We start from the raw sequence: 144,179 nt of genomic DNA on the forward strand, positions 1-144,179 counted from the left end.
CAAACAATACAAGATAGAAGAAAGATAGACTTATTGTCTGTCCATGGTGGTGATAGAAATTCTTCTTTGATAGGATCCACCGATAAAATATAATTACACAAACATGCTAAGACGCATGCTCACGGGTAAAGAGATGTTGAGAGAACAGTAGAGGATAAAATAAATATGTAGAACTCTCTGTCTTATTTTTCTTTTGTTCAGGAGGAATAAAAGATTTTTTATGGGGTTGTGGTACTTTGTAATGTCTTCCTGAATGTGACTGTTGAAATAGTGGAAAAAGTAGAGGATGAAAACTTAAATATCTTTTTTTTTTTTTTATCCTTCGGACACAGGTATCATAGTTTGTTTCTGAGAAAAGTTTTGACCTGCTCACAATCAATTTTCTTCTAAGAATAGCATATAAATATTGTATCTGAACTAAACAAACTCTTTTTTTTTTAAATTTTCTATCAGAGTGACCCTGTTCATAAGACAACTTCCTATGCTGTTCCCACAATCTACCCCCAGACGTCCCCTGCTCGTATGCTATCTGATAAAAGCTTTGAAGTAGACCTGTCGAACTAGATTACCCCCCGTTTTATGATCCCTTCTTTTTCTCCACCTGCGGAGGATGCCTGACTTCCTCAGATCAGAACCCACCCCGCTCCCATCCTCGCACCCAGACATCTCGCTCGGATGTGACTTCCTTCTACTTCCTTAAATCACGCACACCCTATGCGTCTCTGTATGGTGAGGTCTTGTTTTCTACCCAGAATCTGCCGCTGTAGCTAGCTTCAAACACTCACACCCTTACAGTAGGGTCGTAAATGATCAAACAGTCAGACAGACGGAGGGGGAAGACTTCAACAGTATTTTTATTATTCGAGGCATAGTTTAATCAGAAATACTTCTACAAGAGTGAAATCAATCGCTACTGACTAGTAATAATAATACGGCTTTATCATCACCAACACATTACGCAGAATAGAACAATCCAAATTCATCTGCAAAGCAGAATGAAGTCTGTCCACTTCATCCGAAGGACTGAGACCGAGCCCGCATTGAATGGAAAGTGAGACGGCATCGACAAACAGCGTGTACAAAGATATTATGTGGTACTTAGTTGTAGAAAGAGAATCTTTAGACAATTCGTGTACAATTTTCGCAAATACAGAGGACAGACTGGAATCGGAAGCACTCGTTATAGTGTGTTGCACCATAACCCACCATGCTGCATCTCCCCGACACGACCGGACCTGAGCATGAATTTTTTCCATGCGTTGAATTTCAGCATCGGTAATCATACTGTATGCACAACCCAGGACTCTCTTACAGATAACATTGGTTAGAAGTCTCTTCAACTGAGAAATAACATCATCTAGCTCGATAGTTTGACTTAACAAATTCCCCATCTTTCCTCCTCCTCCTTCTTCTTTTTTCTTCTTCTTGTTTTTCACTCACTCTTCCAGCAGTCACTCACAGCAGAGAGTTGATCAGTGGTCACGGACTGTCCGACATCAGAGTCGTAAAAGTCGCAGATCAGCTCTGCCACTCTCCGAACAGATTTCAGCTCAAAGATCAGGGTTTCCACGATCGCTCTGATTCTCTCCTCGTCGGAACGGATTTTCCTGAGGATCAACAGCTTTTGTATGGATGGGATCAGCTTGGGTGTGAAAAGTCTGGCCATCAAGCGGTCGTAATGCTCTGAAAAATAGCCATCTGTCTCAACATCAAGACACGGGTGGTGCTTCTGACTAGGGTGATTGGTTCTGCACCCGTAACAGGTCTCCTTCTGGTATCTGCCTATCACCAGGTTCAGCAGGTGAAGCAAACCCAGTTTCACTGTACCGATCAGACCAGCTGAGATCCAGCCGTCGACATCATCCTCTCCAGATTCTCCAGCACTTGGGGATGTAGGCCCTGCACCTCCCCCGGGTTTGACCAAGACCGGGGCAGCCTCCTCCTCCTCCCCCTCCTCCGCTTGCACAGGAGCGGCCTTGCCTGCCTGCACCAGACTGCTCTGATGAAGAGTTTCAAAATCACAATTGCAGGCCAGTTCCTCGTTGTTGAAGCCGGTTGTCGGGTGAGAACAGGGAGACAACGAAGATGATGATGATGATGATGATGAAACAGCTTCCTCGGGGCTGAGGGCATGAGGACAGTCGCACGTCAGCTCATCCTCGTTCAGGACAGAGGATGGTCCGTATCCAGAAATATTCGGGTTCTGAGAGCATGACAACAATGATGGAGAAAACGCTTGAAAGTCTTCTTGTTCTTCTTCCTGGCTGAGGGTTTCAGAAAATAAAGGCAGAGAGTCCTCACTCAGCAGATCAGGGTACCCCGGATGAGGACGCTTGAACCCGGTAGAAAATCTCCTGTTGCTGTACTTCTGCATGGCTGAAGTCGAGAGAGAGCTCCTTTTATATGTCGAGGAAGAAAAAAATAACAGATGTACTGACGCCACAACTTCTCCCACCTCTCAATAAATAGTCCTCGACGACATGTACATGACAGAAGGCGTGGTTTAAAACGTAAGTGTTCTTCTCACGCTAACCACGTCTCTCCAATCACGCGAGTTGTGAAACAGAGTGGTTATTTTTCCACCATTTTCTTTCATCTTCTCTATCATTGCATCAAATGGGAAGTCAAGAATCTTTCTGTATACTCCGCACTCACTGTTAAAGGTTTCCAAAACAAAACTATCTGTCGACCGTTCGTCGTTTGACGATTGCATGCTCGCACGGAAAAACCACCGACCGCACGCCACTGTTTTAGTCTGCCATACAGCACAGAATCTCATCTTTCGCTGATCAATTTGTGAATCAGGAGACTGTGTTAAGCGGGCACAGTCTCCTGAATCTTTATCCCTCGTGCACCAGCTGTGATACCTGTCAAGCAGCATCGTCAGAACACCCCAATCGTTCGATGAGACAGCTGTCTGAGACGAAAAAGGCCCAAATTTCTCATTGCCGTCCAACTGATAAAGACAGAGTTCGCCAATGTCATATTTGAAGAAAAATCCCCAGCTACCTCCAACGCCGTATGAGGATAGAGACCATTCCTCATGTAACAATTCTTCCGGGGGCATCTGAGTCCGGTAAAGGTATATAACGCTCTTTTTCGGCGTAGTACCCAACATTGAAAATTCATTAAAAATCGTGACAGGAGTTTCGCTGATGAGAGATTCCGGCTGCGTCTTCATGACACGTTTCTCCGCCATCTCCGGGTACAATATAAAATCACCCCCCTCTAACCGTCTGTCTGGCTCCTACTCACCCCTTCAGATGTGTCAACACCTAACCCGTCGTAAAAACTTCAAAAGACCTCCGACGGAAGGAAGTTTGGGGGGGGGGGGGGGGGGGGACAAATGCGCAGTGGACATACGCTGGACAAATGGTCCACAAATGGCGAGGGGAGGGGTTTATTGGGGGCCATAAATCTTTCGTTTGACATATAATACCGTATCTGTCTCTCTGTCGGGGATGATGCTGGGTGAGTGGCTTTATTTATTTATTTATTTGTTTGTTTATTTATCTTTTTTTGTGAGTGGCTTTAAATCTTATAGCTCTCTAAAAGTAAATAAAAAGACAGGGTCAGAGTGTTGCTGCTGTCAACATAGCAGTGTAACATGCATCATAATCATTAACTAAAAATTGCATACAAAACAAAAATAATCATACAAATTCTGACTGGATTCTCCACACAGATTGAAATGAAATAACAGTTGACTGAAAAGAAACAGGAGAGCCACAGTTCAGATGTTCATAGACGAGAGCTGCTGTCTTCAGGGTGAAGAGACGGTGATCCACAGGTTTGGGTTCACCAAGATATTTCAGCCTCGGTCTTCCTGCACAGCGACTGGCTCCTCCCACCAACCTGAACTCATCGCCCCCTGAACCCAGAGCAGAGAGAGAAGAGTGAAAGGATGAAATCCAGGAGTCAGGTTGCAGCAGCACATATTTATTCCAGGGGCACCACCCTTCATGGCAGCCTCAGATGTGAATGCGGCCCTGGTTGAGTGACTGCATGTGCCTGATGGTAGAGGGTGGTTCACCTCCTGAAGAGAATGGTGAATTATATCTACGATCCAATAAGATAAGCACTGCATGGAGAGAGCAGAGCCTCTGTTCGGGCCTCCATAACAGATGAGAGCTGTTTGGATGTATGACTGCCTGTGGTGGCATTCACATAAGATCTCAGAGTTATTCCTGAGCATAAGAACTCTTTCCCATTGTAACTGAGGCTACGTCCAGAAGAGACAATGGCCGTAAAGTGGCACCCTCTTCCTTCTTCCCTCTCAATAGCGACGCCACATGTCAGTAGAAGGGGGTGTGAACGCCACCGTCACCAGTCTCAGGCCACAAGCTAACGATGATCATGTCGCCAAACAGACAGGGTCGGGACCAATGAGCAGAGGGAAGAGTGAGCAAATGCTGCCTTCACTAGCAGTGGTTACAAAGTAACACCAATCATGCCACTAACTTATAGGATCAGTACCCGTCAGGTGAGGGAAAACCGCAAACGTGGTCTTTAGCAACCATGGGTTCCAAGCAAGGGCTAATCGTGTCGCCAACAGACAGGATGGGTGCCAATAAGTCAGAAAACTCAGGTTTCGAGTACAGGCTACCGCTAATCGCATTGCTAACAGCCATGGTCAGTATCAACAGTTTCGGGGAAGGAAGCATGAACGACTTGTCTGACCTGGTAGGGATAGATTGGACTCAGTATGTGATTGAGACGCCACACGACGGGAGAAGGGGTGTCAACAGCGCCTTCACTGGTCACGGGCCCCAAGCTGACACTAACAGTGCTAATAGTCACTAGTGCTAATAGGCTGGGGGGAGAGCACAATGCATCTTTCACCAGCCACAGCCGCAGACCAACAGTAATCATGCTGCCAATAGCAGTCAGTACCAATAAGCCAGAGGAAGAGCACAACGCAGCCTTCACCACCAACAGTTAATGCTAACACTAACTGTGTAACTAAATGGTCACACCCACCACCAATTAGCTGGAGAAGAGATTTCGCGTCTCTACCCACAACGGCTACAGCAAACATTAATCATGCGGTCAAACACATAGTTCATATCAAACAGCTCAGGGAAAGCACGCGCAAACGCCACATTTCCTGGCAACACCCACAAGTTAACACATTGTGCTGCTTAACATACTGGACCGGCCAAAATAAGCCTGGTGAAGAGTGCAAACGTGGCCTTAACCAGCAACGACAAACCTAATACTAACTGTGTAGGCAAACAGCCCAAATTGGTGCCATTAAGCCAGGAGAGCAGCACACAGCAGTGCCCTAGTGGCAGCGGCTAAAGCTAACTCCAACCGTGTTGCTAGACATCAATGATCGGTACCAGTTAGTTGGGAGAAGGGCGCAATGCGGTCTAAACAAGCAACAGCTAAGTTAACACTTAGCACGTTGCCAGGCAGCCAGGATCAGTATAAACAAACCGGAGAGACTGTCCTCCCCTAGAAAATGACCACAGTGGTTGTAATTCATGCCTCAAATTACAACCATCTGTCGTGGTTGCTAAGGACGCAGAGGAGCAACAGCTCTGCAGAGAGAAGTCACATAGAAATTAAAAAAACTGCAGATCACACTCATAAACCAAGTGGAAACTATGAAGAAGGTGTATACTTGTCTTGAGAGAAGCATTGTGTAAATTACAAGATAGAGATTTCTCCGTTCTATAGATTTTTTTGTTTTGTTTTTTTGGTTCATATTGTGTCTTCTGATCTGTTTCAGAAAGTATTTCAAAGATTTTGTTCTGTTCAGAAAATCAAACTGAAGTCATTCAATGCAGAGAATTGTGATTGTGGTTAAATGTAACTATTAAGTGCAACTCGCTCCACAAAAAAAACACATAAACAAAAAGAAACTGTTATTCTGTGAAATTATTTACAAGATCACTCGGAGACGCTTGATTTTAAAACCTACCCCATGGTTGTAATTTGAGGCATGAATTAACGACCACTGTGGTTGTTTGAGTTGGAGGACTTGCTGATCTCGAGGAAGAGAACGTGCACGCTGTCTAACTCAGCAGGAGTAGATCGGACACACTACGAGAGTCAAGCAGGCCTGGAGCTACGTTAAGCTACCAGGTCACAGCACAAAAACATATCTTTTTGATGAATCAAATGTTCATTTCATTGAAACAGCAGAGCCACAGTCCAGACGTTCACAGACTGCAGTTGATAACTTCAGGTTCCAGTCTTCGTCATCCACTGGTCTCCATTCTCCGAGGAGTTTCAGCTCCAATCCACCTGAACAGCCAGAGCTTCCTCCCACCAACCTGACCTCACCATCAGCCTCTGAGCAAAGAGCACAAAGTCAGCAAGAACAAGATTCTCTTTCTGTCTTCATCTCTGAGGACTGTCTTTACCAGCTGGACGGTTTCTGTCTTCCAGATGGACTCCTGAGGGGAGACAGAGACAGAGTTCAGGACTCATCAGGTTTCAGTGATTCTCACTTCCCATCATGCAGCTTGAGTTCAGAGTCGACATTCGAATGAAATATGTTTGATCTGAAGATGAACTGAAAATATAAAGAGCCCAGCTGAGGTCAAGAGCATCCAGACTGGGCCAGCAGAGGTCAAAGGTCAAGAATTAGATTATTTCTAAAAGCAAATCTAACAAACTGAGTCTGACCTGAAGTCTTAAAGTGTGGGACAGAAAACTCCACATTTCAGTTTGGAATTGACACCGAGGCTCCATTTTCACCACTTTTCAAGAGAAAACTCATCGTTGTGTTCTTGTTTGTTTAGACCTACCTGGAATCTGCACAGAAAAAGTTTAGATTCCACGGAGCATAACCCTGAATCTGCAGGGAGGAATTCTTGATTCTGCGCCTTGAAAGTTAATATTCTGCGGGCATTAAAAAACATTTAAAAACACCAAAGTGGTCCTTTATTGTTGTATTTCTGCTGTGATTGATGACTTTGTTGCAACTTTGTGGTGGGGAGCGGGCAGCTGGGGGGGCAGTGGCGGAGAGCGCGGGGGTGGTGGTGACGGAGGAACGCTCCATAACTTGATGTTTACTTCTATTATTAAGCCACGTGGCTTCACTGTCTGCTTCTTTATCTGGCTTGGTGTTGCTGCATACTCCAAAGTTACATGTAAAATGTGAGTTTTCTGCACCAGACATTAAAATCCGCGGTAGGTCCGTGAACCCGTGGACAGATGTGATTTTCACGAAAAATTTTGCGAATGCGGAATCGCGGAATCCTGGAGAGTCTGTTTGTTATTCTCGGCAATGTACTGAGCATGAGCAGAACTGTTGCTGTGCACATGCAGCAGCAGTGTTTCCCCAGTCAACAAGGAGACGCCCCGAGTGTTTCCACAAAGTCCCGTTTTCTCTCCTCTACAAGGAGACAGAGCCGAAGTGTTTTCAAAACATTTCCAAAAACGTGTTTTCAGTGATTATCTTACAATCCTCTGTGGTTCAGAGTAAAATGACAGTAAATATGTCAAAGCACTGTCCACTACAATACACCAAATCTGAGTTGCAGTAAAACTGTTAGTCTAAATGTAAAATGTAAAAAGTGACAAAGCTCCATGTTTGACACAATGGCAGTAGTTCCATGGAGATTGTTTGGTGCTACATTCCTGTCATTAAACACACCTGTTCTCCAACCAAATGTTGGAATCATTGAATTCACAGTGGTTCTTCCAACATTTGGCTGCATCCTTCAATCAGCCTCTCAGCCACTGTGAGGCCGGGATTCACATATCAGCCTTTACAGGGCCAAGCGCACATTAACTACTTCATCCTGCACAGACTTCATTATTCATACTGCCCTGGGCTTTACCAGAGAAGTGTGCATGTGTCGTTCAAGCTGCCTGCAGTAAACATGCCAGTCCAGCCAAAGTGTGTGTGGAACCAAAGCTCTTAAGTTAATAAAATATAAGGAAAACTCTGCCGTGCTCTCCTGGCTCAAAGCTCCAACAAGAAGAGAAGGAGGATTCTGCATCACAGCAGAGTTCATCTGGACTGACGGGACATGAGCAAACCATCATGTTATCACACAGCACAGAGCTGGAGGACAGCAGCTGAGGACTGTCCACAAGCAGTGGACACTTGTTAGAAGGAAGAGAAACTGCTGCTGTGATGAGAACAAATGACTGAATGTTGAGGAGGCTGAACTGACTGCTGAGCAGCAGGAAACAGTCCTGAGAGAAATGCTCCAAAGCCACTGAGAAAAGCTGTCATGAAGGAGGTAAAACCTGTAAAATACTGCAGTTTATCTAGTTTTCTGAGGACACAGATATTTTCTGTCCAGGGAGAATTTAGAGCAGCTCTCAGAGGAAACCAACTCAGAACTGAACACATTCAAGAAGAGCTTTGATTCAAACAAACTCTCAGTAAATTCTGTTGTGTGGAAGTCATGAGGGGAATATAGAGACTCTAAAGTTCTGACAGAAGGTGTGGAAGCAGACAGAGCTCCAGAAATCAAGTTTCTAAGGGTGAAAATCAACAAGAAGATCTGCTGGAAACCTCCCATCAAACATGTTGAATCCAAAACATCCACAAGTCTTCAGTCCTCAGCAAAGCAGAATCCTTCCTGAACAGCAGAGCTCTCCAGATGAGATCCTGTTCCCTGATACTGTCGTACTGGAACCACTGCCTGGAGGTTTGGACTTTCAGGACCACTGATGTCTTCCTTCTAGTGTGGAGCAGTAAAACTCCCCGATGGAGGAGAATTCCAGCAGAGAGAGAAGCAGCAGAGAGCAGCAGAGTCCTACCTGAGCTCCACAGCAGCAGCAGCAGCAGCTTCAGCTCCATGTTCCAGGTAGACCACGTCTCTCTGAGTGTCTGATTATCTCTGTCTCTGGATATTTGACCAAGTTGAGAAACTTTTGTAACCATGTTGAGCAAGAAGTGATTTCCTGAGAAAGGGACTTGTATAATCAGATCTGATAGGAGGCTGCAGTCACATGTCAGGATGTGGTTGTGTTTCCATGACAGAATTAGAGATCTCCTCTCAGATTAAAGCAGTCTGATTTGTCTCTATGTATCTTCTGCAGGCTGAAAACTGATATTCCCAACACCTAAACATGTCTGTGTTTCTTCATTCTTTATGTTCTCAGACAGTATTTCAGTCAGTAAATTCCAATCAGGCTGGATCAATAAGTAAAACCTTTATACAGCTGGAAGATCCAGAAGCTCACAGCTTCATGCTGAAACACACTGCAGGATGGATTTAGTCCTGATCTCTTATTATCAGAAATCAGAAATACTTTATTGATTCCCAAAGAGACATTTATTTTTTGTCACAGATGCTCCCATTCAAAGGTCTAAAGAAAGTGGGAAAGCACAAAATATCAATCAGCCGCCGGTTGTTGGGGCTGTCTGGTGGCGGTGGGGTGGGGGCTCCGGGGGGCCTGGGTCGGTGGGTGCCGGTTCATGTCCGGGTGGCCGGGGTGTCCTGGGGCGGGTGTGGCTGGGGGCCCTGGGCCCTGGTGCCTGGGGGCTGTCCCCTTCCATTGGGGTGGGGGGTTGGCCTGGCTGGGGGGGCCGGTCGGCTCGGGCGTGCTGCCGTGGCCTGGGTCGGTGTGCGCCCTGGTGTCTGGTTGCTGCCCCGGGATCCAGGGCATCGGGGTGGTGGTTGTGGTGGTGGGGGACAGGGGGGTGGTGGTGGTGGGTGTACGTGTGTGTGCATGTGTATATGTGTGTGGGTGTGTATGTGTGAGTATGTATGTTTTTGTATGAGTGGGTATGTATGTATGTATGTGTATGTGAGTGTGTGGGTGTGTATCTGGATATGTATGTATATGTGTGTGATTGTGTATGTGTGTGTATGTATGTGTGTGTATGTTTCTGTGAGCATGTATGTGTGTGTGTGTGTGGGTGTGTATCTGTAAGTATGTATGTCTGTATGTGTGGGTGTATATGTGTGGGCGATTGGAGGTATGTATGTGAGGAGAGAGTGTGGTACCCTGTGGGGGGGGGCCCCGGTGGGCCTGGGGGCGGTGGGCCCTGGGTCTGGGTCCTTCCGCTGCCCCCTGTCTGTCCTCACCTCCACTCCTCCTGATGCATGATGGGTGTGTGCTTCCTGGATCGGTGTCTCTCTGGCCATGGTTGCTGTCTGCCCTGGTCCTGGCGGGGGGGTCCTTCATCCAGGGGCTCCTGGGTGACGGGGGTGCTGTGGCATCCCCGGACCCCCCTCTCCCCCCGCTCTCATGCACACACACGAAGGGCCTTGGGAGGCGGGCTTATCGGGATGGGTGTGGTGGAGGGGGCCATCTAAGTGGCCCCAATCACTGCACCCTTCAGTGGCTCGCCTCTCAGTCTTAATTGCACTTAGTCATCTAACACGACCAAATACATACAAACACACATGTCGGGGGGTCTTGGCGCGCCTTGTCGGGGGGGGCGGGGGGTTGTTCAGGTAGATGGGTCTGCTCGTTTGGCCTCACTCGCGGCACGGTGTGGTTACTGACCCTCAATTTTAATGGCAAACAACATATACTCCATCAACACTCACGAGCCGGGGTGGGAGGGGGCAATGGGGTCTTCTGCGCCCCCGTTTCTGGGTTCCTTCTGGTGGGGGGCCGGGCGGGGGGGCTGTTGTTTCCCCACAGGCCTGAGGTTTGGACCGGCTGTGGTTTGGGGGGCTGCTGGCTCTGAGGGGTGCATACCTGTCTGCGTCGGTGGGGTTTGGGGGTGGGGGTGGCAGTTGTGGGTGGCGGGGGGTCCTGGATGTGGGGTCCGGTGTTCCCTTGCCTTCCGGGAGGGTCTCCCACAGGACATGACGGTTGGATGACGTGGGAATGTGAGTGTTTTTGGGGTAGGGTGGACTGTGTGTGTGTGTGTGCATGTGTGTGTGTGCATGTGTGTGTGCGCATGTGTGTGTGTGCGTGTGTGTGTGTGTGTATGTGCTTGCTAGCGTGTGAGTGTGTCAGAATGTGAGTATGTTTGGTTTAGGGATGAGCGTTCGTGCGTGTGTGTGTGTGTGTGTGTGTGTGTGTGTGTGTGTGTGTGTGTGTGTGTGTGTGTGTGTGTGCGTGTGTGTATGTGTGTGCGTGTGTGTGTGTGTCAGTGTGAGCGACTGGGTGTGAGTGTTGGGTTGGGGCGGGGCGGGGGGGAGTGAGATGGGAGAGGACAGGCTGGGAGGGGTGGGTCGGGGGGTGGATGGGCGGGGCGGGGAGGGGGGTATGCCCTGGATCTCGGGGTACGTGGCTGGGCGCTGGGGGGTGTACTGGCCTGGGGTGGGTAGCCGCCCGTGCGGCCCGGTTCTCCCAGGTGGGTCATGGCCCTCCGCCTGGGTGGGGGGTCGGCTCTTGGGCTCTTGGGCCTTGGGCTCTCGGCTCTGCCCGCCCCAGGCGTCCGGCGCCCGGGGTGGACTGGCTCCTGCCGGGCGTGGCTCCGCGGGGCCCGGGCCCCGGGACTGCCGGGGTCCCCGGCCGGGGCTTTCCTCTGCCCCATTTCTGAACCGGAGTGTGGGCGTCTGCCTGGGGGGGCGGCTTGGATCCGGGCTTTGAGATGACCGCCGGCTGTCTGGGCTCTGTGGGCCTCTCTGGCCTGCTTCTGGCCTTCTCAGGGGTCAGAGGTCATATATGCATGATCACTGTCACCATCACCATCACATTTGCATGATCACGCTGATTTTTAATCACTCTTCACATACTGGGTTACCTTGTCTTCTTGTGGTGGTTAGACTAATGGTGATCTGTAGTAGCCCTCTCGTGATGCTCGCCCCAAGTTTACTACTAGTTACTACTAGTTCTATTCCCAAAAAAAAAAAAAAAAAAAAAAGGTTTGTGGTGTCCTTGCATTTCCTTCCTTCCCTACACCTCTTTTTATTTTTGTGGCCTGGTCTGTTCACTAATATGGTTCGTCAGGGGGAGATTAAAAATAAATAAATAAATAAAAATTATATATACGAAAATGTATGGTTCTGTCAGTTTTTGTGTTGGTTGTCAGCTCTGTTTTGGTGTTGTCTAGATTGTTGGTGATGACAATTGTTGGTGATGATGATTCTTGGTTACGTGTGGTGCGTCGACAACACTTTTGCATCGTGAATTTGTACATAGGTTGTGAGTCTGAGACAACAAGACTCTTTAGCGTCTGGTGAAGAACATGCAGACAGGACGAACTTCAGCTCGGCCTCATGAGAGTTCATGATATGAGTCACAACAACTTAATCTATTGTTTGCTTCCAGGAACAAGTATTGCAAACATGTTTCATGTCTCCAATGACGTTTAAAGGAATAGATGTCAACTGAAATCATCTTCCACCTGTTGGCCACTCCCCCCTGTGGTGTAGGATGGAATCTGCAGCTCCAGTCCTCTGGGGGAGGAGGTTGGTGTTTCAGAGGGAATCGGAGGAGGCCAGGGAGCTGGACAGCTGGGCGAGGCCCGGGGGTCAGAGGTCAGGATTCAGGAGACAGTGGCCGTTTCTCAATTCTTAGTCCGCAAGTGCGCACTCGTGGACTTGGAGAGTACACACCTGTTAGTCGGACTTCGAGTCCAGACTTTCGACGAGGCGAGAACGCATCGAAGTTAATGCACAATTGGAACATGCGGACTTGATGACTTCATCGTGTGTCTACAACGCCAATATCTGATAGTTGTCATTCATTCATACATTAAAACATTGATCAAAGAGCAACATAAGATGAGTGTTTATAGCAGCCAGTGATCAAGAAGTATTAGAGGAAGAGAGTAGTTGTGGAACAAGTTTATAAAGCAAGTCGCTGCATTAAATATTGGAAAAAGGTTAAAATGACAATACAGGATGATCTACACAGAAAAATGTGGCAAAACTGCTTGTACCTATTCTGTCTCATAAACGCTGTGTGTAATACAGCGTTACTCTAACTTCTAGCCTACCTGCCCTCCTAAACAGCTTTTCAATTAGTGTTTAACTACTTGGAGCTGATCTCAGAAGAAAAGCAGCTGATCAGACGTTTCTACAAACACAATTATTTCACTTTGTTTTACTGCCTGTCATACCTGTGTGCCTTCTGTCCTCCTTCTGCTTCGGTCTTCACGATGCACTGATTTACATGAGTCTAATATACATTATATAGTTAAACACATCATTATCACTATTCAGTTCTCTCTTCAGTAAATACATCAATGTGTTGCAAAGAGAGATATTAATCATAAACAGATGTCTAACAAAGTCAGGAGTTCAAGGAAAATGTATTAAACTTCAACAGAACCTTCAAGAATAAAAGCAAAAATAAGTGGAAACATCAGGAAGGTTTAAAAAATGACATGTTTTTAAAAGTTCTACAGTTCTTTCTTTTATTTACCAGGAACAACAACAACATGAACAGGTCAATGATAAAGAGGTCATGTGACTCCAGTCTTCAGGGGTTCCTGGGAGAACAGATTCTACAGATTCTGCTCCAGGAAAAATCCCCTGGATGGAGTCAGGAGCTCCGGTCTGGTTCTGCAGGGTTCTGGACCGTCCTCAGTGTTGTGGATCAGCTGATGAACCTCATCTCAGTGATCCACTTCCAGACAGGAGCAGGTGGAGGAACCTGGAGCTTTGCTCTCCTGGTCTTCAGGCATTTCTCCATCCTGCTGGAGTCGCTGATGAAGCCACATCAGAATTCTTCCTCCTGCAGAACCACAGAAACAAATTTTACCTAAACAGAGAGTTTTCCCCTCCATCATACCGAGGGGTGTTGGTGATGCCAAAGGGAGGTTTACTGAGGTCTATATTGACAACCTGGGATGCGATGAGGCCCTGGTCCTGCTCAGATCCACCATGAACCAGCTGGTCCTGTCTCCACCAGCTGGGTTTCTGCTGGGTGGAGGTTCAGACTCAGACCTGCAGCACCAGGAGCCTTTATGACACCAGACTGACAACCTGCTGGAAGGAAGAAAACTTTATGTCAATAACCAGAAACACAAACATGTCCACAGTGAATTTTTACCATAACATCACAATTTATCAGTCACAGGAAGCCTCTCTGGCGTCATTCAAAGTACAGAAACAGGTCTGATACCTTGGATCAGGCCTTCAGATTATACCTCTTATATTTATATCTTGTTTGGTGTCACAGCCAACCCTGCAGACGTCCCAAAGTCTCTGAGGAGGATCAAAAAAAAAAGAATCACACTCTACCAACTCAATATTTGTATGAATAATTCATACCTGCATTAATTGAAGCATGGAAAAACAAACCTCCCTCCATCCACATCTGGCTGCAGATCACCTCTGGACCAGGTTCTGGTTCCTCAGGAGTCCTTTGATTGAAATAGTTCATAGTTTTTTGTCTGAATGCACAACATTCACCAATATAACGAGTAGAAGACATTAGCATCAAGCTACAATCCGGCATGTTTACATGTTTAAGCATGCTCATTAATGTGCACTGTCCCATTCAAATAAACAAATAAAAATTAAATCAAATAAAAAAAAATACTCTGAAACAGATTACACTGGACCAAGACACTGGATTCACACAAAACGATCAATATCTCATGTTTAAGCACAGCGGAGAGTCACAGCCTGCTGCAGCCGACATGCAGCAGCTCAGCACCGGCTCGCCTCGTTAAGCCGTCCGGTCCCCAAATGTCCGAAATCGTTGGAAAAAATTTTCAAATAAGCTTGATGTGGACAGACTGACTCCATATCAACATTCTAAACAGCTATATTCTCGCCTAAAATATCGTTAAAACTACGTTCTCTTAAACAATAACGCTAATATTTCATAGTTCTTTTTACTCACCTCTGTGTGTTTACACCTCGGGCATGTCTTGCGAAACGCATTCTGGGTAATTTCGCTTCTCAAGTCTGCACAAGTCTGGTCCGATGCAGACTCGGTAAAGTGGGCGGAGTTAGTCACATCCTGGTATTTTATGCGGACTTGGTGAGATGCGAACTTTGAATTGGAACAGTACTTGGTCTCGGACTGATGACGTTTCACGAGTCCGTGAGTTCACAAGTACAGAGAAGTACGCGTATTGAGAAACGGCCAGTGACACCAAAGAGGAGAGTGGAGGAGATGAGGAGAGTTACTGACTGAGAAGCAGCAGCAGAGGACAGCAAGCTGTGTGTGTGTGTGTGTGTGTGTGTGTGTGTGTGTGTGTGTGTGTGTGTGTGTGTGTGTGTGTGTGTGTGTGTGTGTGTGTGTGAGCGTGTGTGTATGTGTGTGCGTGTGTGTGTGTGTCATTCATCTTTCAGTCATTCATCTTTCAAATTAATTCAACTTTATTTATATAGCACCAATTACAACACAGTCATTTCTGGGTTCCTTTCTAAAGAAAACCTGACATACCCACATGAGCAAGAAGAGGAGACTGGAAAGAAAAACTCCCTTTTAAAAGGAAGAAACCTGCAGAACCAGGCTCAGAGGAGGAGGCTTTCTGTTATTCCAGTTGGGGTGAGGGGAAAGAAAGAGAGAAAACTCCAGCAGACCAGCACTCTGAGAAGGAAGTGTTCTCCTGGGACAGTATGGGACTAATAGCTGTTTAAGATATGATGGTTCCTGGTTGTTCAGGGCTTTATAGGTTAAGAGGAGGATTTTAAATTCTATTCTAGATTTAACAGGAAGCCAGTGAAGGGAAGCTAATATTGTTCTGATGTGTTCTCTCTGCTGGTTCTCCTCAGAACTCTTGCTGCAGCATTTTGAACCGGTTGAAGACTTTTTATCCAGCTGTTAGCTCCTGATAACAAGGAATTACAGTGGTCTACTCTGGAGGAACAAAGGATGGATTCATTTATCAGCATCGCTTTGAGTCAGCATGTTCCTGATTTTAGAAACGTTAAGCAGGTGAAAGAAGGAGGTCCTGCAGACCTGTTTAATGTGGAGTTGCGGCTGGCACCAATAAGCCAGGGGGAGGGTGCAGCGTTTCCTTCCCCGGTCACGGGGCCTCAAGCTGACACTGACAGTGTCTCCCACCAGACAGGATCGACGTCAATAAGCCAGAAGGAGGGGGCATCAATGTGGCTTTCATAAACAATGGCTAAAGCTAACACCAACCATTAAGCTAACAGGCTGGCTTCGATCAGCTGGGGGAAGAGATAAAATGTGGTCCTGACCAGTAAGTAACGCTAACACAAACCATGTGTCAACAGTCGGGCTTCATACCAACAAGCTGGAAGAAGAGCGCATGAACGGCGCCTCCATCAGCAGCGTGTAAAGCTAACACTAGCCATGTCGCTAAACAGCCATGCTAGTCACTTATTAAGCCACAAGAAAAACGCATGAATGGAGCCTCCACCGACAGCGTCCAAGTTAACACTAGCAGTGTCGCTAAGCTCCAAAACAGGTACTAATAAGCCAGGAAGAGAACGCACAACAGCGCCTCCCTGGTCAGTTTCTAAGCTAACGCCTACCATGTGGCAAACAGCCACGGTGGGGCCCAATAAGCAGGGAAATACCACAACACAGCCTTACAGGCAGTGGTTAAATCTCAGTAAAGTTTCCTGTAATTCATGAACAATGTCCTGCCTTGAACTAGATGTGTTTCACTTTGGGAACAGCAGTGGAGTGTGAGCATCAGAACATTTCATTACTTTGTTCACTGTAGAGTTCTCTAACAGAGGTAAAGCTGGACTTGTTGCCAACACTTCCACTGCCTACACTGATAGATTATCTGATGTTCTCCTCATCACAGTAATCTCCAGGCACTGCCTACACTGATAGATTATCTGATGTTCTCCTCATCACATTAATCTCCAGGCCTGGAATATAGACTGAGAACCCAGTTTTCCCTGGAACAGGATCCTCAGATCCATCAGTATGAACTTGAACAACAGCTTGATATTCTGATTATAACCAGTATTCATCCAAAGCATCAATGTTTTCTGACTCTTAGAACATCTTAAACTTGTCATAAACTCTGTACAAGTAGTTTTCTGTGTGTTTACTGCCTGAAGCCCAGACTGTTCTCTGACCAGACTTTGGACCTGACGGATTACTGTGAAGCTCCATCATAAAACCTGATCAATCTTCAATCCAACCAGTCATAAATGAAACTTATCACACATTTCTCTTCCTCTGACCGTACAGCTCACAAGAAACATTTCCAATTTCCAGTAACAAGGGAGCTGTGGCCTGTGGTCTGGGGTCTGGAGCCCCACCCAGAACCACGGAAGGCACACGATACACTGCAACCTTGTATCTACAGACGGGATTGGTAACGCCCCGCTCTGATCATCAATGATTCTCTGAGACCTCGAGACCTTCGAAAGTTTATTGAAGCTTCAGTACATCATCATGCTCTCCTCTCAAGAGTCTGGATGAGAGTGAGACCCTCTCAGACACACTCGAGATCTTAACACTAGAACTTCCAGGTTTTTCTTGCCTACCTCTACATTCTAGAGCGGGGCCAAATGGCCCCTGATTTTAAATGTGCAGCTCAACGGCCACTGTTGGCCCTTCTTTTCATTTGTAAATGCAGCCGTGTTGGTTCTTGCATACTTCTAAGGGGAAGGGGGAGGCTTGAAATGAAAAGAGCCAGGAGCTACTGAGAGCTTTCCTCTTGAGGATGGCAGAGAAGATTATTTCAAAACACAACAAACTTTTTTAGTCATCACAAATAGTCTAAAAAAAATTTGACGGTTTCTAACATTTTTCCATACGTGTGATTCGGCTTTGAACATGTGTGGTTTGAGTGGTGAGAGTTTGCAGAGCCATTGAAATATTGTACAGATATCCTGTTTTGCAATGAGAGATAATCACCTTCCTTTTTACTTTTGTTGGGACAGAAAAGCATGACCAAAGTTAGTTTTGGTAAACTGCAAGTCTCAGGTTTTTCTCCTCTGCCTATAGAGGAATAATTAATTTACCAACACAGCAGATACATGAACTTGACTGCAGAAAGAGCCTCACTGACCAGTTGTTGTGTTTGGCCTGATCTTGCATTGTCAGCTGGCGATGTTGTGATAAAATAAGTTAAGGTGCTAAATTAACATTTGTGACTGGGAGACATTTTAATGAGCCATACGGATAAAGAAGGGGAAGAAACGGCTCACATTTCAGTGGCCGGTGGCTCAACACGTCTGTTTCTTTCAGTGCATTCTCAAGCAAACTCTGAGTTTTACTTGAATTTACAGATGTTACAGTCCAGATGGACCGGTCCATTCTGGTCAAAATACTGTTGTATCATATATTTATTCAGCAGAATTGTTTAATTTTTAGGCCCATTACCAGGAAGCCCTAAAAATACTGGTATTAAAATATTAGTGCATCCATATCAGACTGATCAATTTCCAAAGGATGCATTTCAGGATAAATTCTGGTCAAAATACTGATGTAATACAATTTTTATTAAGATATGAATAACCCTTTTTTCCTAGGTTTTGCTGTGAACGACATGCTGTGTTGCCACGGCCCACAGACAGAGGACAGGAGGCTTCTTTCTGTGTCTTTGTGCTTTTGCAAATCTGTGGTTTAGAGTTATGTTGCTCATAAATGAAAGATTGTTTTGTACCGTATTAGACCACTCAACTGGTAACTTGACTGTATGCATGTGTGTGTATAGACTGCGCATTGATAAAATATGATGTGCTGCATGCCCCCCCCCCCCCCCCCCCCACACACACACACACACACACACACAAAGGAAAAAAAGGGCTCTTCATACTAAGTAATGATAAACCAACAATGTATATGTCTCATTTTCCCTAAATAATGTGTAATAAAAGAGCAGATAAACACCTGGTTGAGCCAAAATAAAACACATGAAAATATATAAAATGGTAAAACCACTACTGGTATTATGACTCTGTGATAATGTATAAAGAGCTGCGAGTCGATGGTATTCTATAAAACTTGCCCATTTTGTTGTTTTTCTAAAAACGGTTTGTGTCACTGGCAGCACACTGACACACAGGATCGCTTCTCTTCCTACAAACTTTCTGCAGACAGCATGCACAGTAGAGCAGGGAGTGAAGTTTGCCTCCCTCCCCCACACACTCTGGTCAGTCAATCTAACAAAAGAAGTTGCCTTGCAGTGGCTCTGCATGTCCCCATTGTCCTCTGCTGAAGAGCCTTGTTTTCATGACAAAAGCATCTCTTCACACCTTCCTTGGGGCCATTTGGCCCCGCTGGAGAAGAGATGCACCAAAAGGCAAAATGGCCCCACTGCCGAAGTTCTAAGGCTCTAATTTGATGGCGCAACTTGGCGATGATCAGTGGCGGAGGCAGCGCATTCCTATTTTCGACAGGCGCAGAAGAGGGTTTCTGACCGGTCTGCTGCACTTGCGCCGAGATGGGCGTGGCGGCGCACCAGGGGGAGGGCTCGACAGAATCAGCTGGGCGCAGTGAGAGTTTATTGCAGAAGGTGTGAGCAGGCTGGGGAGGAGGATCTGATGATAATTTGTCTGAGAAAACCTCAGAGGCAGGGTTTCAGCTTGTCAGTGTCATGAAAGATACACAAAATCACTCATGAACCACATAATTGTTTTTATTATCTTCTTTAGCACTAGAACATCCAAGACGATCTGACAGACCATTTGGGTTTTTAGAATTCAAATAAATCTGTCAAAACTAATTCCCCTGTCCTCCAATTCTTTGACTTTTCCTAAATATGTGTCTTGTATGTTTTTCTGAAGCAAATAAGGTCCTAACAATGACACACTTAATATTACAAAGCATTTATACATCCAAATGCCAACAGCGGTCTGTGAGACTTATTATTTATTTATTTATTTATTATTATTATTATTATTAGACTGATTAAAAAGACGCACTTCACGGGGCTTTTTTTTTCTTCTGTGATTGATTTGTTTTGGTTCATGCGCGCATTTGAACAGGGGGCTAGCTCTGACAGCAGACAATCAGACAGACGGCCAAAAATATCAAGCAAATCCCAAAAGAAAGATAGTAAAAACAGGCATAAATAAGAGATATAAGGTGGAAGAAGCTTTAGCAATGATACAGGAGGTCAGTGAGGGGGAATGGATGGCGGAGACGTGTCGGACATCAGCGATATTGACTGGAGTGAAGAGGAGGAACGTTCTGAATCAGAGTCAGAACAGTCGCGGTCCAAACAGCGAAACAAATATAATGCTGCTGCCCCAAAAATACCCGACCGACCTCCAGCTGCTGTACAGTCCAGCGTAGAACCTGCAGTGGCGCATGAAGCGCTCACGCTCACCTCCAGGTAGAGAATTACTGTAGGCTGCTGTCAGTTTACAACTAAATAATAATAACATAAAATGGTGTAAAATTATTATTATTATTATTTTTTAAACTAATGTAATAAATCTGAGCACAACAGTGAACACGGTATTGACAGCAGGAGCACTGCAGCGTCTCCAGAGGTGCCAGTTACAGATTCAGGTAAAATATTATATCCTCCATTAAAGTACAGCAAACCATGTATTTTTCGTTTCCAAAAATTAATTTTAGAACGAACATATTTTCTGAATAAATCCCTTTGTCCTGTGGAGCCTGCAGTCCCAGAGTAAAATGAGCAGGGTGAGGACGGGTCGGTGTGGGAAGGTGTCCGTCCTGGTGCACAGCCGGGGAGACTTATTTTACAAATTTTAATATGTTCCTGATTATTATTGACGGTTAATAATACAACTATTTTGTGTGTGTTGGCATGTGTGTGCGTGTGTATCAGGGAAACGAGTGCGCGGAGTGTGAGTGAGAGGTACGCTGCGCAAATGCGCACTGTAAAAAGTTCAATACATTTTAAAACCTGATTTGAGGCATTAATAAAGCAGATATGAGGCAGAAGTTTTGCTGATCCACTTGATTTAATATTTTGTTTCTTTACCTTAATTTCTAATGCATTAGATTACAGAAAAGCAACCTGTTGGTGTGCTCCTGCGCAAAAACACTGCATATGACAGTCTGGCTGACCATAGCGGCCTTTGGAGGGGGGTAAGAATGCTGGCAACACGTGAAGCAGAGCGGAGGACGGAGCAGATAGCAGATGTTGCCACCATTCTCTCATAAATGATTATCCTTCGTCTGGGATGGCCGGAATGCCATGTGTGTGATAGGAATTATAGGGAATCATTTCAGAGGACATCGATCTGATGACAACTGAACCAGCAGTCCTAAGTAGACTCACCCAGCTCCGCTGTGCAGCTGCGCTGAGTGATCGGCGCGCAGACACCTGTAATTCTTTGTGCTTTCCCAAATGTATCTTTAAGAGTTATGATGCACACAAATAAAAACAGATTTTCCCTTTCCCTACAAAGTCTGTATGTAGCCGCTAAATGCAGGGTGTCTGCATTTTTATTTCATTTGTCTGGCTCCCCAAGCTCTACAAGAGATTATTTATTTCAAAATACAGTCATATACATTGTTGCTCCACTATGGTTTAGTATTGAGGCCAGGAAATAAAATGTATTTCATCATGTTAATATAGCAGTGTCCTTCGCTGCAGTGCATTTGAAAAAAGGAGAGGTGTTCATTTGATTGGTCAAATTGCGCTCAGCTGGGTTAAACCCACTTTCTCTCCTCTCTCTTGCGCCACCTGCGCAGGTGGGCGGGATGGAGGCGTGACTGCGCCTGGTTCACGAAATTAGGACAATTTTCTGGACACGCCCCGTTGACTTTATCCGCCGACGGCGCACTTTGCGCTCCGCTGACAGCGGGCGGATTCGGCGGAGTCTACCAAGTTAGGGCCCCTAGTGTTAAACCCTTCATGGTGGGGCTGGGGTCCGAACAAAGCACAGACAAGTCATTCCTACTCTACACTTCTCTGAACAACTCAAGAAGGATTTAACTCATGTCAGCCTTTACTCCATAAAATTCTTCTTCTTTCTGACTTTGCCCCCCTTCCTCCAAACAACTCTCTGCACTGCTACCTCTTGACCTCTGACCTCTGGTGTAAACTCCCATGCTCTGCATCCAACAAAACAGGTCATGTGCAGCTGTGGAACTCTTTCCCTTCATAACCAATAACCAGTAAATAAGAAAACACTTTGATTACAGAGGATTTCATAGAATTTTGCCGCCACAGGGGGTCCATGTGGAGGGATGGGGTCTGGTTCTGCAGGTCTCCTCCTGTCATGTTGTCCTTCAGCTGGACTCTCCTCTGATCTCAGTCTTTCCTCACCTTGTTGGACAGAAAGACAGTCAGCAGCTCTCTGAGAAGCAGCTGTTCTGCTCAGAGCCTCTGGACTGACAGCTCCAACAGTCTGGAGGAAGCTGATCTTCTGGACGGGTCCCTGGTGTCTTTTGAATCCAGTGTTTGTTTGCTTCATGCTGTGAGGATCTGACCTCTGACCTTCTCTCATGACGGGTGTCAGTGACAGAAACATGAGGAGAGCATCTCTTCAAAAACACATGATCTTAGTTTGAGGAGCTGGTGTGTGTCACACACTTCCTGGAATGTGAGGCTGTGATTTCAGATCATAAAGGAGGAGGAGCAGCTGAGCTCAGGTGATCCAGGTCCAAGAGTCCAACCAGGAAACCAGCAAGTCCAGAGTCCAGCTGACAGTCAGAGGAGGAGAACCGCTGAGGGTCTGAACAGCTTCTGTCTTCTAACGTCAAAGTGGGACTGAGTTTTGTCTCCGTGGACGTCAAAAGAAACGCTGTGTGTGACTGTTGGACAGGTTTGTCCTGATTCTGTCTCAGCTGACTGAAGATGAGTGACGTGGACAAAGAGGAGGACAGATCGGAGTCTGTGGACAGGTAAGAGACGAAGCTGCTCCTGCAGAGTCCACCAGCACAATCCACACAAAGAGACATGTTGAGAGGAGAAACACTGAGGGAGAACATGAAGACAACACAGTGAGAGAGAGAGGAACGCTGAGGGAGAACATGAAGACAACACAGTGAGAGAGAGAGGAACGCTGAGGGAGAACATGAAGACAACACAGTGAGCGAGAGAGAAACGCTGAGGGAGAACATGAAGACAACACAGTGAATGCAGAAACCATTGATTGTTAACACACGATTCAGTCTACTTAGATATACAAGTAGGTGTGTGTGTGTGTGTGTGTGTGTGTATTTGTGTGTGTGTCAGAGTTGACTAACATGAAATATTAACAAGAATTACAGTTTATGATCATGATACAGCCTTATCTTTATTCTCTCTCTGTCTCTCTCTCACACACACACACCCACACCCACCCACACACACACACACACACACACACACACACACACACACACACACACACACACACACACACACTCTCTCTCTCTCCCATGTCTCATCAGAGTGTTGTGTTTCCAGCGTCTGGTCATGTTGTTCATTCAGACCTCTGCTGTCAGGCTGGTTCATTTCTTTCTCTCTAACTTTTGTCCTCATGTCAGAGGAAACGCTGTCAGAGAAGTGTGAGCAGCTCTGAATGCAATGGATTCCTCTTCTTTCACCACAGCATGGAGCAGTTCAGTCAGTCAGTGAATGAAGAGCAGCTTATAAAAAGATCTGAGATCATCCTGATAACTCACCAGGCTCAGAACCAGAAACACAAAATCTAACATGAAGCTTTCTGAGTCTGCAGCTCACTGTCCACTCCAGTGTTGTTTTTGGCAGCCTATTTTGATTTAGTTTTAGTCTTAGTCTTTTGGACGAAATGCTCATTAGTTTTAGTCATTTTTACACTTCATAGTTTTAGTCTAGTTTTAGTCGACGAAAACCAAACGGGTTTTAGTCCAGTTTTAGTCATAAAAAAGCCTTAAAAGGAAAAAGACAAAGGAAATTGTAAACTAAACAAACATGATAAAATATACTTAAATGGCACAAAACCAACATAACACATTGATGCCTTTGAATATCAAATAATAAACTGGACTAGTTTGACACTTTGCAAACTCAATGCGGTGCTTATATGAGCTCTGCAGACAGAATGAGAGGACTAATAAGAGGAGTTTTGCTGATACTTTCAAGCTATTTTTATAATGTCCATACTGATGTAAAGGCTGAGATCTTTTATTAAAACTGGTCTGTTATGTTTCTATGTTACCGATTTGAACTGGTAAGAGGAACTGCCTGTTATTCTTTTGGAGGAGCGATAAAACCAATACTAAGATGGTTAATAGGAAAATATTTCAGTTGTTTTAATGGTAGTAAACAAAATGAATTCCTTGGGTAAACTTGATGGTATGAAACACTGTAAACATTGTAAGTATTCCTTGCCTGAATTTTCTCTATACAGATTTTAAACAAAAGTGAAAATACATTTCTTCAAAATAAGATAACACCTGAATTATTTTTCAACAAAGAAAAAAAAGAAGAAGTTAAGATTTATTAGGTACTTGGGGAAAAAAATCTTCACTAATCAATGGTGGACTCCTGTTGCAGTTTCACAGTAAGAACAGTCAAACAGTTGGATTAGATCCTCCGCCTTCCACTAACAGGCATTCTGTGTTATTTTCTGCTGAATTCTGATTAAAGTTCATCCATAAATCACTGCGTCTTTTCCTCCCGCCGAGCCCCGGCGAAAGTTGCTCCACGTGCTCTAGTGCGCCGGTGCATGCATGCAGCGCAGGCTGGTCAAACAGGAAGCAGCTCGTGAATTGCTGATATTTTCAGAGTAAAGCTGCCGATCTGCGTGAACAAGCTGGGGGAATCGCATTGGTATTAATTTATTTTGAAAGTCAAATTACTGACATTTTCGTCTCGTCTCGTCTCATTAACGAAAACAACAGATACGTCTCATCACATTTCCGTCTTTAAAGAGATATTTTTAGCTCGTCACGTCTCGTTTTAGTCACGTTGACGAATTGTTTTCGTTATCGTCATCGTTAACGAAAACAACACTGGTCCACTCCTGTCCTCTGAATCAGGGATGTTCAATTTATGGTCCGCAGGCCAACTTTGGCCTGCCAACAATTATTTTTGGCCGGCGCCAGTTTTTGTTATATTTTTTGCTGCCCTTCCTCTCCTGACCACAAACTGACAAAGTTGATGATCAAGAACTGAGAGACTGATTTGAACAGCAGCTGAACTGAGAGCATCAGAGGACTGTCTCAGAGTTATTGTGACTCTTCATGTGTGTGATCGTCCATACAGGAGGAGGGAGCTGAGGAACATCTCCTCTAAATGAATGGAGTCTGTGTATTTTCAGAGAGAGAACAGTTTTTGATAAAGCTCCAGTCTCTCCAGTCCAGCTCACACACACACACAGTCCAGCTGTTGTTAAAAACTCCACACACTGATGAACATTCATAGGATCACTGTTTGAAACTATTAGATTAAATGAAAAAAGATGTCTCTATCTTACAGTGTGGTGGATCCTCATGCTGGTAGAAAGGAATGATTTTATCAGAGTTTCTCACAAAACCTCATCTGCTTTGAGGAAATCTTTCACAGCTACTTTTGATTCCTGCTGAAATGGTTTGCTGGATCGTTAACTAAAGTCAGAGGACACTGTTCTTGAATTTTCTGCTGAAAAGAATAAATTAAGCTTGTTTTGGTGATAGTTTTACTGTAATGGTGCGACGGTCTGAGGCTCAAGAGCAGAAAGCAAGCAGAGTCTTCAGGATCCAACAGGTTGTCTCTGAAGAGTGACCGCTCCAATGATCTTCCACCAGACTTCAGGCCTGGACCTTCAGACACAAAGTAAGAAACTCTTAGTTTCCTTTAATTTCAGGGTCTATATGGATGACCTCACCTTATTAACCATGACCAAGGCATGCACAGCGTGGTTGCTAGGAAAACTCCAGAACAACATCGAGCTGGCTCGCATGAAGATCAAGCCGCGCAAGTCCAGAAGCATCTCCATCATCAAGGGGAAGTTGTCAGACCACCGCTTCCACATTGGAGAGGAACCCATTCCAACGGTCTCTGAGAAGTCGGTGAAGAGCCTAGGGCGCTAGTATGATGTCTCCCTCAAAGATAAAGAGCAAATAGAGCAGCTTAGGAAGGACATAGCCAGCGGCCTGGAGAACATTGCTTGGACCCTGCTTCCTGGTAAGCTGAAGCTTTGGTGCATGTAGTATGGACTTCTTCCATGTCTCCTTTGGCCACTGACCCTCAATGAAGTTCACTGTCAAAGGTGGAAAAGCTGGAGAGGATGGTCAACGCCTATGTCAGAAAGTGGCTTGGCCTTCCCAGGTGCCTTAGCAGCATTGGGCTTTATGGAAGAGGGATGCTAGAACTTCCCATCTCTAGCCTGGTAGAGGAGTATAAGCGCACCAAGGTCAGGTTGGAGATGACCCTGCAGGGTACCTGTGATGCACTCGTGGCCCAAGCAGCACCCATCCTGGCCACTGGGAGGAAGTGGACCCCGCCAGCAGTAGTTGAGCAAGCAAAGGCAGCAATCAGACACAGGGATATCATGGGGTATGTTCAGGTGGGGAGGAGTGGTCTCGGTCTCTCTACTAGCACACCCACCTGGAAAAAGGCCAATCCAGTCGAGAGGCACAAGTTAGTGGTTCAGGAGGTACGCCGGGAAGAAGAAGCTGGAAGGTGCTCAAAAGCCGTGGCACAGGCAAAGCAAGGGCAGTGAATGACTTGGGAAGGAGTGGAGAGAAAAAAAACTCTCCTGGAATGATCTATGGGAGATGGAGGCATTCAGGGCAAGCTCTATAATCAGGGCTGCTTACGATGATTTACCTTCCCCCGCAAACCTGAGCCAGTGGTATGGTGAAGACCCCACATGCTCTTTATGCCAATGTGCGGCAACACTAAAACACATCTTAGTGGGATGCAAGACCAGCCTAATCCAAGGCCGGTACACCTGGCGACACAATCATGTGCTAAGGTGTCTTGCAGCAGTGCTGGAAATCCAAAGCACAAGAACGACGCCCTTCCTCAGCCACCATCACATTGGAAGGCAGCATTTTTTGTCTGGGAGGGTCAAGCAAGCTGCAACATTACCAAGTTCAGCTGACATTGGGCAGCTTGGTAGGGCATGGGACTGGATGTTGCTGGCAGATCTGGACAAAAAACTTTGCTTTCCACCGGAGATTGCATCCACCGATTTGCGTCCAGAACTCATTCTGTGGTCATCCTCGCATAAGCTCGTTTATATCATAGGGTTTACTATACCCTGGGAGGGTGCAGTGGAGGAGGCCTATGAGCGGAAGATGCTGAGGTATTCCAATCTTGCAGCAGACGCCAAAGAACAAGGCTGGAGTGTGAAAGTACACCAAGTGGAAGTAGGCTGTGGAGCTAGAGGAAGGATTGACCTGGGCCTCCAAATGTCTGATAGCGGATGGGGGTGAACCTGAGACGCTGGGATTCACTGCTGAACCCTCTGGAGGTGTCATGGGCTTGTCAGCGAAACACCTAAGAAGGAGGGCGCCCAGTTGACAACCCAAAGGATGCCGTCATTCATTTGCCTGCCACAGTGTCTCATTGGTGCCATTGATATCTACTGAGGGATAATAACATCTAGTCCTACATAACAAATCATTAGCAATAACCATCTTTGTCCAGAAGGTGATAGCATCACACTGAGCCTCTTTCAGTACAATGTTTTCCTGGATTTCAATAAATTCACTTTGCAGTGAATCAGCTCTGGCCCATGGGAAGATTTTTTGTGCTTCTGCAGAAAGCCCTCTTACATAGGAATGGATTGTAAATGAACAGTTGGAGTTGTTCTCCTAATTTAAAAATCTTCAAAGCGAGTCTTGAAACTCTCAATCACTTCTCCAGGAATTCCACATGGCGCTGATGATCTCCTTGTCCCTTAGTCTGTTCCAGAAGTTTGGGGAAAATGCAGCATGCCCTCCTATATGTAAAAATAAGGAGCACTGCTGAAAAGGGGACATTATGAAGTATCAAAAACATGTTAAGTGGAATCCAGGAAGTGAGTCTGATGGATAGAAAATATTAATAACAATTCACCACTTTTGTAGAGCTCCAGTTTCCTCTGGAAGGCACACACTTCTGTCATCAGCCCACACACAGTGCTGTTCCTCCCCTGTAGCCTCAGGTTTAGGCCATTGAGATGAGATGTTATATCTGTTAAAAATGCCACGGTTTCCATTTTCATAGTATTTTGCACAAATGCAAGGAACTCTTCTGCTTTTGCGCTCTTTAGCTGTGACAGAAACTCGTGCAGCTCCTTTCTAATGGCCCAAAAAATGCTCCAGGACCCGGCCTTTACTCAGCTATCTGACGTTGTTGTGCAGGGGTAGATCATCATAAGCTGCATCTCCCTGTGTCAGAAATGTGCTCAGCATGCGGTCCTGCAGTGCAGATGATGCTCTCAAGAAGTTGATGAGTTTCTTCATTGCTTGCATGACTTCAGAGTACTCTTGTCAAAGTTTTGCACAGAGGGCAGACTGGTGGATTATGCAGTGGTAAGATATCAGGCCAGGGTGGCTTGCTCTCAGATGTGAAACCAGCCCGTTCTGTCTTCCCAACATGGCTGGAGCTCCATCAGTCGCAATTGACACAACTTTTTTCACATCTATCTCTTTTTCATTCAGCATTTCTGAGATTACTTTATGAATGTCTTTCCCTCTTGTTTGTCCTCTGAGGTTTGCCAATCCCAGGATATCTTGAATAAACTCCTCCTTTGCCTCATCATAATGCCTCACAAACACCACCAATTGTGCATTTTCAGTGGTGTCAGTGGATTTGTCCACTGCAAGGGAAATGCACTGTGCATTTTGTAATCCATCACAGAGCTGTTTGGACAAACCATCAGCAAGCACGTCAATACATATCATTGCTGTGTCATATGAAAGTGGGATTTGCTTTATTTTAGCTGCTTACTGCAAGACGTGCTTGAACCACAGCGACTGGTTGATCACAGGTATTGAGACACATCGGTTGAATAAAACAATAAAGTAAGTCCTTTGTGACACACAGCAGGTTGAAAGTTCACTGTTAACAGGTAAGCAGATACAAAACCATAAAAGGTTAAAATTGTGTTCACACTTTATCTGCATGTTGAAAGGGTGAGGTTAAACATTTACAACTGTACACAAGTGGATCTGCAGGTCAAAAAACATGGAAGAAAAGTTCATCTATGGGTCTGATCGACTATGATAGACTCCTTCCGCTGTGGCCCATTGATCTGATTGACTACTTCATCTACTATCTCAGTCTCTTTCCTCTTGTGTCTGCTGTTGTGCTGCCATGACTCCTGTCTCCATGTCGTCAGTCAGTCCATCATATTCTATCCATTACCAGGTCTTCTTGGTATCATTCACTTCCTCTACCTGGTGGAGCTACATGCCATGTAGGAGCCTGTCTCTCCATGTTCCCTGCTCCTCCTTGCTCTCATCTTATTTTTATTTTTGGTCATTTTAATTTTTTATACTTATCCTATTTATTCGTTCTATTTTTACTATGTACTTTTAATTTATTTTACTTTTCTATTTTATAATCTTATCTTACTTTTTTTTTTTCATTAGCTTTGTATCATGTCTTTTTATGTTTTTAGCTGTTTTAACTCCAGTGTTTCCTCATGAGGGTCCTTCACGCCGGGAGTTGGTCCTGGTCCTCTGCTGGGGTCTCTGCGCTCGAGTCCTCTGGTCTTGGCTGGCCTGGGGGTCTCCACACCTTGGTGTGCGGGATCCCGTTGGTCTGACGGGGTCGGGGGTCGAGCGCTGGGGCCCCAGTACTAATGACCTTCGCCTTCTCCTGGTGTGAACGGCTCCACTGGTAGTGTTTTCCCATGATGCTTAGTGCCATGCCATGTCTCCTCCGCCTTGCTATGGGCAAAAATTGGGTGTATGTCTGTTTGTGTGTGTGTGTGTGTGTGTGTGTGTGTGTGTGTGTGTGTGTGTGTGTGTGTGTGTGTGTGTGTGTTCTCGTATTTCTATCCTTGTTGGGGCCAAATGTCCCCACAAGGATAGCAAAACGTGGAACGACGTGCCTTGTGGGGACCTTTTTCCGGTCCTAAGTAGGAGAAACAGTGTTTTCTTGACCATGTTGTTGTTACTGAAAAAAGTAAAAGTGCAAAAACATTTCTTTAGGGTTAGGCTTTGTTGTGGTGTGGGTTAGGGTTAGGGTAAGGGTCAGGGTTAGGGGCTAGACATGAATGGGAGTCAATGGACGGTCCCCACGAGGATAGAAATACGAGACTGAGCGTGTGTGTGTGTGTGTGTGTGTGTGTGTGTGTGTGTGTGTGTGCGTGCGTGCGTGTGTGCGTGTGCGTGTGCGTGTGTGTGTGTGCGCGTGTGGTGTATACTTATTGATGGTGCGGCTTTTATTCTTTTGTTTTTTATGACTGTTGTTTTTTTTTTTACTGTTAAGCACTTTGCGTTGTTTTTATTATCATGAAAAGTGCTAAACAAATAAAGTTTGATTGATTGATTGATTGATCAGGTTTCTGTGGTCTGAGGATTCACTCAGTAGCTCCTCCTTTGCGGCCGTCTTAATGATGGATTCCTGTTGTAGTGACTCCAGTGCTGACTAGAAAACCTGACCATATTTGGTGAACATTTGTATGTTTTCACTTGCTGCAAACTATTCCAACTATATTAAAGTATTCTCTCCTGATTACCCAAATAAGTTCAATATAATTATAATAACTTTGATTGTTTGATGAGCAATGGCAGAAAACAAAGACACAACACCAGCAACATATGTCATTCTAGGTGTTTGAACAAGTGTGTGTGTGTGTGTGTGTGTGTGTATTCAGGCACACAGCAGAGTCTTCAGGATCCAGCAGGCTGTCTCTGAGGAGTCACTGGTCCAATGATCCTCCACCACTCTTCAGTGTTGAACCTGGACCTTCAGCCACAAAGTAAGAAACTCTTAGTTTCCTTTGATTTCCTCCAAACCAGAGTGAGAGATGTTGAGCTCCCTTTCAGATTCAGATCCAGGATTGTGAAGCAGTGTGAGAGTTGAAGCTGGATCTTTGTGTAGGGTGATCATATTTCTCTGAGGTTGATGAACTTGCTTTATTATGCTTCAATGATGCAAAATTAACTTCTTTAACAAAATAAAATGAATTGTAAAAACTTGTAACAAAATAATAGCTCTCTTAGACTCTTTACAAATGTTAATGTTCTAAATATGAACTCTTCTGTTAGAAAATCCAGCTTCAACAATATATTTCTATAAGATCGAAGAATGGAAGAGTCTCACCAAAATACTAACTTAAGAAACAAAAATTACATTTACTTTTAATCTTTCATTGTTTTCTTCATCCTGCTTTTCTTCTAAATTCTATTTTTCATCTCGGTATGTTGGAAAAAATTGTTTGCAGTTCATCTGAGAAGGCGCTCTTAAGCTTAGGCATTTTCCGTGATCCACTGTCGAGTTAAGTAGAGAAGGAATTCATCAGTTCTCCATAAATAGTGTTGTAAACAGTCGGAATGCATTGATCTCATACCTTGTATTAACAGGGTTAATAAATAGAATTTAGATTGTTCTCTGATCCCACTCGATAGCGATAGGAGGTGGTAATGCGCCTGTTGAAATGGTGCCATCTGCCATTAAACAACACAGAAGAAGAAGTGCTCCGCTGTCTGAACAACACCGTCTTCTCCGCTCCGTCTGTATGTGTATGTGTGTGTGTGTGTGTGTGTGTGTGTGTGTGTGTGTGTGTGTGTGTGCCCACGGCGCAGATCGACAGCCTCTCGGTAATTACATCGCGCAACAAAGTATCATAGTATTGTGTGCAAAGCGCTGGTCAATTTACGTTCTCTTGCTATGAGAAACAGTGAACCCCAGACATTTCCTTGAATTTAAAAAACCCACCTGGACGCCTCGGACAGGACCTAAAAAGAGGACATGTCCGGGTAAAGGAGGACAGAAGGGTACCCTATCTTTATGTTGAGTTGCTCAGAGTAAATGTTGCTTGGTGTCCACAAAGAGAAGAAGAGGACTGATGCTTCCAGTTAAACTGATGGATTCTTCTCACAGTTTGCGCTCCAGTACTTTGTGGGTATATATATACAATGGGGGAAATAAGTATTGAACGCATTAACTGTTTTGTCATTACATTTATTTCCAAAGATGCAATTCATGTGACATTTCTTCCAGACACTGGTATTAACTCAAATAATCCACACATGAAAAGAAATCACAACATTCAAATCCATAAATAGTGATTATGTGGAATTAAGTGCAATAACACAGGAAAAAAGTATTGAACACACCATGGGAAAGCTGTATAGTTTGTCAAGGAAAGGCACCATACCATCTCACACCTGAAAGTAATTAGTCTTTGTACTTCCTATAAGTGCAAACCAACATCAGCTGGGTTAGTGCTAACTGATGGCCCTATAAACAGGTTGTTTTTTCACCAAGTAGTCAAACAAGACACATCTCATGATGGGTAAAAGCAAGGAGCTCTCTCAAGACCTTCGCAGCCTGATTGTTGCTCAGCATCAGAATGGAACTGGTTACAGACTTATCTCAAAGAATCTGAGTATTCCAGTAAGCACCGTTGGGGCCATTATCCGCAAGTGGAAGAAGCATCACCTTATCATCAACAGGCCGCGCACAGGAGCTCCTCGCAAGATTTCTGACCAGGGAGTCAGAAAGATGGTCAGAAGAGTTCTCAAAGAGCCAAGGACCACCCGGAAAGCACTCCAGCAAGACATGGAGGCAGCAGGTACAAGTGTTACAGAGAAAACGATAGGCAATGCACTCCACCGCCATGGCCTCTATGGACGCTCAGCCCGCAAGACTCCGTTCCTCAAAAAAAGGCATGTTGAAGCTCGTCTAAAGTTTGCTAAACAGCATCTGGATAAGCCTGTGGAATACTGGGAGAATGTTGTCTGGTCAGATGAGACCAAAATTGAACTTTTTGGCTGTCATACTACACACCATGTTTGGAGGAGAAATGGCACTGCACATCACCCAGATAACACTATACCAACAGTGAAGTTTGGTGGTGGAAACATCATGGCATGGGGTTGTTTCTCATCTCGTGGTACTGGCAGACTTCATATAATTGAAGGAGCAATGAATGGAAACATCTATCGGCAAATTCTTGAGATGAACCTCCTGCCATCCACCAGGATGATGAAGATGAGACGGGGCTGGACCTTTCAACAGGACAACGATCCGAAGCACACGGCAAAGTTGACTCTCGAATGGTTTAAAAAAAAGAAAATCAATGTGTTAGAATGGCCCAGTCAATCACCTGACTTAAATCCGATCGAACATTTGTGGAAAGAACTAAAGATAAGGGTTCACCAGAGGGCACCAAAGAATATTCAGGATTTGAAGACAATCTGTGCGGAGGAATGGGCAAAAATCACACCTGAGCAGTGTGGGCGATTAGTTCATACATACAACAAGCGTCTGGAAGCAGTCATTGCAAACAAAGGCTTCTCCACAAAGTATTAAACGAGTCTCAGATAGTGTGTTCAATACTTTTTTCCTGTGTTATTGCACTTAATTCCACATAATCACTATTTATGGATTTGAATGTTGTGTTTTCTTTTCATGTGTGGATTATTTGAGTTAATACCAGTGTCTGGAAGAAATGTCACATGAATTGCATCTTTGGAAATAAATGTAATGACAAAACAGTTAATGCGTTCAATACTTATTTCCCCCATTGTATATATACATATATACAAAAAAACTGTGATATCCACAAAACATTTCACTCCAGGCTGACAGTAAACCATCCCAGGATGTCACTCACCTAATTTCAGAGTAATCTGATGTGGCATTTCAAAATAAGAGCCCTCCAAAAATAGCTCTTCTTGGATTATACTTACTCTCATTTGAAAAATCATGAAAGAAAAAAATCCCTCTGATATCCACAAACCATTTCATTTTCAGCTGATGGTAGGCTAGCCCAGAATGTCACTCACAAATCCTCAGAATGATCTGTTGTGGTATTTCAAAATAAGAGCCCCAAACACAACTTTTGATGTATTGTCAACACAACTTCAATTTTTAACATGTCAAACACAAAACCGATTTTACATTACAGGACCACATACTTTGGAGGTGGAACCTTCTGTCACAGGTGTCACATTAGATCTGTATGGCAACAGAAAGAAAATGTATAAAGAGAAATGGTTCTGTGAACAGTTCACAGAGAACAACTGCAAAAAGCCAGGACACAGCAATGGAATTGCCTCTTGTGCTCTTGAATCAGGATGCATTGTTGCAGTCACCTGGCAACGCTACAATTTTTATGATTACTTTTCTAATCTTCTGTGTTTAAGATAAAGTTACTTTTTCACATGTTCTACACTCAGTGTTAGCTACAGTACAAAAGATTTTGTGGTATTACTCCATCCATCCATCCATCCTATCTCTCCTGCTTATGTGTGATTGCTGCTTGACGTGCCTGAAGGACCTCCAAAGGATGTGGTCCTGTACTGTAAAATCAGTGTTGTGTTTGACACATGTTAGAAATTGAAGTTGTGTTGACAACACATGAAAAGTTGTGTTATTTATGGGGCTCTTATTTTGAAATGTACTCGTATTTCTATCCTTGTGGGGGCCAAATGTCCCCACAAGGATAGGAAAACCTGGAACGATGTGCCTTGTGGGGACCTTTTTCCGGTCCTAATGAGGGGAAACAGTGTTTTCTTGACCATGTTGTTGTTACTGAAAAAAGTAAAAGTGCAAAAACATTTCTTTAGGGTTAGGCTGTGTTTTGGTGTGGGTTAGGGTTAGGGTAAGGGTCAGGGTTAGGAGGTAGACATGAATGGGAGTCAATGGAAGGTCCCCACGAGGATAGAAATACAAACCTGTGTGTGTGTGTGTGTGTGTGTGTGTGTGTGTGTGTGTGTGTGTGTGTGTGTGTGTGTGTAGACACACAGCAAAGTCTTCAGGGTCCAGAAGGCTGTCTCTGAGGAGTGACTGGTCCAATGATAATCCACCACTCTTCAGTGTTGAACCTGGACCTTCAGACACAAAGTAAGAAACTCTTAGTTTCTTTGATTTCCTCCAAACCAGAGTGAGAGATGTTGAGCTCCCTTTCAGATTCAGCTCCAGGATTGTGAAGCAGTGTGAGAGTTGAAGCTGGATCTTTGTGTTGTGTTGCTCAGAGTAAATGTTGCTTGGTGTCCACAGAGAGAAGAAGAGGACTGATGTGTGTGAGGAGCAGCCAGAAAGATCCAGAAGCGCCGCTGCACTAAGTAAGAGTGGACATGTGTCTGCTGAGGGACTGGTCTGTCCTCACTGGACTTGTTGTTGTGTTGTAGAGACATGAAAGCTTGTTGTTTGTGTGCAGTGTGATTGTTGTTGTTGTCTGTGAGCAGGTGTGGGTCTGCAGCAGCTTCTAGAAGAACATAAGAAGAGTGTGAGGAGGAGATGTGAACGTGTGACTGAAGGAAGTGATGAAGCAGGAGGAGGAAGCCTCCTCAACAGGATCTACACTGAGCTCCACATCACAGAGGGACTCAGTGAGGAGCTTCAGAGGGAACCTGAGCTGCAGCAGCTGGAGACAGCTTCCAGGAAGGAGAGCCTCCATCACACTGCCATCAGGGTTCAGGACATCTTCAAAGCCTGGGCCCAGCAGCACACACACATCCGAGTGGTTGTGACCAGCGGCGTGGCCGGCAGCGGAAAAACCTTCTCGGTGCACAAGTTCAGTCTGGACTGGGCCGAGGGCCTGGAGAACCAGGATGTGGGGGTGCTGGTGGTGCTCTCCTTCAGGGAGCTGAACCTGCTGGGAGAGCGGCCGTACAGTCTCCTCTCGCTGCTGGCTGTTTTCCATCCCACGCTCCAGAAGCTGACGGCAGAGGAGCTGGCCGTCTGCAAGCTGCTCTTCATCTTTGACGGCCTGGATGAAAGCAGACTTTCTCTGGACTTCAGCGGCGGCCGGCCGCTGCTCGACGTCTCCCAGCAGTCTTCGGTGGGCGAGCTGCTCACTAACCTCATCCGGGGGGATCTGCTACCCTCGGCTCGGGTCTGGATCACTTCCCGACCGGCGGCGATCCATCAGATCCCTCCAACATGTGTGGACAGACTGACAGAAGTGCGAGGCTTCACTGACGCCCAGAAGGAGGAGTACTTCAGGAGGAGGCTGAGTGATGAGGAGCTGAGCAGCAGAATCATCTCCCACATCCAGACCTCCAGGAGCCTCCACATCATGTGTGGAATCCCAGTCTTCTGCTGGATCACTGCTACAGTTCTGGAGCACATGTTGAGCAGCGAGCAGAGAGGAGAGCTGCCCCAGACCCTGACTGACATGTACTCCCACTTTGTGCTGGTTCAGACACACAGGAAGAAGCTCAAGTACCATGAAGGACCTGAGACGGGTCCACAGGAGCTGACGGAGGCTGACAGGGAGCTTCTTCAGAAGCTGGGCAGGATGGCCTTGGAACATCTGGACAAAGGAAACATCCTGTTCTACCAAGAAGACCTGGAGCAGTGTGGTCTGGATGTGACTGAGGCCTCGCTGTTCTCTGGAGTTTGTTCTCAGATCTTCAAAAGAGAGTCAGTGATCTTCCAGAAAGCCGTCTACAGCTTCATTCATCTGAGTGTTCAGGAGTTTCTGGCTGCAGTCTTCATGTTCCACTGTTTCACCAGCAGGAAGACAGAACTGATTAACTTCTTAGAGCCACAGCTTATTGATCTTGGTTATTATCATCCTAATCATTGTTTCCCATCTCTGGATATCTTCCTGATGGCCGTCCTTCAGAAATCCCTCAGCCATCATAACGGCCACCTGGACCTGTTTGTCCGCTTCCTTCATGGCCTCTCTCTGGAATCCAACCAGAGACTCTTAGAAGGTCTGCTGGGTCGAACAGAGATCAGTCCAGAAACCATCCAGAGAGTCATCCAGAACCTGAAGGAGATCAACAGTGATAGAATGTCTCCTGACAGAAGCATCAACATCTTCCAGTGTCTGATGGAGATGAAGGACCTCTCAGTCCATCAGGACATCCAAGAGTTCCTGAAGTCAGAGAACAGATCAGAGAAGGAACTCTCTGAGATCCACTGCTCAGCTCTGGCCTACATGCTGCAGATGTCAGACCAGGTCCTGGAGGAGTTGGACCTGAAGAAGTACAAGACATCATGGGAGGGACGACTGAGACTGATCCCAGCTGTGAAGAACTGCAGGAAGGCTGAGTGAGTCCACATGTCCTCATGATCAATGTCTCAGTGATGTTTGTAGAAAGTAGTTCCTGTAGTTCCTCTGTGGAGATGATCCTCAATGATCTGTCCTGAAGAACCCATCAGTCCACTGTCTGATCCGCTGCCTCAGTGACAGTGAGGGCAACATGAGACAGTGAGGGCAACATGAGACAGTGAGGGCAACATGAGACAGTGAGGGGCAACATGAGGGGCAACATGAGACAGTGAGGGCAACATGAGGGGCAACATGAGACAGTGAGGGCAATATGAGACAGTGAGGGGCAACATGAGGGGCAACATGAGACAGTGAGGGCAACATGAGGGGCAACATGAGACAGTGAGGGCAACATGAGACAGTGAGGGCAACATGAGGGGCAGCATGAGACAGTGAGGGCAACATCAGGGGCAACATGAGGGGCAACATGAGCACAGTGAGGGGCTACGAGGCAACATTGATCCCTCCCGGTTATTTACAGGTATTTTTTTCAGTGTGACAAATACATTGTGTGGCGTGAGTGTGTGACAAAAGAGGCTTGGGGCCGAGTTGGTAAGCGGGTTACAGTCAAGCCCCGGCCAACTCGGCCCCTTGAGAGCCCCGCGACAGTTTGAATGTGGCCAACTTGGCTGACTTGGCTTTGGGCCGACTTGACTATATCCAAAAAAAGAGACCTGAACCCAAACCCGTTAAACCCTAACCCTAATGTGACCGACTTTGCCGGGGTCGACTTGACTGTATCCCGGTCTGAGGTCAGCGATATTGCACAGCTGTAGAGGGCAATAGGCTCGATGCACAACTCAACCACTTCCTGAACTTCAGGAGGCTCCTTGCTTCCTGTCCTTCATGATAGGACGAGCTGATTAATGCAGCTGTGTCTGAAGTTGTTACAGAGGTCAGACACACCTGCATTAATCAGCTCGTCCTATCATGAAAGACAGGAAGCAAGGAGCCTCCTGAAGTTCAGGAAGTAGTGAAGTTGTGCATAGAGTCCATGGAGCACGATGAGCACAGTCCAGGTGGTAACCTGGCAACTTGAGTGCAGAGCAGGGGCAACAGGGAAACTTGAACACTTAAGGGGCAATGGGACAACATGAGCACAGGACAGGGGCAACGAGGCAACATGAACACAGTGCAGCAGCAACAGGGCAACTTAAGCACAGAGCAGTGGTAATGTGGCAAATTTAACGCAGTGCAGAGGCAACGGGGCAACATGAACACAGTGCAGGGGTAATGGGGCAGGTTTGGGTATCTGGACATCCAGCATCAGTTCGAGATCTGGAACACCATGTTCTCTCCTCCAGGTTCTCCTCCAGGTTCTCCTCCAGGTTCTCCTCCAGGTTCTCTCCTCCAGGTTCTCCTCCAGGTTCTCCTCCAGGTTCTCCTCCAGGTTCTCCTCCAGGTTCTCTCCTCCAGGTTCTCCTCCAGGTTCTCCTCCAGGTTCTCCTCCAGGTTCTCCTCCAGGTTCTCTCCTCCATGTTCTCCTCCAGGTTCTCTCCTCCAGGTTCTCCTCCAGGTTCTCCTCCAGGTTCTCTCCTCCAGTTTCTCCTCCAGGTTCTCCTCCAGGTTCTCCTCCAGGTTCTCCTCCAGGTTCTCTCCTCCAGGTTCTCCTCCAGGTTCTCCTCCAGGTCAACATGAAGCCAAAGTGAAGAAGTGAAGCTCTGATGTCCAACAGTCCATCAAAGTGTCCTCTCTCATAACATCCTGTCCTCTCTGGTCTCATTACAGTCTTTCTGGCTGTGGACTCTCTGATCCTCACTGTGAAGTGATCTCCTCAGCTCTGACCTCTGACCCCTCCCATCTGAAACATCTGGACCTGAGTAGGAACAAGCTGAAGGATTCCTCAGTGAAGATTGTGTGTTCTGGACTGGAGAGTCCAAACTGTAACCTGGAGACTCTGAGGTCAGTTCACTGTCTGAAGCTAGAGGACTGAGAGGAGATCAGGAGGATTCCAGATGTAGTGTGGACAGAGAGTGGACTGAGCTCTGCAGCATGTTGATGAGAGCTCTTCTCCTCCTGGAGGCTTCACCTGTTTGGACTTTACATTTCTAAACTCTTCCAGTCTGAACCTTCTTCAGCTCTCAGTCACTTCAACATCAAACTCTGTCCTCTAATCTCACTGCTTTCTCTCTTTATTCAGGTTGAGGAGCTGCAGGTTGTCAAAGATAAGCTGTTCTTCTCTGGCCTCAGCTCTGAAGTCCAACCCCTCCCTCCAGAAACATCTGGAACATCTGGACCTGAGTTATAACCATCTGCATGATTTAGGAGTTTCTCAGCTGTGTGGTTTTCTGCAGAGTCCACTCTGTGGTCTGCAGACTCTGAGGTCAGACTCCATGTTTGAGTGTGTTTCAGTAAAGTTGTGTTAACTCTGCATTTAAACTAACATTTACAACCAAAGTTAGAAAAGATTCAGAAAAAAAAGCTGAAGGATTTGCGTTCTGGAAAGAAGAGGCTGCAGCTAAACATTCACACTTGAACAAAAAAAAAAAAAGATTTGACGTTAAAGCATTTGCAAAAGAAGAAAAAGTGTGTGTGCGCGCGCGCGCGTGTGTGTGTGTGTGTGTGTGTGTGTGTGTGTGTGTGTGTGTGTGTGTGTGTGTGTGTGTGTGTGTGTGTGTGTGTGTGTGTGGCTGAAATGACTGCTAGGTGAGATATTAGACGATGGTCCATCCGGCTGCTGGAGGGCAGCTGCAGTAAAGAGACAATGACACACATTCAGATGAAAGTGAGAGGAGATTCAGGAAATGTAAAGTCAACAAAGAAACAACAACAGAGAATGAAAGAAAACATCAAAATAAGCCAAGTATTTCCAGTCATTCAGATCAAACCTGGTTTGACACATGACTCATGGAAACAGTCCAGCTGTTCAGCAGCAGCAACAAGGATGTAGCGGCTGGGCTCTTCACTCCTCCATGGCAGAACTAAACAGCTGACTGAGCTTCACAGGGTTCCAGTGTGGATTGGAGGATGAAGAGTTGTGAAAGTGTCCAGTCAGTCCAGTGAGGTCTGGATGGGATGTGGTTTCAGAGTTCAGTCAGAGGAGGAGGAGAGTGAACAGGCTGCAGAGCTTCCTCCAGACCATGTGGGGGCAGCACTTGTTCTCAGGCTCCTGGCCTTGATTGGGAGCTCGCCATCAGGAATTTGATCTCGTTGCAGAACACCTGGCTGCACGGACCAAACTATTCCACTGAGAAAGTTCAAGTCAGCATGAAGCTAAGCTAACACCAAGCTAACAGCTGAAAGATAAATGGCTTCAAAACACATTGACACCATGTTAACACATTAGTATGTTAGCATTGGTATGCTAACATATTAGCATGTTGACACATTGACGTGTTAGCATATTAGCATGTTATCATCAGCATGTCAGGACATTAGCATGTTAGTGTTGGAGCCTCGGACTTTCTTTCATCCCCACCCAGTTCTTTAATTCTACACTTGGTATAAAAAATGCCAAATCAACTGACTTCAGATTATTACAGTTTATTTAAGTATAACCAGATGTAATGTTCAGCGCTCTGGATCTTACAGGGAAAAACACGCATGACAGGCCCTTGAGTATTTTGCCCCGAAAAGATCCTGATCATTCATGCAACAGAGCTTTTATTCCATGTTCTTCTTGGCTGGGCCTGCCTAGTGTTGCCAACTTGGTGACTTTCTCACTAAATCTGGCGACTTTCCAAAGCCTCTTGGTGACTTTTTTTTTTAAAAAAAGCGACTAGCGACAAATGTAGCGACTTTTTCTGGTGCTCTGGAGACGTGACAGGACGTCTCGTTGCTGTCCTCAACGAGCAGCGGATGCTGCCGTGAGCCCCTCCCCCGTTCCAAAGCACTCACAAGCGGTCAGTCTCAGCAGCGCCCCCTGCTGCAGGCAGAGCAGAGAGGAGACCCACACCACTCCTCCACACTTCTAATGAATCAAGCGTGCGCAAATCCGCCACTGCTCCCGTCCTGGGTCACAGAGCGGGATGGACATATAAATGTTTCGTCACTGTCACACTTTTGTCAGTTCATTTGTAGTTCTAAACATATTTAGGGTGTTTTTAGCTCAGTTTTTGCTTGTCTCACGACCAGTCCTGGCGCCAGCCCAGTGTACACGGGGCGGACGGGGGGGGGCGCTGAAAACCGGGGGGGGGGCATGATGCATAGGTGGAGAAAACCTAACGGGGCAACATAAGAACAGAATCCACAGGTCAGCGGCGCTGTTCCGGCATGTTCAACAACGTATGATTATTAACCACATTGCCAAAAAGCACAAATGGTAACAAAACAAATGTTAAAATAACCAGCTCTCACCCTTCGTAGCGCTGGAGTCTCCTCTTTTTTGGAATTTTGAATAGCACAACACTTCATATTGATTTGACCAAGCCAGTGAAGTTTGCTATTGTTTTTTAAGCTCATAATATACTGAAAACTTTACTTTTTTTTAATGAAATAGTGGACTTTGACTGAGGGGGCAGGGGAGTCCCCCTCATGCTCCCCCTTGACACCGGGTCCGCCCATGACATTATTCCTCTCTCCTAAATGCAAATTGCCAATTATGCAAATTAGGTGATGACGTCATCTAGCGACTTCCAGCGATTTTTAGGACAGCCAATAGCGACTTTTCTTACTGGGGAGTTGGCAACACTGGGCCTGCCCTGACAGACAGGCTGGACTTCATTCGCAATTGGGCAATGTAGTGCTGCTGCTGCTGCTGCTGCTGGACTTCTGCCCTCACACCTGAAAGGAATGAAGCCCAGCAGCTCATGAAGAGCCTTGGCTGATTGGAGGCTTTTGGAGTCAAAGGACTGAGAGGAGTTTAGGGGGATTACAAATCAAACATCAAACTCTGTCCTCTACTCTCACTTTCTCTCTTTATCCAGGCTGAAAGGCTGCTGGTTGTCAGAGATCAGCTGTTCTTCTGTGGCCTCAGCTCTGAAGTCCAACCCCTCCCTCCAGAAACATCTGGAACATCTGGACCTGAGCAGGAACCCTCTGCAGGATTCAGGAGTTTCTCAGCTGTGTGGTTTTCTGCAGAGTCCACTCTGTGGTCTGCAGACTCTGAGGTCAGTCGACTGTCTGTTCCTGTTGTAGAAGGAGAAATGTTTGTCAGCAGCTGTGATCTGAGACTCTGATCCTGCAGTGAGAGAGTGGACTGAGCTCAGCAGCAGCTGACTGCTGTGTGTGGACATGAGGAGGAGTGTGAATGTTGTGTGTGATGAAGATCCACAACAACAGAGCAGCTCATTGATCAGGACTCAGTAATGTGGAGCTGCTCATTTCTCCATCAATACATCTGATTGGTTCCTCCTCATTGATTCTGCTGCTTTCTCTCTTTATTCAGGTTGGAGTGGTGCAGTTTGTCAGAGATCAGCTGTTCTTCTCTGGCCTCAGCTCTGAAGTCCAACCCCTCCCACCTGAAGGAGCTAGACCTGGATTCCAACCATCTGGAGGTTCCAGATGTGCAGCAGCTGGTTGCTCTCCAGCAGAGTCCAGACTGCAGCCTGCAGACTCTGAGGTCAGTAGATGGTTGGAGTGAGTCCATGCTGCTTTCAGCAGGTTTGTACTAAACACAGTCGGTGTGAGAACAAAGATCCAGTGTTTGACTCTCAGTGAGGCTGTGAGAGGAGAACGCTGAGCAGCTTCAGGATTGGACAGCAGAGGACACACAGTCAGCCAATCAGAGGAGCCACAGGCTTGTTGTGTTGGTGTGACAGTGGTGGTCCTTCATGAGCTCTGAGCTGCTGACTGCTGCTCTGAACAGGACTGAAGTCCTCACTGCTTCACACACTCTGACCTCCACCTCTCATCTCTCTGCAGGTGGAACTACTTCCAGCTCTGAGTAACAGAGGAAGCAGCAGAAGAGCTGCTGAGTGTCAGTGGTGCAGTGTGAAGAGCTGTGAGAGTCCAGCATGGAACCATGGAGCATCAGGAGATCTTCAGCGTTCAGCCCTGCTGCTCTCCCTCATTTCACCATCCTGAAGGAGATTTATCCAAAGAACCACTCAGAAAACGTTTTCAGATCAACAACATCTGCTGTTCCTGTGAGACTGGTGTAGAAACAGCTGTCCAGATGTTCTCCTCATGCTCTCAGATACAATCTGCTTTGATTTTCAAAGTGATTCTAGACTAAATCTCTTCATTTCTGAGTCATGTGTCAGAAAACAGGAGAATTTTTGGACTGACTGCAGAAGAAAAATGATGAATTGTTCAGTCATGTAATTCTCTGCTTGGTGAAGTTTTTCATTCCTCTGAATCAGATTTTAAAGTCAATCCTCAACTTTCAATGATTTCTAATTGTTTAGCAGCTCAGTAAATATGATCAAACTACTGAGACACAGATCTTAGACACAATCTGTGAAACAGTCCAGATTCATTTGTCCTCTTTGTTCATAAAAACTCTGTTTTGATCAATATTTAGTGAAGCTGGTGTTGCACGTGCACAAGGATGACACCAGATGTCCACGTGCCAATGGAATGTATTTCTCATACAGGAGCTCTGCAAATGCAATCCAAACAATAAATGTTTGGAAAATAAATGCTGCTCTCTGCCCCGAGTCCGCTCCTGTGCTGGCTTCTTTGTGGGTTTCTAGTTTTCTAACACAAATAATGCAAAAACTAAACAATAATAATACCAAGCATATCACGTGCAGCCTCTACTATTAACTATTTATACATAAAACTACTCAATGAACTCACAATACTAACTTTCACATTTCAGTAAAGGCTCACAAATACTTAAACATCTTTACAAACACACAACACTGAAAATAACATGACAACACATAATACACAACCAGATCAGCACTTGATGCTAGTGATAGCCTCCCTCCATTGATCTAAAACGCATTAAATACATGAAACACAACACCGTGAAACAAGGGTAGACGTTATGAAAGCATATCTGTAGCACTTGTGCACTTTACTCACCTGCAAATGCAATACAAACAATAAATGTTTGGAAAATAAATGCTGTTCTCTGCCCTGAGTCCGCTCCTGCGCTGGCTTCTTTGTGGGTTTGAGAAACAGCCCCAGTTTCCCCTAGAAAACACTCATGCTGCCTCCGACTGGCAGATTTGGGTATTGCCCGAGATCCAAGCAGGTGAGCAGTGACACAAGACCGACAATAACATCAATCTCAATCAAATAAAAAGTGGGGGGGCAAGACAATCAACAAAACTACACAATCTGGACATCAAAAGAACCAACTGAATGTCCAGGGTGCCACACTAGTTTATTGTTTCTTCTGTTTTCTTCTCATCTTCTCTGAAGCTTAAATTCCTGATTGAAGTCTTGATGTCAGCTGATAGTCAGAGAACTCTTTTCCTGTTTGAGAGCTTTGTTTCATTGGTTTAGAAGGAAACACAGAGAATTCCCTCCTGACTGGATTGATTTGGGAACATGTTCAATGTTTGTTCTAATAAAGTCTGTTGAACTGTTTCTTGTTCCGTCCTCTTTCCACCACCACGCTGCTCACAGCCTCTGAAAACACAACCTTTAGAAAACTGCTGCCACTGGTCTCCATGGAAACGGAGGAAACAGCCGTAGTCAGCAGTTCTTTGGCGTCACAGCAGTAAAGAGAGTTTTCCAGTTGTCATCAGGACTCCACAGGTGGAGCAGCAGTGAACCAACAGAGCAGGAAACAGAGTTTCCAGTCAGGCTAGTTTCTCTTTAGTTGATGGTTTATTTGTTGAGAAGCAGAGGATGAAAATGCGGCTCTTCCTGGACTCTCCTGGATCTTTTCTTGGTGGTCTGTCTGCTGCTCTGTTCCTACTTTCTTCCTGATCTGTTTCCTGCTCTGTTGACAGCTGTGTTGACAACAGTTCAGCCTGGATTCAAATGACTGCAGCAGACCACTGCTTCAGAGAAAGGCCTTGATTCTTTGTGGACATGAGACTTTTCTCTCTGCTGTCAGTCAGCTGACCTGCTGCTGCTCCTCCACAATCCTCTCCATGGCCTTTCTTAGCGCCCCCCTCTGGCCTCCTCCTGAAACACAACTAATCCAGCAGTGTTATCATGAAGTCTGAGCAGCAGGACTCCTCCAGTCAGAGTGGAATGAAAAAGGCTGCAGCTGCTCTTTAAATGTCCAGACTCCATGACTGGGTGTCCTCCTGTCCCTCAGGGTTCCTCACTTGAAGACTAAATGTGTGTTTGATGAGTGAAGAAGTCAGCATCTCACTCCGCTCTCTCCAGCTCTCCTCCTCCGACTCTTCCACTGCAGCTGTTGTTGTCCTCAGCTGTTTCTCTAGATTCAATCCCCGGGCATTGCAGAGCAGCAGCAGACACTGTCCTCCCCCAGGAGGACTCTCCCTCCCCCATGTTGTTCACCGTCCCTCTCTCCTTGGCATTCTGGAGTGTCTGGATCTCCATCCAGTGTTTGGTGACACACAGCAGGACTTTTCCACAGAGCGGCCGTTCTCCTGGCTCTGAGGCTTTTCTAATGTCTGCAAGGAAAGAAAGTCACTGAATCCTGAAACATCATTGATGTTAAAGCTGCAGCAGCTTCACCTGTTCAACTCAAAGCAGAATTTTAATGTCCAAGTAGTGACTGATGTGTAACAGACGCTCTACAAAGAGACTGTTAAACTTCATATTTCAGCTTCAGACACATTAAACTCTGGCTTTGCTCACAGATCCAGACTGTTTAGACTCTAACAGACTGACTGACAGTGAAACTACGTCTCATCAGGATCATGTCATTTTTCCTCATTTTGAGAAAAAACATCCAGACCAGAACTTTCACACTGCCTGAGTTCAGCTGGGAGCCAGAGAGAGAAGTGGAGCCCCGGCCTTGGATTGGTCTTCCCCTTATAGACAGTCCCATCAGCCTCCGTCCAATCCGTGGCCAGCCTGAACCTCCTGCTTCACACAGAACATGAGCAGAGAGCCCTGACCCAGGAGGGAGGGGAAGCGTCTCACAGCCATGACTCCTGCTGGGCCGCTGTGCTGCTGAGTCCCTCACATCCTAAATGAAACCACTGGAGGACTCAGCTCTGCTTCTCTCCAGGAACCATGTCCTCCAGCTCTTCTGTCTGACAACACTGTTTTGGTCTGCTGCCTGAAAATAAGGCCGTTCACACTGCAGAGGCTTCAAGAGGAAACAGAATCTCAGAGAGTTCACAAACTTGACACATTTGGCATTATCAAGATGAAACACTGCATATCACCAGGACACAAGTGACATGAGTTTTGGTCACAGACACCTGACCAAACTGTGACCCTCTGCAAGGGGGATTAGTTAGAATGTAGACCCACTCAAAAAAATCCTCCTGCAGCACCTGGACAGGGACTTGAACCCTGAACCCTCAGATTAAAAGTCTGATGCTCTACCATCTGAGCCATCCAGAGCTGTACATTCCATGAGAGTAGATTCATGTTTTCCAGCTTGTGCCTGTTTTGGTTGTTTGCTCCTCACTCTGTTCTTTCTTCTGGCTGCACGTGGAGCTCAGCTGGATCTCTCTGCCTCCACTAGAGGGAGACTCTCACTCAGTCCAGAAGAGATGGAGGGAGAACAGTGTTGTGTCCAGTAATGTCTGCACACCCAGATCTGCATGCAAAAACCAGGGGCTGCTAATCTGTAAGATAAGATCTATGATTTGTTGAAATTATAGTAATGTCAACATAGAGACTCCTCTAGCACTCAGTGTGGTCCACTGAGAATCAAACATCTGTAACATCTGTAAAAATCCTTCTGGAGCTGCACAGAGATGATGAGATGATGAAGAAACTGATGCTGCTCCTCAAAGTCTCTTCCTCAAACAGAGTTTCCAGGAGTTTCTCTGTTTTACATGATAATAAAATAAAGTATTCTGGATCATCTGCTGCCACTGCTCCACATGTCAGCAACGCCCTCTTGTGGCCATATTCATTTTGACAGGGGTAAAATTGGAGCTCATGAAATGTCGTTTTCTAAAGTTTGACAGGAGATTGATGGGAGTTCAATGATTTTTACTGACTTTCATAAATTGCTGTACTAAAGTAGGTTAACCTAACATCTGGAGTCCTGTAGCTTTGAAAGAAAGAAAGAGAAGTTTACCACATACAACAAATGACTCTAACAAGTGGTTTATTGCTGAAGCTCAATGTTCAAACCTGACATCATGTCAACAAATCAGCATCATCATTGTATTTTTCTGACATTGGTGTTTGACCCTAACTGAAGACAGACCATGTCATAACACACATATTACTAGAGGTATATGAAATCCGTTTTATTTTTTCCCCAATTCCGTTTTTTCCGTTTTAATATTTCTGAATTTGGTATTTTGTTTTTTATGCTCATTTTGACCATAAAAAAATGTGTCTGGTAAGTGGAAATGAATAAATGTCCACAATTTAATAGGATATAACAGTCGATTTAATGTTTAAAGTCCTGCAACAAAGAAATACTTTTCAATTAGTCGCATGTGTCTTTGCGAGTCCAGTCCACAGTATGTTGACAGTATTTACAAAAAAGCTTTTCCCCTGAGGCATAAAAGTCCGTGTACTGTTCTGCTCTGTATTTAGCGCTTAGCGTGGAGTTTCGGAACTGTTTTGAATGTGTGAGAGGGGAGGGAGCAGCTGGCTTGGACATCGTGTTGTTGCGTCGCGTCTCGTCGCGGCTAGAACGCGCGTTCACATTTGTTTTCAATTGTATTTTGACGCAAAATTGCGGAAAGCATTTGACGTTGTGAACGCAGCTTTAGCATGTTAGCAGCGCTGTGGAAGTGACGTACACGTTGCAGCAGCTCGGGCGGTCCCCCCGGCATGTTTGCTTTGCACTATAAGGTTCCATTTTCTCCCAAAAACTGAATTTCAGACCAGATTAGGACGAATTCCGCAATACTCCGCGTTTTATTCCAATTCCGTTTTCATTGGCCATTTCCGCGATTCCGTCCGCAATTCCGTTAAAACGGATTTCATATGGCTCTACATATTACTCATGTTCATGGTTGATTGTCTGATTGTAAAGCTGAGAAGGAACCAGTGGACAAGGGCTGACAGAGCTGTCCATGGTGCTGGTATCATCTTAAAGCTAGGGTCGACGATCTTGGAAAACTAGCATGTAGCACGAATGTAGCATCTCCCCAAGGCTCCCCCCAGCTCCCACCCCATTGGAGGAGCTCCGTTGGCAGCGAACGCACTGGACGCGGAAGCACCGCGCGCACGGAGTTTGTGATCGCTTCCAATGTTATTAACCTTTCTGACTGCTGCACACAACACGCACAGGAGCGCAGCGCGCCGCTCCGCTTCCTTCTATTTTTCACGTGAGCCGAGAGCCCCTTGGAAACGCGCGCGCTCTGAACCAGGGCCAGCGCACGCCATTGAAATGTACGCGCAGGAGGCTGGTAGAACGGCGAAAGGATATGATTGGTTTATTAAGAGCGGTCCTCGCCTTATGATTGGTCGGAGTTTTTACTGTCCTTTGGCCGCTTCAGTGGTCAGATTTTTTCCGCACCTTTTTTAACATAATGTCTTGACTTCTCCCAGGGGGGAGGAGCATTTCACTCAGTATGACAAAAAGTGCTTTTGGACAACGTCGTCTACCCTAGCTTTAATGCAGTTGCAAGGGACTTGGTGTGAATGACACATTTGCAGGCATATAGGTGCATCGGAACACACACACACACACACACACACACACACACACACACACACACACACACACACACACACACACACACACACAGACACACACAGACACACACACACACACACAGAGAGCTGTCCATGGTGCTGAAGTATCAACCTAATATAGTGTTTGTGTTTTTGATGGTCTCTGCTTGTGGAAAATAAACTCTCCTCACTGATGTAGAAGCAGCAAGCACATTTTGACAACCGTGACTCAGTCTGGAAGTTTCCTTCTTCTGATTGTAGAAGACATACTTCAAGTTTTCCTCCATTCCTGACCTCAGTACTGCAGGAATTGCTTCACCGTGAGCCGGTGTTTCAGCCACAGAGGAGGACCAGCAGGAGGAAGAGACACACAGAGCGTCTGTTGATGACAGATTTTCTGGTCTGTTCGTCCACTCTCTGAGACAATCCTTTTAATAAACCACTTCATCTCTGTTCATGAGCTTGAAGATATTGATTTTAGACATAAAACTTGGAGATGCTGGGGACTGAACCCAGGACCTCCTACATGCTGCAGCACTCTGCTCTTTGAGCAAAGTAAGGCCAAAGTAAGCCCATCTCGGCCAATCAGAAAGTTTGCCTAGAAATCTCAGCTCGTGTCTGGGCCAATCAGAATGCTCGCTTGGGCTCGTCTCCAGGGCGCAGGGCCCAAACTCATTTACAGTGTGTGTGTGTGTGTGTGTGGGGGGGGGGGGGGGGGGGGAGCGAGAGAGAGCGCAGCCGGTATGTACTTTTAAATATATTTTTTTTATTTTCCAGATAATAAAGATAATGTTTAGTGTCAAGTGCGTGTAGGTTTGTGCAGAATCCCCACTTGAAAGGATGTCCCCCAACTGAAGCACGCAGGACTCCACTCGTTGCCTTTTTAGTTTCTTTTATTGCAGTTGCAGCGTTAGTTTTAACGGCAGGGTTAGCCGTTAGGTGTTTGGCGTTAGGTGGAAAAACCTCAAAAGAAAACAAAGGGAATACAATGTCAGTGCTTGAATACAAACACAAAATTGATCATTTTAACACAAAATGTTATCACTCTTGTTTTAGCTTCAATGCATTTTAACAAGTACATTTCAAACCCTTACATTAATTAACAATATTTTACCAAACACTTTTTAGCATTTTAAACGAAATAAATTAAAGTTTTCTATTTCCGCTTTTTTAATACTGCAAAATCTATATTACGTCTTAATCTTTATTCCTTCTCAATCAATTCGGAGGGCTTTTAGAAAATAAAATATAAACATTGTTTTACCGTTTTAGTAAATAATTATTTCTCTTTTTTATGAAATAAACAATCCATTCCTTTTACAAAATAAACACAATCCGCAGCAACTCCAGTGTCCAATCTTCACTGAAGCAATCTCAAAATGTCCCAGCGTGCCTGGACGCTGAATCGCCAGCACCAACATGGCGGCTTACCGGCTGTTCTTCAGGTGTCTTTTTTGACCGTGTTGGGGAGATCGCCTGCACGATCGCTTTGAGGTAAGTCCAGAACTCTCCAGGCTATTTTGGCTCGCGCTGCTCGCGCTGTTGAGCCACCCGTGTTCCTTCCTCATCTGGGCTCACCGTGCTCTGTCTAATAAGGTCCAGGTGCGCGCTCAGGAGGCTCCGCCAGCTGACGTAGTGACTTCGGATAGGATGAGGGAAAGTGGGGTGAAAGGCAGCTCGACTCCAACCAAACATTCAGTGCAAAACCCGGACATTTGGGGTGATTTTTTTTGTAATATCTGTGATGGAAATTTTATGTATTTGTTGCATGTGATGGTTATCAACTTTAAGTAGACTTTGATCCTCACACAACTGTAGCCGAGAAGGGGGGATGTCATTCCTGTTTGTCCTGTTACATGCTAAACAGATGTGTCTCCCCCTGACCGGGCCCATTCTCCAAAAGCTATCTATGGTTTGAATGCTGTTCTTCTCAGATGCATCAGCAGCCACAGGGGGTTTGAAGTGGGTTGGGTGGTTGGAGTTTATTCCTTTGTCACTTCATATGTTAAATATGTGTCCCTTCCTGACTGAGTGCAGACTCTTAAGACATGTTAATGCAGGAGAGACTATAAATACTAGCCTGTATCTCAGAACTTGAGAACTCACCCAGACTGAGGACAGTGGTGAATCTCTCCTGTTGCAACTGGAATAAAAGGGATCATTGAGGAACTCTGCAGCTTTTGGTCGTTCTCCTTCTTCACCTCCAATACACGAAGCCTCATCCTCTCATCCACCTCCTCCAGCTCCTCCCTCGTCTTCTTCTCCTCCATTGTAATCAGAGAACACATTTGCTCATTGGATATTTTCCCCATGTCTTGCATCTGGTGCTCGTACCCCTTGTTCAGCTCCATACCGTGGCAGGCACAAAGCCGCATTTTGTTGTGAGACATCTTCTCCCTGCGCTCCGCCTTCAGGTCTTGAATGCATCTGCGGAGTTCCAACTCAGACTCGGCGTGTTGATTCTGGAACCCGGAGGCTTCAGTCACCATGTCCAGCTTCAGCTCGGTGACGGCGTCGTGCTGCTCCAGCTGAATGTGTTTCAGTTTTTTCTCGTAGATGGAGGTCTCCTGGCAATGGTTCTCCTTAGCCTCCTCCTTCTCCCATCCCTTGTTCCTCAGCTGGGCCTCCGCCCCCTCTAAACTCTTCTTGCTGAGCTCCCATAAGTCCAGGTTCTTATCCCGCTCCAGCTTAGAGTTGGTCTTCTCCTCCCGCACTCGGGCCAGCTCCTCCTGCAGCAGGATGGCCTGCTCCCACAGCTGGTCCTTGGACATGTGCTTCGTGGAGAGACCGTCCACCACTGCAGAGGACTTTTTCTTGAGTCACTTTGTCTTTATCTCAAACGGTTCTCTCTCCAGGTGCTTTTGTTTGAGGAGAGCGCAGGATTTTCTCCCATCCGCTCCAATGCATTTTGGAGAGAGATTTTCTCGCTCAAATCCACAAACTTCACTCATGTTCGCACCCTCGGTGTGGCTGAATGGATGATCCTACAGACATGATTCCTGCACCATTAAATTTATGAAAGACTTCTGAATCTGACTGTGTGAAAATTGTTTTCGATTTCACCTCAAGGATCTCGAGACACAACATTTCTTATTTAAGATAAAGCATTCGGTACCATTTTCTTAGGTCTTTGGAATAACCCGGCCGGGACGCAAACCCACCACCTCCCGGTTGAGAGACGGACACCCTACCACTAGGCTATCCCTCCAGTTTTAGCTAACGAACATCAAAAACACTGGAACAATTCCAAATCTGAGCAAGTTTTTTTCAACTTGATTTGAGTGAAAATGTCTCATTTACTTGATTTAAGATAGAAAGGCTTAATTGAAGAAAAATTCTCTGAAATCAAGAAATTTTTTTGCTTGTTCTATTGGCAGATTTTTTTTTTTTTTTTCACAAATTTCAAGTAAAAATTTCTTAATTTAAGTTAGTGCCTAAATGGCATATAGGGCTCAATCCACTTCTACAGATTGCCATAATGTTATTACTCTTGGCATTTGGTTGTTTGGCATCTTTTATCCTCCTCCAGCATTCACTTCCATGGACACGTTGTTTTCCGACTTGCTTTTAAAAGTTCAGATTTCAGTTCTGCCTTTAAGATGAGTGTCCATCAGGTTATGGTTCTGTTCATAATGTGACATGTGAAGCTTGTTGTCAGTGTTGACAGTGAAAAAAAACAGATGAATTTGGACTTTAATTGGTGTAGTTTCTTGAATTGAGAACTTGTGCAATTTGTCTTTCTCTTAAAATAAGAAAAAAAAATCCTGTTCCCCTGCTGGGATTTCATGTTTACCATTGTTGTAGCTTATTACTAGTAATTCTAGCTCAATATTAGCTGTAGTATCTTATTGAGAAAACAGAATAATTTTCTAGAACAAAACTTGCTTGTCAAGATTATTTGACTTTTTAGACAAAAAATAGGAACAATTTCCCTGAAATAAGACTTTACTTTCTTAGAAATCCTTTTTTGCAGTGTACACTCTGGTGGGAGGGTCTCCCCATTCTTCATTAACATAACCCAGGGAACCCGGTTCTTCACCACCTCTCCCCTGGCACCAGAGAGTCCTGGAGGCTGCTGAAGCCCCCCCCCCTCCAGGAAGACCGCTCTCTGAGTCCAGCACCACACCGGGTTCCTCACGGTGGAGGGAAAGGTGGAGGAGCTACGTATTTCCTCAGCTAGCAGCTTAAACCTGACACCAAAAACACTGTTCTGACTCTCCTCCTCTGGTTCCTCAGATCCTGGAGCCACCATGACGAAGAGAGGAGGGAGAGGAGCCCCCCCTCTCCACAGGACCAGCCTGAAGGAGGGTAGTTCCACTCAGTCAGTCAGGGAGACACAGAGACAGAGACACCCTGACCCTGACCCTGAGGGACACTGATGTCTTCTATGTCCATGTCTCATGTTTGTTCATCCACAGGATGGACTGAGTGTCCAGGTGGTCCTGTGGAGGGAGGCTGTCCTCCCCCCTCTGCAGCTGGGGGCCACCGTCACCATCACACATTTAAAGATGGTGGTGAATGACTTGGGCCCCCAGCTGCATTCATCCAACCACAGCAGCGTCCAGGTTCTTCTGTCCTCAGTCTTTCTGACTGTGTCTGCTTCTCCTTCCTGAGTGGAGGCTGATTTCTGCTCTGTGTCTCACAGGAACTGGAGGAACAGAGGACGGACATCACGGTGGGGGGGGCCGTCCTCAGAGAGGAGGAGGAGGAGGGAGTGGTGGAGCTCCTCACTGAGGACGGAGAGGTCAAGCGGGTCAGTGAGGAGCTCTGGAGGACACACCAGGCCTCCACCAGGCCAGACCCCAGCAAGTGTCCACTTCAGGAAAATGGATCACCACAGTAAAGAGTATAGAGTTCACTTGGGTGTCGTTTCTTCCCTCTTTAAATCCAAACAAAACTTTTGCAGTTTGAGCATAATCTCTCTCTCTCTTTCTCTCTCTCTCTGGTCAAATATAACACAAACACCACATTGGAGAAGGAAATGACTTCATGACTGGTGAGATTCTCTGTCCATTCAGCAAGTACGTTTTACTTGGTAGAAATCTAGAATAAAGATTTTAAACCTCGAAACAGGTAAGAAAAAAGATGAATCCTGCTGGTTTTTAGAGAGAAAAATTCTTCAAATCAGACTTTATACTGGCCAGTAATAATAATAATAATAATAATAATACAATCAGGAAGTCCATCAGTGCGTTCAGTCAGATCTCCTCAGTTCAGCACAGTTCAGTTCAGCTCCACTGAGTCTTGATATCAGCTGATGATCTTGAAATGAGTCCAGCAGCAGAATAACCTCATCCTCTGTTTGGGACTAAAACATGCTTGCTGATGTTTTCAACAGGAACAGAACTTTATTCCAGATGAACTCAGGACTGCAGATGTTCCTAAACCAGTATTTCAGCCATAACTCAGAAGTGTGTGTGTTCTGGGCCAGTCTTCAGTCAGTGTGAGAACAGAGGCTGTGGTGAACAGAACAGCCTTTCTCTCATGGAGTCTCACAGGAACACATGCTGGATGAGAAACAACCAGGAAGGGCTGGAAAACTGCTGCTCATGTTTAAACTGCAGAAATATGATGAAGAATGTTGAAGTCCTGGGAAGCAATGTCCCATAATGCTTTGCACTGTCTCCTGACTTCCTGCTCTGAGCTCTCACACAGAAAATGCTGAAGTGTAAATGAACATTTCCAGACAAACTTCAGAAAAAAAGCATCTTTTCATCCTGATAATGAAAGAAAACCAGGAAAGATCAGCTCTTCAGGAAACATGGAGGATGAAGAGGACTGAAGGAGGAATAAAGACTAAATGTTCTGGACTGTTCCTTCACTGTGAGCCACTCTGTATTTTCACATGAGCTCAGTGGAAACAGGAACGGCTGAACGCTCTGATGATGTTGTTTAAAACACTCAGAAGACCCTTCTTGTTCTCTGAGCTCTGATTTCTGTTTCTGCTCAACAGAAATCTCTTTCTGAGCAGTGATCCACCTGTTTCTCTTTTCACTGGAGCTTGTTGGAGGTTTTACTGCTGTTGACACCAGAGGAAAGTTTCTCTGCTGAAATAAGATTTTTACATCAGGTAAGTATCCACATCAGTTGGAATACTTTTTTTTAACGTTTCCAGCGAAAGAAAAAATCACAAAATTTAACTTTTTTTTGGTGAAGGTTAAAACCTTTTTCTCTACTCCACCAGTTCAAACAGGTGTGGGTGACTTCTACTTTGTTTAAGAACATACATCTCAGAGTCAAAGACCAAGAGGTTTTCCACTCTGCCCACCAGATGAGAGCTGCTTTAATATGGCCCATAATCCTCTGCTGCCTGCTGAACCAATACTCTCTGACTCTCTCAGCCTGGTCTTCATGCAGGCTGGTGGCGGGATGGATGAAGCACCGAGCCCAGGAACCCGGTTGACTCTTAGCCAGCTAACAGCCACCTGGACAGTTCTGGAGTGCCCCCGAGCAACAGCTCCAACCACCTGCTGCACAAAAACCACTGACTGAAACAACAAAAGGCTCCATGTGGACATTAGTGGCCCTCATTGCTGGAACCTGCAGGAAGATGGTTCCCAATGGACTAACAGCCCTCAGCCAGTCAGCAGAGCAGGAAACAACCTCCTCAGCAGGACACACACCTACACAAGTCCTCCAGTCTGAGACAGGAACTGTGGGAAACACCGGCCTTTCACTCTGAACCTGCTCACACACAACACGGGGTCAGAGGGGCGGAGCCTATCCTCCACTGCTTCCAACCAGCCACACACACACAGTGCTGAGCTGCTAATGGGTTTTTTTATACACACATATCCAGAGCAGTTCAACACACACCTGCTGCTTCACACACACGGTCCACCTGGCCTCAGCAGCCGGTCTGAAGCTCCTGATGGTCACACGCCTCCTGGGAGAGTGAAGCACATGGCATCAGGACCACAGCCAGCAGTGTCCTCAAAGAGAAGCTGAAGAACCAGCAGCTCTCTACCATGTGGCGACCCGGTGGAGCATTTGTTTTAATGACCTGCAGAAGGGCCCAGAGCCACAGCTTGAGAACCAGCTCTTCACTCTGCTGCTGATCAGCCTGACCTGGTGACGGCGTCTCAGGTTCAAACCCTGGACCAGGTGTGTGTTTCCCTTCTGTGGGAAGTGTGTGATTCAGTGTTAGAGAGCAGTGAATGAGTTCATGAACAATCAGCTGATCAGTGTGAGGAGTGAACAAACCAGAGATTTCCCTCTGAAATATTAAAACATTGTCTTCTCTGTCATGTCAGATGATGTCCTGCTTTCTAAAAGTCTCCGGCCCTTGAGGATCTCTGGTCCTCCTTCACTGTGGACCCAGCCGGACTGTCCAGACCTCCAGAGAGCTGGCCCACACTGAGGCTGCCAAGTCTATCAGCTCAGCATCTCTGGTCCTGGAGGGAGGCTGCTGGAGGCTCCCTCCTGGCTAAACCTGGTCCCAGTGGACCCTCTGAGCCTGGATTCAGCACCAGGAGACACTGTGCCTTCAGAGCAGAGTTTTGTCTCCTCAACATGTTGATCAGCTGCTTTTTGGAAGAAAAACCTTCCAGAGAAGAAAACTACAAGACAGCTGTAGAGTAAAAGCCAAAGAGCTGCTGATCATCACCTGCAAAGGATCTGCTGAAGGATTTACCTTTGTTCAACTGCTTCTCAGCTGAAATGTCTCACTTTGTTTGGACTGAGAACTAAATCAAAAGTTCCTCCAGAAGAAGAGGCTCCTGGATCTAGTAGCTCTGATGCAGGATGAGTGAACTGCATCTGGAAGAACAGGGTGAGGAGGGATCTCCGCTCACTTCTCTCAACACTCTTCTGTTTGACACACTAAAACATGAGTGAAGCTTTCCACTAAAACCCTGCTTTCATTGATGGAAAGAGGACTTGAAGCTCTTTGAGTCTGGTTTTCCAGGATGGGAATTGTTCTGTATGACTGAAAGCTCATCAAGGCTCTCTAAGCTCACTGAGAAAAAATGCTCTGAAACATCAGAAATGTGAGACCATAGTGCTCTATTTTCATTTGATTCATTTCTTTTTAACTCCAGAAGAATCCTGTTTGCTCTGTTTAACTCCTGACACCATAAAGACCTTAGAAATAAAATGGTTCAATGGTATTTCAGTGTTTTCAGGGAGTTCATATCAATGTAAATGATGGTGAGATGAGCATCGTATCGACTGCAGGCTGGAGAATCCAGTGGAATTCGTCTGGTGACAGACGTTGTGATCTGGGCCAACATGGTGTGGTGATCCAGAAATATGGACATCATATCATCTGCTGATGAAGCTGGGATTTACTCCCCTAATGTCAACATAAAGAGCTCTGATATGGACAGAGGACCCAGACCTGATCCTCCAGACACAATGAGAGCTGCTGATCAGAAGAAGACAGGAACCAGGTAGAGACTCCCTGCTTCCTCCTGGACGCTCTTTCTATTGAGGAGGCTGATCTGAACAGTTGCTGAGAGCATCAAGTTCCTACCAGCACCCTGGATCCCAGCAGGACGGAGGAGACCAAGGGGCTGGAGGACATGAAGACCAGGGTGGAGGCAGTGGAGATCCAGGGCCTGAGGAGAGGAGGATGATGATGAAGAGCAGGACTGACTGGAGGAACAGTCTCAACAAGATTCACTCCCTGCTCCACATCTACTGATTCACTCTCACATTTCTCTCAGCACCAACATATGAAGCTCATATCAAACCATTTCACATTTTAACAGCATTTCTTCACATTTCTCTTCATCCTGACTGAATCTAGTCTGTAGATCCTGATAAAGCAGTTTACTGAGGCCAGCAGCAGCATCAACACACTAAATATACAACACTGCTTCACTTTAACCTCCCTGCAGCCTGATTTAAGGCTGGAAACAGCTTCACCAGCTCACTGCTTTCATTCTCAAGGTCAACACGTGCTAACTAGCTGTTAGCATGCAGCTAGCTCACCGAAAGTCCTCCAGAAACGTGGCTTTGAAGGAGCTGCAGCTCCGTGGCTGTGGTTCAGCTTCTCCAGCAGCTTCCAGCAATATTTCCACCTTATCAGGACTTATTTTCTCCTCCAATCCAAGAGCTTCACTTTCTTCCTCTGGCAGCAGGACGCTGCTCGCGGGGGTTTCGGATTAACTGGTCTCCGTGTTAACTGGTGCCCCACTTCCTGTAGCGTCTCTGCTGCTGCTAAAAGCAGATGTTAAAAACCGACAGGAATCAATCCGGAGCTTCCTGGAAAACTCACTTTAACCGCTCTGAACACAAAGTTTAAAGAGTTGGACCTTTACTGAGTCTGGATCCTTGTTGGACCAGCACGTGTCAGACCAGGACTGTGTTCGAAACCGCATACTGTCTACTACATCCTTACATACTCATACTATCCATCCTGCATCCTGCTTACTCAGTCAATCAAACAGTATGCGAAGCGTTTACACTACAGCATACTACATAATAACCCACAATGCATTGCACTTCTTCCATTAGCAGAAATCGATCTGCTCAAGCTGATTTCACTTTAGCTCTAAACTCGTCAAATGTAAAACTTCATCGGGATTTTTTTTAAATTAGGCGACAAAGTGGTCGTTTAGAGCCCGAGTGTGTCGTTTATTTGACCGAATACCAGCCGTTTATGATTTTGTTCGGACGAATTCGGAGAAATTGAAGCCAGCCGCAGTGAGCAACGCACTTCCGGTTATTTTCACCAAAATAAACCCCCCCCCCCCTTTCCCTTTCTCATGCAAAAAAACCTCAGTGATAAATCTGTGCTTTTACTTTGAAAACAAGAAGGCAACCTTTCAGCAATATATCTCGCTTGACATCGCCGTTTGGACCGGTGTCCCGTTAACGGAACACTTATTATGCCAATTATGATGCTTTACCGACGGAGAGTTTTTTCGGCTCTTCAACAAAGATCGGCTCGCCGTCTTTGGTACATCATGGTCGCTTTCAACATGGACTTGTCCTCAGATGTAAGGGTTTTTTTTTCGTTTTTTTGTTTTTCTTTTTTTTTACTATTTTTAATCATTGTCAATCCAATCAAAAATCTCGTAACATTACATACCTACGAGCACAAACAATGGAGGGAAGATTAAATCTAGAACCATACTCAGCTTGCTAAATGTACATCATGAAGAAACAGTCATTGTGAACTGAATAAAGTTTATTCAAATGTCCGTCGCGTTGCATCTTGGGCAATTTCAGTATGAGTAGTGAACACACGATGTATACTCAACATTTCTGGCGAATGCAGTATGCATCCGGGGACTTCTCGCATACTCAAAATCGCATACTGCCAGTGTAAACACACTGCATACTCAATAAGTTAGTATGAGTAGTACGTAAGTATGCGGTTTCGAACACAGCCCAGGACTGGCATCAACTGCAGCTGCAGCTTCTTCTTCTACTGACTTCCGGCAGGCTGGACGCTGGATCAGCGGAATGCTGCCCCCACCTGGTCACTGTTCATACTGAGAGGTTGGGGGAAGAAGAAACTTTACAACTGCCTGATCTAATGGCGAGTTCAGCCCAGACAGAAATATCCTCTTTAAAGAAAATGAATGAAGCCGAGGCCTGAAAGCTCTTTAAAGTCCCGCTCCAGTCCTCTTTTGGAGCTGTTTTAAAGTGTCCTCAGGAGTCTTTACATTGTGACCAGGAAGTTTTTTGCCAACATCACTAAACCTGAGTCATTTTCCAGGCCTCTGTATCTGCAGAGCTCCAGAGATCATTAACTATTTGCTGCTGGGTGAAGACCGGCTGTGGGGGGACTGTCCCCCAGTGTCCAGACTGAAGGCTGTGGGGGGACTGTCCCCCAGTGTCCAGACTGAAGGCGGACTGTCCCCCAGTGTCCAGACTGAAGTCATTGTTGACCTGGGTTCCTGCTTCCTGAGAACCAGAATGAAGACTGATCTTCTCCAGAGCTCTGCTGCTGAATGACTGTCAGTGGAGAGCTGGAAGAGTTGATGCTGAGCTGGAGTGAGTTCCTCTGCTGAGGTTTTACAGTCATATAGCTGGAGACATAAAGCTGGAGATGCTGGGGATTGATCCCAGGACCTCATACATGCTAAGCATGTGCTCTACCACTGAGCTACATCCCCTGTGTCTGCAGCTGGATTTGTCCTTGAAAATTCAGAGTGACCAATTAACCTGACATGCATGTTTTTGGACCGCAGGAGGAAGCTGGAGTACCCGGAGAGAACCCACACACACACACAGGGAGATCATGCAAACTCCACACAGAAAGGCCCTGAGCCCTGGCTGGGGTTTGAACCCAGGACATTCTTGCTGTGATGCTCCAGCACTAACCACTGCACCACCGTGTGGCCCAAAACAACATGCAATAACAGGTAAAAGAAAAGAGTGTTCTAGAGCGTGAAGCACTTCAGCGTTCTTCAGGAGAACCTTCAAACAATGTCCCGGTGTTTCCACCAGATAACAGTAAATGTCTGTCAATCCGTCCACATCCGTCCATTTCTGGTCAAAAGAGTCAGTCAGTCAGACAAGGCTCCTCTTTGTCCACCATGGAGGACAGGAAAGCTGTCTGCTCTGTCTCACTCATAAGTGAGAGGTATAGAGACGCCCAAGACCCTGCTGTCAGGCCTGGGTGGCTCAGATGGTAGAGCATCAGACTTTTAATCTGAGGGTCCAGGGTTCAAATCCCTGTCCAGGTGCTTTCAAGACAGATACTTGATTGAATTCTTTCAAACAAATCCTCACAGCAGAGGGTCACAGTGCTTTAAGGTATCTGTGGCCAAAGCTCATGTCCTGGTGAAATACTGTGCTTCATCTTGATGTTGCCAAGTATGAGAAGTCTCTGAGATTCTCCTGAGAGAGTCTTCCTCTGTGACTTCTTTGACTGCCATGAGCTGGATGTGATGTTCCTGACAGAGACGTGGCTGCTGGAAGGTGAACTCGTCCCCTGATGGAACTCTGTCCCCAGGACTGTGGCTTCTTCAGTTCTCCCAGCATGCCGTTGGGCTCACTTAGGGCCTGTTTATGTCCAGGAGGACTTTTTGAAGTGGTTGAGGTCAAACTGACCATCATTCAAGTCATTAATGACTAATTTTTTTCGTTTCATTTTGCCAGGATGTCGTCAGGAGTCTTATTTTCTCCTGAATGATTCATGACAATCAGTTGAATCTTCTTAGTTCAGCGTGTTGGCTCGTTGGTCTAGGAGTATGATTCTCACTTAGGGTGTGAGAGACCCTGGGTTCAATTCCCGGACGAGCCCTTCAATTATGACTGGTCTCTCCTACCGATGGTTTTTAGGTTTCGTCCAGAAGAAGTCTGTGCACCAGAGTATAGTAATGTGATTAGTTTGATATATTCCAGTTAAAAGTGAGGCTAACGAGTGTGGAAACCCTCCTCAGATTCAGAGTGATGATCTGGTTGGTGGAGGAGCGACCGGCCCCCAGTGACGTGGAGGGAAACCCCGTAGCGTCAGCACAGGTTCAGACTGCTGAACGAAGCCACACCTGGCTTTACCAACGTGACACAGCTGCTGAAGGAGCTCCGGCTCCAGGCTGCTCACTCAGAGGAGGAAGAACCAGATGTTGGACTCTGCAGGCCAGGGGCCTCGCTGATCACACACTGTGGAGGATCCACACTAAAAATCTAGCAGCACCAAAAGCAGAAACATCCTCTGATTTATAAAGCATGCAGCTCTTTCCCTTTATAAATCCAGTCCAGCTGGAAGGCTGTGCAGGTGGATTCACCTCATATCACCCTCCACACACACACTTTCTACCAGGAATGGTCACAGTACCTCAGGAAGATTTGACCTCAATAAGCTGCTGATCGCTGGAGTTTTACTCTCAATCATGGCAGAGAAGACAAGGAGAAGGAGTTTCAACAACTTCTACATTGACTTGTTGAGGGAAATATGATTTTACCAGAGGATTTTATTGTTTTTTATCCCAACATTTTACAGCTACTATTTCTCTCTCTTTCTGGTTGCCTCGACCAGCCTTGTGGCTTTTAGCAGGAGTCATCTGAAGGTTTTTTCAGACATTGTTAAGTGTTTTTGTTGTGTTTAACTTGGACTGGCTGACTCCATCTGTTATCAGGGCTTTGTGTCAGTATCTGGTCTGAACCCCGACTGGGAGGAAGAGACTCAGAGAGCGTCTGTGAGCGAATGCTTTCTCGTCTGTTCTTCCCTCTCTGAGGCCCTGTCCACACGGAGCCAAAATGCTCATATTTTACAGAACGAATTGCATCAAGACAGAGTCAGCAAAAAAAAAAAAAAAAAAAAAAGTGTCCACATTAGTGAACTGAAGACGCATGTAAATGCTGTAATACATAACCACGCCCACTGGCGGCGCTGCAGTGCAGTAATAGTTGGGTAGTGCGCATGCATATGAAAACGCGTTGTTGTATTGCAAACAAACGCAAAGACGGCGACCTCCGGAGCGAAAGTTAAGGAAAGTTTGATGAATATAACCTGCAGAGCTCCACTGAGTTCCTGATCACAGATGATGGAGGCTGCAGTCCAGTGAGAGCTGGATTCAGAACAAACAGCTGAATGACAGGTCTGATTTCTCTGGATCACATTTCTATTGATTATTTCAGACCCTGATTGATGAGCAGATCCACTCAGGGAGACTCCTGCTGCTCATCTGGTCTTCCTGCTTCAATCAAGTCAGGAGCCACAAACTGCAGAAACTGACAGACTGACCCTCATCTTCAGGGGGACCAGAGTTCACCTGGTGGTCCAGAACAGAGTCTGGGGGAGTTTCACACCTGACTCAAACTAGTTCTGGTCCAGACTGGACCAGACAGAGCTGGTGTGTCCTGGTCCCTCAGTCTCCCATATGGTCTCGTGGTTAGGATCCCTGGTTTTCGCCCGGGTTCGACTCCCGGTACGGTTCCAAAGTGATCATCAAAACAGAGGGCCCTGCTGATCTGTGAGACCCCTTTTTATGTTCTTCTTCGAATGAAATATGGACAGTCCTGGTTCCTCATCCCAGGATGTTCAGACTCCAGCTGGAGGACAAAGCCAGTGAAGAGCAGAACTAAACTCTATGATCTGCTCTGACCCTAAAAATAAACATCTGGTGCATTCATGACATGCAGTCATATTATTTATTTTTTAATTTATACTCCATTTTAACTTCAGGCATTTCCTGTTGGTGTCAACATGTCATGTAAACTCAGCTGCTTCACACTTAAAGGTCAGCAGCATGTCTCCATTCCAGCAGCTCGGCCTGGACTCTCCTCATCCACTGGTCCAGCTAAATCCTGACTGCTGGAATTATCACCAGTGAGTTAGATGAGGAGTAAAGTGCTGATGGGAGAGTTTTCAGAACAGCTGTTTCACAGGAACAGTCTGTCTTCAGAACAGCCTCCTTGGTTTCAGTGTTTTGGACGAGCCTCCCCCTCTGGAGACAGACGGCTGCAGCTCACTGAATCCTTCTGGAAGTCTGACCAGTATTTGTTAAATGAATGTTTAAAGAACCTTTTAATCTCTGGACCATGTGAAAGACGTCCTCAGTGTGGCAGCAGTGAGCTCTGTGGCCTGCAGGTTTGTCCTTTTGGTGAGCCGTAGGACTTTATTGTTTTTAAATGTGCTCTAGGAATAAACCTGGTGGAGACTTTTCATCAGTAAAACTGAATTTAACGTTGAATTGGGTGAAAGGAGGAAGTCACTGAAAACATGGCTGCTGTGTCTCCGTCCCCTGAGAGACAGTCTCTCCTGTCCACCCCCCTCTGCAGGCTTTCCTCTGCCTCTGGAGCAGCAGCTGTCAGCCAGAGAGCAGATGAAGCAGGAGATCCCAGCAGAGGAGGATCAGGAGCATCTGGAGCCATGGAGCTCTTTGTGGACTAACTTCTCTGTTTTAATGCAATGAAGTGAAGTGAAGAACTCTTCCTGCTTCACTGAGCTCCACAAACCTCCATCCTTCACCGAGGAGTGCTGCATCAGCACCCTGGTTATTTAGCAGACAGTCACCCTGCTGTCACTTTCCAGATGCAGTGACTGACTGATGATGTTTGAAGCCAGGACCTCCTGCTGATGAGACAGGCTCTCTGAGCAGCTGAGCCACAGCGCCTCCTTCAGCATGGTTTTAGTGCTGCACTACCTGGCTGTCAGATGGACCATCAGCCATCAAACCCCCATGAACAGAAACCACCTGACCTGGACCAGAGATGGATCCACTTCCATCAATACTGACCTCCAGCAAGCAGCCTCACTCCACAGTCCAGACTGTCCTGCTGAGAGAGGAACAGGTTCTCAGGAGTTTTCCTCCTGGACTCACTGGTGGAGGAAGCAGGGGATGTAGCTCAGTGGTAGAGCGCCTGCTTTGCATGTAGGAGGTCCTGGGATCAATCCCCAGCATCTCCAGGCTTCATGTCTAACACCAATATCATCAAGCTTATGAACAGAGGCTGAGTGTTAAAATCCATCTCGAAACAAAGAGCTCTGAACATCCCAGAGAATCCTTCCAGCCAAACAGAACATAGAACTGCTGTCAGCAGAACTGTTGCGGAGATCCTTCAGTTGTTGTCATGAATAATTTCTGTTGAAATTATTTTTCCCTCAACAAGTCAATGTAGAAGTTGTTGAAATTCCTTCTCCTCGTCTTCTCTGCCATGATTGAGAGTAAAACTCCAGCGATCAGCAGCTTATTGAGATCAAACCTTCCTGAGGTACTGTGACCATTCCTGGTAGAAAGTGTGTGTGTGGAGGGTGATATGAGGTGAATCCACCTGCACAGCCTTCCAGCTGGACTGGATTTATAAAGGGAAAGAGCTGCATGCTTTATAAACCAGAGGATGTTTCTGCTTTTGGTGCTGGTAGACTTTTAGTGTGGATCCTCCACAGTGTGTGATCAACCAGGCCCCTGGCCTGCAGAGTCCAACATCTGGTTCTTCCTCCTCTGAGTGAGCAGCATGGAGCCGGAGCTCCTTCAGCAGCTGTGTCACGTTGGTAAAGCCAGGTGTGGCTTCGTTCAGCAGTCTGAACCTGTGCTGACGCTACGGGGTTTCCCTCCACGTCACTGGGGGCCGGTCGCTCCTCCACCAACCAGATCATCACTCTGAATCTGAGGAGGGTTTCCACACTGGTTACCCTCACTTTTAACTGGAATATATCAAACTAATCACATTACTATACTCTGGTGGACAGACTTCTTCTTTGACCAAACCTGAAAATCATTGGTAGAAGAGAGCAGTTACAATTGAAGAGCTCGTCCGGGAATTGAACCCGGGACCTCTCACACCCTAAGTGAGAATCATACTCCTAGACCAACGAGCCAACACGCTGAACTAAGAAGATTCAACTGATTGTCATGAATCAAAATGAAATGAAAAAAATTAGTCATTAATGACTTGAATGATGGTCAGTTTGACCTCAACCACTTCAAACAGTCCTCCTGGACATAAACAGGCCCTAAGTGAGCCCAACGGCATGCTGGGAGAACTGAAGAAGCCACAGTCCTGGGGACAGAGTTCCATCAGGGGACCAGTTCACCTTCCAGCAGCCACGTCTCTGTCAGGAACATCACATCCAGCTCATGGCAGTCAAAGAAGTCACAGAGGAAGATTCTCAATGTCAACAGAACCTCAGAGACTTCTCACACTTGACAACATAAAGGATGAAGCACAGCATTTCACCAGGATATGAGTTTTGGCAACAGACACCTTAAAGCACTGTGACCCTCTGCTATGACAGTTTGTTAGAAAGAACTCAATCAAGTATCTGTCCTGAAAGCACCTGGACAGGGACTTGAACCCTGGACCCTCAAATTAAAAACCTGAGGCTCTACCAGCTGAGCTCCCCCGGCCTGCAGGGCTCACCACTGTCCAGGTCCAGGTCCAGGTCCAGGTCCAGGTCCAGGTCCAGGTCCAGGTCCAGGTCCAGGTCCAGGTCCAGGTCCAGGTCCAGGTCCAGGTGGGACACCATGGGCTGCTGAGGACTGCTGGCTCGGAGTTGTGCCAGCTGCTCCACATAATGTGCCCTTTTGGCCTGGAGGGACCTCGACTGAATCTCATATGGGAGACAAATCAGAGATGATCAAAAAGCGTGACCCCTTCCCTCATGAACCGGGCGCCACCGGGGTGGCGTCCATTAATGTCACCACACAGTTTAGCTTCAACATGAAAACACTCCACTGACCACCTTGCCACGGACATGATGTGTGTCTCTGAGGTGCTTGTCTATGAGGACAACATGTTTCCTGTCACACATCAGACAGTCCACCGGATCAGGGCGAGACGAGGGATGACATCCCAACCTCGTGAAGACCTGGTTTCATTTTTTTTTTTTTTTTTCTTTGTGCAATGTGACAGTCCACATGTAACATGTCATAAATTATAACTACACAACAGACAAAGATGACGGTCGTGACGACTTGTACGCCACATGTCATGACAAAAAAGCGTGCGGCGGACTCTCACCGGCCGTGCGCCCACTTGATGAGGAGTTCCTCCTCAGTTGGGTTCTCTAGGCGGTGCTGGGACCGCAGGTGAGCGGGGAGCCGGACAAACATTCTCCCACAAATGGGGCACGGCTTCCCCTGGAGAAGAGACACAGGAAGTCATTTCCAGGTTGTGACTGTGGATGAAGAAGCACTGCGTGTCGTGTGTGTGTTACTGTGCTATGTAGACACACCCACCACGTCCATGAATCCTTCCTGCAAGTGACAGACAAAAACAGGAATTTAGTTCATTTCTCACAGATAAAGTGGGCGTGTCAAAGGCGTTGTCATCCTACAGTCGCTAAGGACAGAAAAAACATGACGCACTGGCAATGGACGGGAGGATCACCGCCAGTCGAATGAGTGTTTTTCCTTTTGTATGTATGTCTGAATTACAAATTGACCCACAAACACACACACACACACACACACACACACACACACACACACACACACACACACACACACAGTCTTGTATTTCTATCCTTGTGGGGACCGCCCATTGACTCCCATTCATGTCTAGCCCCTAACCCTGACCCTAACCCTAACCCTAACCCACACCACAACAAAGCCTAACCCTAAAGAAATGTTTTTGCACTTTTACTTTTTTCAGTAACAACAACATGGTCAAGAAAACACTGTTTCTCCAACTTAGGACCGGAAAAAGGTCCCCACAAGGCACCTCGTTCCACGTTTTGCTATCCTTGTGGGGACATTTGGCCCCGACAAGGATAGAAATACAAGAACACACACACACACACACACACACACACACACACACACACACACGTGGCTATGCCTTCAACAGTGTTACTGTGGCCTGTTTTTGGGGGGTTGTGATCAGCATGGTGTTATTTACAAACCGACACTTGTCACAGTGACTCTCAAAAGGAAACAGTGAAATGGAGCTGTTTCTTTCATTTTTATTTTCATGTTGTCTGTGTTTGCATTTACTTCAAATTGTTTATATAATAAAAATAAACAAAAAACACACATTTCATGCAGAGTGGCAACATGGACCCCGTTACCCAGAGTCCTATGTGTGACGTGGGTGTAATGTTATACTAACTGTCTTCTTGTTGAAATGCACATGTAATCGACCACTGAACCGTTTTTACAGAGCTGCCAGTCCGAGAACAGAAGTGTATATTGCTTAAAGCTGGGGTCTTGGAAAACTAGCATGAAGCACGAATGTAGCATCTCCCCAAGGCTCCGCCCAGTTCCCACCCCATTGGAGGAGCTCCCGTTGGGAGCAAACGCACTGGATGCGGAAGCGCCACGTGCACGGAGTTTGTGATGGCCTCCAATGTTATTAACCTTTCTGACTGCCGCGCACAACACGCATAGCAGCGCAGCGCGCCGCTCCGCTTCCTTCTATTTTTCACGTGAGCCGTGAGCGCCGAGAGCTCCTTGGCAACGCGCTCTGAACCAGGGCCAGTGCACGCCATTGAAATGTATGCACAGGGGGCTGGTAGAACAGCGAAGGGATTTGATTGGTTCCTGAAGACTATGTCGAGCTGCTGGCCCAACTCAGGGCCAGCAATCCACATCCAGCAATGGTGTCTAGCCTGGACCTGCAACTCTGCACTGGTGAGTCTGACAATCACTCAGTCGGTCGGTCGGTCAGTTTTACGCTGACCTCTTTGTGAACATAACCATTAACACAAAATGAATCATATTTCACCCGTGCTCTCTTTTTAGCTCGCCCACCACAGGGTCTGGGACACGTCACGTTCCCTGACAAGCAGGACGAGGTTTTAGACCAGCAGCAGGACCAGGTCCCACTCCAGGAGGAGGATGCAGAGGAGGCCAGCAGGGACCTCCCCCTCCAGCAGGAGGCGCCCTCGGCCACAGCCGTGGCCCCGGAGCCCGAGGAGTCCGTGCCCCAGTCCACGCCCAGCGGGGAGCAGGAGCCTGAGGTGGCGAGGACAGCGGAGCCGCCGGCGTCCGCTGAGGTATACAGACCCTAACCCTCTGTTACAGGGTCGGGACTGTCACAGGCTGCGTAACAGCCAGCGCTCGCCACGTCTTGTCTCATGTTTGTCTGGTTGGTGTTTGTCTCACTCATGATCATATATCTGTGTATTTCTCCACAGTGGACACCCAGCCACACTCACTCCACCGCCCTGTTGAGTGTGCGCACAGCGCATCCTGCTGCGCCAGCGGCCACACCACCGCCACCCACACCACCGCCGCCAACGACCAGGCCCACAGCATCTGGCACCCCGAGCCCCCGAGCTTCTCCGGCTTGTTGGGAACCTGCAGGAGCAGGTGGGATTCCTGCTGCAGGAGCAGCGGGCCACCAACGCCAAGGTGGCCGCCCTCATGGCTCGGGTGACGGAGCTGGAGGAGCAGTCCTGCCAAAGAACAACCCCTCGGCGAGGGCCTCCCCCCCAGTCCTCTGGCTCCTCCCCCCAAAAGGGGGAGAAACTTCTCCGGCGGCACCAGTCGACCCTGCTCGGTGCGTATGGACTCTATATCTCACGGTGTCACTCGCCCACTCACTCACTAACTCTAACATTCAGTCACACACTCAATCTGTCAGTCACTCACACACAGACACACAAACACGCAGTGTCACACAGACTGACAAGCAGACAGACACACGCACTCTCACATGCACAGACTGACAGACACACACACACACGTCAACACAAACTATTCAAGGCCCACATGCTGTCAGCTTAGGGTTTTGCGTCACCCAACAACCCACCCACCCATTGTGATGACACACTGTGCTTTCCTTATCTCATGTCTTTTTGGTCCCAGAACGGTCCATTCCACCGGAGGACCAGTACCGGTTCCTCCAAGAGGCCAGGAACAAAGTGCTCCAGTTACTCGGTATGACCACAACACGACAAGCAGAGCCCAAAGTGTCTGGCGATGTCCTGAAGGTCTACTTACAGTCCTCCTGTCACTCTCTTTCAGGCCTCGTGGAGGACGACGTCAGCCTGGAGGCGTCGCATGTCCTGCTGGTGGGCTAGCTGCTGGTCTATCTGGCCATCACCACAGGCCATCGCTCGGTGGTCTTGACCAGCCTGACCTGCGGGCAGGTCACCAGCTCACCCGCCCACCTCACCAGCTGGACGGAGCCACGGGCTGCAGGTGTCACTCTTTCTCCTGTTGTCTCTCTGTCGTCACACAGGCCAGCCAGTTCCTCTGGGTCGAGGAGAGGAGGGAGGTGGCCAGGCAGATGTGCCACGATGAGGGGACGGCAGATCGTTTTTACGTCTCTAATACCCCTTTCCCACTGGCCAAAAAACCCGTTTAAACCCGCTAAGTCATGGCAGTGGGAAAGGGTTTGACCCAGGATTTCGACCCGGGTCGTTGACCCTGCAATCGACCCGGTAATTTGCCGGGTGAGTTTGTAGAGGCTTTTAGTGGGAGGGACACATTCGGGAACTTACATGCTGGTGTAAGTTCCCCAGAACTCCCCCCAGACTGCCCCCTGGTGCTGCCTCTCCCGGCATCCCCAGAGCCCCAGAATTCCCCCTCAGACTCCACCCAGCCCCAACCAACAACAGTATGCCCGCGGTGAGTCACCCGCCAAGCCATGCGGGAGCAGAAGCTCCAGTTTCATCGCACGTCCGGCTGCGGCGGCTGCACCGGAATGGAGGGGGTTCTTCCTCATTAACCCTTTTATTTTTTCTCCTGTATACGTTTGACATATGTTTCCCTTTGTTGTGTGTATGAACTTCTTTTAATGTTCCCTGGAAATATTTTGGTGTACATGTTCGAAGTTGGGGTTAGGGTTCAACCCAAATAGGGCTTCATTAAAGAATATTGTTGGTGTTGCTCATAAAACTCATGTTGTGGCCCTTTTTTTTTTTTTACTACACATTCATCCTGTCATTTCTCCACCTGATCTCTTCAGATCACACTTTGTGGCCCATTTGCTCTGCCACTTTCTCTCAATTGTCCACCTTCACCTTCTCCTGCGTCGAGGAGGAGGAGATGCAGCATTCCAGCTGGAGCTGGAAATCGGTCCTGTCAGGTCTGAGGTGGAGGTAAGTCAGGATGAGCTCTTTGGAAGAATAAAAACTGGAATTAAGGAGAATAGAAAAACGCTGTCTGGAGGACGCTCGCGATGGCGGTGAACATCGTCGCCTGGACGTACGGATACTGGCTGAGGTCTGAACAGATTATTGGTCCGTTAATTTAACCCTGATGTTACAAATAATGAGGCTGACTCACGTTATACAGCTCAGAGTTTTGTTATTTCATTTCATTATGTCTCAGAGTCAGACCATAGCGACACCGTGGCCTGGTCTCCTCCCCACAGAGGGGACGGTCCCACCGAGACACACACACCCAGCACCGGACCTGGTGCCGAGCAGGAACCCGGACCGAACAGGACCCGGGACTCAGTACGAGGGCGGCGCGTGCCCCCCGCTGCCGGTGCTGCTTAAATTAAAGACAATTTATAGAAGTCCTAATTAAATGTTTGACTAAACATCCTCTGTATTTGACCTCCCTTTAGTTCATGTTATTTTCCAGGCTGCTGGCATCACATCAGTGATTCAATAAATCATTTGCTAAACTTTAGAGTTTATTTACATTTCAGTAGCGGTTCTTCAGGTCCTGATCCTCCTCCAGACCCATGGAGGCTCTGCTGGTTCATCCTCTTGTAGCGCCGGCGCATCAAAAGTCACTCCATCAGCCAATACAATGTTGTGTAAATCTGCACAGGCCAAAATAAAGTCACACACCTTTTCGGGGCTGAACAGCATCGTTTCCCCCGCTGGGTCTGAGCGTCTGAAGCTGCTCCACATCAGCGTGCTTCTTTTCACACTGTTAAAACTGCTCCTCTCCGTGATGGAACCAGCAGAGTTATTGAAAGTTAAAAATCCTTCATTAATCCCACAAGGGGGGATTTTATTAGATCTTCTGTGAGGGCATCATTCATTTTATTACTCTTTTACTTTTTAATCTGTCCTGAATGTGTGCTGCTTGTGCTTTATGGCATGTTTGAGATGTGCTTTATAATTATTTTCATGCTCTGCCAGGTTTTCCTGTACTGCACCGCAGATCCACACTGACTCAAACTTGCTACAGGATGTCAGAGCTGTCGTGATATTTCATCTTTCCAAACGATCATGATCAAATTGATAAATAACTAACCCGTCTTTCATATGGACGTACGACGGGCGTACGCCTGTATACCGCCGTACGACCGTTTGATAAATGAGGGCCACTGTGTCTAAGGTTGATCCGGCTGTTTTCTACTGGCTTGATGAGGATAAGAATGTAACAGGTGTGCTTGCTTGTCATGTTGATGATTTCATATGGGGTGGATCACACAAGTTTTCAGAGTATGTCATGCCTCACCTCAGGTGGAGGTTCAGTGTTGGCAGAGAAGCTCACAATAGCTTCTCCTATGTGGGGATGGATTTTGTTACTTTGGACAACAAGGTACAATTACACCAAGAGACATCCATTCAGCACCTGCAGCCCAGACATCTCACTCCCTCACGAGCAACAGAGTCAACCTCCCCCCTCAGTGAGGAGGAGAGAGAACTGCTCAGGTCAAAGATAGGTCAACTTCTGTGGATTGCCAGACAGAGCAGGCCAGATGTCATGTTTGATGCAAGTAATTTGGCATCTAGTCTCAAACAAGCTGCTGTGCAGACCATCAGTGAAGCAAACAGAGTTGTTTGTAAGCTCAAGACCAAGTCAGTTCAGCTGAACTTTCAACATCTGGGAAAAGACAGTCAGAGATGGTTGCATTTAGTGATGCATCTTTTACAAATCTTTCAGATGGGGGTACCCAAGGTGGACACTTCACTGTTCTGATGAGTGAAACGGGGCAGTTCTCTCCCATTTCATGGCAATCAAAGAGAATCCAGAGAGTTGTCAGAAGCACACTTGCAGGTGAAACACTGGCTGTCTGAGGGGGTTGATAATGCCATTTTTCTGTCGACACTCTTCTCTGAACGTCATGCTGGTGATACAGCTCACCCTGTACCTATAATCTGTGTGACTGATCATTTCTCACTTGTTGATGCACTGAAATCCACTAAGTTTGTTGCTGAGAAAAGACTGCACTTGGAAATCAGTTCAATTAAAGAACGATTCAAACGAATAAGATTCACCAAGTGTTGTGGGCAGAAACAAAACTCCAACTTGTGGACTGTCTGACAAAAAAGGAGCATCCACAACCTTGCTGCTCAAGACTCTCTACGGAGGACGATGGAATGTCATGTGATTCTCTCTATGGAGAGTGAGACTGATTTTTATTCGCTCAAAGGATTACAGGTTATAACTCAAAACTGATAAGTAAATTAAAGTAAAGTAAATTATTAAAAAAAAGAAGAAATCAAAAAGAACTGATTTTGGGTTGGTTCTTCCTGTCTCAAATTTCAGACATATATTATTTGAATACTGTCAATTTAAGTGAGTGGTTTTTTAGATTTTGCTGCTCATAATAATCTGTTATTAGCTTAAAGTTGGTGTCTGGCTGACTTCAACCTCGGAGGTCAACTCTCTCCAGATTTCAGAAGCTTATCACCCAAAGAGCTCCGGGGGGTTCTCTGAGTGAGAGCGAGCACCACCCACAGGAAAACAGGGTCTACTGATACACTCCGGTCCCATGGACACGTCCTCTGATGCTGTGCATCTGTTTAGTTACCAAGGAAACCAACCACAGCCTCAGGTCTCAAAAAAAAGAGAGAAAGACAAGAGAGAAGGAAAAAAACATTGTCAAAAAAAACCAAAAAAACAACAGATGCACGCAGCCCATGTGAGATCCACACGTGAGTTCTTCAGGCCCAGATCAACCACTCAGGATGGAATACAGACTGGTCCGGTTCCATACGGTTCAACACCTGCTGCAAACCACATCCTGCTTCACCTTTGTGCTGAAAAAGCAAACTTTTGCAAAAGCTAATAAGCTGGATTACAATCACAAAAATATCTCCTCAGTTAAACACAGTCAGCATGAGCGGAGCAGCTGATAATATATGATTAAATGAGCACACATGATATGACTTAAAAACAAATGGAAAAGGAGACAAAAGTGTAAAAAGGGAGATTAAAAAAGGACATCTACAGTGGTCCAGTATACGGCAAAAACAACACTCTTTTTTTTCACCTCGGTCCACAAAAGGAAAAGGAACCTTGTTCCGCTGTCTGTAGGAACGTGATCAAATTCATCATTTCTGGAAAAAGCTCATAAAAACCATCTTGTCTTCACAGCAGGAAGGTTCAGAGGACCGACTTCATCCCTCCACTGCACTCCGCTCAGCGTCCGCCCGGTCTGCCGGTCTGCCCCCTGCTGGCCTGCAGAGACATGACGACACAGGAGTGAGGAGAGTCTGGCTCCACCCAGAGCTCCAGAGCATCAGCAGAGAGGAGAACAGTACCTTACAGTACAGCCACAGCGCCCCCTGCAGCAGCAGCAGAGACAGCGGCACCACCACCCATCTGACCACCACAGCTGTTGGATCTGAACACACAGAGAACAGTCAGCGTCTGTCTGAGGGCTGCTGGGAGTGAGACCATCAGAGTCCTCCATCTGGGCTCCCTCTTGGTCTGGATCAGGTCTGGGTGGCGCTACAGAGACCAAACCCCTCCAGACATGTCTGTCCCTTCCATCTTCCTCCAGCTCTGCTGGCTGGACTCCAAGTCTCTCCCAGACCAAAGCAGAGAGTCCTGGACCCCCTCGGGGCCTCCTCCCAGTGGGACCTCCTGCTGGACCTCTAAAGGGGGGAAAACCCACACATGTTCTCTGAAGGGTGGAGTAAAGGAGGAGTCAGCTTCTTCTTACCGAACACAGACAGAGACAGCAGGCGGCTCTCTGAGGAGAAGTTGTGTCCAAAAACATGGAGGTGATAAACACAGCTGTAGTTTCCCCGGTGGGCGGGCTCTGCGGCAGGAAACAGGAAGTGTGCAGAGTGATTGACGGCCGGCTGGGTGGAGCTGTAGGAGGTGTTGGAGGAGGTGAAGGTGAGCTGGAAGGAGCCTCCTGGGTACTGTGGCTGGATGGAGCAGCTGATGGTGAAGGTGGAGCCCCAGACCACCTGGAGCCCCTGCTGCTGGGCCTCAGAGACCCCGAGCATGGAGGAGGAGGAGGACACGGAGAGGACTGGATGGAGCAGCAGGTCTGGAACACACACACACACACACACACACACACACATCATTCACAGAACTTTAACTCTGACTGTGGTGAGTGAGGAACACACCACTGATGAACTTACCTGAGCAGATGAGATTACTGCTGGAGTCATGTTCAAGGAAAAATGAACACTTCATGAAATCAGATCCAGACTGAAAGCAGTCGTCGTCGATCACCATTGTAAGTGTGGAGTTGACTGAAAATGTCGTATCTGCAGACACGGCAGAGCCGCAGCGAAGATGTGAACAAAAAACAGCTGCTTTCTCCAAAGACCACTTTTCGATATATGTTGGTCTCCAAACTCCAGAGCTTCTGATCTGCAGAGAACCTGCACAGCGACTGTTTTCTCCCACCAGCCTGATTTCAGGAAACCCTGAATGAAGAGAAGAGAGAGAGGATGGAGTGAGAGAGAAGAGAAGAGCAGTGGAAGCTGCAGCTCCTCTTCTACCTGAGCAGGTGAGTCCAGCAGCTTTACCAGGTGAGCAGCTGCTTCTAGCTGAGCCTGAGCTTCTACAGTCCAGCAGAGCAGACTCATGACCTCCACACTGGAACTCTGGGCTCCACCTGGGAGTCTGCACGTCTCCATAGAGCGCCCCCTGCAGGACTGAAGGAGCCCCGCAGCCCAGCTCCCGACACACCACCTGTGCATCCTGCAGGTCCAGGTCTGCTTCACACACTGAGGACCAGGTCTGGTCAGACGGGTTAGTCTTCACCTGCAGTCTGCCTGAACAATGACTGGATCCATTCAGCAGCCACACCGAGTCTGAACACAGGACAGGGGTGGGGAGTAATGGGTTACATGGAACAGAGTTATGGAATTAGAATACAAAAGAAATATAACTGTAGTACTTTATAGTATATTAAAAAAAAGTAATCATATCTGACAAAAACACAAATTACTGATTGGGAATACACTTGAAATCAGACTGAATATTTCAAACATATGAGCTGTCCACAGATATTGCAACACTTCACAGCACAAACCATGACTATACCATAGATATATAACGAGTAGAGGCCATAGATATATAAAGAGTATGCCATATTTTCTGCACTATTAAGTGCACCGGATTATGAGGTGCACCATCAATGAATGGCTTTTCCAAAAACTTTTTTTCATATTTAGGGCGCACCACAGTATAAGGCGCATAGAATAGACAACCTCGTCTCACGGCAATTTGTGCTATGAGTCACGTAAATCTACTGAATCGTGTCCAGGAGCAGAGCTTTCCACAGTTCATATGGAAATATTGTGATAGGATCCATTCCAATACTAAAAGGGAGAAAAAAATTCATCCACTTTCTGTATGACCGAAATACATATTGATAATCAAAGTGGTTACATTCTCGGTTGAAATGTCTTCAGTCGTGAGTAAAGTGACATTTCAAAGCGAGTTTGACTGAGGACGCTCCTCTTCACGGACATGTAGCGCAACACGCGGCCACAACTGGTCTAACCCGCTTGATCACCAGAGTTTGAAGTTTGAAGTTTTGAAGTTTTATTAATGGAATGCCCCTTGAGATGTAGCATCTCGTTTTCGAGGGGGTCCATAAACACATACATATCTAACACAATTTACAATAACATACAAAAATGCACACATATAAACATGAACAGACACACACACACACACACACACACACACGCACAGGACAGACATGCTCCTTTGTTCCCTCACCCCCCAATCCTCCATGAATTGAGAAACAGGTAATACATCATTGACGAAAGTTCAAAGGGGGAGAAAAAAAAAAAAAAAAAAAAAAACTAAAAACATAAGCACGAGTCCAGCCAGCTGCTGAGGCCGGCTGGTCTCCTGAGTGAATTCCCCCACTGACAGCTCAGCTGCGGCCGGCTGGCCAGCCGCTCACCGCGTTGCCGGGGCAAACCGCCGGCCGCTGGCCGTCTGCTCACCATGATGCCGGGGCGAGCAGGCCCATGGCCGGCTGCTCACCGTGATCCTGGGGCGAGCGGGCCCACGGCCAGCTGCTTGCCGCGACGCCAGGCTGCTCGTAAAGGAGCTTCCGCTGGCTGGGCTGTGCAGCCGCGTGCCGGGCTCCCCGTTTGGGAGATTGCAGGACAAATTGTGTGATTATGGTGACTGATAGGTTAGAGGTGGAGAGTGTGGATGAAGCTTTGCCGTTGTGTTTGAACTGGCTAGCTTAGCTACAAGCAAGCAAGTAAGAGAGCAGAAAAAATCTGTTTCTGTTTCGGAAACACCTGCTCTAGAATTCCTTCCTTTTGGGCAAAAGTGAACTAAAATTATCACGTTTGATAGGAAAATTTGTTGTCTTTCAGTTGGTGAGGCTTTCAGGGGGTCAAATTTGCGTTTAGTTGGTAGGTCAGTAAAATAATGTTGAAGAAGGAGAAGAATCCATATATCATTCCTTTAATTGATATTTAATTAAGAATCAAAAAAGCAAAATATTGAAAAATGAGCAGTTTTTCCTTTTTTTGTTTTTAAAATAAAAACAAATAAATGAAAATTGGCTTGTTTTTCAATATCCCGTTTGTTAAGACAGATCAAATAAAGGAAAGTTGAAATACGGCCACAAAGCAGACTTTAATGTGATTTTTCAATTTCTTCGATCTCCATGACCCGGAAGTTCTATCGTCTGTGTTTTGGTTTTTGTGTTTTGGTTTTTGCCCGGCAGGAAAGTGGGCAGGTCAGTTTGGTCACATCAACCTGTGGGTTAGTTTAAGTCCAGCACACACTACAGAATGATCAGGCCGAATTTTGCCCCGATCTTCTCCTCCCGACCGAAGCTGACCAGGTCTGACTGTCGGGAGTATGCTAATGAGTTCGGGTCCGATCATCATCTGGTGTGCAGTGTGTTCAGAGAGATTTTTTTCGGGTGAAGATAAGGAAGAGAGTGCAAGGATACGACAATCTTTTTTTTTCTTTTACTCCAGACAATCGGCTACTGCACCTACAAAGACATGACAGAGGGCATCCTACTGACTTTTCTCCTCCGCTCCTCCTCCTGCTCGTAGCTTTGCTTCTGTGTTTGCGCTGTAGGCCAGGTGTGCATCACTGTTTTCTGTGGCTGGCTGCATGCAACACCCCCCCCATCTCGATTTCGGAGTTGAGGGTGGTGTGCTACATGCAGACGAGGCAGACGAGAGAGGGGGCCATACTCACAGGGCCCCCTACCGCTCCGACCTCCCACTCACACCAAGTCTATATCCAAGCATCTTTGTGCATTTGTGGTGTTCTTTTATTCCTATGATGACTAAGTACAAAGACTACATTCTTCTTTGTGCATGATGTTGCTACAGAGAACATTTCTGAAAGCAGGTGGTCCCTCTGAGCCTGAGGCGCCTGGTCACATGCCCAGATTGCCCGTATGGTGATCCGGGCCAGGGCTTGGTAGTGTGAAGTGTAGTGTAGTGTCACTGTGTAGGCGGCATACGCCCACTTCCCCCAGCTTATTGCACTGCTGTTGTCTGGCCTGTCATGTGCACCTGCCCCTCCAGGCAGGTGGTGCTACTATAACATCAGATGGAAGATGGAGCTACTAGTTCCCTTCCTGGGCGTCCTCAGCCGGGGTACTAGCCTGGTGATCTGCGTATGCTGGGCAGGTGGGTATATTTATTTATTTATTTTTTATTTATTTAGAGATTAGATCCCCATTAGTTGTCACCTAGGTGACAACTAGTCTTCCTGGGGTCCATAACAAAAGCAAACATCACATATCAAAGTACACAAGATTAAAACAGAGAAATAGTGAACAGAATACACAAGATAAAATAAGCATAAGAAGCAGTGCAGAAACCCGTTATAATATAGAAAAGGGTGAAAAGAATGTATATTCACAAATGATATAGAGTGAGACAAGACCCTAATACAATTAAAACATAACCAACATTAAAAATGCACCAACAATTAAATCAAGATTTAAAAATTTCCGCGATCACAGATTTAAACCTTTTTATGTTGTTCTCTTTCCTTACTGCTGCAGGTAAATTATTCCACCGATTAGCTGCCCTGTACATCACTGTACTCTGCATAGCACCTGTCCGAGCCTTAGGGAGAGAAATGTAATCCTCTGCATGACACCTGGTGAAATGGTTATGGCGTTGATGAATGTACATGATTCTCTCAAAAAGAGGCCTAGGTTTCATTTTTATCTGTATATTCTGAAGGAAAATGACGAGATTCTTCTGTAACCTCCGCTCTACAGGTAGCCATGAGAGACAGCGATGCATATATCCAATGTGTGTTTGGAGTGGGCAACGAAGAACCAGCCGTGCAGCTTTATTCTGTAGTACTTGTAGCTTTTCAATATCTTTTTTAGTGGTTCCCGACCATAAGACTGAGCAGTAATCTAAATGAGATAAAACTAATGACTGGGTGACATATTTGACAGATGAGTCTGTCATGAAGTAGGCGCATCGTCTGATAGCCGAAAGAGCTCTTCCCATTTTTGTCGCAATTTTATTTACATGACTAGTCCAGCTCAAATTTTCATCTATGGTTAAGCCCAAGAGATCAACCTTATGCACCTGCTCCAGGTGTATATTATTTAAGGCGAGGGACAAAAGATTACTATTCATTGATTGCCTTCTATAATTTAGAGTCATGCACTTTGTTTTACTTATATTTAATGCTAACTTGTTAGATACCACCCATTCAAATACCTGGTCTAGCTCACTTTGAAGCGTATTATTTAGGATCCGCATGTTCTCCGACCCGTAATATATAGTAGAATCATCAGCATACATGGCAACAGAGGATTTCTTTAAGATAAAAGGAAGATCATTTGTAAATATCGAGAAACACAGAGGACCAAGGCAGCTACCCTGTGGAACTCCACAGTCTAGCCCCAGTACAGAAGAAAAGCTACCATTGAAGTATACTGACTGAGATCGATTTGATAAATAACTCTTAAACCACTTAAGAGAGCAACCAGAAAAACCATATGCGGATAGTTTGTCCAACAACAAGTTGTGATCGATCATATCAAAGGCTGCACTAAAATCTAAGAAGACCGCCCCAACATAATTTCTTGCATCAAGTTTACACAGCCAGTCATCAGTCATATGAACAAGTGCAGTGGAAGTAGAGTGACAGTCTTTAAAAGCATGCTGAGAATCAGAGGCAAGATTAAAATTCATAAAATATTGTGAAATCTGTGCAAATATAAGCTTTTCCATAATCTTACTCAGAACAGGCAATATACTAATGGGTCTGCTGTTAGTGCCATTGAGAGCAAGCTTATTATCTTTTCGTAGAGGGATGACTTTAGCCAGTTTCCAAGTATTAGGGAAAGACATTCTTTTAAACTCAGATTAAATATATGACAAACCGGCTTGGCAATATATTTTGCCATTATTGAAATCATTTTTCCATCTAAATAATCCAGCCCAAATTGTTTGCTATTTTTGACAGTTTTCAACAGTATTTCCACCTCATCCTGATCTATAGGATCAAAAGAAAATGTACAATTTTTGCCTTTCATGATTACATTATTGATTACTTCAACAGATATGCCACCACATAGATTACTGGATGTGTTTAGGTTCTGAGTCCGTATTTGCTTTACTTTATTAATAAAATAATTATTAAAATAATTTGCAATCTCAGTTGGTTTAGTTATATACTTTCCTTCCATTTCAATAATAGCAGAGTCAACATTTTTGGGTCTACCCAGTAAGTTGTTAAGAACATTCCAACGTTGCTTGCCATCATGTTTTGCATTATTAATTTTGGTAATATAATATGCCTTTTTCAATTGTTTGTTCATTTTAGTTACAGAGTTTCTGATTTTGCGATATTTATTCCATATGCTAGGATCATTACTTTCAACAGCCGCACGTTTTAACTCATCCCTATGGGCCATGCAGGTTTTTAAATCTTTATTTAGCCATGGTGCCGGTGTCTTTTTAATATTTATTTTCCTAAGAGGTGCATGTTTATCAGCAACTTCCTGGATCAAATCATTAAAAATTTCAAGTGCAGCATTAGTATTATTTTCAGAGTATATAGCCTGCCAATTTAGTTCCTTTATATTTGAAATGAAATTTTCTGGAATCCAAGATTTATATGACCTTTGTAACAAAACCCGGGGGCCACTCTTTGGTACCTTAACTTTCCTACAAAAGGCAATAATGTTGTGATCACTGAAACCAATCGGGAGGGAAGCGAAATCGGTACAAAGTTCACCAACATTAGTATAGATATGATCAATGCATGAATTGGATTTCTCACCGGAAGATCTAGTAAAAATTCTGGTTGGCACATTGACAATTTGAGACAGGTTACAGGTTATCAGGTTGGTGATTAATCTGTCTTTCAGAGCAGATGGAGTAAACCAGTCAATGTTGAAATCACCAAGCAAATATATTTCACCTGGTTTGTCAGTAACATCCATAAGCTCTTGACATATATCATCGGTATACTGAACAACAGCACTCGGAGGTCGATAACAACAGCCAATCAGCATAGGTTTATGATAAGGAAGTTGAACCTGTAACCACAGTATTTCAAGAGAAGAAGGCATCAAATCGTGTCGAAGTTTAGCAGCGATGTTATTTTGGACATAGATGGCAACACCACCTCCTCTTCTATTTCTATCTTTCCTAAAGATGCTATACCCAGATATATCTATTTCAGAATCATCAATTGTACCATCCAAATGTGTCTCAGATAGTGCAATAATATTAAAATGGTGTAAATAGATCAATCTGGTCAACTCAGAAACCTTAGAAGTTAAACTACAAATGTTTAAATGAGCGATTAATAAACCTTTTTTAGGTAAAACCATGAGGTGTTAAAAGATAATAATAATAATAAGCAATACAATGATAAAACCAAGGATAAAAACTTAATTCAGCCATTAAAAGAAGATATTCACATAGAATCACATATCAGGTGTCACTGGGGAACTTCGGAGTGCTGGTTCGAGGATGGATGATTAGTTGATCATGTTTCAGGAAGGCAATGTCACCACGCTCACGTGCAGCACGCATTTTTGGCAGCAACTCTTTCCTTCTCTGACGGACAGCCTCCGTAAAGTCCTCGTTGATAAATATTTTAGTTCCTTTAAGGCACTTGGCTTTCAGTAGGACATCTACTTTGTCTTTGTATTTCTGGAACTTCACCAAGATAGATCTTGGTCTGTCCTTCGCATCCCTCAGTTTCCCAGTTCTGAACACACGTTCGATCTCAGGGTTCCCCTGGATATTGAGCTTTTCAGCTATGATATTTTTAACTTTCCTTTCAGAGTCAGCCCCTGATTCACCAGGTGTTTCCTCAATCCCATCAAACAATAAGTTGTTTTGTTTAGACAGGCCCTCCAGATATTCCATCTTGTCAGTTAACGTTAGTAGGCTATCACATACTTTCATAAAGTCACTCTGCAAGGAGTTATGATTTTCAGATGTCTTAGCTACGGCAACTTTAATATCATCAACTTCTTTCTGGGTGAACTGGAGACTCGTTTTAATCTCTTGTAGCTCTCTGGACAAACCATCCAATCTTGTGTTGGAGGTTTCCAGTATTAATTTCACAAAGCCTTTGAAATTCTCCTGTTGTTGCTGCAGTAATGAAGTGAACATGTCTCTTTGTTGTTGGAGAAGGTCCGTTACCTGGGTAAGTGACACATAGTCATCCTCCTGTTTAGTATCATGTTTAGACTTAGGAGGCATCCTGGCGCTGCCACTTAATCACAGTGATTAAAATAGTTTAGGACTCAAGTTGCTAGCCTCTGAGCCGCAGGCACGTCCCCATGTCGTTAGCTTCCCCCGCGTTAGCTTACCCGCCGCCAGCAGATGTTACAGGGACATTTGCAGCTGTCAGTCACCGCTAGCTTCTCCACCGCCAGCAGGTGGAATCGGGGCCAGCAGATCTTGCCGTTAGCAGCCGCTAGCTTCGTCTTCGCTAGCGGGGGGTAGCGGGGACCCGCCGATCTCGCTATTAGCCGCCGCTAGCTTCGTCTTCGCTAGCGGGGGGTAGCTCAGGTCTTGTCATCCACCGCCGGGCACGCCGGTCTACTGTCAACCGCCGCTGGCTTCGCCTTCGCAAGCAATCAATAGCGGGGCCCGCTGATCTTGCTATTAGCCGCCGCTAGCTTCGTCTTCACGAGCGTGGGGTAGCGGGGACCCGCCGATCTCGCTGTTAGCCGCCGCTAGCTTCGTCTTCGCGAGCGTGGGGTAGCGGGGACCCGCCGATCTCGCTGTTAGCCCCCGCTGTTTCTCCTGGCTTCTCCCCTTTGTCCAGTGCAGTCCAGTGAAGCAGAACAGGAATATTCAACTGAGGAAGCCGCTGTTTGAAGCCGCTGCTGTGAGCCGGCTGGGGTTTTGCCAGGTTGAGCCTATAGTGCTGGAGGTTTTTCATCAAACCTAGTTTCTGGACGGCTGCCTTAATGAAAGACTCACCGGACCCCCCCCTTATAACCCCCCCCTTCCCTTGGTGCTCCACCTCGGTTTCTGTTAACCTGCTGCATGACCCCCCCCCCCCCCCCCCCCCCCCGGACACACACATTCACACACACACATTCTGGTGGGATGGTGCCTTGTGGAGGGCAGGAAGGGGAGGATGCCGTGGAGCAGCGGTCCCCTGTCATGGGCATGAGAGGGGACACACGGGTTTGGGTTTGGGTTCGGGTTCGGTAGTGTAGCGTCTGCTGTGTAGGCGGTGTATGCCCCCTTGCCTCATCTTATCGCACTAGTGCTGTTCTGACCTGTTGCACGGACCCGCTCTGACTGTCGGGTAGCGCTGCATCGGTGGCAGGAGGCAGCGGGAGCTGTCAGGCTTCCCCTTCCTGGACATGACTCAACTGAGGTACTGGACCAGTGAGCTGAGTTTGCTGTGCAGGCGGCGTACACCCCCTTCCCTCAGCTTACTGCATCACTATTATTTATTGATTTTTATGATGTGCAGTGCCCACTCCCCGCTCCTGGTGGGTGGCGCCACAATGGAGGCTGATGGACGTAGCCTTAGTTGGGACCCTGGCCGGTGATTGGCGTTTACTGTGCCTGCAGCGTATGCCTTCTTCTTTATTTTCCTGGATTTTCCTGGCAGTGGAACTGGTAGCGGCTGAGGAAGGAGGGGACTGCCAAGTAGCCATCCCTCTCCTGGAGGTGGCACACGCCTCGTTCCCTCGGTTTACTGCATGCTGTTGTTTTTTCTGGCCTGGTACTGTTACGAGGACAAAATAAAGAGGATGCCGCTAGGCAGTTGTCCAATCCCCCAAGTAACCCTCCTTGGGCTCGGTAATATGGCATCCACTGTGTGCACCACTCCCCCAGCTTATTGCACTGCCATTGTTTGCACTGCCATTGTTGCGTGCACCCACCGCTCCGGTTCCCTCCCCTGGGTGTAGCACAATTCATGCTCTCCTTGCTCGGCTTGTCAGCACGATTCTGGCTGACAGCAGCGGCCGCACGTGCTACTTCCCCTGCTAAATGGGCCCCGCGGTGGTGGTTGCCATGCGATGAGTGTTGGCTTGTACACTGCCGGTGGAAGCGCTATTGTGCGTTTTCTGACTTGTTGGTACCTACTCTGGCTGGTGTGCTGCTCATGTAGCTGGGTCTTTGTTGGTGGAGGTGCCATCAGCACATTTTCTCTCCAGCCTTATGGGTGGCTAGCCTGGTCGTTAGTGACTCGGCTCATGTCCATCTAAGCCACTGCCGATGGGGGCGCTGTTCGTGTGCCCTTTCCTGGCTTATTGGTATCGGGCTCACCGACGTAGTCGTTGATTACTTTGGTTGCTGTCGGGGAATGTATTGTGCTCCTCCCAAGCTGATCAAAGTCAGCCATGGCTGTTGGCCATGCGGTTGGTGCTAACTTGTCCATTGTTTTTAAGAGCCACATTGAAACCCCTTCTCCAGACTTATTGTTGCATGGAAAGTAACACTGTCTGTATCGGCTTTGGCGCGCATGACCAGGGAAGTCTGTGTTGCACCCTTCCCCGGGTTATTGGTGCCAGCCGCCATTTACCGACACGACATGGGGGGGAACATGTTTGCTCTCCCCCGACTTCTTGGTACTGATTCTGTCTTTGTGTGGCATGGTTTTGACCAGCTCAGCCCATGACGAGAGAAGGAGGTGGTTGTGCCTCTTGGCGCATGGCACCTCTGGCCAGAGGGCAGGAGGGGGAGGGCATGGCCGTTCCCTCATTTCCTAACCTGAGCATAGCTCAGCTAAGCCTTGTTAGCCCTGCTGCTTATCGCACTGACCTTGTCTTCTGACCCACTGAGCGACACTGTTGATGGCAGCCTGGCCGTGTCCGGTGTAGACAGCGTTGCACCTGTCCCGCTCCCGGCAGGTGGTGTCTATAGGGCGGCGGATGGAATGAACCGCTAGGTCATTTCCTTTCCTGGATGTGGCTCCAGCCACATTGGTAGGCTGGTGATTTTGTTTGTGCCTCTGTCTTCTGGGTGATGCCGGCACCTTTTTCTAAGTGTTGCAGCATGAACACCGCCACTCCCCATTCTCTGGAAGACTTTGGGTTGTTCATTTGTCATTCTCAGACATGCCGGTTTATCGGTATTAACAGTTTATCAATAATTCACCTCAGCAGCAGAAGCCTGAATGCCAACTTTAAAAACAAAAAACTCTTTTAAAGGCCAGTTAAAATTTCATTTTGACATTATTTCAATCTCAGAAATGTGGTTAAATAATGAATGAGGCAGTGATTTTGTGTATGAAGGTATGATATGGTTCACAGAAACAGAACAAGAGTGGAGGTGGTGTGGCTTTGTTCATTGACTGGAATCTGGATTTTAAGGTGGTGGAAAAAAGCAGCCAAATACAAAATATTATGTATCACTGAATGTATCACTATTGAAATCTCTGGAGAAGAGGAAACATGTCATGATGAGCTGCATTTATAGAGCACCTGGCTCAAACATAGACTTTTCCAGTCAATGGCTGGAGGACTACGTCTCAAAAGCAAATCAGAAGGTTATTTTATGTTCGTCTGTGGAGATTTTGACATTGATCTTCTCAATCCAAGCAAACACCAGAAGACAGTTGATTTCAGTCCACAGTCTGAAGCTATTCCCAAAAATTACCAGACCAGCAGGATCAATACTCACTCTGTAACATTAATTGATGATATATTTACTAGTGATATAGCCAATATTGTAGTGAGTGTATTACTAATAAATTATATTAGTGACCACCTGCCAGTTTTCACCATCTTTTATAACAATTACAGAAACAATGAGATAGAAAATTAACTTCACTGCAGGTGAGTCAGAACAGAAGAGTCCCTGGAGAAACTGAAAAACCAGCTACAGTCTAGGACTGCACGATTAATCTAAATCTAATTGACATTGAGGTTTGATGTAGTGCAATTATGGAATCGCAAGACCCTGCATTTTTATTTTTTGCTGTTTTTTTTGCGGCCTCCCGGCTTTGGTGTTAGAGTGATAGATATGTTAACCAACCAGAATTGCCGTAGCTCGGGTCTTTATGCCGCTGGCCAATCAGAAGTGACGTAGTATTAAACAAGTTTGTCTGCACTCCTGTTGCTGTGATCAACCATGATCAAACAAACTGCACGTGGACCTTGCTCATAACTAGTACTGCTATGACTAATACGCGCATAAAATGACAGAAGGAGTTGCTTCGGGGCTTACAGAGGGGGCGGAGCAGCTGGTCCCAAAGAAGGGAGGTACATCGACCATTTGGACGTACTTTGGCTTCGACAGAACTGATGTTCAACAGAAGGGAAGCGCTAAATGCAAAATATGCCTGCGTCCCGTGGCCCGATCCAGAGGCAACACTACAAACTTATACCAACACCTTAAAAACCACCACCGACAGCAGTATGACGCCTGTCAAGGTTCGAAAAGAGATGAAGAGGTGACAACGAGTGGCCATGCAAGTAAGCAAACATCCATCACAGCAGCGTTTGCCTCAGTAACCCCTTATGAAAAAAGCTTGCAAAGACACAAAGAAACAACCGCAACTGTAACCCGTTATATCGTCAAAGAGATGATTCTGCTCAACACTGTATCAGGAGAAGGCTTCCAAAGTCTCATGCGCACAATGGATAAACGTTATGCCGTTCCCTCCCAGACATACTTCAGTCAAGTGGCTGTCCCTGAAATGTACGCTGCCGAACTCTGCAATATACATTTCGCAACAACATCTGATTTGTGGTAAAGCAGGACCAGTGCGCCATACATCAGCCTAACAGTGCATTTTATTGACAATGATTTCAACTTGAAGAGCCGCTGCCTGACGACAACATACTTTCTGAAACTTACATACTTTTCGAAAACATAGCCAACAGGCTAAAAGAATGCTTGTACAATTGGGACTTAGACAAAGGAAATATGACATGCATCACCACAGACAATGCTGCTAACATCATTAAAGCTGTGGAGTTGAATGACTGGCTGAGGCTGCAGTGTTTTGGTCACCGGATGCACTTGGCTATTGGTAAGATTTTTACTTTATAAGCATGTGTTCCTGTTACATTTGTCAATCTAACTAATATTCTTTTCTTTTTTTTTTTTTCTTTTAGAAAATGCTGTGAAGAACGAGCCACGAGTGAAGCAGGCCACAGGCCTTTGCAAAGAATTGGTGGGCCATTTTTTCCACAGCTGGAAAAAGAAGTCAAAAATGAGTGAAGTCCAGAAAGAACTGAACCTTCCTGAGCATTCCCTTGTCACGGAATGTCCTACAAGATGGGGCTCCAGGCAAAGAATGGTAGACAGAGTGTTGGAGCAAAACAAAGCACTGACCCAGGTTCTGTCTGAAGACAGAAAAACCCGACACCTGGTACCCACTTGGCAAGATATTGAGGTCCTTGAATCCATCAATTGTGTCCTCAAACCTCTCCAAGAGTTCACAGACATCCTCTCAGGTGAAGGTTATGTCAGTGTGTCATACCTGAAACCAGTCCTCCATCTGCTGAAACACACAACTCTGGCTGAAAAAGAGGAAGACACCGACTTGACCAAAACCATCAAGTCAAAAATTCTATCCTACTTGGAGAATCATTACAATGACCGAGCTACACAGGAGCTCCTAGATGTGGTGTCTCTACTGGACCCAAGATTTAAAGTGGACTACATCCGTCCAGAGAAGGTTACGGATATCAAAGACAGAGTGAAGCTTGAAATGGAGGAAATTGCACGAATGGTAAGTTCTGTTTTGATTTATATGAAGTTCAAAATATTAAGCACATCAATTAATACATCATTACCGTTTTATATTTTACAGGAGAAGAGGCCTCATGTCAGCAGCACACACTCAGCAAGTGAAGGTACAGCTGCTGCGGCAGCTGGAAAGAAGGGTCTGCGCTCATTGGGAAGTTTGTTAACCAGACAAACACCCCCATCCACTGCTGTGCAGGTGATGAAGGATGTGATTGACGCAGAACTACACAGCTACTTGATGGCTCCAGTCATTGAAGGAGATTGTGATCCCCTTGCTTGGTGGAAAGTCCACAACATTAACTTTCCAATACTTGGGAAACTGGCTTGTAAGTACTTGTGTGTACCAGCAACCAGCTCCCCCTCAGAGCGTCTCTTCAGCACCAGTGGGAACATTGTAACATGTGACTGTGCATGTCTGAAACCAGCAATGGTGGACATGTTGGTATTTTTGGCCAAAAACCTTTGAGTGTTTGCACTACTGCACATGCCGCACTACTTCTGACACTTTTACCTTCTGCTTTTTTCAATCTTGCAGAAGCGTTTATTGTTCTTTGTAAAATATGTTCCTTAAATGTGTGCAATAGAATCGTTTTAAATGAAGTTTCTAAAAAGTATGTAATACTTACTTAACAAATGTGTGCAATATTTACATTTTAGACTCTCTCTCTATATATATGAGGAGATATATTTTGTTAGACCAAGAGTTTTGTTATCTGTATTTTTATTTGAGAGTTTTAAAACATTGTTAATGTTAACTTAAAAACAACTGCAATTTTACAGTGTGTAATGTTAACCTTTTCAAATTCAATGTTTACACATGATACATGACACCTCAAGTCAGAGACTGTTTACATTTATTTATAGTTCATGTTCCCTTGTTTGATGATGCTGCCAATAGCCAAAATAAGTAACTGGCATGTTATGTTGCATCGTGTGGTACTATTCTGGTTAATATATAATAAACCCACCATAGCCTTAGCCTCAATTTGTTGTTTTTATTGGTAAATCCATCAGTTCAGATCAATAGCACAATGTAGATGAACGCTTTACTCTTAATACATTCACCAGAAGAGGGCGCTGTCTCCTTTAAGTCTCTTTAAGGCGCTCGCGGGAAAAATACAAGGAAGCGGAGCGGCGCGCTGCGCTGCTATGCGTGTTGTGTGCAGCAGTCAGAAAGGTTAATAACATTGGAGGCCATCACAAACTCCGTGCGTGAGGCGCTCCCGCATCCAGTGCGTTTGCTCCCAATGGGAGCTCCTCCAATGGGGTGGGAGCTGAGCGGAGCCTTGGGGAGATGCTACATTCGTGCTACATGCTAGTTTTCCAAGATCGCCGACCCTAGCTTTAAAGGCAATTGGAATGTGTTACATAGTATTATTAGAATTGCTCCCAGTAAGGAAAGTTTCCCAAATTATTTTATTGAAAATTATATAAAGATAAATAATATGGACCTGATGGTGAAGAAGTTCAATTAATGTTTTGTTAATGTTGGACCAAACCTGACAGAAAAAAAAAAAAAATCCTTTTCAAATAGATGATGATGGCATAATAATAGATAACAAACTAAACTCCACGTTTCCCCAGGCCACTGACTAAAAAGAAATAATAGAAACTGTGAATAATTATATTTAATTAAAATGTAATGAAACAAAACATCCACAGACTGCGATGGCATTGACATGTTTTAGGGCTGGGTGATATATCGATATTAAAATTATATCGATATATTTTTTAATGTGATATGGAATTAGACTATATCGTTTATATCGATATAGTTCAAATTTGCGCTGTGATCCTCGCTCTGCTGCACTGCCCCCCAAAATGTATGATATTCTGTTGATATTGACTGACTTGATATTCTGTTTCTTGTGCAACTGGTTGAGACTGTTCGGAAAAGAAATTGCTAAAGGAACAAGAGGAAAAGGTAATCTAAAACGGATGTTTGCATTTGTTTCTTAAACTGAGCACTTTATTTTGTTCTTTATATATAAATGCTGCTCTTACAAAGGGTTGTCATATAATGTGATACAATTTTTTATTATTTGCATCTGTAGATTTGTTAGAAAGGAGAAGAAAATTAGTCATTTGATTTCAATAAGCTTTAGTTGTAGAATAAAAAAAAATGCTTATTGTATTTTCATGAATAGACTTATTTCAGAAAAAAGACGGACCTATTTTATTTTATAAGCTATTTTTGTTTAAGATATGTTTTCATTTAAATATGTACCTGACAGAGCTTTAATTTGATAAAGGTACTCCTGTTGTTATACGGTATTTATGTGTACTTTTCATTATTTGTACAACTAAGCATTTTTCATGAACTAGGTGAAGAAACCTGTTGATTATTCATGATTTTGCCACCGTTCACTGAAACAGCCGGTTTCAATAAAACTACTTGTGACTTGTTATATTTGGCTTTGACTTTGACTGAACATTTGCTCTTCCTTTGCGGAAAAAAAATATTGGGATATATATCGTGTATCGATATTCAGCCTAAATATATCGGGATATGAATTTTGGTCCATATCGCCCAGCCCTAACATGTTTGTCGTTAAAAAAGTTATTTCGGGGCTTTCCAAGCCACTAACTGACATTTTTTAATTATCATTTCAAACCGGACAATTTCCAAATAAAATCAAAACAGCCAAAGTCATTCTTCCTTGTAACCCCTGATTAATGTGAGAACAAAGTCTCATTCAAGTCTGATGGCATAATATTGAGCCTCACAGCAAGAAGGTCTGGGGTTCTAGTACTGACTGGGGTTCTTGGCCTTTCTGTGTGAAGTTTGCATGCTCTACCCGTGTGTGCGTGGGTTCCCTCTGATACTCCTGGTTCCTCCCATGTTCTAAAAACATGCATGTCAGGTTGATTGGTAACTCTAAATTGCCTCTAGGTGTGAATGTTGTATGTCTATATGCCAGTGGCGAGCTGGCAGTGGCTGTTACAGTGGTCATGCTGAAGTGTCAACTACAGCCAGCGCCCAATTATTGGGTATTTATTTATTAATAGAAACACGTCATATGTTTTTTACGGAGCCCCGGAGGTGTTACGCCGGGAACATACTGGACGCGGAAGCGCGCGCGTCTCCGCGCCGGCACTTGGCTGTTCGCACTGGAGGCGTATCTGCTGCCTGCACTCTCCGCGCTGGTCACACATCAACTGCAGTCGGCTGGCTCCATCAGCTCTCGGTTTTCACGTTTGTTCCCTCTGTCTCGCTCTGCCAGGATGGATGTGTGTGTTTTGGTGACCTGTGGAGAGACTTTTTCTCCTCCTGTCCTCTTTTTTTCTGCATCACGTGAATGTCTGTCGCTGTGTGTGCGTGTGTGTGTGTGTGTGTGTGTGTGTGTGTGTGTGTGTGTGTGTTTGTTTGATTGGGTGTGTACGTGCGTATGTCTGTTTGTGTGTCCATCTCTCTTGTAATTAGACCCAAGTGCTCCACTGCTGTTAGCCGCTGTTAGCTGCTGCTAGCCGCCGCTATCCAGGGACGCTAACGGGGCTTGTCAAGATCATCGCCAACGATCACCGCCATACGAGCAACAACTACAGCAGCTCGGCATCAGCCAGCCCAGGGACTGGCGCCAGTCACCAGGTCAAGCTCAAGCTCCAACTCTGGTGAGTTGTCTGCAAGATGCCGCCGAAAAGAAGTACCGTCAATGATGAGGAAATGGAGGAGATAAAGAAGTCACTCAACTTCATGTCGGATGAAATATCAACAATCTCTAAACAGCACAAAATGATTATGGACTTAAAGGGCAACTCCGGTTTTTTGACACCTGGACCTTATTTATAGGTGTGTCATGCTCATATACTCACTCAGACAAACATCGTGCAGCTCGGAGTCCTTCAGAAGTTATTTAGATCCAAACGATGTAGCCGCACTAGCGGGGGTGCCACAGCAATGCAGCGTTAGCGCGGGACATAATCTCTGCAAAGTCGCTCATTTCGGCTGTATTTTTCCTCTATCGGCGCTGGGTTGCCTTTCGGTCGGAAGGGGGGCCTCCGGCGGTGTCCCGCGGCCTGGCTTGGAGCGCGCATCCGCCGGGGAGCAGAGATACGCTTCCTCCTGGCGAGGAGAGAGCTCCAGCCTCAGCGCGGCGGGCCGTTGCACGTCCCGCGTCCGGCGTGGAGCGCGCATCCACCGGGGAGCAGAGATACGCTTCCTCCCGGCAAGGAGAGAGCTCCGGGCCGTCGCGGCGGGCCGTCGTGGGTCCTGCGGCCGGCGTGGAGCACGCATCCGCCGGGGAGCAGAGATACGCTTCCTCCCGCCGAGGAGAGACATCCAGCGGCCCAGCGGCCGCGCGTGAGCCGTGCGTCTTCGCCGGTGTCCGGAGCCTCCGTGGAGCAGCTGAGGGCCGTTTTCCCTGGAAGTCAGACGCCGGGGCACCGTGACAGCCGAGGCCGACTCAAAGTGCCTCTCTGCTGGGGAGAGGAGCGCCGCAACGTTCCCATCCGAGCTAATTGTGGCTAAGTTAGCGAAAACTGTCAGCTCTTCAGCTGACCCACCTGAAGACGGTAGACGAGCTGACTTTATGATAACACTGGCGATGGATGACGAAATACAGCCGAAATGAGCAACTTTGCAGAGATTATGTCCTGCGCTAACGCTCCATTGCTGTGGCACCCCCGCTAGTGCGGCTACATCGTTTGGATCTAAATAACTTCTGAAGGACTCCGAGCTGCACGATGTTTGTCTGAGTGAGTATATGAGCATGCACACACCTATAAATAAGGTCCAGGTGTCAAAAAACCGGAGTTGCCCTTTAATGGGTGAAATCAAAGACCTTAGAAGGCAAAACGAGGAAAAGGACAAGAAAATTGCAGCCTTGGAATCCCGGATGTCAGACCTAGAGCAGTACTCCAGAATAAATGATGTAATAGTCAATGGATTAGAAACTACACACCTTTCATATGCGAGGGCAACAGTAGCAGATGGCGAACCACCTGAGCAAGAGCTCCTCTCCTTAGAGCGCCAGGTTCATGCCTTCTTTCAAAGCAGGGATATCAATGTGGAGAGCAGGGATATAGAGGGGTGTCACCGTCTCCCAAAGAAAAATAGAAATGAGAAACCTGCCATAATCGTTCGATTTGTCAACAGGAAACAAAAGAAAGAACTACTTAAACAGGGACGAAAGCTGAAAGGGACAAATGTTTATATCAATGAGCACCTCATTAAGAAAAATGTAGACATTGCACGGCAGGCTCGGCTGCTAAGGAAGCAGAAAAAAATACAATCAACAAGGACGTCAAAGTGTAAAGTATTCATCAAGCTAAACGGCACTCCAGAACAAGCAAAAGTTTTAATTAGAGAGCTAGTCGAACTAGAAAAATATCAGTAATGCCTTGATCTGCGAGATCAGTGGCGGTCACCAACGATATTGGATCATGTTAAGTAAAGAGTATATTTTGACAACTTTGAAAGTATACATACTACAACCTATGGAGACTCAGACCACTGGATAATGGATCACGAAAATAACATTGACCCAGAAAAAAATCTATTTAACAAACTGATACATGACTGCACATATTACACAGATGATCAATTTGTCACAAATGTAAAGCTTGAAGATAGTATAACAATGATTCATTTCAATAGTAGAAGTTTATATTCAAACTTTGAAGCCATCAAGGAATATCTTAGACAGTTTAAAAGACCGTTCAGTGTAATAGCTGTATCCGAGACATGGATAACCCCTGAAAAGACCGGAGATTTCGGATTAAATGGCTATGAATTCCTTCATTTGGATAGAACAAATAAAAAGGGAGGTGGGGTTGGTCTGTTCATTGATAAAGACTTGCACTTTAAAAAAGTTGAAAGCATGACAACTTTAATTGATGATGTGATGGAGTGTCTTACTATTGAAATTTGTATGGGAAAAGAGAAAAACTTAATTTTTAGTTGCATATATAGAACACCAGGATCTAATATTGACTTTTTTGTTAACAGTATGGAAGGATTATTTACCACCTTATATCAGAAAAGGGTGTTTATTTGTGGAGACTTCAACATAGACCTGCTAAATCCAAATCACAACAAAAGCACGGATGAATTTATTGATACCATGTACAGCATTGGGCTATTTCCCCTCACAACAAGGCCAAGTAGAATAACCACACATTGTGCCACCTTAATAGATAATATATTTACAAATGTAATGGATAATAATATAAAAAGTGGGCTATTAATCAACGATATTAGCGACCATTTACCCATTTTTGCAATTTATGAGTGTAAAAACATGAGCAACAAAAACGAGAGAACTACTATGTATAGAAGAATTAGAACAGAGAAGACATTAAATATTTTCAGAAATGAGTTAGTAAAGCAAGACTGGAAAGCTGTATATGATGAGAATGATGTTCACAAATCATATGAAACATTCTTACGAATTTTTAAAATATTATATGATAAACACTGTCCAGTAACACTTTGTAAAATAAATAAAAATTATGCAGGACGACCGTGGATGACAAAAGGCCTACAAAATGCCTGCAAAAAAAAGAATACCCTTTATCGCGAATTTATAAAACATAGAACTATTGAAGCTGAAAAGAAGTATAAAACATATAAAAATAAACTAACTAATATCATGAGAACTTGTAAAAAAGAATACTTTTGTAAAAAGCTAGAAAATAATAAAAACAACACAAAAGGTTTATGGAGTACACTAAACAGTGTAATTAAAAATGGAACAACAAATAATCAATATCCTCAGTATTTCATAGACAAAGGTAGCAGTGTTAAAGAAATGAAGGAGGTAGCCAATGGATTCAATTCATTTTTTGTAAATATAGGACCAAAACTGGCTGAGGAAATAAAAGTGGATGGGACAGAAATAGATCCAACTAATTATGTAGAAGGAAATAGAAGCTCAATGTTCTTAAAGGCTGTGGAAGAAAGAGAAATTTATGAAATAGTTAAAGGATTTAAGAACAAAACCAGTACAGACGGGGATGATATTGACATGGTAACTGTGAAGAAAGTCATTGATGGTATTGCAAAACCACTAACGTATGTTTTCAACCTGTCTTTCCAAAAAGGAATATTCCCACATAAGATGAAAATTGCAAAAGTTATTCCGATATTCAAAGAAGGCGACAAACATAACTTCAGTAATTACAGACCGATTTCAATACTCTCCCAGTTTTCCAAAAAACTAGAGAAATTATTCATAAAACGATTTGATGGGTTTGTTGAGAAATACAAGTTACTGACTGATAGTCAGTATGGTTTCAGAAACAATAGATCAACAACAATGGCCCTTATAGAACTGGTAGAAGAAATAACAGATTCTATTGACACAAAGGAGTACGCACTGGGAGTGTTCTTAGATCTCAAGAAAGCATTTGATACAGTTAATCACAATATACTAATAAGAAAATTAGAGAAATATGGTATCCGAGGTCATGTTTTGCACTGGTTGAAGAGCTATCTACAAAACCGTCAACAATTTGTACATATTAATCGGACTACATCTAATCTTATGGACATTACTTGTGGGGTCCCTCAAGGATCAGTCTTGGGACCAAAACTATTTATAATGTACATAAATGACATTTGCCGTGTGTCCAATGTATTAAAATTTGTGATATTTGCAGATGACACAAATATTTTTTACTGTGGTGTGGAATTACAGCAGCTTTTGGAGGTAATTACAACGGAAATTAATAATGTTAATAGATGGTTTAAAGCAAATAAGCTGTCTTTAAATCTGAACAAAACAAATTTTATGTTATTTGGACATAGAAGTATAAATGTAAATGTAAAATTAAACGTTGACAATGTTAACATAGAAAGAGTTAATGAAATCAAATTCCTTGGTGTAATTCTAGACCACAAAATCTGCTGGAAGCCACATATCAAATACGTTCAGAGGAAGTTGGCACGGAGCATTGCCGTCCTGGGAAAAACAAGGCAAATTTTCAGCCAGAGAGCACTTTATATCTTATATTGTGCATTAACTTTGCCATACTTGTCATACTGCCTAGAGGTATGGGGAAACACCAGTGGTGGGCCGTCAGGGCCTGCAAAGCCTTCTCTGCTGGCCTAAAAATTATCTGAATTACAGACTGATGTAAATTATATTTTGTCCATGAATACTTACTAAATGATTCCAAACGGTATGTTCCAGTTCCTTTCATAGTTTTCCCGTGGTTGCGCTGCTTCCAGACATGTTTTTTTCATATTAAATAATTTAACCAATCAGATTTCAGGCATCATCTGTTGCTAGGGTCAAAGAAATCTGCCCGAGGCCTTCGCTATCCGTTCCTGATGGCGCAGTGAAGTAAAGTGAAGCGTCAAGCAGACCGCTGCTTCAACCAATCAGATTTCGAGTTGGCGACTCAGCGCCTTCTAGCTTCTAACAACAGCAGATCCAGGCCCTCTGATTTACATTCACCAAGAGATACAGTAGGGGGCGGTATGCACCTAAGTTGTTGGTCGCCTACCTCAATTATTCCAAAGAAGGAAGAAAAAGACCTGAAGAGAAATAAAACTTAGGCCAGAAATCCCACAGGGCAGCTGGACTTTCAGCTCTGGCTTTATGGAACTGAAACGCACGGATAATCTATATGACAGAGCAGTTGAACTCTTTTTGAGGAAGGAAAGGAGGATGGATTTTGTTTTCAAATAATCGGGATTTTGGTGAGTAAAATGTTCCTCTTTTCCTAAAGAATATTGCTGTTTTATTAAGTTGTTGATGCTCATTGTATGTGCACAGATGTAGTAGGAGAATTGTGCACTTCAGCAAAGGCATTTATTCTGGCTGCACAAGTATCTATCTGCTGTGCAACAACTCTTTATGTGCATATCTGCATAATAAGATTTTTTTTTTGTAGACAAAATAGTTATTGAGAGGTGGATTGGTTCAGGCGGATCTGTTCTGAAGGCCTTAGTGTCAAATGCACGGTCCGCCACTGGGAAACACATATAAAAGTAATCTCCAAACACTGATTAAAATGCAGAAAAGAGCCATCAGATTCATCCATAAAGCAGGATTCAGAGACCACACAAACAGATTTTTTCTAGAATTACAAACTCAAACTTCAAGATATGATCCAGTTTAAAACAGCACAAATAATATTCAAAGCGAGAAATAATTTACTTCCAGACAACATAAGAAATCTGTTTACGGAAAGAGAAGGAGGTTATAGTTTAAGAGGGGAGCTGAACTTTAAAATACATCATGCTAGAACAACACTAAAAAGTATGTGTTTGTCAATATCAGGAGTTAAAATATGGAACAGTTTAGCAGATGAATTAAAGAAAAGTAAAACCATAGGCATATTTAAAAGAATATTAAAAACACAACTTTTAAATAAATACAGGGATGAAGAACAGCAGTTTGACCCAGGGCGGTAATGAAAGCCAATTAAAAATAAACAAACAAGCAAACAAATGTGTATGACTGTGTATATACATATGTGTGTGTGTCTGTGTGTGTGTGTGTGCGTGTGTGTGTCCATGTATGGATGTATGTAAGCATATGTATGTATGTATGTGTATATATATATATATATATGGATGTGTATGGGGGAGTGTGTATGTGTGTTAAGTTATAATATCACTGTAGGGGGTGTGGATATAAGGGGTAGGATTAAATAAGTTTTAACTTCTTCCTACTCCTTTTCGAACATGCAGATCTGCAACACATGTAGGGCGTTGATGCAGTCCTCGTTTTCTTTTAATTTTATTATGCATGTGTTTGTTTTTGTTTTTGGTGATAACCTATTTTCCATTTTCCTTTGCATGTTCGAAATAAATTCATTCATTCATTCATTCATTCAAGTGACAAATTATAGACGAACGAGCAACACAATCCGTAACTAATTGTCATTTATTTTATTTTATTTTGAAAATTGACCGGATTCTCTTGCCTTTTCTGCTTCCGACTTCCTGTCTGGTCCGATCTGCTTGATCCAGCTTGACATATGGCGCTCCCGGCACTCGCGGCTCGCGTGAAAAATAGAACGAAGCGGAGCGGGCGCACTGCAGAGCACGAGCCGCGGCGCGCGCGGCGCTCTCCTGCGCGTTGTGTGCGTCCGGTCAGATAGGTTAACATGGGAGGCGATCAGAAGTGCCAGGCGCGGCGCTACCGTGCGCGGCGCTTCCGCATCCAGTGCGTTCGGGCCGTCAGGCTGCAGAATATTTTATTAAGGCGAGGGCACGCCTTCAATAGTGTGGGTACGCGTTAATAAAGCGTTCCCTCCACGCTATATTATAGTGAGGGACCGGGATAAATAAAGTGTTCCTTCCACGCCACTAGTGGAACAAATCAGAGCCGGGCCGGGGGCGGGGCAAATGACTGGGCCTTTTAATCCAAACAATAAAAGTCATAATAACATCATTACACAACATACACGCGGGACTTACAAGCTTCGGCACCACGGAGAGCGAGTATGTCATGACGAAACATCACTTTCAACGCCGTCACCCGACACATGTTGGTGTGTTCACGGCATGTCCAGACTGGTGAGTTCTGTTAAATTTCTAACGTGTTGCGGTGTTAGCAGTTGCTAGCGTTAGCCACGCAAACATTCTCTTGCTCTTTCCTCCACTTTCCTCCAGTTGTGAGCATGCGCGTTGGCAGAAGCTGCTTTACTGACAGCTTTTTTGCCTTTCAAAATGCTCATGTACAGTAAACACAGCCTCGAGCGCAAGGACTGCTCAATATCGCAGTGTACATGCGCGAAACAAGCTGTCAGCTTTCCAGCTTTTCGCAAACAAAACGGGACAGATAAGGCAGGAATTTCAGACCAAAACAGTAGAACAAAAGTATTGCATTATAGAACACATTGACAGATGAATATTTTCAATTATTTTATTGAAGGGCTTGGGCATGCACTGCATTTATAGCTTATTATGACCGCTCGCCCCTGCTATATGCTCTATTTTGACGGCTCACCGAGGCCGGCGAAGGCCTTGTATTCCTATTTTCGACAAGCTCAGAAGAGGGTTTCTGACCGGTACGCTGCACTTGTGCTGAGATGGCCACACGTGCGTGGCCACACACCAGGAGGAGGTGTCGACAGATTCAGCTGGGCGCAGTGATAATTTCGTTCAGAAGGTGTGGACCAGCTGGGGAGTAGACGGTCTGGTGATAATTTGTCTGAGAAAACCTCAGAGGCAGGTTTCCAGCTTGTCAGTGCTATTAAAGATACACAAAATCCCTCATGAAATAAATACATTCTTTCTAAATGCTTCTCCCTCCTCTTTCTGTGTTTGGACTGCTGGATTTGAGCCTGAGGAGCTCCTATGGTTGTCTAGAAGCTATTTCTCGTTGAAAACAAATTAAATGAATGAATGAATGAATAAAGAAAGAAAGACAGAAAGAAAATAAATAAAGAAAAATAACTTGTGTTTGAGCACTGAAGTGGCATCAAGCGCCCCGGCCCCAAGTGAAGTGTGAGATGATATCTTGGGATCGCCGAACAATTTAGGAAAAACATAAATGCACATAAATAACTTTGAATTATTGTTTCTGACAAGAAGTTTTTTTTTTGGACCTGTGTTTGTGATCCGGTCTTTGTCTGGCGACATGGATGTGCAGCAGCAGCTCAGTAACAGGCTCATGTGCTGACAGTGGGCACTCAGCGTGTTTGCGGCGGGGTGAGCTCTGCGCCCACAGCATTTGGAGCAGACGATGGCAGAACACTTGATAAAAATACTCTGCTTGGGGCTGAAGACTGCTAAACATCAGAACCTGTAAAAGTGGGAGAGATCTTTTCATCATGCCACAGATACTGAATAATGTGCTTCACCTGGGAGGATCAAACCTGGATCGCTTTGAATACAGATGCTTCTAATTCAATTGTTTTCAATTGGATTGGAAAAAAACACCCATGCATCATGTAATAATCTATCACCCGCCTTATGACTCATCAAACCCGCAGCTGTTGGTGCTGTGTTTTTCCAGTCCATCCCCAAGTGAGCCACTCACTCGCGGCACTTCCTGCAGCGAACGACGGTCTATTCTCCATTATTTTCAACCATGGCATAAGCTGAAATCGCTGGAAAATAAAATAATAAGGGATTGTAAAAGGAAAGAAATAAAAAAAATGGTGCAAATCTGAAAAAAAATAAAGTAGCCTAATCCTAAAATGCATATTTTTTAGCGCTAGGTTTCGACTGCTGTCGGTCTTCCTCGGGCAAAAAAAGTAGGTCAATGCACAATTCGGCTGAGTCCAAAGTAGGATATATTGTCTCCATAGAATTCTGACAGGAAGTCTGTCATCATGAAAGAGTCTAAAATGATCAACACTCTGCTCCGCCATTTTTAACCCACTTTGTGGCTAGAGCTGACCGCAATCCACGCATTGACAGCGGCTTCATTCAGTTGATTGATCTAATTAAAAAAAAATAATGGGTAAGTAATAGGGATGGGACGAGATCGAAATGCCGAGAGTATTGAGTACGTTTATATAAAGGCAAAAACTCTTTATTAACTGGAATATTGACGAAATAGTACATTACATGGCGCACAGCCATATAAACACGTGCAAAACTCCGAATATGCTCATATTCATATTTAAAAACCCGGTCAAAAGGGACATGAACTACTGTTCTGCGCATGTTCTATCCGCAAGGAATCTTGGTCTTTTGAGTACACAAACTACTTGTGATACAGTTTAATTGATACGATGCAAAGAAAATGTGCGGAAACGATCGTTCAGTTCTTCTCTTTTATTGAAAAAACGGTGCATCGCATCAACGAACATTTTACCACGTCTTGCCAGGTCACACTCTTTTTCTCACAACATGCAGAGACAGCGTGCAGCGCTGCAGCGCCCTTCTTCCTCTGTGGTGTCTGTGTAAAATAAGGTTGAACATGCAAACAGCACACCTAGTGGCATGAAGTGCAAATGCAGTCACAGCGTTGTCTGTGCGCCGCGGTTTGAATGGGAATAGGCGAACTAGGCGGCCGCCTAGGGCGCAGTGTACAGTGGAGGGCGCCGTGGCCGTACAAGGGGTGCCCCGACCTGACACTCTGTGCTCCGATGCTGCATGTGAGTACCCCCCCCCCCCAACAACCCCACCCCGGTCTCGTCTCGTGTCGATCTCGTGGACTCAATCTCGTGAGACATCTCGTCTCGTGGAATTTGTGTCTCATCCCACCCCTAGTAAGTAAGTAAGTGAGTAATTTTTATTTAAATAGCACCTTTCACAGGTAAAGAGTCACAAAGTGCTTCACAACACAATGAACAACAATAAAGACAACAATTAAATACAAATAAATAGTCAGATAGATAAATAAATAAATAGTCAACTTTAAAAAGGAGATCAAATCTGGCCCGAAAACTAAGCAAATGCTTGAGCAAACAGAAAGGTTTTAAGCTGTGATTTAAAAGTGTCAACAGACGTAGCTGCACGGAGAGAGAGCGGGAGATCGTTCCAGAGCCTGGGAGCAATGGCCTGGAATGATCGGGCTCCTCTGGGTAGGATGGAGGCATGACTCTGCCACTCTGCGCCTGTTCAAGAAAATAGCTAAATGTTCTGGACACGCTCTGTTGTCTTCCTGCACTGAAAGTGCGCTTTGTGCTCCCCTTAGACCGGGCAGAGTCTACGAAAATAGAGCCCTGTATGTGTTAGGGGACCTGTCCAGGGTGTACCTTGCCCGAAGTAGCTGAGATTGGGTCCTGCAACCCTTAAAAGGACTACCGGCAGAAGATGGATGGATGGAATAATATTGTTTGCAGTCTTCTTATCTGTTCAGCATTATTCCACTGAAATGTTTGACATGTTTGTAACCCCTGAGAAATTTAGCATTTCGTATTTTGGGATTTTTATTATAAATGAAATTCATTATGTTTATGTTCTAATTGCCATGAAGATGTTTTATTGTTTTTTTGTGCATGTGTACAGTGCAAAAACCTCATTTTCTGGAGTAGGGCTGTCGTGGTAAACCGGTATTGATGATAATCGTGGTATTAAAAAAAAGGAAATTTCAATATCGTGTTCAAAATGCGCACGCGATAATATCGTAAAGAGGGTCTAGTGCCACTTGAAACGTGTTGAAGTGTATTTTCAAAATCCGCTCCCTGCTTCGTCTCCCTCCTGCAGCACCCCCCTCCCCCTCCCCTCACATATAAACACAGCAGAGCAGCGGAAGCGGCGCGGCTCCTAGCTAGTGTGGCTCCCAGTTAGCGAGCGTCATGAGTGAACTAAACATGTCGGCAGTGGTCGACAACGACAGCGAGACGCTCTATCCTAACTCGAAAAAAAGTGTGTTTAGCAACACTGACTGCACGTTGATGCAAGCCGGGTAGCAGTGGGGCCCCATTAGGTAGGTTCCAGACGTGTCATTATAATGTGTTCGTGGGGGTTTCAAGTTGTGTCACTGATATCCACCGTCTTCTCCGCCGGCCCCCTTCTAGCAACTGACCGGTGAGTACTCGGAAAAGGGCCCCATGCGGGGGATTTTCGACACGTTGTCGTTGCAGCATCTAGCGTAGCGCCTTAAATTTGTCATTGAAATTGACTGATGTCAGCCCTTCCTCGGGGCCCCCTTCAGCTCGGGGCCCTAGCCAGTAGCGGCGCCTCTGGCTGGAGAGAAGCAGCTGCTGCTCATTCCGCCTCGGATTTAAACTAACAGAAATTCTGGGCAGTGTGGTGGTGGTACAGGATTTCACCCCAACAGGGCCCGAGGGTTTTCATAACCCACCAACCCAACGTAAATTACGCCTCTGCTGTGGATCCTCTGTTAATCAGTTCATCAGAATGTAATTAGTTGAGTGTAACTACACTTTCTGTATCCAGTTGTACAGTTACTGTTCTCATATTGTTTCAACACCTCATTTGACAGGTATTCTGAATGTAATTCATCTGGGAAAAGAGAGAAAACAAACAAAAATAAAATTAAAGATGAATCTGAATGTTTTACCATTATTAGTTAAATTTTTGCTGATATCGTGATAGTATCGTTATCGTGATATTTTTTGCCCATGATAATCGTGAAGAGAAAATTTGATATCGTGACAGCTCTATTCTGGAGTTCAACCAGCACTGCGTGATTCATGAGCTATGACTGGCTGTGAAGTTGTCATGTCAGTGTTGGTGTTTCTGATTGGCTGGGGGGTGGGAGCAAGGTTGGATGAGAAGACTCCGGTGTAGAACGGTGTGAGGGAGCTGGTGGAGCAGGCGGAGCTTGGCCGCGGCTGCAGTCACGGAGGAATTAACGGCGAACGATACAACTTCAGCCCGAGGATATTGGGCTGAAAAGTGGCCATGCTTTACCTGCAACAGTGCAAGAGACTGCAGCATTTTGGAAACTTTTATGTTTACAGGCTCACACTGGATGCGTTCCAGCTGCGGTTCAGACACCGCAACTAATCAGTAGTCATTAAAATCAATGCTGTGGCTCACACCGGCCACGGTCTGACTGCGCGCCCATCCGGAGCTCCGGAAACTTTCTGCTAGCATCCCATTTTTCCGGGAGCCGGAGCCCTACCACGTCAATCTTGACTCAAGCAAGACGGGTACCGGAAGGAAAGTCGATACATGTTCCAAAATAAATAATTTCAAAATGAAATCTGTGTCATGTTTTTGCCTTAATATTCTATCTTCTTAATTCTTCTGGTAGAATATATAACAAAGTCCAATATAGTCATTATACGCATTAAAAGAATGAACAGCTTTGTATTTCGTCATTGCAGGAAAGTCAAACAATACCAAAATGGCACAAAAAATGCTAGCGGCTCAGAGCAGCTCAGTGTTGCCAGATTGGGTGGGTTTCTGCACAATGAAGCTTCTTTGAACACGTCCGGCGGGTTGATGAAATGGTTCTGTGCTTGTGACATGTTTTTATTATGCAAATACGGTTTTTATGGTTTCAATGTGCATTTTTAACAGAGCTGGAGGTTTGGGCTGCTTTCTATTGAGTTAAACGGGTCTCACATTGTTGGGCTGAGAGAGCGACGGATCTGGCAACCTTCTCCAGCAGATGCAATGGAGGTGGTGTGAGTGACAGTGCTTCAATAATTCCGTACTGGAGACGTACCGGAGCCAGAACGCATCCAGTGTGAGCCCGGCATTAAACGGATGTCCAGAGAGGACTTCGTTGTTGAGTTAGCAAGCTATGCTAACTGCTTCGGCTAACTACGGCGAACACACGAGGCAGCCCAGATAGCACTCCAGGTGACCTAGAAAAGCCTGGTTGCTCCTCTGGCAGTGAGGGAATCAGCAAGATTCCCACAGTGAACATCTCTCCTACTCTCCTCATGCTGCTTCAGCCAACATTTCCACTCCAAGCTGTCTGGCTGTGAACGCAAAGACACTGACATTGACTCTTCAGAAAGAGTGAACACTGCAACTTCTCTTTTGCTCAAGCTGCATAAAGGGCCTCTACATTGTTTTGGCTTCTACGTGCTCCAGCATCATTCAAGCCTGCAATGGAAGGGTTTTGTTTGATATTATTTTGTTTAATCACCAGCTGGTGTTTCTAGTACTGTGGGCCCAAAACTTAAAATGTTCAGGGATACAAATTTTGTGATTTCAACTGATTTTATGTGGAGAACTGGCTCATTTTATTGCCCGTTCAATTCTAAAAAGCCAGCAAGTGTCACAAGGCAAAGGTGTGCATTGTTTTTTGTTTTTTTTTTTGTTTTTTTTTTGTTTTGGGTTATCACATTTGGTATTGAATCAAAGAGAGTCTTTTGTTTACATTTTATTTTTTTCAATCAGATCATTCTCTCTCTAATTCTGTTTCGTAAATTTAAGAGTATTTTTTTTGGAAAGAAACTTGACTGATTTATGTGTAAGGGGTTAACACATCCAAACAAAGGGGAAAAGATTCAGACTTGGGGCGCTGACCTGTCAACGGGGGTTGAAGAAGTGCCACATCTGTGCAAGGATGGCAACAGACACCCCTTCACAAACTACAGATCTGTTTCTCTTCTCCCACAAGTCTCCAGAACCCTCCAGAAATTATTTCATAGCAGATTGGATAAATCCATTGACAAACACAACTTACTCTCTGACAGCCAATATAGATTGAGAACTAACCGGTCAACTTCACCATCTCTAATTGATTTTATGGAGGAAATCACAAATTCTGTAGACAATAAATAACTCACTGCTTGAGTTTCATGATTTTAAAAAAGCATTTGATCATATCATCGTGACATATTAATCAATAAACTGGAGCATTATGGAGTAAGAGGAGTTGTTTTGAACTGGGAGAGAAGTTACCTGGAGGACAGGAAACAGTTTGTGAAGATGGGAGACTGTTCCCCTAAGCATCTGGTTATTGTGTGGGGAGTCCTTCAGGGCTCAGTGTTGGGACCCAAACTGTGACATATGTAAAGTTTCTGATATGGTGAAATATGTATTTGCAGATCACACAGTATTTTGATCATTTCATCAAACCACTCGACGTGTTCAAAAGAACCCTGATTTGGCACAAACCTGCCCAATCTGGCAACACAGAGCTGCTCCGGTCGTAGAGCTACTTTTGTGCAATGTTGGTTTCCCGTGGGTTGAGGCTGTATGGCTACATGCGGGCATGTACGCGTGTGCATACAAGTGGACACAGTCAATCAAGCACTGAATCTTAGACTGCAGAAGTTAGAGCCAGCTTTGGTGAGTTTGAATTGCTTATTGTGTTGTTGTTGCTGTGTTGGGGGTGGTTAGGTGCTTGCACTGCAGTTTCGGTTTCTGTCTGCCCAGTAGAGAGGTCGTTGACGCGGGTCACACCTTCTATTGTCTGGCCTCAAGTGACATCAGACAGGGGCGAGTCAGCCTGGCGCAATCAGTCAAGTTGGAAACAGCTGTGACTCTGTCAGGTACTTCACAGCAACAGACTGCGCTTTGGCGTCAGCCACAGAGTGTGAAGACCTGCGAGTCTACCTGCACGAGTCCACCGGCTTCACTAAGGTCTGTCTGTCCCAGTCTAACGCACAATGTGTTTCTTACGTATCCCAGTCATCTTCGACAACCGGAAGAGACGCGTAGTCCTCCGCAAACGCAATCCACACAACCTGTCCGCTCTCTCTGGAAGTGGTCCCTGCCCACACTCAGTCACCTTCGGTCTCTGGAACTGTCAGTCCACAGTTAATAAGACAGAATTCATCAGTTCTCTGATGAAACTCTCAGACATTCAGGTCCTAGCCCTGACTGAGACATGGATCTGCCCAGAAAACTCAGCTACACCAGCTGCACTCTCTGCGTACGCTGCGCTAAGCCACACCCCTCGCTCTACTGGCCGAGGAGGCGGTGCTGGCATTCTCATTCTGGACAACTGGTCCTTCTCCTCACTGCGCCCGTCAAACAACAACACAACGTTTGAATATCATGCTTAATAGTCACTACTCCCCATCAAAGCATATATTCTGGTTGTGTACCGCCACCAGGGGGTAATCTGGATGGCTTTGTCTCTGAAATGGACATGTTACTCTCTGACATCCCTGATGATGGCACACTGCTGACTGTCATGGGAGCAATGAACATTCACGTTGACAAACCTCAGGCACAGGACTTTTTGGCACTGATGGCTTCCTTGCACTTTGACTGGCTCTGTCTCCTCCCCCCACAAAGCTGGCAAAATCTTGACTTGGTGTGCTGACTCGTAACTGCTCCATAGCAGAGGTGACAGTTACTCCACTACATCTAATCTGACCATTTCTTGGGAAAATTTGCGGCTGCCTTCTGCCATCGCAGACACCGACACAGATGGTCTCCTTCCGCAGAAACCTGAAGTCCCTCACAGCAAGCCTCAGCTGTCTGAGGAGGTGAGCTGTGTCTTGCTGGACTACTCTTACTTCTCATAGCTTCCTGTTATGAGGCTACAGAAACCTCTGTTCCTCTCTGGCGTCCTCTTTGGACAAACTCTGCCCCCGGGTGTCCAAACCAGCCAAGAAAAAAACAACCAAGTCCATGGCTCTCAGAAGTTCTGAGAGAACAAAGAGCTGGACTCAGGGCAGCAGAAAGAAAGTGGCGTAAATCCCAAGAGCCCGCTGATTTGTCCTCATACAAACAGAAACTTGCTTCCTTTACCTACCCGCTGGCAGTCCGCAAAGAAAGCTTTTTATCAGAACAAGATCTGTGCAGCTTCTGATTCCAGAAAAATGTTTATGGCGCTCAACTCCCTGCTTCCTCCTCCAGCTGCTCAGCCGTCCACTGAGCTGACTCCTGATATGTTCACCTCCTTTTTCACTGAAAAGGTGGCTGCACCAGTTCTCTGAGCCTGACCGGCCCAGTCAGCTCAAACCCACTACTGCGCCTTCTCTCTGCTCGTTTGCTCCTCTGAGTGAGGATGAGGTCTCCAGACTTCTTCTGAGCTCAAAACCGACAACATGTCCTCTCGATCCAATACCCACCAGCATTCTGCAGACCATCTTGCCCATAATCACACCTGCAGTCACGCACATTGTCAATTCCTCCCTGGAAACCGGCATTTTTCCTGTTACTTTTAAACAAGCCCGCGTCACCCCACTACTAAAAAAACCTGCGGAACAACAACTTACTTGACCCTTTTCAGTCAGGCTTCAGATGCGACCACTCCACTGAGACTGCACTCCTTTCAGTCACAGAATCTCTGCAGCTGCAAGAGCTGCTGGTCAGTCCTCTGTCCTCCTGCTGCTGGACTTGTCTGCTGCCTTTGACACCGTGAACCATCAAATCATCCTCTCCTCACTCTCTGACCTTGGCATCTCAGGTTCCGTCCTGTTGTGGTTCAAGTCCTACCTAACAGGCAGATCTTTCAGAGTGTCGTGGCGAGGGGAGGTGTCAAAATCACATGGCCTATCAAACAGGGGTCCCTCAGGGGTCGGTGCTTGGCCCTTACTCTTCTCTCTGTACACCACTTCACTTGGTGCAGTGATTGGCTCCCCATGGCTCCTCCTTATGCTGACGACACTCAGCTCTTCCTCTCTTTTCCACCTGACGACATGACAGTCTCAGCTCGGATATCAGCATGTCTGGCTGATATCGCCACCTGGATGAAGGAACGCCACCTTCAGCTAATCTGTCTAAGACTGAACTCATGGTCCTTTCCAGCTTGTCCATCTGTCCAGCCTCAGATCAGTGTCCAACTTCACTCCAGCCTACTTGTGCCCACTAACTCAACCAGAACTGGGTGTCATGATTGATGACCTGCTGACCTTTAAGGTTCACGTGGCCTCAGTTTCTCGGTCTTGTCGTTATGCCCTCTACAACATCAGGAAGATCAGACCCTTCCTGACCCAACAGGCCACACAGCTTCTGGTTCAAGCTCTCGTGATATCACGCATTGACTACTACAACTCTCTTCTGGTGGGTCTCCCTGCATGTACAGTCAAACCTCTACAGATGATCCAGAATGCAGCAGCATGTCTGGTCTTCAACCAGCCCAAAAGAGCTCATGTCACTCCTCTGTTGATCTCCCTTCATTGGGTTCCAGTTGCAGCCAGAATCAAATTCAAATCTCTCCTCCTGGCTTACAAATCGCTTACAAGAACGGCTCCGGCCTACCTGGACTCCCTGATCCAGGTCTACTCTCCTTCACGCCCTCTTCGCTCTGCATGTGAGAGACGTCTGGAGCTTCCAGCCCAGCTCGGCTCTAAACCTCCAGCCAGACTCTTCTCCTCTGTTGTTCCAAATGGTGGAAAGAACTACCAAACTCTGGCGTTCCACCAAGTCTCTTTCTACTTTCAAGAGACAATTGAAGATCAATTGTTCAGAGAACACCGAGGGTCCTTAATCCGACCCATGTTCGGGGAAGAATAGATCAGGGTGTTCTAAAACCCAGCACTTATGTACCACTGACTGAGTGACACACACACACAAAAAAAAAAACGGGGGGGGGGGGGGGGTAGTGGCTCCTCTTCTGCAACTTGATGGCAACTCCCTTGACCAATCGCACTTGAAGCAACCTGAAGCATTTACTAATGGTTTCTTTCTTTCTTATGTCTGTATTCTTGCTTGTGTTTTACGTCGCTTTGGACAAAGCATCTGCTAATGAAATTGTAGAATTGTAGAATTGTAGTCAGACGAATGCGCGCTCACGACGGACAAGTTGCGCGCTCCTTTTATAAAATTCGGAAGTTAGTGGAAGGAGACAGAGACAAGGAATAAGAGAGGAACTAATGTCAAGGCTGCTGTCCCAAGCAGAGAAGATGAGCGTGGAGCTTCTTCTCTGCAGCTCTGAGAAAGCAGCACGGCGTTAGGTGGTGTTCGCTAGTGAACGCGTGTTTACTGTACTCAGACGGTAAGATCAATTAACAACGTGCAGCGGAACAAACTTTAAAGTTTCTGAGTTCAGAAATCCTAAAGATTAATAATCACACAACAAACTACTGCTTGGCCCAGACACACCTGTGAGGACTGAACCTGTTTCGATGTGATCGCTGCTCCGCGACGAGAGGAGGGAGTTTGTTGGCACAGCGATGTGTGTCTGCAGATGGATGACAAATAAAACTCACTGCATCCAGTGAGATCAGCCATGTTGTGCCTCTTTGAAAGGTTTCTGAAGAAAGGAAATTAATTACAATGGTTCTAGGTCTGGGGCTCACTTTAGACTGCTTTAGACTGATGGTGCAAAGTGCAGCCATGTGTAGCGGCTGATCAGTCTCTCAAGAACAAAAAAATGCATCAAAGGGGAGAGAAAAGATGAATCGATCTGGTTCAACAAGCTTCACGTGGAAGGGGGACTGAGTCTCTGCCACCTCAACTGGGAGAGAAGTCCTGAAGTTGGTTTCTGGTGTAGTCATCGTCTGAGGATTTGATGGTTTGCCGTGATCTTTATAGCTGTGGTGATGGACGTCAGCCTCCAGCCAGCAACTATCCAACTACCATTCATGTTCTGAGGTTCCTTACTTTGTTTGGAGTAGGCCTCACGTGTGCCATCCTGAGGTGGTGGGGTGGTATTGCACCACTGTTGTAGGGACTCATGCTGCAACCACATTGGAACAAACAACATTACTCTTTCTTCTCTAAGGGACTGAGCTGGCACCATGTTCACCATGCGTGGTGTCTTTGTGTCTTTTGCATTGTGCCACATGAAGAGAGCCCGTTCATTCTTTATTAAGCCAGACACAATAAAGGTCCATATAGATTAAATAAATACAAAAATGTATATTATACAAAGACAACAGTCGATATGCAATCATTTAACAATGTCCTCATCCAGTGCTTCCTCAGCAAAGAGGTGTAAGGACTGCTGCTCCTCTGAGGGTCACACACAGTCTTTATGATGGAGTTCTCTGACTCGTCCAGTCGCTCCATAAAAGTAAACATGAAGTGTCTCTGCAGAGCCTCACAGGTGGGAATGTTGGCTTCCACAAACAACTGACTTCCACTATGCCACCGCGGCACCTTCATCAACAGCCTGAAACAGTCATGATAGGCCACAGTCAGTCTGTGCAGGGTGTATTGCCTATAGTTACACCACAAGGGGCAATATACAGTGGAGTACAAAAGGCTCTGAACAGGCCACATTTAACATCAGTAGAACACATGAGAAATTTGCGCAACAACATATTTGCCTGAGCGTACAGTTTACAAAATTGTCTTTTATTGTCTGTCATCAGAGCAATCGTCAGTCAAAAAGTGTCAAAGATATTTGATCTCATTAGAGTGTACACCTTCTATATTATATGGCAGTGGAGTTTTAACATTGTTCATGACTTTGACCTCATTCCAAAACCCGTAGTAATCATGGACCTGTAGTCTTCTAGCAACAGCATCTGCTTTCAATTTATTTTCATTTCTTTTAATATAACGAAGGGCATTCTTAATCTGGCATTAGTGGCTTTTTTAAGTTCGAACAAGATCCTTGTCAAGCTTCCCTGCTTCATGCCAAAGGTTAAAGGCTTCTCTTGCCTTCTCATGATGCTGGGCCACAAATCATTCCAGCCAGGTTTAACAAAATCACTTATGCCACTTCCTGCTCTGAAAAGAAACAGCGCTCTTTTTAAGAACATCCACAATGCTGTTATATGTGGCACACAGTGTATTATAATGCTGTTCATCCTTACAGTTTGGATCAAGGACACTTCAGTGCCTCTCTGGGAAGTGCAATGTGCTGCAGCAGCACATCAGTGCTGCATATTTGTTAATATCGTCTTCTGACACTATAGACCAATCAGGTATACCACTTCAGACCAATCAATACTCTTCTGATTTTTCCACAAGCACCGGTATAGTGTCCATGTCTACAACAATACTTATAGGTACATGATCACATAAAGCATGACCATATAAGATATCAATATGTCTCAGTGATGCATGGGGCATCTGCTGTACAAACACAATGGTCCAGCCAGGCGGTGGAATGTCCCCCCCCCCCCCCCCCCCCCCCCCCCCACGGTGGAATGGGGGGGCGGGGGGGATGTTCACTGTCAGTTTTTAAGTTTTCATGTTGTTTTTTTTTATTGTTGTATTTGTTTAATGGCAAAGATTGTTTTTCTGATACACGTTACATTGCGGCTGACCTTGCACGTTGTCCCCAGAAAAGAGCTTCAAAATGCTGCTACGTGTCCTTTAACTGAGCATTTTATGCTGTGTGTGTGCGCATGCGTGCGTGCGCGTGTTCCATTACTAAAACCTTTATAAAGCCGTCAACACAGTGTTTCAAATGAACTGGTTTCCTTGTTACCTGGTGACTGACTACCTTTAGCACTTCCTGCTGCTGCTAGTAGCAGCGGATGTTGAAATCAGACTCATTAAATGTCCAACACGGCTTTTTGTCTGGTTTTTAACATCTATCAGCAACAAAGGACGTGAAAGAAACCCAGTCGCCAGTGAATAGGGAATCAGTTCTTCCAAAACACCGGCTCCTCTCCGGTTTCGCGACACTCCTCCTCCGCTAGCTAGCTGCTGCGTTCAGGTGACTGGAGCTGCTGCGGAAAACTGAAACTCGGTTCTTCACACAAAAGCAGCGGAGAGAACTGGACTCAGGAGACACTCAGGAGACATCTGAAGGAAGCGTGGACTATTTGCACAAAGGAACGGCTCTCAGACAGCTGTGAATCTGCTCTCGTCGTTCACTTGAAAGAGCCGTTCAAACGAACGACTCGTTCATTGAACGTCGCAGCACTACGAGGGTAGCACATGTGTTTCCTCCCGGTTCCATCGCTGCAGCGCACCAGCCTAATTTACCGGTATTTTTTTCAGCGTGACAAATACAATGTGTGCCGTGACTGCGTGACAACACACCGAAATGCGTGACACGTCAGAGCCCTGCTGCTGCATCGTGTTGTCAGACTGAGAACATCCACGGTCCACATTTATAACAGCGCTCACAGACGTCTGCAGCTTTTTGCGTAGTTTAATGAGGCGGAGCGTACCAGCGTATATTGATGTCAAATTGCGTACCTGCTACGCAAAATGCATACAGGTTGGCAGGTCTGCTAATGTAAGTGTGGCGCGGCGAGGAATAATACTAGTTCAGTTAGGGTGGGAGGAGAAGTATCAATTGTTACGACCCGACAACGCCACCCTGGGACTTTCACCCAGGGAATTGAATACTGAAGGCACACAGGTTCGTTGCCCACTGACGACAGAGATGTGGTTCCAACTAAAAAAAAATACTATTTTTATTCAAACATGAATGTTAGAAGTACATCGCACAACACTTTAAAACTCACACCGAACCCAGGGAAGAAGGGGGGGGATTTACTCTCGGCTGAGGCCTAGTGGATGGGCATAAGCTAATGAATGCGGAGAGGAGCGATCCATTAAACAAAAGTAAAGCAAATCAAACCACACCCAGTGAAGCAAACCACCACCGCACACGGCAAACAACAATGGATGCCACCTTCCAGGCACCAACGCGCCACCACTGACCTCCTGCCGCTGAAGGGGGAAGGAAAATAAAACACTTACGGGTTGACAAGTGAAACAAACCCAATTAACAAAAAAAAAATAAATAAACACACTGCTGATACAATAAAATGCAACCCGCACCTTTACACACACACACACACACACACACACACACACACACACACACACACACACTTTCACTCATTCGTTCATGCTGGGGGGGGGCAACCCCCAAATGAAGAGCGTGCCCAGCCAGCTGTCCCAGCCAACGCTCCAAACTGGAGGTTCGTTCCACCCAGTAAATAAAGGAGCTGCTGGCCCACAGTAGCCTCACGGCTGCTGCCGTGATACAGAGGAGCTTGGGATGAGTGGCTCCCGACGAGCAGGCTTGGAGACGAGGCACACTGGAGACAAGGCACACTGGAGACAAGGCAGGAATGGCCTCAGAACAGATCACGGGAGCACCTTTCACAGCAGGGAGAACACAAACACTAAGGGAGGGCGTGAGGACTCCAGCCAGCAGCACCTCACCACAGCCAAACAATGGAGCAGTACCCAAAGCCACACCTGCAGCAGCATACAAGCAGCACCCTGTCAGTCAGCGACCTCTGACCCAGAAATGACACGTCAGCCGCAGGGGAGCAAAAGGAAGATTGGAGGGAGGAGCTCGGCTTTATACTGGGCCAGCTCATCAGCAGCCAATCAGCACTGGCCTGCATGCAGCACATAGAGCAGACACCTCTATGCTGCTCCATTCTGCCCCTCCTCTTGGATCGTCGTCCCTGACGATCAACAAGGTCAGCACGACAAGCTAGTTCCAGGGTCTGAACAGAGCAGCTACGGCATTGGCGCCTGAGGCTGCAGGATTAGCAGCCTGAACATCTACAACTGACCGTGGAAGGTTATGTACATTTGAGTGCTGGCCAGCCGTTTGCCGTGTGCTTCGGCGCAGGGTCACCTGACTTGAAGGACAGCTAGCCAAAGAGGGAGCTGATGATGTCAAAGCTCCCGGGGACGGAGTCATCACAGGGTCAGACTGAGGAGGAAGTTGGTGTAAGGATGGACCTGGAAATGGGCCAGTGGCCATGGTGGAAGGGGGCCAGGCAGAAGTTGCCAATGCAGGTGGCTGGCTGAGAACAAGCAGGTCATACTCCAACAAACCCTCGTCAGGAGGGGCCTTTTCTGCTGGTGGTGATTCATGGGGAGGGGGACAACCAAGCGGGTCCACTCCAAGGACAGCCTTCAGCATAGTGCGGTGGACCTGTTGACCTTGGTGTTGTCATCCCATGGTGCAATAGTGTACACCGAGCCACCTTCACTTGGTGCCCTCAGTACTTGATACCTCTCAGAGCTCCAGCGATCTTGGGTCTTATGAGGCCCCCTTGCACTGAAGTCCCGTAAAAACACCAGCTGTCCTTCCCTCAGTGGAAGGTCCCGCACATGCTGATCATGACCCCCTCTTACGGCGGGCAGCAGCCTGTTCTAAACGCTCCCTTGCACCTTCAATGGCCACTTGAAGGCGGGCTTGATGCTCTTGAACCCACTCATGAACGGACCCGCCCGACTGGACTCTCAACTCTACCAAGCAAGAAATCTAGTGGCAGTCTCGTTTCCTGGCCAAACATTAAGAAAAAGGGGGTCTCTCCTGTAGACTGATGGGGAGTGTGTTGTAGCAGTAAAGGACATGGGGCAGACACACAGGCCAATCCCGTTTTCGGGACACTGGCAGTGTCCGTAACAAGTCATGGAGTGTCCTGTTAAATCGCTCACACTGACCATTCCCTTGTGGATGGTATGGGGTAGTGCGGGATTTTACAATTGCCATACAAGCTACATAAGTGCTGCAGGAGAGAACTCTCAAAATTACGGCCCTGGTCAGAATGTAAACGAGCAGGAACACCAAACTTGTAAAACCATTCTACACTAGAACCTTGGCCACCGTGGCAGCTCTCTGATCTCGAGTTGGCACAGCAACGGTGTACTACTGAAAACATCCGTCAGGACTAAAACATTTTCTACGCCACTCTGGGCAGGCTCTAAAGTGGTATAGTCCATGGCAGAATTTCATTGGGGCGTGAAGCCAACAGATGACCCATGAAGCCATGCACCCTTGGAGGGCATCTTTGGCCACTTGACATCTCTCACATGTGTGACACCATTGTGCAACATCAGAGGACATGCCCAGCCAATAACATCGGGACCGGAGGAGTGCCAACGTTCGCTCCACCCCCTGGTGCCCATGCTCTTGGTGGGCTAGATTGAAAACCTCACTGGTCCAGGCACTAGGCAACCAGCAGCTGCATCACGGTCTCCGCACCCTCCGACCCGAAACACCTTACGGTACAAGACCACCATCCCTCTCAACAAGACGGTCCCATTTGCCGCAGAAGAGCAAGTGTGGGTGGGACAACCGTGCCCGCACCTCGCGACTGGGACGCTGCTTCTTCCTCCAGAACTCCAGTAGTTCTTGTATCGCTGGGTCAGCCTGTTGAGAAGCAACAATCTCAGAGGTGGTTCGCTGTGGCATGACCGCAATAGAGGCCTGGGTAGGGTCAACTTCCCTAACCCCAAAGCTTGCTGTAATGGCTTAGGCATGGCCATACTTGGAAGCATAGCCTCCACATCTGGAGGGCCAGGGTGGGTGTTGACGTGAAAGGGCATCGGCATTGACGTTGCTCTCTCCCTGATCGATACTTGATCTCAAAATCAAAAGAGGCAAGTTGGGCTGCCACCTCTGCTCAGTGGCGGCTAATTTTGCAGAGGACAAGTGACTGAGGGGGTTGTTATCAGTGTACAGCACACATTTATTGCCAACAAGTACTCCCAAAATTTCTCAGTCATGGGCCACTTCAGGGCCAAAAACTCAAGTTTCATGGAGCTATAATCACCATGTTCCTTTCAGTGGGTCGCAGGCCTCGGTTTGCATAAGCTATGGGCCTCATCTGGCCAGCTTGTACCTGTGAAAGGACTGCCCCCAAACCCCCATGGCTGGCGTCAACCTCCAGAATAAATGGGAGAGAAAATCTGCGAATGCTAGCACTGGCTGCGGTCGTTAACTTAGACTTCAGAGTCTCAAAACTCTGCTGGCACACAGCAGTCCAAAGTTTTTGAAAGTTGTTGATCCATCTTCTCACCAATCTTTGCACGACCACACTCCACTACCACCTTATGTAAAGGAGCTGCCAATTTGGCAAATCCCTCTACAAAGCGCCGGTAATAACTAGCGAACCCAAGAAATGAGCGCAGCTCAGAGGCACTGGTGGGAGTCTGCCAGTTAGCAACCACTTCAATTTTACTTGGGTCTGTGGAAACACCATGGCCAGAAATCACATGACCCAAGTAGTGCACCTCCTTCTGGAAAAAGGAGCACTTGCTGAGTTTGGCTTTAAGACCTTCTTGTTGTAGTCGCCCCAGCACACCTTCAATCTCTCCAGATGTGTCTACTGTGGAAGAAAACACAACACTATCATCCAGATATAACAGCAACGACTGGCACTGTTGGTCTCCAAAGATACGCTGCATTAATCTCTGGAAGGTGCTGGGTGCGTTACAAAGCCCCAAAGGGCATTCTGTTCCATTCAAACAGGCCAAAGGGTATACAAAAAGCTGTCTTCGGCCGGTCTGCTGCTGTGACTGGCACCTGATTGTAGCCACCAGCCAAATCCATAGTGGAGAACCAACAAGCACCTGACAATGCATCCAGAGACTCCTCTATGCGTGGCAGAGGGAAGGCATCCCTGCGGGTCTTACTATTCAGCTGTCTATAGTCGACACACATGCGTATGCTACCATCTTCTTCCGTACCAACACAATGGGGATGCATAGGGACTGCTGCTGATCTGTGACGAGAGCAGCTGGTTGATGTGCTCCTTCACAACCTCATATTCTGAGGGTGAATACGCCTATAGCGTTGTCTCACTGGGACATCATCAGTAGAGGGATATGCCATGGGAAATGAGGTCTGTACACCCCAAATCACCATCATGGGCAGAAAAGACTGGAGTGTGCTGCATAAGCAGTGATCTCACCCGGCCCTGTTCCTCATTAGATAATGGCGACAAGTCAATAGCCTCCACCTGCTGCTGCACGCTAGGGGACGCTGTCTGAGTAGACATGGTGGCTACACTTGAAGGCACCTCAGTGATCCCTGAAGGAAGACTGACAACATTCACACCATCCAGTGTGCCAACAACAGTGCGTGGGTGCAGCACAACATCACTGGAGCCAACATTAATGAAGGTATGTAAGCCGTTTGCCCTGATGACTCGAACTATGGCAGGGGAAGCAAGTAACCCAGCAGTAGACCTGAATCCAGTGGTTCAAACAGCACAGTACGGTCAGAGTACTGACTCAGAACATGTGGCAGCCACTCTTTTCATGACACCACCAGGAATCCTCCAAGTCGTCTTACCCCTGACCTTAGCCCTTCCGGCTTGTCGTGCGGGGCCCGTGCACCAGCACAGTGACATGTTTGCAGCGCCTGCACCACTTGTCAGGGCCCTCAGAAACGCAGACCTGAGAACACAAGCAGCGCACCATGCTGTCCGAAGAGGTCTTTGGTAACACCGGGCGAATCACATTCATCCCTAAAACACCAGGCACTTGAGCACGGCAACCGCCAGGGGGATCACTCACCACCAATACACCACAACGTGACATATGCTTACCACAAAGTTGCACATCGAGCTCCAAATACCCAATGTAAGGGATGGTTAACCCATTGGCAGTTCTAAACTCCAACCAATGACAGGAGCGGAGGCGCTCCTGGCCCCAGGGCTCAAAATGCTGGTGGAAAAAACTCTCAGAAACTGTAGAGACATGGAGCCAGTGTCCACCAGACAGGGAACCTTCACTCCACCCATGTCCACCTCCAAATGGGGACACGTCGACACCAACGCGGAAGCATCTATGTAATTTAACCCTTTAAGCTCGGGGCCATTTTCGCCTAAAAGTTCCAACTAAAGATGTACCCAAAATAAACTGAAGGCTGTTTCTTGAACTGTTTGGAGTACATGCATGGTTGGGGTCTCATTTTAAAAGCTGACACCTGTATTTTCTACCAGTGCAGTCAGAATTACTCTAGGTGCTACTGGCACAGATTTATTTATGTTTTTGCAGCACACTGAATTAGGATGAATTTAATTTTCGCCTGAATTTTTTCCCTCATAAAACACCTGGAAATAAGCGTTGGAAGCACTGAAAGAGCTTGAAAACACCAATTTTGCTAAAGCCTGGGGTCTTACATAGTTCAGGTCAAAATGTCAGAGCAGTACTACAAGAAATGAGTGTTTCAACATGTATTTGTACTGCTATGCCACGGCGGGGTCAATTTTGGGAACATCCTCTGTATACCCTCTGGATGCCCTCTGTACAATGGTATATGTTGGTTTTTGGCCCGTTTTTACATTATTTTCACTCCAAAAACTCATAAAGTACTCAAAAAATCACTTCAGATAGGCTTCAGTGTGGGATAAGGCACTCAGATTGAGAGGAGCAGGGACAGACAGCAGGTGCATCCCTCAGCAGATGTCTGAGAAGTCACAAACCCTGCTAGCGGGCCAGCCAGCCATTCAGCAAGCTCATTGGCTACCAGCCCTGTCAGTCAAACGTTTCTACCGACGTGATTGGCTCAGAATTCAGTGATGACGAGTGATGACGACCGATGACGTGGGTCCATCAGTTTCGGCAGCGGTTGGCTGGTTAGCCATCGGAGGCAGGGATGAGTCACTTGATTGGTTGAAATATGATGAATAAACAACTGAAACCGATCAGTCGCCATATTGGATATCCTCAGCACGAGTGAGAGAGGTCTGGATGTTTTTATCTGATAAAAAAAAAGGATTATTATCAGACGCGCACGCGAAGAGACGCGCCGCGTGCGCGCGTGGTGGCGCGTCTAATTCTGAATTATTTGCTTATTTCAAGACATGTTTTGGACAAAAGGCTATAATTTCTAGCTTTATCTGGATGCATACGTTTGGACTGTGGCAGTTTTTGCTGGATTATCTGGATTATGGATCATCTGTGATCAGTTATGAGCCTCCAAAGGTGAGTTGCGCTGTTACTTAATTTGCTGTATGTTGGACAAATGTGTTTTATATTACCCGCTGTGGTAATCACATCTGAAAGTGGTTTATACCAGCGGATTCATGAGAATATCAGCTTTCTAATGGTACATAGTGCGTCTGTGGAATTTGCAAAATGCGTCTGGATATTTGATAAATGCATTGGAGGTCTGAGCTTAAGGGGTTAATGGAGGGAGGGAGGACAAATAAAACGTCTTTAACACTAGGTTTACCAAGCAGGGGCCGGTTTGGCCCAACCCATCCCAGAACCCAGAGAGGGGCCACAGTGGCTCAGTGCTTTTGAATACACAAGTCGTTGTCCTCCAGCCAGCCACCTTTCATTTGTAAATGCAGCCACTACGCAATGCATCATGCAGGAATGAGGCCCAAACAGAGGGAGAAGTGCAGCACACACGCCAATGTTCAGCTGATGCTTCTAAAACTCTCTTCATGTAATAGTTTGTATCAGTTTGACACAAATGACCATTTTCAGAAGAGAAAATTTTGTTGTGGATGTAAGGTATCATTTTGCACGAGAATTGGGGAGTTTGCACATTTTATTAGTGTGTGTATTTCATAGTTAAAAAAATAAGATATATTTTACAGTGCATCTGTGGGTGCTGTGTATGAAACAATATTTGTCATAACATAGTATGTACAGTGCCTTGAAAAAGTCTTCACCTCTTTTGAATTCTTTGCCCTTTTTCTTAATTTCATACTTTGAACATTAAGTTATAAATTGGCATTTTTTGTGAGGAACCAACATCAAATGGGACACAACTGTGCAGTGAAATGAAATTTGTACAACATTTAAACTGTTTTTAGACATAAAAACCCTGAAAAGTGGATGTGCCATATATTCACCCTCTTTTCTCATAGTGGCTTCAGAAGTTGTCTGATTGTTTCCTCAATGATCAAATGTTGAGCTAATGACTAACAGCGTCTGAGTGCAATCCACTCTTAGAACAGATGCAGCTGGTCTGCAATGGTCCCGATGGTCTGTCAGAGAAACAAACGCAAAACTATACTCTTCTCTGTGCCACAAAATCAGTCCTTCTGTGAGGGGAGGTTTGAGGTGGCCTTTTCACAAGGCTACCCCTGCACTAAAGTGCCTTCCTCCCCTCACCCTCTGGCCCCCAAACCCCCACCACAAAAAACAAATCCATTGTTTGGAGAAAGAATCTTCCTTCCTGGCTCTTCCCCCCCAATAGGTATGCATGAGCCACCAACCCGGCAGGTATCGGCTGCATTTACAAAAGAAAAGCAGGCCAGCGATCGGCCGCTGAGCTGTGCACTGAAATCAGGGGAAAAGGGGAAGAGTTTCATAGGCAGGAAAGAAAAACCTGGGATTACAAACAATCATTGAGTTTGGAAAGAATCTTCCTTTCTTGGCTGATTTGCAATTTATATATATATATTTTATATTCAAGGGGGAATGAACACTTTTGCAAGGTGCTGTATGTGCTTATAGAAATATAACACTGAATCAGCACTCTAATGTAAAACTAAAGTAAGAGGTCGACGCAGTTTATGTTTTTCATTTCTTCCTGTGACATATTGATGATGCACAGAATTCAGTCTGCTTGGCTGATCAGGGCAGCTCCCCACGAATCTTATTCCTTGTGCCAAGGATGGTGGTCTCCATCAGAGGAGTGTTTGGGCGAGTGCCAGAGACGTGAAGAAATTATCTGTTGTTACCGTTCTGCCTTTGTCCAGAAACGGCTCCATCAGCTTTGTCACCACATCTTCTACCACTCTCACTCCCTTGGCATGGCTGGGGTCTTTCCCAACATAGGGGCTCATGCTGCACACAGATTTAGTCTTCAGGTCACATGCCACCCAGAACTTTATCCCAACCTTGTCTGGTTTTGTTGCAATGTATTGCAAGAAACAGCATTGAGATTTTGTTGGGAACAGCTGTTTCTCTATGGTGATGTGCCTGCCTGGACTGTAGGACAAAATGCAGTTTGCAACAAAGAAACTCCAAACATTGGAGATTGTGGGAAACCTGTCAGTCTCAACTGGGTCCCAGTCAAACCCTGGGAGTTACATCACAATTTGTGATGAGCAAGAAAGTTCATTGTGTTTGGAAAGAATCTTCTCTTCCAAACTCAGGAGGAAATCTCAAAGTAGTCCCTGGCTGTTTTCAAGCCTCCTCCTCCCCCTCAGAGGTATTCATGAACCAACTAGCTGGAAGGTAGCGGCTGTATTTACAAATGAAAGGTGGCTGGCTGTAGGAGAACGACTTTGTGTATTCAAAAGCACTGGACCACTTTGGCCTCTCTGGGTTTCCCAGGAGGCCAGAAAATCCTGGTATCTAGTGTTAAACAGTTTTTAAAGTTTTTAATAAGACAAAATGATTTATTTTGTATAAAGCCAGAGGTTGTTGGAGTTCTCTTTTCCTGTTTGGTGCAATCTGATCTGTGGAAATTTATGTGTACGGAGACCTGGTCGGACCGGACTGGAGAGAAAAATAGACCTTGGCTCTATTTTGGACTGGCAGAATGGAGCAGAGCGGACCCAGACGGAGCCGAACGGAGGCTGTGGAATCAGCTACAATCATTAAAATAGCAACGTATTTGCTGCGGCGGTCGGACCGGAGCGGAGCGCAAATGGACGCTGTGGAATTTGGGGATAAGTCTGTTTCTGACTCCAAAGGAAGGTTTGTATGGTTTTCTGGGGCACTCAAGGCTTTCCTCTCTTAATAGTTTGTGGGTATGGCCCTAATTGGGACAATAGCTCATTCTTTCAACCTTTTTACCCACATGTCCAAACATTCAGAACCATTATATAATGTGGTGGAAATTTCTATTGAGTGCCTGCTAACTCCCAAGTCCCACTGAGAAGCATCAGTCTGCACAACAACGTCTTTGAAAAGTCTGGGTTTGCCAACACTGGGTGGCTGCATATCACGTTCTTGAGCCTGTGGAATGCCCACCTCACACTCCTTGGACCACCGGAAGGGTTTCTGATCTTTTGTTTTGGTCAGTTCAGTCAAAGGATAGGCAATGTCCGCAAAATCTGGTACGAACGACGGTTACCAGCCAATGAGGCCAGAAAAGACCCTCACTGCCTTCCGTGCACGAGGGACTGGAACAGTTTTGAGCTGCCGCCACCTTGTCCACCTGTGGTCGTAAACCATCAGGACCAATGCTGTAGCCAAGATACTGGATCTCCTTGTGGGCAACAGCACATTTAGAACCGTTAACTATTAGTCCAGCTTGTTGAATCCGATCCAGAACAGTCTCAAGGTGTTTCAGGTGCTGCTCCCACGAGCGGCTATAAATAACCACATCATCCAGGTATGCTGCTGCAAACTCCTCACAGCCCCGTAACACCTTGTCCATCATTCTCTGGAATGTTGCTGGCGCCCCCTGCAGGCCGAATGGCATCGTTGTAAACTCAAAGAGTCTAAAGGGGGTCCTGAAGGCAGTCAGCGGTCTTGCTTCTTTGGCTAACGGCACCTGCCAGTAACCTTTGCTGAGGTCCAATGTAGACAGGAATCTAGCAGGACCAAGGTGGGTCCAAGAGGTCATCAATGCACGGAAGGGGGTAACAGTCAAAGCGGGGAAACACTGTTCACTTTCCTAAAGTCCACACAGGGGCGCATCTCGCCGTTTTTCTTTGGTACAAGCACCAAGGGACTGCTCCAAGCACTCTCTGAGGGCACTATCACCCCCAATCGCAACATAGCATCAACCTCTTCTCTTAATGTGCTCAACAACGCTCTGGAATACGATACAGGTGTTGCCGGATTGGTGTGAAGTCCTGCAGATGTATGTTTATGCTCCACCACCGAAGTCAGTCCTGGTTTCTTGGTGAACAATGCAGGCCTATTCAGCACCCTGCTCGACCTCGCTCTCCTCCCCTCCGACAGATGATCCAGGCTCAGCTTAGACTCCACCTCTTCATCAGAAGGGAAACAACTCTCCGTGATTTCCTCATCCTCCACTTTGCAAACCAGCCCCACAGTCTGCTTTCTCTCCTTCCACGCCTGGAGGAGGTTCACATGGAACACCTGATTGGCTCTCCCCTTCTCCTCCATGTTAACTTCATACGTAACAGGCCCCACTTTACGCACCACTTCAAACGGGCCCTGCTACTTTGCCAGCAGCTTGTGTTCCGAGGAAGGTAGTAACAATAACACCTTCTGGCCAGGTGTATACTCCCTCTCTTGCTGTGGTGGTCATACCACCCTTTCTGGACTTTTTGGGCTTCCACCATGTTTTCCTTCGCCATCACTGCATACTGGGCCAGTTGATCTCTCATTTGCAGGACATAAGAGATCACATTTTTGGGGGTGGTAGTCGATGGTTCCTCCCATGTCTCTTTCAATACATCCAAGGGCCCCCTGACCGCTTTGCCATGTAACAGTTCAAATGGGGAAAACCCTGTGGAAGCTTGTGGCACTTCTCTGTAAGCAAAGAGGAAGATATGGAAGCAGGCATCCCAGTCCTTTCGGTTCACTAACAAATCTTCTGAGCATTTGCTTGAGGGTCTGATTAAATCACTCCACCAAACCATCTGTTTAAGGATGATATGGGGTACTACGTATGGCCTTAATGCCCAGAAATTTGTGTGTTTTAACAGTGTGGACATGAAGTTCGTTCCCTGGTCCGTGATGATCTCCCTAGGAATACCTACTTGTGTGATGAGCTGCCCGAGCGCTTTAGCTACGTGTTTGGCCTTTAATGACCAAAGAGGAAAAGCCTCAGGGTAGCGAGTTGCATAGTCACAGATGACTAAGACATAACGGTTTCCTGAACTGCTAGATAGCAATGGTCCCACTATATCCATAGCAACTCGAGAAAAAGGCTCTTCAACCACTGGCAGTGGACACAAAGGCGCTCTGTCTGACACTCTGACACCAGCAGTGACCTGGCACTCCGGACAGGAGCTACAGAACTCAGCCACATCCTGTGTAATACCAGGACCAAAAAAACCTTTGTTGGATGCGTGATAAGGTCTTTTCCGGCCTAAATGACCTGCATAGGAATAGTGTGGCCCAGCTCCATCACAGAAATCCTGAATTGCTTCGGCACCACCAACTGCTTCACTCCTTCCCCGAGCTTATACAGACGCTGATCTATAACTGCGAACTCCTGCTTAGTCTCTGTCTCCAGACCCTTGTCAACTCTGTCAAACAGTCATGTTGAGCTGCAATCTTCCCTCTGGAGCTGCACAAAATCCTTCCCCAGTGACTCTGCTGAAGGCAGTAGTGCCTCCAACTTCCTGACTGTTCCCATCTGTTTCGCCTCTCTTCGCTGACGCTTCGACTTACTGTACCTGCTTGGTAAATCCTCACCCTCCATACTGACATCCCAAAATGGCAGCCACCCGCAACCCTTCCTCTGGAAGAGGCTGCACCAAACCCTTGGCCTGGCTGCGTGTCACCACCATACACTGCTGCTGTGCTGCTCTCAATAGCTGAGCCACCATTGGAACATCAGTCCCAGCACAACATCATATGGAAGCCTTTCAACCACGCCCACCTGAAGCTTCAATGTCTCACCCTGCACTGTCAGCACAATTTCAACTGTTGAATATGGTCTCACATCCCCATGCACACACTCAATCTGCACCTCTGAACCACATTCACACATACCCACTACCCCCTCTTTAATTAGTGTTTGTGTGCTGCCAGTATCAATCAAAGCTCTAAATGCTGTACCATTCACCTCAACATCACACAACCTCTCTTTCTGCAAGGGTAAGGAGGCCTTGGGCACATAGCAAAAATTAGTCTTACTTTTGTGTAACAGGCAGTGAGCTGCTTTATGACCTGACTTCCCACATGAATAACAGCGAATCTCCTTTTGTGCCAGTCTGAATGCATGTAGAGGCTTTTATTTGCCTGGTCTCTACCATCTTTACGCAGTACATCAGTATACATCCCAAACCAGGGTCTAGCAGAACCAGCATCCACATAGTTACGGGGTGCCCCTGGATCCTGCCGTGCCGACATGTAGATCTCCACCAGATGTGCCACGTCACTTGCCGTATTCGGGTCTCTTTCCCGCACCCACACTCTCATCTCCGGCGCGAGCATGTGCAGGAACTGCTCCATAACCACCACATCAATCACCATGTCCACAGTATGCTCTTCTGGAGGAATCCACCTCCTGGCCATGTCCCGAAGACGCACATACAGTTCATGAGGAGTTTCTCCGGCTCTCATTCTCGCACTTCTGAAACGCCTCTGGTGTCTCTTGTTATCTCATACTTGGTCAGAATTGCGCGTTTCATTTGATCATAATCGTGCACTGAGTTAATATCCATGGCTACATATGCTTCTCTGGCCTTCCCAGTGAGCAAACTAAACCAGGCGAATAGCCCACTCGGTTCTCGGCCCAGCCGCACGTCATAGCAGTCTCTCAAAAGTGGCCAAATAGACCTCAATTTCATCTGCTTCAGTCAGCTTTGGTAAAGACAGGTCAGGTCGAAACATCACCGGAGCTCCCGCTAGAGGTACCCGATTGGTGGAAAGAGCCGAGCCCTCCTCCATGACTGGTGCAGTAGTCGGGCCTCCGCCGACAGTTCATCCCACTGCACCACGCTGATTCCTCACTCGGCACAGCTGTGCTGTCTCTTTGTTCCATCAAGTCTTTCCAAAACTTGTAAAACGAGCCTCCCGTCTCTCCTCCAGTTGCTCACTCTGTCTGATCGATCGTTTCAGAAATTCCGCCAGCTCCAACATCATGAGAGCGGGGTCGGGCTGCGGGTCGGGCTGCGGGTCTATCGGCTCGGCTGCCACCGCGCGTTTCGGCTGTTTCTCAGCGGCGGTCTCCAACCCGCTCCACAATATCTCCTGTGCGGGCTCACCTCGCTCCACCGCCACTCTCACCGCCCTGCGCGTTTTTTTGCTCCGGATCCGTCATTCCAGCAGTTCCTCCTCCTTGGGCTCCATGGTGTCCGTGCGTTTTGCTGTTGCGCACTGCTGCTCCCAAAACCACTGCCACCACTTGTCATGCCCCGACTCAACAGACAGGCGCGAGAAATCTCAGGTTCGTCTGGACGCAGATCTTTATTGTGGAAACAGCATTCACAGGACAGATGCACAGGAAGAGCTCCTCACGGAGATCTCTCCCTCACCTGCCTCTCCAGCTCCAAGCTCTGGAGAGGACTTCCCCACCTGCAACCACACCTCCCTCTTTATGGTTTCCCCACAGGTGCTCCAATTAATCCCCACACTCTCAGAAAGTAAACTAATAAACCATTCCCCTTTAACATACCATAACTTAATGACTACTGAAAAAAGATGCAATGATGGGAGAACGTTTTAACGGAATAAGAGTGAAGATGATGATTAAATTGATTGGCCAGTCCCAAATATAATAAGCTATGGTAACCTATAAACACACCTAATCTTCACAACAAACAAACTAAAGATACTCCCAGCTACCCCACAAATAAAGTGTGTCTATGGGTGAGGGCGAGTTACGCCGCCAGGACGGCAATTAACTCCTGCCTTCACACCCACAATGGACTTTGATTTGGCTTCTAACACAAAGGTTAGAACTTTGCTTACGAAATCCAGGCAACGTTTTTATGAATCAGGGGATAAAGCAGAAAAGCTTCTTTCATAACAGGCCAGGGCTGACGCTTCTGCAAAACTTATTTCCAGTGATAAATTCTGCTTCTGGGGAAACTATAACAGATCCAAGTGGGATAAACTGTACCTTTGCAGAATTATATGCAATCCTTATACTCAGATGTCCGCCCTCCTCCTAATGCTGTATTGGACAAACTGTTTTCTCCTGAATAGATAATGCCAAAGTAGAAGCTTTAGGTGCCCCCATTACCCTAGTGGAAGTTCAGGAGGCTATTTGTGCACTCAAAGTGGCAAGTCCCCAGGACCTGACAGTATTACAGTTGAATATTATATAAGGCCTTCTCATCTTCACTTACTCCCCTTTTAAGAGACATGTATAATGAGGCCTTCGCCCTCGGTCAAATCCCAGAGACTCTATCGGAGGCCCATATTTCACTGCTTCTAAAGAAAGACAAAAATCCTTTACTTTGTGGCAGTTACAGGCCAATTTCACTTTTGAATGTTGACTTTAAAATTCTCTCTAAGGTTCTCGTTTCTCGTTTACAGTGTATTCTGCTAGTATCATCGGCTTGGATCAGACTGGCTTCATGCCTGGGCGACAGTCATCCTTTAACACCAACCGCCTTCTTAACATCATTCCCTCTAAAGTTCCTCATTACTGGAAGTTGTAGTATCACTCAACGCAGAGAAGGCCTTTGACAGAGTTGAATGGGGCTTTGTATACAGTGTAATATCTAAATTTGGGATGGGCGGGGCAATCCTGCATTGGGTCAAGCTTCTTTATTCCTCTCCAATAGCTTCTGTTAGGACAAATGACATGTTTTCACCTTCTTTCTCTCTACAACATGGAACTAGGCAAGGTTGCCCACCGTTCTCCTTTGTTATTTATCTTAGTGATTGAACCCTTAAGCTCTCTGGTTGCGCTCAGAGCCCAGTTATAAAGGTATCATGCGTGCAGATACAGTTCACAAAGTTTCTTTATATGCGGATGACCTCCTTCTTTACGTCTTGGAGAGGAGTGTTAGCAAGCCTAGCCCTGCAGCATGTCCGAACAGCGGGACAAGACCAGGATCCGGTTTGTGATAGTCCGGCGGAAGGCTAGTGCTACGCACCACCACGTAGCACTCCAAGAACCGCTTCACGTCTGCAATAGGTCTCTCCCCTCAGCGACAACACACCGGCTGAACTGGACACGCTGGTGATTGGCAGCTCTACAGTTAGAGACGTGAAGCTGCCAGCAGTGAAGGTTAGGTGTTACCCGGGGGCAGAGTGGGTGACATCGAGGGGAACTTTAGGCTTTTTAAAACAGGAAGGTAGGAGATTCCGTCGAGTCGTGATTCATGCAGGCGGTAATGATGCCCGGTGGAGACGATCAGAGGTGCTCAAATTACAAGTAGCCTCGGTGTGTGAATTGGCTAAATCGACGTCTGATGCCGTAATATTCTCTGGTTCCCTGCCCAATTTGGTCAGTGATGAAATGTATAATCGACTTTCATCATTCAATCGCTGGGTTGTCTAGATGGATGTGAGGAAAACGAAGTTATTTTCTAAACAACTGGTGCAACTTCTGGGGGAAAGCCTGGGCTCATCCGCAGGGACGGCATCCACCAAATGTTGGATGGTGCAGCCCTCTTAGCTCACAATATGGCTGATCAGCTTAGTACTCTAAATTGACAAACCAGCTATGAGCCCTGGGCGCAGAGCAGTCATGTAGAACGCTCCTCTGTTGATCTTGTTGATCCTGTCACGAATCCTGCTCCCGTATTTTAATAGGTCAAGCATGGAGGTTTACCTAGGAAAACAGAGACTGTGTCTGTCCATAGTGCTCAAAGCATTAAAAAAAGTCAATGGGTAAAAAGCTTAACACCTGCACGAGACAGAATAACTTTCCAGTAGGAATACATAAAATGTGGTCTACGAAACATTTAGAGCAATTTCCACTAAATCTCTGTTAGTTAATGACCTTATCGGTGACAATAACATTAATCTCCTTGCTCTAACAGAAACTTGGCTTCAGCAAGATGACTATGTGAGGCTCAATGAATGTACCCCTCCAACCTATGTTAATTTCCAAACAGCTAGATCAACAGGTCGAGGTGGAGGTGTGGCAGTGATATCGCACTCCAGTCTTCTTCTAACCCAAAACTAATGTTAAATTAAACTCTTTTGAAAGCTTAATACTAACGCTTACTTGTCCAAATTGGAAGAATCAAAAGCTGTGCTATTAATTATTGTGTATCGACCTCCTGGTCCTTACTCTGACTTTTTAACTGAGTTCTCAGAGTTTTTAAGCAATATAGTATTGGCTCATAACAAGATTCTTATAATAGGTGACTTTAACATCCACGTGGATGATTCTGGTGACAGTTTGAGTAATGCGTTTATTGCAGTATTAGATAGCATCGGTTTCACTCAAAATGTTGATGAATCCACTCATAGTCACAAGCACACCCTGGATCTGGTTTTAACATATGGGATAGAGGTCAGTGACCTAAATGTTCTCCCTCAGAACCCCATACTCTCAGACCATTTTGTAATTACTTTTCAGGTTTTGATTGAAGACTACTCTGCTCAAAAAGATAAAATTCAGCTGATACGGACATTATCTGAAAAATCTGTGGCTCGGTACAAAGAATTGATCCAGCCTGCATTTGCTGCATTAACTTGTGAACTCACAGAAATGAGCTTATTGACCAGTGGTGATAATAGTGATCAGTTTGTTGACAGTGCTATGCACTCACTAAAATCTGCCCTTGACGTAGTGGCTCCGTTGCAGCTGAAAACCAATCTACCCAGGCCCGTTGCTCCATGGTTTAATTCTGAAACCCGTGTTCTCAAACAAAAAACTCGGCAATTAGAAAGACTGTGGCGTAAATCTAAATCGGAACAATCTCTGAAGGCTGGAAATGTAGCCTGTTAAGCTATAAAAAAACTCTTTTTAAGCCAAGACATTGTATTACTCTTGTTTAATAGAAATAAACAAAAATAACCCTCGGTTTCTGTTCAACACTGTAGCCAGACTGACAAACAGTCATACTGCAGTGGAACCAGTAATCCCAGAATCTTTAAACTGCCATGACTTTCTTAAATTCTTTAATGATAAAATCATAACCATCAGAGGCAAAATCAGTGAAGCGCTTTCCTCAGATCAAGCTCAGGGAATCCAGCCACTGCCTCCACCTGAAATACTAAATAGTTTCTCATCAGTAGATGGGGCTGAGATTACTTTGATTGTAATATCTTCTAAACTTCGACCTGTCTCCTAGATCCAATTCCAACTAAGCTTTTCAAAGATATTCTTCCAGTTATCTTAAATACGATCATAACTATAATAAATACGTCTCTAGAAATTGGCTATGTGCCACAGTCATTTAAATTCGCAGTAATCAAACCACTGCTGAAAAAACCTAATCTTGATCCTGATATTCTAGCCAACTACAGATCGATATCAAATCTGCCTTTTATTTCAAAAGTTTTTGAAAAAGTTGTGGTTAAACATCTTTGCCGCCACCTACAGGACAATAGTTTATTTGAGAAATTTCAGTCAGGATATAGAGCTTATCACAGCACTGAGACTGTGTTAGTTAAAGTCACTAATGACTTGCTATTGGCGGCTGACACAGGTCTAGTCTCAATCCTGGTTCTCCTAGACCTCAGTGCAGCTTTTGATACAATTGACCACAATATTCTCCTGCAGAGGTTAGAATGTGAAGTCGGTATCAGAGGAAAAGCCCTCTGCTGGTTCAAATCCGATTTATCTAATAGGTACCAATTTGTTCACGTTAACCAACAGTCCTCACCGTGCTCCCAGGTCAGTTATGGGTTCCTCAAGGGTCCGTGCTCGGGCCAATTTTATTTGTGTTGTATATGCTTCCTTTATTTATTATTTATTATTCTTTGCTGGCTCTCGGAGGAGGCGGACGCTTTTTCTATCACTCCCTACTTTGCTTCTCCCTCCCTATCGTCTCTGCTTGCTGCTCTCTGTCTGTCTGTTTTACTGGAGGAATCACTTGACTTGGTTTTTCGAACAAACCAAATATCAACTATGGAATGATCAGCTGGTCTCTCTACGCAATTGATACGAGTCTTTCAACAAAGAGCACAGGAGCGGGAGATCCTGCCAGTCTGGACGGGATTCGGCATGCTGGGTATGTGATGGACGCCCGGGAGAAGTGGAGGGGTGTCACATGCCTGGCACCCCTGTCCGTCGAGGTCATTGTGGATGATTACATTTTCGAATTTATGATGATCGGTCTGCTGCTGATTGGCCGGTGCTGCGACCTGATCCTCTGGAGGATTAAGAAGACCGCCACCACAAAAGACGTCCAAGGGAGGGCGGTCTTTTCAAATCAACGGGCAAAAGCTGAGACTGACCGTTTGTGCGAACTCTTTCGAAAGGTGGACAGTTTGGGTTATGGACGATTGAGACGCAAGTTGGATGTCACCATCGCCGAGAGGGTTAAGCCAGCTTCTGTCTGAAATGTGGAGAAACCGAGCAAAGGAAGGTCAAACGGCTCCTTCCACACCAAAACAAGATAACTTCTAATTGTGTTTGGTGCCCCTGGAAGACTAAACAAATCTCCCTGAAGATTCAAGACAAGACTGATTGCTTTGTCTATTTTCCCTCTCTCACTCTCAGCTGCAACCCAAGTTCACTTTGGACTGCTTCATTCAAGGCCGTCCCGGCAACTACCATCTGAGTTGGAGCGCAAAGGGGAGGCGGGCCAAACCACACACACGCGTACACGGACTGATGAACTGAAATGCCACATACATGCCACACACACTCCCTCCCCCATTTTCAACGTGTCCACCACACCTTTCTGCTGACGACTAGTGGTGATGACGTGTTGCGCTGATGTATAGCTGCGACCGCTGATCCGTTAGTCTGATAGCAACTTGTCTCGTGTTTTTTTTTTTTTGCTATGTATGTGCACAGGTTGGCTTTTTTTGGTCTCTCACTTCTAATCACGACTCCCTTCGGAACCGTGATCTGAATTGATGTATCTTTTTTTACCACCCCCCCTTCGCCCCTCCCCTAATTTCTGTCTGAGTTTCTTTAACTCTGTTTCCTTTTCAAGACGGAGCGCCGTAATTGGCTGCCTGGGCGTCTTAAAAACCCATGCAATTTCGTTGCACTTGTAACTTCGGTAACTTGTTGCGATGACAATAAAGACAATTCTGATTCTTCTGAATACTGATTCTGATTCTTTAGGGAACATAATTAGAAGTCACGATATCAATTTTCATTACTAAGCAGATGACACACAATTGTATTTATCTATGAAACCTGATCAAACTAATCAAATAGACAGACTCAGTGACTGTATCAGAGAAATTAAAACCTGGATGACTACGAACTATCTCCGTCTTAATCCTGGCAAAACAGAGGTCATTATACTAGGCCCCCATAAACTGAGAGAGTGTCTATCTGAACAGATTATCACCTTAGATAACGTCAGTGTATCCTCCTCTTCTACTGTCAGGAACCTCAGGGTCTTATTTGACCAGGATATCTCCTTTAAAACACATATCAACCTGGCTTGTAAAACAGCATATTTCCACTTGCGCAACATAGCTAAAATAAGAAACATTCTACCTAGAAGCGATGCAGAAAAACTCATCTATGCATTTGTTTCTACTAGATTGGACTACTGCAACTCCCTTCTCGCAGCCTGCCCAAAAAGTGCATTAAAAAACTTTCAGTTGGTTCAAAATGCGGCCACCAGATTATTAACCGGAACTAGAAGACGCGAACACATTACTCCCGTTCTAAAATCTCTTCACTGGCTTCTTGTCGAGTTTAGAGTTAGATTTAAAATCCTTCTCCTAACTTACAAAATCCTAAATGGCATGGCTCCAACCTATCTCCAAGATGTTTTAACGCCTTATCAACCAATCAGAGCACTTCACTCCCAAAATGCAGGGTTACTGGAGACTCCTAGAGTCTCTAAATGGACACTAGGTGGAAGAGCCTTTAGCTATCAGGCACCGTTTTTATGGAACCAGCTTCCAAGTGGTGTCAAAGAGGCAGACACAGTCTCCACATTTAAGGTTAGGCTCAAGACGTTTCTCTTCGATGCAGCCTATGATCAGGTCAGCTAGGGACTCTAAACTAAACTAAACTAGCTAAACTATACTAACTAAATACTAGTTTAATACTAAACTATCCACAAAGCTGCCCTAGGAGCTAGAATGCTGTGGGAAGTACGGTGCGCTGAGCCCTATCCTCTAATGTCTGAATGTTATTCCCTTTAGTCCGTTCATTGCTTTTCACCTGCTGTCCCCCCCTTCAAGGGGGAGTCTTCTCCAGTTTCAGTTGCTGACTCCATTATTACGAGGGCCTACGAACAAGCTCCGTCCGGACCGGGAGGACACTCCTGTCGGTGCTGTGCCTGCGGACTGGCTTCGGTTCTACTTCTGGGATCCGTGGTTCTTGTGCTGGACCGTCCAACGGACTGTACTCAAAAGAGTCCTAAGCTTTACTTCTTGTTGTCTCATGCTCGTTGTTGCCAAAGCTGTCTGTCCCTGGGAGTGGGATCCCTCCATACTGTGGTTCTCCCCAAGATTTCTTCTTTTCCCACTGGATTTTTGGAGTTTTTTCTTGCCGGATGTGAGGGTGGTTGCTTCATTTTGTCTCGTTACTGTGAATTTGACATATTAACATTATGCTTAATAATAATAATGCATTGGTTTTATATAGCGCTTTTCAGGACACTCAAAGACGCTTTACATTGCATTATTCATTCACACCATACTGGGTGGTGGTAAGTTACTACTGTAGCCACAGCTGCCCTGGGGCAGGCTGACAGAAACAAGGCTGCCAATCGCCATCGGCCCCTCCAACCACCACCAACCATTCACTCTCACAACTTTCATACTAGGCAAGGTGGGTGAAGTGTCTTGCCCAAGGACACGATGACAGTGTTACACCTGCGGGAGCGGGGATCGAACCACCAACCTTCCGGTTATAAGACGACCCGCTCTACCAACTGAGCTACTGTCGCTTATTCGCTGTTTTTATTTTTACCGACCAATGTAACATCTTGAAGCCCTCTGAGGCAACTGTTGTTGTGATACTGGGCTATACAAAAATAAATTGATTGAGTTTTTTCTTTTCCCACAATTTTTAAGATTTTAAATGAATATGGCAGTGTGTCCAGCTATAAACTTAATTTTCAGAAGAGTGAATTACTGCCCATTAATGACTCTGCCAAAGGAATCCTCCCCTCTATATCACCATTTAAGTGGTCAGTTGCTGGCTTCCAATATTTGGGCATCCATATTTCCCTCTCCCTTTCAGATCGATATCGTAACAACTTTGTCCCATTGATCAACAAGATGGAAGGCGACTTTGACCACTGGTGAGTCTTGCCCCTCCCACTTGTAGGCAGGATAAACTTGATTAAGATGGTGATTCTTCCGAGGTTTCTTAACCTGTTTCAGCATCTTCCTGTCCTACTCAATAAATCTTTTTTTGAAAAACTTGACAAACAGATTTCAGCATTGTTGTGGGCGCGTAAACCAGCCAGGATTCGAAAAACGGTATTGCAATCCCCCTAAGATAAAGGTGGTTTTGCCCTGCCAGCTTTTAGGTATTATTACTGGGCAGCTAACATACAGAAGATTTTATTTTGGATGTGTGAGGAACCGGACTCACTGCCATGCTGGGTTCATTTGGAAAATAACTTATCTCCATTTTCATTACGCTCCGCTCTGTGTTCACAACTCCCAATCCCACTTTCACGCTTGAAGGGCTGTCCTGTGGTACTATCCTCCTTAAAGATCTGGAACCAGTATAGTAAGCAAACTGGACTTTCAGCTCCTTCCACCCTGACCTCTGTATATAGAAATTGTGCTTTTGATCCATCGAGAACTGATCCAGTGTTCAGAGTCTGGCATAACAAAGGGAAAAAGTCCGTCCACGATTTGTATATAAACAATGTTTTCTGTTCGTTCGAGCAACTCTCGTCAACATTTGATCTTCCAAAACATCATCTCTTCCGTTTTTTTCAGGTTAGGAACTTTGTAAGAAAAAAAATTCCCTCATTTTCCCAATCGCCCTCCCGAAACCTTACTGGACTCCCTTCTTAATACAGATCCCATTGCTAAAGGATGTATTTCAGTTTTATATAAGGCTATTTGGTCAGCACCCACGTCATCCCTTAGGGCCTCCACACACTACAGGATAATCGGGCCGAATTTTGCCCCGATCCTCTCCTCCCGATCAAGGCCGACAGGGTCCGATTGTCGGGAGTATGCAAATGAGTTCGGGTCCGATCTTCGTGTAGTGTGCGGTGTGTTCCGAGAGATTTTTTCCAGTCGGAGCCTCTCGGGAGGCGTCGGAAGGGGAGATCGGAGATAATGAACATGTTCAATATTTCCGATCGCAAATCCTGTAGTGTGTGGTGCGCTCCGAGAGGCGCCGATCAGCTCTGAGTAGAGCTGTCCACACCCTCGAAATAAGCTCTCTGATTGGGTGAACAGCTCCGTCTCACCAAGGTGCCGCTGATTAAAAACATCCACTCACAGCTGTCAGAGCTGGATGATGAATATATGTCTGTGAAATATATTCACTATATATGACAGTGAAACAGAAGAGCCAGAGCTCTAAACTCAGCCGTGCAGAAAGTGATGGTTAATCCTATCACTCCTGGATGAACTGGATCCTCCATTCAGACCCAAACTCCGATCTAATATCTGCATCTCCGCCAGTCCTGCAATAATCCCAATGTTTTAATTAATCTCCGTTATTAACCATCACAGAAGAATGGGGAAGAAAAAAATAATAAAAGAAAAAAAAACTTTCCACTGATTCCGTGCCCTCAGAGACAGAGCGGACTATAATGAAACTTTCCTAATCAATGTATTTTTACTCTGATTTAAACTATCAAATCTGTGGACATAAAGAATGATTTAAGATATTTGATGATTTAAAAAAGATTTAAAAAAGTAGCTTTTATTTGACACGGTCTGCTAATAACTTTATTCTACTGCTGCACTCGGGACTCAAAAGTAAAAAAAAAACAAAAAAAAACACACACAAACAGATTAGCTAATAAGCTGAATTATTATTAAATGTAAATTATAATAAAATGATCTGAAACTATGTTTCCCTCTTCTGTACTGGAACATTTAAATTTTCTAACAAGGTGCTGACAGTCCGTGCTCCGTGCGCACGGCGGCACAACAAATTTTCCAGTGTTGAATTAACTCTGAAAGTGTTAAAGAGTGGTCTCATATATACACTTCTGTAGTGTTAAAATCTCAACACTGACCAGTGTTAATTTTCTAACGCTGACACTCTGTAGAGTTATATTAATATTCTTCTCTGTTGACCAGTGTTCCTATTTAACTCTATACAGTGTTAATTCTTAGAATGAACACTTTAAAGTGTACATTTTAACACTTACATTTAACACTACAACAGTGTATATATGAGACCACTCTTAACACTTTCAGAGTTAATTCAACACTGGTCTGCACTGAAGGAGCGATACCAATGTGAATGAATGAACTGAGGGAACGAATGAGTTCTCCACTTATTATTGAAAGTGGAGATTAATGTAAAAACAGCAATGAAGGGAAACAGCACAAAGTCACGTCGGACGACGTGAGATTTGGAGGAGTGAGGAGCCGATTCTCGGCGGAAGAATCTGCTAGTGTGTGGTCTGCTCCGGATTGACACCGCACACTAGACGATCAGGAGAGGAAGATCGGGTGCGATCTGTCCTCTGCTGTCGTGTAGTGTGTGGTGTCTGAATCGGGGAAGATTGAAAAAATCCTGTAGTGTGTGGCCGGCTTTAGTGTCATCAAAAACACATGGGCCTTGGTGTCAAACTAACCAAAGAAGAATGGAACTCAACTCTTGTTCACACGTCCTCGATTTGTGTCCGTCACAGACTTATCCAGTGAACGGTACACTAATGCCAGACTGTCTAAAAGGTATCCCTCTCTATGTAATTCTTGCAACAGGTGTGACTTAACCCCTGCAAACCATGTGCATATGTTTTGGCCGTGCCCAAAACTGGGATCATTTTGGACATATATCTTTAATACACTCAGTAGTGCCTATGACTGTGTGATTGTCCCAAACCCCTTGTCCACAATTTTTGGTATCCCCCCAGTTCTGGGCCTGCCAAAGGCACTCCAGTGAGCCTTGGCATTTACAACCCTCCTGGCCCGCGGACTAATTTTGCTTAATTGGAAGCTTCCCCAGCTCCCTTCACATATTCGCTGGATAAAAGAGGTGTTCCTCAATCTTAAACTCGAGAAGTTGAGGTGTTCAACGAGCGGATCAGGAAAAGCTTTCCACGGCACATGGGACACCTCCTTACGATATATTGAATCTCTGAATGTTCCCTTCGATCCTGATGATGAATAAGTAATACATATTTTTGACTTTTTTTCTACCTTTTATTGGTAGTCATATAATTTCTACCCTTTGTTTCTTAATTTTGTTTGATTGTGTGGGTATGTACGTCTATATGGGTGGGTGGGTGGGTGGGTATTGATGAACTTACAACTGTGTCTTCAAATACAAATAATGCTTTATCGTATGTTAGTGTATCTGTAAAGTTCAAAAAATAAAGTTGGAAAAAAAAAGAAATGACTATGTTGTAATTGGCGAATTGAATAATAAAAAAACTTGAACATGCATTTCAAAGTACCATTATAAGGGCATCCAGATTCTTTAACATATTTAAGCACTTTTTCTAAGTAAAGCAATAGTTACTTTACCAAGTAATTAGTTAGCAGGAGAAAATATAAATCTGCTGTAAAACCAGAAAGAACATAGTCATTTTTTAAAGTCAACAAAACTTACCTGAGCAGGTGAGTTTCAGGGTGCCAAAGGAGATCCATGATTCCAGACAGTTCCACAGATCAGATTGAGATTGAAAACATTCTGGGTTGATTCTCCACATAGACTGACGTGACGCATCAGTTGCTTCTAAAGAAACAGCAGAGCCACAGTTCAGATGTTCACAGATGAGAGCTGCTGTCTTCATGCTGACATCGTCTTTCACAGGTCTCTGGTCACCAAGATATTCCAGCTCCAGACTTCCTGCACAGCGACTGGCTCCTCCCACCAACCTGAACTCATCGCCCTCTGAACCCAAAGCAGAGTGAGAAGAGAGAGAGGATGGAGTGAGAGTGAAGAGAAGAGCAGTGGAAGTTGCAGCTCCACTTCTACCTGAGCAGGTGAGTCCAGCAGCTTTACCAGGTGAGCAGCTGCTTCTAGCTGAGCCTGAGCTTCTACAGTCCAGCAGAGCAGACTCATGGCCTCCACACTGGAACTCTGGGCTCCACCTGGGAGTCTGCACGTCTCCATAGAGCGCCCCCTGCAGGACTGAAGGAGCCCCGCAGCCCAGCTCCCGACACACCACCTGTGCATCCTGCAGGTCCAGGTCTGCTTCACACACTGAGGACCAGGTCTGGTCAGACGGGTTAGTCTTCACCTGCAGCCTGCCTGAACAGCGACTGGATCCATTCAGCAGCTGTATGGAGTCTGAACACAGGACAGGAGGTCACTGCAGCTACAACCTCAATCACAAACACTGCAGCTACAACGTCAGAAAACATTGTTGAAAACATGTAGGGTTGAGGAGAAACGGATTACATCTAACAGAGTTATGTAATTAGGATACAAAAGAAATATAACTAATACTTTCCAGTTCATTAAAAAAAAAGTAATCTGGTTACAGGTAAATCTGAGTGGGATTACACTTGAAAATCACATTGAACATCCCAGACATATGAGCTTTCCACAGACATTGCAACACTTCACAGCACAAATCATGACTGTATCGGGTAGGTCCATAGACATATAATGAGCAGTGATGGGAGTAACTACATCATAGTTTTCCTCCACAGTCAGGACTCCCCCACCATCAGTCCTCCACTCTCAGGAGTGAAAGCTGCCACAAAGCCTTTCAAAATTAAAGCGAGAATATCAGAAACATGTATTTTTTAATGACATTATTCATTGGGACTTTATTTAAAATTGACTACACCACAAATAGGCTGCTTATGTTTCAGTATTCCATGTGACCACACTTGAATTCTTGGGGGTTATTTTATGTCTAAATTTGTCAATATTGATTATGCGTATTTTTCAATTGAAATATTTTTTTTTTCAAGAAAAAATCAGGATCAACATAAAAACAAAAAACATGGAAATATAAAATGGCATGACCACCCTGGGTTATCCTACTGATAATCAATGCAAACTAAAGTACAGCTGTTGTTCTGATGCCCATAAAACAGTTGTTGGGGACGGATTGATGGAAATATTCCACCAAGGAATATTAAATCCAACATGATTGGAATCATGTTTTCTGTGACTACTGTCTGCTCCACAAAAAGAGCACAAAGGAGGGGCTCCTCCCCCACCTTGGTTCTGAGCAGTGTTGTCACAGATTACTTGAAAAAGTAATCCAATTACTGATTACGGATTACTCATCAAAAAGGTAATCTAGTTACTTTACTGATTACTTCAATATCAAAGTAACTAAGTTACTTTAAAAGTAAGGAGATGCGGTTAGACCCTACATTTCGCGTGTCGCCCGCCTCCTTTCAACGGGATCCTTCGTAAGCGGCTCGCATGCCCTTCGGGGGCGGCCGCTCTCGAAGTAGAGGTGTGCTCACTCTTACGTTGGGGTGCGATAACGGCACTGAGCACAGAGGAGGCGCATTCGGACTTCTACTCCCCCTACTTCTTGGTCCCCAAGAACAACGGTGGAATGAGACCTATTCTAGACCTGTGGGTCCTGAACGCTCATGTGACCACCAGGAGATTCCGTATGCTAATGGTCAAGCACCTCCTGGAGAGTGTTCGTCCCGGGGACTAGATGACCTCAGTCGATCTCACGGACGCCTACTTTCACATCCCCATTCTGAGGAGGCACAGGAGCTTCCTCAGGTTTGCCGTGGGAGATCTGTGTTTTCAATACAACCGACTCCCCTTGGGCTACTCCCTCGCTACATGCACCTTCAGCAAGTGTGTCGAGGCCGAGCTGGAGCCCCTCTGTCATCGTGGTCTGAGGACCCTCACCTACATCAACGACTGGCTGATACTAGCACCCTCTTACCAGGAGGCAGCGAAGAACACGGCCCTGGTCCTGCACCACAGCTCCTGGGGTTCGTGGTGAACCGAGACAAGAGTGCACTCATCCCAGGACAGCCAGGGTGAGAGCGGACTCAGTATCGCACACCATGTCTGGAAGTGGAGCGTCAGCGGCTGTACCACAACCATGGCCGAGGGAGGAGGCCCGCCCGTCCTTCCGGCCTCAGGAGATGGGCAACCCAAGAAGCGGCGTGGGCGGCCACCTCGGGGCCACGCACCAGTGCTTTGTTGTTGCCGAAACCGGCGAAGGTGGCACGGTCCCGAGACCCTTCGGGCTGCCAGCCATGCTGATGATGCCGGAGTCCGAGCGCTCAACGGCGGGGACGTGAGCCGGTATAATCCCAGCGCCCTGAAACTCCCCTGCGCTAACACAGGGAGATGAAGGCGGGGAACACAGCCTGGGGCACTTATGAGCTGACGGCAAATCACGGGAGGTGCTCCTCTTGTGTGCCACAACAGGGCTGCCTGGCGTGAGGGCGAACGGGCCCGGTTTGCTGTCGCGATCCGCTCCCGCAGTCGCAAAGCAGCGAAACTGCCGTGGAGGGAGAGCCGGCGTGGAAGCAGAGGGCCCGGCGCTGAGCGGATGTGCCCCTCTCCTGAGGGAGCCGCGTGTCGGTGGCGCTGCCTTCGGCCGTGGTGGGGGGCTTCCGATGGAGCGGGTGCGGTAGTAGAAAAAGCATTTTGCAGTTAGTTTAGTTAGTTTGCTAATTACAGTTCGTCTTCAAGTTTTGATTCATACAGTGTTCTAGGAAGTGTCTGGGGACAGGGAGGTCTGGACATCCCTGCTGAGACTGCTGCCCCTGCGACCTGGTCCCGGATAAGGAAAATGGATGGATGGATGGATGGATTGTTGTTGTACTTTCAAGGAAACTGTAGTCATTTTTAGTCATACACAAATTAACTTCTATCCATCAAAGTTCAGCACTCTGTAAAGTAAATAAAAAGAAACAAAAATAAAAAAGGAAAATTTAGAAAAAGAAAAATGTGGCCTACAATGCTGTAAATGAATAAACAGTGTTGTTTCACAGCTCACTTCTTCACTGGTCCCCCTCTTCCTCACCTCTATGGTCGGGCTCCTCACTCTTATGCAAGCAGATCCATGTCTGGTATTTCATGGTATTGAAGAGTGTTCTTGACTAATTTTGACAGATGAACACATTATTTTGCACGTGGTGACTGATAAAATGAAATAATGGTAATGTGTTTTGGAGAGAACAACCATTAGACTGAGAATCGATCATTCCGTTTAGATCATCATGATATATTCACTTGGATATTGTGCTAAATCCAGGCTTACTGCAAAGATTTTCTGAGACATTAGGCACGTTTACATGGACCACGTATAAGCGGATTGTATGTGGAGCGGATTGTAAAATGTGTCATGTAAACGACCGAGTGGATCCGCTTCACTCGGAGCGGATTGTAATTTGGAGCCAATTGTATGAGGTGGTCTACGCTGATCGACAATCCACTCTGTGTCCCTTATAAACGAGCCTGACAGCGGAGCAGATTGAACTGGGGGAGTGTTTGTTCTGCGCATGCGTTCCCTCATAGGTAGTGACATGTGACGTGCCAGTAAACGGGAAGCAGCACAGTCAAAAAACCAGCAGAAGAACGTCATGGTGGTTGAAAAATCACTTTTTTAGTAAAAAACCCTGACAGAAAAAACATTGGTGAGGCGAAATGGAACCAAATCGCGCAATAGCGAGTTGTATAAAGAGCTCTATAGCAGAATACAAGCGATCGCCGGCAGGTGTTATGGATTAACTGGTTCCCGTGTTAACGAATGACAGCGGAGGTCTGTGTAAACACAGGCTGATTACAGCAGTTGTTAAAATAAGACTCACAGGGGGGGCGCTCGAGAGCAGCAACATGTAAAGACGTGTATTCCCTGAGCTCCGCATGAAAACGACAATTTCACTAAATTATATCCTCTAAAACAATACTAGACCTACTTTAAACAAACCATAAACTTCTTCGGATAATATAGCTGCATTTTTTTTTTCTCTCCAAGCGGGTTTTTTTTTCTACTTAATGCCAAGCAACGTCCGTCGTCACGTCTCACAAAGCCAAGTCCAAACAAGCTACAGCAAAAGCCCCGGGCTCCCCTGAGACGTGTCCCCCGAAAGACACGCCGGATCTGGCCTTCGCTACCATCATGGAAGCCATCAAAGCCTGTGAGCAATCGGTCCTGACTAAGATCGAAGGCTCAGTTTCTGCACTGTCGTCGGACCTGCATGCTAAGACAGAAAACCTTTCCAAAGAGCTGCGCGGGGAAATAGCCAAAGTTAGCTCCGAGCTACATGATGCACTGGATAATGCTAACCAGGAGCTAAAGCTACATGCTACATCGATACGGAGTCTGGAGGACGGGGCCAACCATTACTCCGACCGGGTTGTTGAGCTAGAAACACTGCTCACCTCATTAAGCTCTCAAGTCAAGCAACTGACAGCCAAGGCGGAAGACTTGGAGTCCAGGCAACACAGAGATAACTGCCGTATTATCGGCGTGGATGAAAGCTTTGGAGATGTTCGTATGGAGCAGCCGGTGGCTAAACTGCTGCAGGACTCACTGGGTCTGGATTACACCCCGACACTCGACCGTGCCCACAGAAGCCTACAGCCGAAGCCGAAACAGGGGGATTCCCCACGGCCGATTGTCATTAAGTTTCACTACTTCCAGGAAAAGATGGATATCCTGAGGAAAGCGTCAAACCAGCGCCCCATCCAGCATAATAACAAACAGATCTTCATTTATCCGGACTACACTGCTGCCGTGAGAAAGCGTCAGGCTGCCTTCAGAGAAGCAAGAGAGCTGCTGAGCCGCTGCCCCAACACCAGGTTTGGCCTCCTGTTTCCTGCGACGTTGAAAATCACTGCTCCAAACGGTGAACAGAGATCATTCAATAACCCGGCCAAAGCAAAGGAGTACATTATCAATCACCTGCAGACCAGAGGCTCAGGTAACTGAGAGGATGTAACTCTCACACCTACAGGAAAAGCTGCGATGCTGTCACAGACTTTATTTGCCTATGTGACTCAGACAATTGTGTGAAACTACAGCAGCGCGGAAAGCTGACATTAAAGATGTGAGAATAGTTCCTTTGTCACAGGTCTGTTTATGCCAATCAGTTCGTAAATAATTAATATATTGTCAATCAGCTTTCTCAATCACCATGCTACTCCATTACTCTTTTTCCTCCCCCTTTTTTTTTTTTTTTTTTTCTTTTTTGGGAACCTCTCAGTTATTTTAATTATCATGTCCTACTATATTCATTATGTTCAGTAACAGTATATCGGACTCATCCAGAGTGGATTTGCAGCTTGATCAGTATTTTATCCACCCTTGGCTTATTTTCAGCTCTCTGTATTTGTGTAATGGCTCTAAATTTCCACTGTTCAACCCCCTTGTTCCCCCCCCTTTTTTTCCCCTCTTTTTTTCTTTTCTTTCCTCCCTCCTGTTTTTGCTTAAATATTTATTTTCGATTTATGGCAGCTTTTAAAGCAATCACTTTTGGGAATTCTAGTTTTGAGGACAGCTACTTTTTTGCATTGTTCAGTTCATGCATAGCTCTCTTAGGGATTAGTTTAGTACGAAGTGTTCATGTTGATGGTTTGCTCACCTGGAGATGGAGCAACCTACTTTGATGGGCTGATAGCCTGCTGGGATGGGTACCAAAAGTTTGTATTTATTTGCTATTGTTTTGTAGTTTTCTGTATTTGGTTTTTAAGTTGGCTTGAATTGTGCATTTGTATTGCTAGACCCAACTATCTTCTGCAAGGACTTGATGGCATAGCATATCTCTGTAAGCTTAAAAGGATATGACATCACGAAGACAGGTGAACAGAGCTCCGGGCTCTCTCTCTCTCCTTCATTTCATGGAACATCAGAGGCATGGGCAATGCAATTAAACGGAATAACATTTTTAGTCATTTGAGATCATTTAACCCAGACGTTATTTTTCTACAGGAGACACATTTAAAGGTCAACCATCATACAAGGCTGAGAAATAGCTGGATCGGTCAGGTTTACCATTCCAACTTTAACCATAACTCCAGGGGTGTTGCAATCCTTTTTAAGAAGGGAGCTCAATTTAACCATACCAAAACGATTACTGACTCCAATGATAGATTCATTATATTAATAGGTAAACTCTGTAATTCCCCAACTATTCTTGTAAATGTCTATGGCCCTAACTGGGATGATTCGCAGTTCTTTACTACGCTAATTGCCTCTTTACCTGATGTCAACACCCATCTGCTTATAATAGCTGGAGATCTAAATTGCGTACTACATCCACAACTAGATAGATCCAATCCGAAACCAAACAGTCAGTTATCTAAGTCTGGTGGCGTCCTTGAGTCTTTCATGCACTCTTACTGCCTCACAGACCCCTGGAGGAAACTAAACCCGGATAAGAAGCAATTCTCATTCTATTCATCTGTCCACAAAAGCTATTCAAGAATAGACTATTTTTTAATTAACAGTAATCTTTATCCACATGTCACTAATTCACAGTATCACAGTATTGTGGTATCAGATCACTGTCCCGTACAACTGGATATTCATTTCCCAGAAAATGTTGAGCCTCTCTGTCATTATGTACTGAATTTAAGAAATTTGTTGCAGAGCAGATTTATTTTTTTTTTGAAACAAATGACTGTTCAGGCATCTCAAGACGTGTTCTATGGGAAACACATAAAGCCTACATTAGAGGCCAGATAATTTCATATACCGCCCATCAAAATAAACAACGCAATAAACGTCTTTCAGAAATTGAGCAGTCCATTTTGGACATTGACAAGAAACACTCAGTATCTGCCACTTCAGAGTTACAAAAAGAACGTGCTTTGCTTCAGATGGAGTTCAATAACCTATGCACTGATCAAGCAGTAAGAAACTTACTCAAAACTAAGCAAAAATGTTACGAGCATGGCGAGAAAGCAGGTCGACTACTCTCTCATCAACTCCGTCAAACAAACAGTAATTTCCAAATTACAGAAATAAACGTTGGCCCAGATGTAACTACATGTGACCCAAAGCTTATTAACAGTCAATTCAGAAAATATTACTCAGACCTATATGCTTCAAACACAGATGCAAGCATATGTTCAATACAATCGTTCTTAGATTCCTTAAATATCCCTACTCTTAATTCAGAGGCTCAATTCTCACTCGATCAACCTCTCACCGCTAATGAGATACAAGTTGCAATTAATTCCATGCAGAGTGGACGAGCTCCGGGACCTGATGGGTTTCCCAGCGAATACTACAAGATATTTGCACCCAAATTAGTACCTATTCTGAAAGCAATGTACGAGGAGACTTTAGAAAATGGCTGCCTACCACCAACTCTCACTCAAGCAACTATATCTCTGATATTGAAAAAAGATAAAAATCCGCTTGACTGCTCATCTTACAGACCTATCAGTCTCCTTTGCTGCGATTACAAAATCCTGACTAAAACACTGGCAAACCGACTGAATGATGTGATACCAACACTTATTCACCAAGACCAAACCGGCTTCATTCCAGGTCGACAACCATTTTTTAATATGAGACGGCTCTTTAACGTCATGTACTCCACTCACACATTTCAGCTGCCTGAGGTAATCCTATCACTTGATGCCGAAAAGGCCTTTGATAGAATAGAGTGGGTATACCTACACGCAGTCATGAAGAGGTTTGGATTTGGTGAAATATTTTGTAATTGAATCAAAATTCTTTATAGC

At 45.8% G+C, this 144,179-nt stretch overlaps 1 protein-coding gene, 1 long non-coding RNA gene and 5 other non-coding genes across 7 annotated transcripts; 3 read left to right on the top strand and 4 right to left on the bottom strand.

Annotated features, from left to right (window-relative positions):
• Positions 1 to 25,491: 25,491 nt before the first annotated feature.
• LOC115384891 (NLR family CARD domain-containing protein 3-like) lies at positions 25,492 to 41,834 on the top strand (the record flags this gene model as incomplete). The annotated part of the gene is made up of 9 exons (XM_030087064.1): positions 25,492 to 25,661; positions 25,925 to 26,152; positions 30,459 to 30,518; positions 34,514 to 34,612; positions 34,769 to 34,833; positions 34,957 to 36,772; positions 38,502 to 38,675; positions 38,914 to 39,096; positions 41,639 to 41,834. Coding segments are annotated over exons 1-9 (2,991 nt in total), but the record flags the coding sequence as incomplete, so codon positions are not given.
• Positions 41,835 to 46,030: 4,196 nt separating this feature from the next.
• trnak-uuu (transfer RNA lysine (anticodon UUU)) lies at positions 46,031 to 46,103 on the bottom strand. Its single transcript has one exon. It is a non-coding gene; the product is annotated as a tRNA-Lys (tRNA).
• A 13,244-nt stretch (positions 46,104 to 59,347) lies between these two features.
• trnaa-agc (transfer RNA alanine (anticodon AGC)) lies at positions 59,348 to 59,419 on the bottom strand. Its single transcript has one exon. It is a non-coding gene; the product is annotated as a tRNA-Ala (tRNA).
• A 500-nt stretch (positions 59,420 to 59,919) lies between these two features.
• trnak-uuu (transfer RNA lysine (anticodon UUU)) lies at positions 59,920 to 59,992 on the top strand. Its single transcript has one exon. It is a non-coding gene; the product is annotated as a tRNA-Lys (tRNA).
• Positions 59,993 to 63,588: 3,596 nt separating this feature from the next.
• Positions 63,589 to 63,660, top strand: trnaa-ugc (transfer RNA alanine (anticodon UGC)). The gene has a single exon. It is a non-coding gene; the product is annotated as a tRNA-Ala (tRNA).
• An 840-nt stretch (positions 63,661 to 64,500) lies between these two features.
• Positions 64,501 to 64,572, bottom strand: trnap-agg (transfer RNA proline (anticodon AGG)). The gene has a single exon. It is a non-coding gene; the product is annotated as a tRNA-Pro (tRNA).
• Positions 64,573 to 72,214: 7,642 nt separating this feature from the next.
• Positions 72,215 to 73,581, bottom strand: LOC115384918 (uncharacterized). The gene is made up of 3 exons (XR_003930998.1): positions 73,500 to 73,581; positions 73,096 to 73,178; positions 72,215 to 73,012 (listed from the first exon to the last, which is right to left on the bottom strand). It is a non-coding gene; the product is annotated as an uncharacterized LOC115384918 (long non-coding RNA).
• Between the last annotated feature and the right edge of the window lie 70,598 nt (positions 73,582 to 144,179).

The sequence above is a fragment of the Salarias fasciatus genome, unplaced genomic scaffold (assembly GCF_902148845.1).
Source record: "Salarias fasciatus unplaced genomic scaffold, fSalaFa1.1, whole genome shotgun sequence".
NCBI lineage: Eukaryota > Metazoa > Chordata > Actinopteri > Blenniiformes > Blenniidae > Salarias > Salarias fasciatus.